Here is a 144,179-nt window from a genome sequence, read left to right as displayed (position 1 = left end):
TGTCAAATGGAACACAGCTGATGAAATGGTTTGAAAGTAGCGCACATCCAGAGGAAAGAAAGGGTTGCTTCTCCCAGGTTGTCCAATTGCATGGTTGTTTTCCTAGGAAAATGGATTTTTGTTGTTCAGTAAGTCACATCTGATTTTTCGCAACCCCATGGGGCATGCCAGGCTCCCCTGTCTTCCATTGTCTCCCAGAGTTTGCCCAAATTAATGTTCATTGTGTCAATGACACTATCTAACCATCTCATGCTCTTCCATCCCCCAGGAGAATGGATAGTGGTGATAATTCACCATATCATAGCCCAGGTGACCAATTCAATTCAAAACTTTATTGTCAGTGCACAACATATGTAGATTGGTTGAGCTCCCTCAGTGCACACACATCCCCAACACAATAAACCAGACCAGACCAGCATGTACCAGTTTACTGGAAACCACAGGAACTGCCCATGAAAACGGATTCCTACTTTTCACTTGAAGACACAAGCTTGCAATTTGCAATAGATGTCGATCGATCGTGACATGACACTGTGCAAGATTCAGCATGCCTTTTTGAAAATGCAAATCCAACCTTGCCTCAAGACATTAATGATAAACTGGAACCCTTCCCCCCCCCCACCACTCATGTTTAGAGATTTAGAGCAAGATCATCCACTGAGTTGAATGGATATTTATTTACCGTGTTTATAAGTTGCTCCAGTCAACCACAATTTGGGCAGTGAAAATACAACCCAGGTAAACCATATGCCAAAGTCCATACAAATGAAATATATACGAAGCATTAGGTTGGACACCTGCTGGAATAACGTGGATTTAATTTGCTTTCTAAATACAAGAGGAAAGGGCCATCTTCACATATGGGATAAGGCGTTGCAAAGAGTAGAGGTCTATTGCTGACGTCTGTCATGGGGAATCACCCAGCGCTGGCTGAAAGAGGAGCAGCTATATAAATGTTTCAGATAAAATAACAGGTATTCCTCGATTTGCAACTGCAATGGAGCCCAAAATTTATGTTGCTCGGTGAGGCATTTCTTAAGTGGGTTTTGCCCCATTTTACGACCTTTCTTGCCACAGTTGCTAAGTGAATCACTGCAGTTGTTAAGTTAGTGACCTGGTTGTTAAGTGAATCTGGCTTCTCCATTGACTTTGCTTGTCAGAAGGTCACAAAAGGGGATCACATGACCCCAGGACACTGCAACCGTCATAAATATGAGTCAATTGCCAAGCGTCTGAATTTTGATCATGTGGCCATGGAGATGCTGCAATGGTTGTTAAGTGTGAAAAATGCTCATAACTCACTTATTTCAGTGGCATTATAACTTTGGACTGTCATTAAATGAACTGTTGTAAGTTGAGGGCTACCTTTGAATAAATGTGGCCTGCACTTACAGACCTGAACCTCTAGTTGTTCAAACCATTCAGGCAGGCTCCATCTTGGATAGGTGTTGCCTGATATAATCCCACCACAGCTTCATGAAGTCTTTGAAACTGACGGCCAGTGAGGTGACTGGCCTGGTTCTCCCAAATCCTGGAATTTCTACATCACATCTGAACAATATTATGGGATCATATATGTACAAACACACATGGTGTACAGGCAATTGAGTATTCAGCCTAAAATGTTACTTTGTGCGAAAAATCAGATATTTTTTTTAAAAAAATACCTCATTATTAATTTGATGCATATTTTGGTAATCATGAGCATGCTTTAAACAAAAACAAAATTGTGTGTGGTAAACTTTACAAGATTAAACAAACCACATTGCACTTCTAATCCTCTTTTTGTCACTGTTATTTTGGAGAGTTTTGTAAAACGCTAAAATGATAAGACAACACTCAGAAGTAACCTATAACTGTCACTGCTAACATATAAAAACTCAAGCGTTAAACAGTGAAAAATAAGTGCTTTATTTAAGCAGACTTAAACAATCACTTTTGTTTTATTTCAGACTATTAAACATATGCCCAATCCCATATTCTCAAAGTATAAAGCCATTCTGTAAATTGACTTCCAAATGTTTAAGGACTGCCTAATTTTAAGAACTATGCTTGCTTCTTGCTTCTTTTCCCTCCATTTTTAATACCTGCATCTTGTTTTTTGGATTATTGACCAAAGAACAATAATTTGCTTCAGATTAGCGGACTGAAGCTAAAATTCAAATTTAATTGTAAATATTTTTTCTTATTTAAGGAATTATGGCTCTGCTAACATTGATTGTACAAGAGAATGACTATAATACTATCACTCCACCCCCATGTACACAGTTTTCCTGTTGCTTTCACAGTCCAGTACTGGGGATATCAGTTATTCTAAAATAGATGAATCAACTGATAAAGAGACTAATATTTTCTGGATTTTACTTGGGAGGCAGAAGATGGGACAGCCACATTTATTTTGTTCATTTGAATAAAAGGCTAATTTTTTCCTCAAAAGTTAAAATGGTAGTGGACAGTGGTGAAATCTCTGAGTTGCTGAAAATTAAGTCATGGAAGCAGACAAGTTCTGCCTAAACTGCTACTGTGTAGAAGGTTTTTTCTTGTTGGATAAATATGGTAGGCTATACTGTGCCATAATGCAAAAGTAGGCATAAACATAACAAATAAATTAACTGCTTTATTAATTGCTTGCACATTCTGTCTTGAGACTACTCCCACAGTGCTTCTAATAATTTGCTAGCTAAGCGCTTCTAAAAACATATTAGTAAATTTTTCGACAGCCGATTTCCATGTACAATCACAGGCTACAAAAAAAGGAAAGGATCTTGTAGATCTTACAGATTAAAAGACTAGCAGATTCATTGTAGCTTCACATATTGGTATTCTACAGTGATGGATCATTAGCTCATAACTATTTAGAGGCTCCTTACAAGATCTAAGGAAATGATGAAAGGAAGCAAAAAAACATCCTAAACAAAATAAGTAATTTTAGTTATTTTTTAGGAAGCAACTACTCTGTTGCTGCAACTGAAGAATTGAGCTTGGGGAATCGGAATGCCTTTTGCAATTCAGAATATTCTACTCAAATTACAAATCTACAAAATTCAGTGAACAGTACTTCATATGGAATGGGACACCTGTACTTTAGCAATGCTCACAGAGTTTCAGTAAGTGGGAGATAATCACAAGACTAAAGAATAATTATGTGGTATGCTTTGGATTCAATTATTTGTGTGGCTCTTGTCTAAAACACTGAAATAAGCAAGGTTTTTTTAAGAACAATAAACAGAGAATATAGAACAGGAAGCTTTTTTGAGATTGTGCCCCTTTTTATTTTAATGAAACCAGATTGCAACCAAAGTCCACAATCATGAAAGTTACTTTAGGAATGGCCAAAGATTTTCATATAGCTAACAAATATCTGCTTTCACCCCTATGGAGATCCTCCATATGATATTGAGAACAATTTTTGCTATGCAGCATAACAGTTGCTATTCAAGAAATACTGGTCTTAAAACCCTGCTGGGCAGAATGAACTAGTCAGTCTGTTCTTGGTTTGTGGCTGTGTTCTGTTTCTAGGAAATCAATATCTGAAGACAAAGATGAAAATGAAAGCTTTCAAAACAGAAGAATTTTTTTTTGCAACTAACAGAAATCAAAGCGCTTGATGCAAAGTTATTTAAGGTTTAAAAAATTATGAATTCAGAGTGTATTTTACATGCACAACACTGGATTTTTTTCAATTATCAGATTGAGCCTAAAATCCTACTTATTGGAGTTAGTTCCGTTGAACTGTATTTTGCTATCACAAAATCAACCCTGTACCTTCATTCTGATGTCTAGTAAGTTTCAATGAGACTTAATGAATGGCAATTACTTCTCAGAATCAAAGTCTAAGAGGAACAGCAACTGAACTGAATAAAAGTACTCCAGCTCAGATTCAAGAGAAAATATTTCATGGTACTTTGAAAGGGGACTAATTAGTCTAGAGAAATGTATTTTCTTGTTTTTTTGCAGCAACCTGCTCTCAGCCTACATTGATGAGTGGAGAAATCCTCAACATTTTTATATACTCTGTAGAAAATGTCACATCAATCAGCGAAAGAAGTATAAACTATCTTACCTAGTCCTATCCGAGATTCCTGGAAAAAAGGCTATGGAGGTTGCAGAGACTGATATTGGGAGGGTCCTTAAAACCGTAGTAGGTAAAAGCTGAACTCCATTCCTCCGTAAGGTCCTTACCTGTTGCTAATTAAAACATAGTCATATCAGGAAGAAATGTATTCAGAGGTGCTCCTAGTTCTTTTTTACAAGAAGGCTATTGGACTTAAAAAGAAGAGTTAAAAGATTTCTGTCCACCCTACTTGAGTTTGCAATTCTTTTTTCTTCCTTTAGTCCAGCATGATTCTTCAGAGACTGCCTGAACAAGTCCCTGCAGTTTTCTTGGCAAGGTTTTTGGAAGAAGTTTGCCACTGCCTCCTTTCTAGGTTTAAGAGACAGGGACTGGCCCCAGGTCACCCAACTGATTTTGCGCCCAAGGGACACTAGGATTCAGTCTCCCCGTTTCTATTCTGATGTTTTAACCACAATGTCAAACTTGCTCTCACGAGAAAAGTCTAGAAGTACTTATAAAACTTTTTTATCTAGGCCTCCAAGATACACATACACGTACAATGAATTGCAGGCTCTGTTAACATTTTACAAGTGACATAAATGCAATACGTAAACTACAGACAGCCAGGAATGTCCAGATTCCAGCGAAATCCTTCAAGCTATCATCAGGGGCACATTCTCAACTGCCTTCACCATAAGTTCACTAGCCTTCGTTCACACATACAATCTCCTCAATGCTAACTGCAGTAGAACTCATGAACCATTAGCAATAAAAGAATAATGGGAAAGGTAGCAGCAGTAGTACAGGTGTGTTAAGGCAACACTGAAAATCTGGAAAGAGCCAAAGGCTGAAGTTAATTGCTTTTGCTTTGTAGCTGCAATTAACACAATTTGCATCTGATTTAATACAGCAAACAGCAAATGCTAGGCTGGAAGACATGGATCATATTTGTGCTGCAACATCTTTGTGCCATAGTTTATCCTAAAGGGAAGGGCATTACTCCAGTTTTTCAGGACTTTTAATAAGCAAATTATGTGAACCCCTAGAAGCATAACATCTGTTCTTAAAAAGCTGAACAATTTGAGAATGAAGCAGAATGAATTTATTCAAATAAAATAACGGTGAGCCATAATCCGGTCCGGCATTCTACCTGCTTTCTGAAATTCCTACACTATGGACTTTTTTTAGTAAGCTGCACAGATGAAATGTATTCTCTCCATCAGGCACAATAGATAAATGACAGGTTAAAGGCACATTCATTATCTTGTGCACCACAAACTTATACCGCTTTCCAGTCTCAACCTGATTTGTAGTGACACTCAGATCCATAAACAAGTTAATAATTAGAGGAACAGAGCAGTTAAGAGTGGTTTTTGCTCCCATTCTTTTCTAACCATCTCATTTGATTTTTATTAAACACCCTCAAAACCAAAGGCTTGGGAAGAAATCTTTCTTTCTTTACACTGATGGGATGACTCCTACTTATATTACTGATTCCAGATTTCCCCCCTCCCAACTCCTGCAGAGGAAAAGCAGGTACAATATTAGGGATGTGTCAGCACCTTACAAATAACAAACTCGTTTTCCATCCTAGCAATAAAGTTTTATTAAAATTGTTCATTAATGCTTCATGTGTAGCAAGAATGCATAGATCCCAAAATATACATACTTTCTTTTTTCCTTATAGAAATAGATCATTCTTTATAATAAAAAAAAAACCCAGTAGGAACATCTTTAACAGATTACTCAATCCATGACTGACAGTTACATGAGGTTGCATCATGTATAAGCTGGTGTTCCCAGCCATGTTTAAAAGATTGCATCACTCTGAACTCTCTTCTCTCCTTTACGTTATATATATTTGTTTAATTTAAATAAGCACTCAAACTTCCCCCCAGCCCCCCCCCAAAAAAAAATCTTTGCAAAGAACAATCATATTGGCTATTAAATGGCTTATCTTGCGTTTGGTATCGGCTTTTTTTTTCTTAGAAAAAAATAATGAAGTTTTAAAAACTATGGATTCTTCCATGAAGTCCCGCAGAGATCAATAGAAACCGGCCAGAGAACTCCCTCCGCCAGCCGAAGGAGTCGTAACTGCAAGAAGCATAGGGCGGAAGGTTTCTCCCATCATCAAAGAGCGCGAATTAAAAGGCCAAAAATATAATTTATATTATATATAGATATATGTATTTATGCAAACCCCCCTCGGGACTTTCTCTTTCCACCCACCCACCCCGACCCGTGCTAGTCCAGAAAAGACGGGCAGATGCACCCCCAGATTCACCCCCCCCTTCACACAAACACACAACAACACGCACACCCCCGCTTCATTCCTTCCCGGAAGCCTCCCCCAACCCTCCGCCTTTCCCAAACCACAGCAGTTGTTTCCAGCGGCGTCCAGCTGTTCTGGGGTCAACGGGGAAGGGGGGGAAAGGCTAGCAATGTCCGGAGGAGGCCAAAAGCGGCTCCGGCAGCTGTTTGAACAAGTTCCTGAGGGTGCTGAGTTCCCGGGAAAGCTGCTCGACTTTCTTTTGGAGCCGCTCGTTCTCGGCCGTCAGTTCCAGCACTTTGTGCTGCGTCTCCAGGTTGCGCATCTTGGCTTTGTCGCGGCTCTTGCGCACGGCGATGTTGTTTCTCTCGCGGCGGATCTTGTACTCCTCGCTGTGTTTGTCCACTGACTTCTTGGACTTGTTCTTGCCGCTACCGCCGCCGCCGCCGCCGGGGCCTGCCGGGTAAACGCCGCCGCCGCCGCCACTTCCTCCTCCGACCGAGGCGGATTTCGAGGAATCGGACGGGTTCGGGGTGCCAGGAGGGCTGGAAGACGACGAGGTGGAGAGGTTTCCGCTGCTCCCGCTCGGCACGGACTGGTAGCCCAAATAGGAGCGGACGGTGCTGCCGTAAGGCGAGGACATTCCCCCCAGGCCGGGCCCTGCTCCTCCTCCGCCGCCGCCGCCGCCGCCGCCGCTTTCTTCCTTGCGGGCCCCTTTGCAAGAATCCAAGTGCTCGAAGACCGGCTCCACTTTGGTCTCCACCATCTGCGGCGGGAAACAACCCAGCAGCGGCCCGCCTTTATGGTTCTGTCCGACGCCCGGGTGGTGACTGTGTCTGCTTAGGTTGATGTAAGCGTAGTCGGGGTGTTTCTTCCCGCCGCCTTTATAGTCCTGCTCGGAGAAGAGATCGGAGAGGAAATCTTGGCCGCTGCTCCCGCCGCCGCCGCCGCCGCTGCTGCAAACCGGCTCAAAGTTGCCCCCTGCTGCCGTGGAAGAAGGCGGCGGCTGCTGTGGCGGCGGCTGCTGCGATGCTAAAGGGTCCAGGTAAGGGCTGAAGTCGATGGCTCTCTCGTGATCCCCCACGGTTAGCTCGGTCATGGAGCGGGCCCCCGCCGCCCGCGGGTGCAGCTTGTTCAGAGCAGCCAGACAGTCCGCCTCGTAATAGAAATTAGCCACTTCCATGGATTTAAAGGCCGCGGGCTGAAGGGGGTGGCATGCCTGATCCCAGGCTACCAGGCGTTGCATGAAAGCAAAAGGAGGGGAGCGGGGGGGGCGAAGGGGAACCTCGGCCACCGGAGACCCCCCTCCAATGCCTCCAGAGCGAGTGGGCGGCGACGTTTGCAAGCGCCGACCGAGGAGACCGCCGGCAATGCCTCTTGCCTGCTTTGCCTTGCCTTCCTTGCCGGCTCCTGAAACTCCCGTCCGAAATGAGGGTTGTCAAGCCCCTTCCTTCCCCCCCCAAAAAAATAAAAATTAATAAAAAATCACGAATGGTTGCTTAGACCCTGCCGGTCGAGCGCTCTTGTCGCGGCTGGTTCCTCCGGACCATTTGGCGGTAGGCGTCGAGTCTTCTCCTCCTTAAAGTCGCTTGACTTGGGAAAGTTGCGCTCAGTTATTTATAGGGGCGGAGCAGCGCAAGCAGAGAGAGAGAGAGAGAAAAGAAAGAAAGAGGTCATTCGCCGCCTGCCCGCTTGATTGCTTGCGCTGTGCGCTCCGGCGCTCGGAGAGGGCTTCGCTTGCTGCTCCAACCTCAAAGTAAGCGGAGCGTCTGTGCCTCCCGGAGCCTTGGCCATTCATAACAAGGCGACACCAGGGCGCGATTCGAGGAGGAGGAGGAGGAGGTGGGAGCAGGGCTGGTTGGCCCGAGCTCGCCGCGAGGGGAGGGGCGTCTTTGCAGCGGGGCAAAGTTGGGCGTGCGTGTGATCTTTCTCCTTAGCCCCAGCTGGGTTTTCCCAAACCCAGAATGGGCGATCCGGGCTCGGACGGAAGACTGTCTTGCATTCCACATTCCCGAGTTTCTTTGGCACCTCCGATTTGGGAAGAAAAGGATCTTTTTCTTTCCTTTTTTTTTTGTCCCCCAAGCCAAATGAATGGGCTTATTTGCGCTCCTGTGAAGAAGACGGCCGCATTTCGCGCCCCCGTTGTCCCAAGCGCATCTAACGAGGCTTGGATTAGGATCGCCCTGCTCTAAAATACCTTTACAGCGCAAGGGAGTCCCGTGGAGCGCAGGAAGCGCGCTCCGGTTCCGGTCACAAAAGTAGATCTCTCGGCGATCGTTTCTGGGTGGAGAGAAGTTTTCAATGAGAGTGAGTGTGCCAGGCTTAAAGAGGGTTTGACAGATACCCCACTCCAAGCAGCTGAAACCCAAGATCTCTGTTTGGGTGACATGGTTGTCCATGATTAACATCGTGCATGACATAACCCGATGTTCTTGACACCTTGAACCATAAATTATGTGGGCAGAGGTTTTGCACAACATCCTAAGCTAACATTTGGTTGGGTAGTTTTAGGATAAGGGGGGTTTGTGTGAATATTTAGCGTTTGGACTAATTACGGCTATGCCTCTGATAGCCAGCAGATTTCAAAACAAGCCAGCATAAGATTGTGCTGTTACTGATCGTTAGTGCAGAAATGAGGCAAAGAAATAAATTTTGTGTCAAACGTGGATGTAGCAAATGGGGAAGAGCCACTGCAAAAGAAAAAAGAAAAAGAAAAAAGGAATAGAGAGAGAGGAAGGAAGGGTTTTCTGGGGCTTCAGATCAACTAGTTTTGCACTCTATAACCCTGAATTAACATGCTCGCCACCCAATCACCCCCACTCCTGGGCACAGGGTTTTGCCTTCTGCTATGGAAAAGAGGCAGGATTGAGTAAAGACGCCTATAGATGTTTTAGAATTTATCAGTGTGTCACTCCTTCAGCAAAAGGCATCATGATGACTGGGACATCCATTTCTTCTTAGGACCCAGAGATCAGGAGATGACACGGAACCCAGAACTCTTTCAAAAGGAGGTTCTCCTTTGCTGATTGCAAGATATATATATATACACACATACATACATATATATTTCTGGCACTTTTCTGGCATGGAAAGCAGGACAGTATTTGATTCTCCTTCGAAGGATTTGTGTGATAGCCCCTTTCCAGGCTAGCAATTGTTATTAAAAAGCAGAAAGTTTCATGAACTACAGTTCGTTTCGGCAGATGCACAGCTGCGGTGTATAAAGTTCCCTGATGTGTGTGCCTTTTGCTAACGTTTCTTAGTTTGAAAAGAAACTTGGGTTACCCCAGCTTAGACTAACACAGCTCTCCTCCTGCAGTGATTCCCATAGGAAATCCAAAGTGCCCCACAGAGGTAAAGCAGACTGGAAGGTTTTCTTTCTTCCTCATGAGTGAGCATCGGGGAGCGCCTGGTCTTCTCTCCAAGATCACCCCATCCTTTCCCTACATGTATCCTTTGCAGCTGTGAGTGTCGTCATTTGGTCTGCGCTTTAAATGGCGTCCTTGGAGTGGCCCTGACATTCCTTGGCAAGTTTGAGCTCTCATTGTCTTCTGAAGGACCACAGCGTGCTTAGACGTCATGAGCTTTGAGACTCTGTTTAGATAAAAGATGCCCACCTTGGAAGCCAAATGCACGGTTCCCCTCACCGACTCCCCGTATTTACCTGCATACAGTCATGACTCATTCCCAGAATAAAGGACAAAAAAACGAAGCAATCGAAGCCAAACATATAATTAAAGAAAGCAGGAGTGGCTTTTGCCTTAGCAAGGACAATCCAGCACTGGGGAGCAAATGGTATTGCATCTCGGAATAATATGAAGCAATCCTGTGGTGTGAGAACACCAACGTTAAGCCAGAGGAACAGGTATTGCATTATGCGATTCAGCAGTCAACTCTTGATGAAGGCCCAAACCTCAGAGATTTTAAAAAAGAGGAAGGATTAAAAAAAATGGGGTATATAGCCATGCATTCCTTTTGCTCTCTTTTCAAATTGATCTTATTGGTTGGAATACTTTTTTTACAAAAGGAATTTAGGCTTTACTTATAGAACATGAAATGATCTTAAATTCATGGTTCTAGTTCTCCTTGTCATGGGTTAAAAACAAAATAAAAGCATTAGATATTGTATTTTTAAAAGATGAGGAATGGGTATATAGTGATCCAAATCAGGCTTAAATTTTAATACGTTTTGATCTTTGTAGAATGTAGTATTATTCATTCTCACTTCATAGCAACATTAATTCTATTGATGAGCAAAATTATATTATTTCTCCACAATAATGCAGAAAGAGCCAGTTAGGCCTAATAGTTAAGGCTAGAAAGCAGGAGACTGCGAGTTCAAGTCCTGCCTTAACCATGAAAGCCACTGGATGATCTCTGGTCGGTCACATTCTCTCATTCCAATCCACCTCCGCAGGGTTATTGTGTGGGGGAAAGTAGAAGGAGGAAGGTGTGTTGTATATAGACCTCAAGAGCAGCAGTTCTGGTGATGTGTGTGTGTTTGTGTGTGTAGCTACAGATATTTCTTTTACAGGGAATGAGTGAAATTGATGAGGCTTTTTCCAAATTTTTTAATGGAGAGCCATGCTGAAGTTGATGAGACTTTTTTCCAGCCTTCCAGTTTCACCAGAAAAAGGAAACTGAACAAAATTACCATTGGGCAGATGCTTGGTATGATGCAAAAAGCAGAGAAGCGGAGGGGGAAAAAGAAAACCACATTGCGTCTGTTATTCTAGTGGTTAATGCAGCCTTCCTTATCCAAGTGACCTCCAAATGTAAGACTACAACTCCCAACATTCCTAGATAATATGATCAATGACGCCATTGGCTAAGCATTCCAGGATTTGTTGCCCTTGCCCCCCCCCGCCATACCCAGCGCTTAAAGAAGGCTGGGATAAAAGATGAAATAAACTATTTCGAATAAATACGATCTAATCAAACAATTCAAGAGGAACGTATTTCTTCACAAAGGCCATTCAAATAGAGAACACTTGGAAAAAAATGTAGTGATTAGCTTTCCTTTTCTTTCTCTTATACACATATACAGTTGTAGGTTAAAAGTTGTTTTAAATCAGTGTTGCTCAATTTTAGCAACGTCCGCATGTGTGGACTTCAACTCCCAGAATTCCCCAGCCAGCTTAGTTGGCTGGTGAATTCTGGAAGCTGAAGTCTACATATCTTGAAACTGCCAAGATTGAGAAACAGTGTTCTAGATGGTAAATTGTGAAACTGTATTAAAGAGCAGGATTTCCATTATTCTTGCTACATACCTACTATCTCCCTTTATTTCCTGCCTAAAAGCTCCTCCTTCCATCATTAAACGACTGGAGTTTCAAGCAGGCAGATTTTATTCGATCCTCAGCTCTTTTGCTGGAGAAATCCAGGCTTAAATTCTTCTCCGAATTCAATGAAAACATCTGTTTCACACCTCAAGAGCTAGTGGCCCATGTTCCCCAGCAAACTCTCCAGGAGAACCAGACCAAAAGTTTTTCTGTAGATGCTGATGATTTTATCTTTGGGTTAAAAGGCCTTATTCCAGGAGTGAAATGTAAAATTTGTTACTACCGGTTCTGTGGGCTTAGCTTGGTGGGTAATGTGACTGGGTGGGCATGGCCAACATTTTTTTTTTACTTTTAAAAGCATTTTTTTACAACCTCTTCGGCTGAAAGAGGTTGTTAAAAAATGCTTTTAAAAGCCTCTGATGATCAGGCAACTCAGCTAGGATCACCAGAGGAGCCTTTTAAAAGCATTTTTTCTACAACCCTTCAGCCGAAGAGGTTGTAAAAAAATGTTTTTAAAGGGTTCTGACAATCCCAGCGTCAGAACAATTTAAAAGCATTTTTTCTGCAACTTCTTTTGGCTGAAGAGGTTGTAAAAAAATGCTTTTAAAGGGTTCTGATAATCCCAGCTGAGCCGCACAATCATCAGAGCCTTTTTTTTTTACTTTTAAAAGCATTTTTTCAGCCGAAGAAAAAATGCTTTTAAAAGTTAAAAAAAACAAAAAACCCTCTGATGATCGCGTGGCTCAGCTGGGCATGTGCGTGGGGGGCAGGGATTTTTGCTACCGGTTCTCCAAACCACCCGCCACCATTGCTACCGGATCGGGCAGCATTTCACCCCTTATTCCCGTGGTATTTCCTTTCTCACAAAGTACAGATGAGTAGAGTCACAGGAACTGGAGTCTCCCATTTAAATGGAAACCTGACTACCAATAAAATTCCCCTTGGAGTGAAATGTAGTTTTCTTACGTTATAATGACTCTTTATGACTGCATGCACTTCTTCCTTTTAGCTGGTGCAAAGAGCTGCCCTCCCAAATGTTGGCTTTGGAGATTGGGTAACGAGCAGACTTTTTCCGGTCCTCATGGAGTGCCAACTAATTTTCATCAGGGGCATCTAGTTTCAGACTTCCCCTTTCTTCCAGCTTCCCTAATCTTCTGCTTTGCCTGGCACCCTCTCTGCCTTCTTTCTTTCTCTGGATTATTTGTTAAGATCCCTGGAATTTATGGATAGCAACAGCAGGAAGTGTTGGCAGGGATAGCCATCAAAGTTTGAATCCCACTCGATCCAAACTTGGAAGGAGGGAGGTAATGATACCACCCAACAGTTACTTGCGATTCCAATCCTTTCCTGCCTCCTCTTGCAGTCCAGGCAACTCAAATACTTGGTTGAATTGACTTGAGTACTTGAACATCATCGACATTGACCAAATCACCCTCAGTCAATTGCAAAAGGCAGCTTTACCTGGAACTGCTTACATCCTGCTCCAATACCATCAAACAACATCTGCCAATCCTAGGTTCCTGGGGAAGGATTCAGTGGGTGGATAAAAAAGCCAAATTAGTCTAAACATTTGCTGACTGTGCATTGATCCTTAATAATTTATTACATTTATATGCTGTCCAACTCTTAGCTCCTATGACTCAGAAAGAATGGTCTTCTCTTTGTAGCATGTTGTGTAAATGAACCTCTACGAAGTAACTGAACTAGCATGGGGCTATTGTACCATATCTCTAAGAGGGCAGCACAGGGTTTTCCAAGAAATGGACGTCTTTTTTTTTTTTGTATCTCTTTGCTGCCATCTAGTGGTTGTGCGGATGTTCTTTTTGCCTATATAAAATTACATCGCAAAAGATGTTTTGAAATGTCATTAATCATTCATACAGCATGCCAAGCCATAGTTGTAACAATGATTTATTGAATCAGCTTAGTAGGTCACATAGTAGGCTAACTCATAAACCGTAGTTTGCAAATCAGAATTACTGTGTTGCCCAAGTGAGATGGAGCTTGCACTCACTGGCCTTGAACAAATCATTATCTTGTAGAGTTGCCCTGGAGGGAAAATTGGAGAAACAAATTTTATGAACCCTACTGCGAGGTCTAAGGAGCAAGAATAAATAGCTTCAAATCACATTATGGTTTACCATATAGTATGAATCCTGGATCTATCTGACAGTATAGTCCTATCTTTTAATGGGTCATTACATTTCTGAAGGCCAAAGATTTCTGCCAACATACCATATCCAGGGACTGGGAAGCATGCATTGGATGTATCCAGCAGTGGAAGGCTTCTCAAAGAAAGCCTGTTACATTAGCCCAGTGTTTCTCAACCTTGCCAACTTTAAGAAGTATGGACATGCTTGTGGTGACCAAGGCCCAAGTAGTGATTACTAAACACAATTCAGTCCTCAACAAACTTATTTTATTAAAACAGCTGAGAATTAATTCATTCTCAGCTTCGTCCAAAACAAAATTCTTTATAAATAGTCCCTCGGCCTTATCACCAACCTTTGATGTCTTTGGCAACCTGCCAAAGGCTTTTCTTTGGCAAAAACCCCACAAAGTTCAAGAGATGCTGACAAGAAGCACGGAAATCAATGTTGCTTTCTACAAAGAACCCAAAGGCTCGTTGCTGCTCTTTTAAGCCTTATGGGAGGGGCCAATCATCTTTTGGCCTTACTCCCGAGTTGTCCTTTTTGCTTCAGCTGCTCATAGGCCAAAAAAAGGATGGCAGGGGAGTGGGGAGATGACCAGATGCACACGGCAATATCATCAGACCGATGTTGTGACTTGTGTTCTTGTGTCAGATGTTGCACAAAAAAATTGTCAATAGCATTTGAATGATAATATCACCGTCGGCATTGTCATTGTGGTGTCCTTGTGGTTTGTGGTCCCCAAAATTCAAGGCACTACAACCTAGTTAACCCTCTTTTAGCCTAGTCTGGCTTGCTATGCAAACTAAGCAATTTAGTCTTTTGGTGTCAACAAATCTGTTTTCCACAGAGAGTCCTAGAATGACAACCATTAGTTTAGTAACTGGTTGAAGTTAAAACAGCACTGAAAAAATTGATTTATGACTGGTCTTCACACTTAGACCATCATAGCATCCCCATGGTCACATGATTAAAATTTAGGTGTATTCCTGATGGTTGCAGAGTCCTGGGATCATATGATCACCATTTGCAATCTTCCCAGCCAGCTTCCAACAAGCAAAGTCAATGTGGAATGCTGGATTCACTTAACAATGATGTGATTCATTTAACAACTGTAGTGTTTCAGTTAGCAACCATGGCAAAAAAGAGTTTTAAAATTGGGCACCACTGACTTAACATCTGTCTTGCTTAGCGATGGAAATTCTGGGTGCAATGGTGGTCATAAAAGTTGAGAATTACCTGTACCTCTGTTTGATCTAACTCAACAATTCTGCAGTTGTCCAAGCAGCTTTTTCATCCCTCTCTGGAATTTCCAGGATCTAAAGTCAAGATCTCTTCCACATAAAAAGGTTTAACCTTTGAAGATCCTTCCAGGTTAGAACCCTGGCATTGTCCCACAGTTCAGGAGTCTCTATGCTCTCTTGCTGGTATCTTCGTTGAGTAACTAAACCAATGTTTTATCCGTTTCTATTCCAAATTGACAGAATAACAGTTTGAATGGACCTAATCCGACTCCTTGCTTGGGCCACCAGTGATGGCTAACCTTTTCGGCACCAAGTGCCAAAAGCGCATGCACCATAATGCAATCCGTGTGTGAGTCCCCTTGTGCCACACCCCCTGTGCATATGCGTATGACCCCCATTTATGCCCCCCCCGCATGTGCAGCAGAGACCCGAAAACCAGCTGGCCAACAGGAGGCGCGCACACATGCGCAGCGGAGCTGAGCTGGGGTGATGGCTCGCATGCCCGCAGAGAGGGCTCTGCGTGCCACCTGTGGCATGCGTGCCATAGGTTCGCCATCACGACCCTACACCATTCCAAACAAGTGGCTGTCCGGTCTCTTCTTAAAAACCTCCAGTGTTGGAGCATCCACAACTTCGGGAGGTAAGTCGTTCCACCAGTTAATTGTTCTGTTTCTCCTTAGTTCTAGGTTGCTTCTCTCCTCGATTGCAGAATATCTGCGTTAGAATTTGAGTGCTTCACCTTGATGGTGCTCAGTGGAGGACAACTGTCGGCCTGCAAAGAGACACACTCCAGTTCCTTGGTTTGTCTCCTTCCCTACTGCAGCTAAGCAGCCAAAAGGGCCACAGGGCCTCGGTGCCCTCCCACTCCGCTTCAGGATATTTCAGCAAATGGTGGCTGTTCCTCATTTCCACCTTCCCAAACAGCGGTGGGGTGAGGGGAACTTCGTGCTGCAGGCAGCCTTTATTTGCACAATTGCATTGCTCGGAGGAGACAGCATTATGCAGTTTGGTTCGAGTGTCAGGAGAATTATTGCAGGCCCTTCAAGGCCGATTCCAAGGAAAAAGGAAGAATTTGGCAGTGGAGCAGTTAACAATGTGGAAATGGCCAAAACTACAGCCTGGTATGATCCTTATCCCTGAGATTTGCAGAAATAAGATGCCTTCCACTGGTCAGGTGGGGGAAGGTCCATCAAAGATGTTTGACACTCGCTGAAGGAATTATAAAAATTAGTCCCACAAAGTTCATCAGCAGGCAAAATTAATATAGCGGCCCAAATCTAGAAATGCAATGTCTATTTAGTGTTCCTGGGGTGTGGGTTAAATTATTATTTCAACAATGTATAAATAAATAAATAAGCAAGCAAGCAATGCAGCAATGTAATGGACGCCCGTGATAAACGTCCACTCATTGCAAATTCATGGAATGTTTGCTTTGCTCCCTAATGTTGTGCAACATTCCTTCTTTTTGCTTTAAATCAATAACAACAAGATCAGCATTAGGCCCATGTGAGTCATCATGACGCTTTCTGATCCCTGATTTGCAAATGATGGCCCTTTTATAAAATGCAGATACGTCCACTCATAAATTTGATTTACAAGTAGCCTCTTTTGGAATGAAGAAGAAGAATCCACTGCATACGGGAAAGCACAGCCCATAGTAACTGGAGAGTACCAGATGGGCCAAAAGAGATGCAATAGGGCCATTAAAAAGGAAAACCGTCTCTTAATTCGTTGCGCTCTGCCTAGAATCTACTTCAGGGCATCCTTTGAAACGGGTTCTAAATTGAGGAAAGTTTAGACCACAATTAAATCAGTTAGTCTTTAAGGAACCAGGAGATTCAACGCACACGTTTTTGTATTGTTCATTTTCACACGAAGGAAAAAGGTTTGAAATCTAAAACCTGCAACCATGGATGAAAGTTCCAAGGGAAAAAAGTACCATTCTGTTTGGTACTTTGCATCACTAAATCTGACCCTCTCCCTTTTGCAAATTGCTTCCAAGCTATTTATACGAGATGATGGTCCTACTGAGAACCAAGACATTTGGATTCAAATTGTTTGCTGTGGTTTGGGAGGGTGGGAGATGCTTGGGCCTCCCCTGACATGGTGGAAATCCAGCCCACGGAGTTCACAGTGTCGCATCCGACACATCTGAAGACTACCAAGATTGGGAGGTTGTGTTCTATGGCAACGGGCTTCGTGCTGAACTCTGAAGAGGAATGGACCAGGGCGTATGTGGCTTAGAAAAAGTAGACAGGCGTAGCCAGTGGTGAAATCCAAATTTTTTTACTACCGGTTCTGTGGGCGTGGCTTGGTGGGCGTGGTGTGGCTTGGTGGGTGTGGTAGGGGAAGGATACTGCAAAAACCTCATTCCCTCCCCACTCCTGGGGGAAGGATATTGCAAAATCTCCATTCCCACCCCACTCTGGGGCCAGCCAGAGGTGGTATTTGCCGATTCTCTGAACTGCTCAAAATTTCCGCTACCGGTTCTCCAGAACTTGTCAGAACCTCTGGATTTCACCCCTGGGCGTAGATTTTTGAAGAGGGGGGCCTATCCCTCACTTTTCCTGGCTCAAGGGATGCTGACTTGGGTGATGCGATGCTATTCTTTAAACTTATCCTCTTCGATGTTCACCTCTGACCAGACACTCCCAACCTTTGCAACACACACACGTGGGATTGCACAATTTCAACCTTATCTGGCCAACAGTGCTCTTTGCCCTGCAGAGCTCACCAAGAGACGTCACCTGGCAGGTGATAGGCTGCTCCTGTCTGTTGCCTCTGGGACAGAATGACCAGAATTCCTTCCTCAATTTGTTAAAAAAAAAAATTTCCAGGGCTGCAGGCGGGTCAAAGGAGCAGCTGAATGCAGAACTTTGGGGAGGAAATGATAGGAAGAAGCAGCTTGTACCACCACCCCTTTTCTGCGTAAGCAGGATGGAATTTTTGAACAGTTCTGGGACACGTTGCTTCGGTTTTGAGCATTGAATTCATGGTATGCATATTTATAAAACAATAAACATGTTATATACCTATGTCTTGGTATAATCTGTTTCATGCACACGCACTCCCTAAGGACTGATTCCCACAAATAACTTTAGTTACTGTGGCCTTATTTTATCGTTATAGGTAGTCCTCAACTTATGGCCATTTGCTTAATGAACTGTTCAAAGTTATAGCGCTGCGGAAAAAGTGATTTACGACCACCGGTCATCGGACTTATGATCCTTGCAGCATCCATGTGGTAGATAATTGAAATGTGGGCACTTGGCCACTGGCATGTATTTATGATGGTTGCAGTGTCCTGGGATTATGTGATCACTATTTCCAAATTTCCCAGGAACTTCCGACAAGCAAAGTCAATCAGGGAAGCCAGATTCACTTAAATGACCAAATGACTTGCTTAATGTTCATGTGACTGCTGAACGACCATGATGAAAAAAAAAGCTGCAGAATTGGACACAACTCACTTAAAAGCTGCATTGTTTACCATTGGAAGTTCCTATCCCAATTGTGATTGTAAATTGAGGACTACCTGTAATTATAGCTAGATCATGAGTGCATAGTTTTTGGGCCCTCTGAGTGGTCTGCTAAGGGTTTGATCCCAAAAGTGGTCAGGACCAGGACAAAAATGAAAGGTGAGTATGATTAAAAAGGTAAAGGTTCCCCTCGCACATACATGCTAGTCGTTGCCGACTCTAGGGGGTGGTGCTCATCTCCGTTACAAAGCCGAAGAGCCAGCGCTGTCTGAAGACGTCTCTGTGGTCATGTGGCCGGCATGACTCAACTTTAAAATTATTAAACAGTAATGAGTATGATTACTGTTTAATAATTTTCTCCTCCTCTCACATTAAGGATCACCAACTGATGTCTATCTCAAGGGTGCTTATTTATTTATGTATTTATTTATTTATTTATTTATTTATTGGAATTTGTCAAACAAAAACGAGAACAAGAATAAGAGAATAAAAATACAATGACAGGGATGATAGGCATGTTAGTGCACTTATGCACTCCCCCTCTACAGACCACTTAAGTACGAAGTAAGGTCCATGGAAGTCCATTTGTGACTGAAACTGTGAAAATTTGTAACTGAGACAACTGAATCAGGTAGGGTATTCCAGACTTCGACAACTCTATTACAGAAATCATATTTTTACAGTCAAGCTTAGAACAATTTACACTGAGTTTAAAGTGGTTGTTTGCATGCGTATTATTGCGATTAAAACAGAAAAAGTCATTTACGGGTAAAGTATTACTACGTATAATTTTGTATGCAATACCTAGGTCTGACCGCAAGCGATGCAGTTCTAAGTTATTCAAACTGAGAATTTTGAGCCTAGTAGCATAAAGAATTCTATTGTGTAAAGAAGAGTGCAAAACTTTTCTTATGATGTACTTTTGAACCCACTTGATTGTACTGATGTCAGATATATGGTGGGGACTCCAAAGAGTTGAACAATACTCTAAAATTGATCTAGCATAATTTTTATAAGCTCTAATTAGCAATATAATGTTTCGAGACAAAAAGCTTCACAAAATTAAGTTTACAACACTTAATGATTTTTTAGCAATGCTGTTACAGTGAGCTTTGGAGCATAAATTGTCAGAGATAAGTACACCTAGGTCTTTAACAAAGTGAGGGTCGTCTGTTAGATCAATGCCACCTAGCTTATACTTGACAGTCTGATTACTTTTACCAATATGTAAGACAGAGCATTTATTAATCGAAATTTGAAGTTGCCAAATAGATGACCATTCAGACACATGGTCGAGATCACTTTGCAAAACAACAGAATTATCTGTAGAATTGTATAATTTTACATAATCGGCAAAAAGAACGCAATTGCTTTTAAGTTGATCACATAAATTTGTTGATAGAGAGCAAAAAAATAATGTGGGACCTAAAACACTGCCTTGCGGAACACCACTGTTAACTGATGCAGGATTAGACAGAGAGTTCCCTATTTTGACTTTCTGCAGTCTATTAGACAGGAAAGCAGCAATCCACTTGTGCAAAGGTCCAGAAATGCCATAAGAGTTTAAATTCAACAGCAGTTTATCATGTACTACTGTATCAAAAGCCTTACAAAAATCTATGTAAATTGCATCAACAGCTTTACCTTGACCAAGACATGTAGTCCAGATATTTTTACAGTGCAAAAGTTGTAAATTACAGGACAAGTTTTTCCTAAAGCCAAACTGTCAGATAGCAAATTATTTGTCTCTAAGTGGTGAACGATGGATTGGTTTATAATTGATTCCATAACTTTGCATGTAACACAACACAAAGACATCAGTCTATTATTTTCGACTGAACTAGGGTCACCCGTTTTAAAAATTGGTATAACTATAGCTGATGACCATAGATCAGGCAGGGAACTAGTTCGAAACAATACTTGGAAAATTGTACACAAAGGTTCAGCTAGGGCGATAGCAAGCTTTTTCAGGAAAAAAAGCACATAACCCACCTGGTCCTGTGGATAGCAATGGCTTTAAATTACATAAGGCTAATTCAACATTATCTACTGTAAATATTCAGCAATTTGGTACTTCAGCTTCTCTGGCTTTTTGGATGAGAAACAAAACATCCTCAAAGAAAAACAAGAAAGTCCAATTGCCTTTTGAAAAAAGCACCTTTGGGACAATCATGACCTGGATGACTGAGAATCTCCATAGACAACGGAGGTCTACTTTACAGCATCTCTAAAAATCTTCTGGGAATGGTCAGATTAAGTTTCCCATTACATTCTGAGTTGGATTCACACAGCAAAGCTGGCTGAGGAATTCTGGGAGTTGAAGTCCACAAGTCTTAAAATTGCCAAGGTTGGACATGCTTATGACATGCTTAACCAGGCTAGTGAGGTATTAGAGGCTGCACGTACGTAACATATTAAGCTTTGGAGTTGTTTGCCAGGGGAGTGGGTTTTGACTTAGCTATATCTGTGAATCTAAGCCATCTGAAGGTTTATGTTTCAATATGTTGTGCCACCCCGGCAAATGGGTTAGATTAGGAATCAGGTTTAGCATGTTATGTGAGGACATTCATTGAAATCATAGTGATGCGTTAATGACTAATTAAACTACCACTGATTTCAGTCACTGTTCTTTAAAACCTAGACCCAACCCAAATGACTGGCTGGGCTGACAGATTAATCCTAAACCCAGATTAATTAAACATTATTGGCATGTGTACAGACAGCTGATCTCCAAACAAACCACATTATGGCCTAATGTGATGGCCTGGTTCACATGCTATGCAGCTAGAATCTCTCCTTCAGTGAACTGCACATGATCCCATTCCATTTCAATCTAGCCTAGCATAAAGTGCAAACTTTGTTACTGATGTTTACCCATGTTGGGTGCATTTTCATTTACTCTTTGGTGAATTGATTGGTTACACAAATATGAGCCCCATTAGGAATTCATTCCTGTCATCCACAGAAAATAGATACCGAATTGAAAGTGTTCCCATCTAAGGGGAACATTCATCTCTGTAGAATTGTCTTTATGGCCCATTATTGTCACTCTATAGTCAGCACTTCACTGGTTGGGAATTCTTGGAGCTGTAGTCCCAAGGTCTCCCAAAAGTGCCCGATGTCTACCACCCCCAATGGAGATTTGTTTGAAACAACTATGCACAATTTCACCATTGTTGATAAGGTAGGATATTGCATGAGACCCTTAGTAATCGGTCCATGTCCAAAAGCAACATTTCCCACCCATCCCCATTTCACTTTAACCCTCCCCCATTTCACTTTAACCCTCCCCCATTTAACAACTATAGTGCTGGTAGAGCAATTTCAGAACATGAGTTTTTTGCATTAATAGTTTACAGTATTGGTACACAAAGGCTGTCTGATTTTATTTGAGGTTCAGTTCTTTGGAAGAAGTCCAATTCACTCTCAGTGAGTCAGGATCTAATCTAGCTCAACACATTCCCCAGATGTGAAGCAAGATTCAGGGAATAAACAAAACAAAAACTTAACTCTGTTGGGTCCAGTTTGAGAAAAAGAGTGACATATATGGAACATCCTCCCACAGAGTGTAAGATTTCAGTAAGGAAGCTGTGGAAATAACAGAATAACAGAGTTGGAGGTTTTCTTGTCCAACCCGATGCTCAGGCAGGAGACCTATGCCATGTTTTAAATATTTAAAGATGAAGTTAACATATTCCAAACAAAAAGAAAATAATACTTGCTAATTAATCATGCCCCTACCAACAAGTGTTTTATTTTAATTTTAGCTTTCTGTTTATTTTGCATGCAGAAATACACGTCCTTCTATATTTTGTATATCAACAGCAAATAAAAATAAAATCTTTCAATATCCACTTAGGGAATAATTTCTATTTAATTCAGTAGCACTTAGTCTAGCAAACTGCATTGCAAACAAAGATTTTACAATACCTCCATTAAGTCTTAATTGGTTATTCTTTGAAAGTGAAGTAGCCCAAACTTCCAGGTTCAGAACAATTCAGAGACTAGTTCTGATGAAGATTTCCCAATTTACAGAAGCTATCAAAACTCTTCAAATTTCTCTACTCATTAAATATAAGAATGGGATTTCAGAGAGCAGCCGTGTATATCATCATAGAGATTGAAAATAATTTAAAATTCAATTTAACTAACGATAATGTTATAGAAATCACTGTGATTTTTGTTTCTAACATTGAAATCTGTTTATGACTATTTAAAAGTAAATATCATTGATGGGGTTTGTGTAATGCACTAAGCCACCGTTTCTTAGTTTCTGAAAGAAACTACAATTACCTGGGTTTTACATCATTCACACACCATTCTATCAATCACTTTCTTCTATCTTTGCATGTTGTGTAAAGTTACCCATTGAGTTCAGAGTGATTTTCCCCAGATTTACCGATGATGATGATTTCCTTGCATTTTCCTGGAAGGACGGGGTCATTTTTTTCATATCAACCAAGAATTGATTTATTGATTGCATCAAGAAATGACTGACCAGCTCATCGCCCAAATCTGATATCATGGGCTGAGAGAGAGCAACTAGCCCAAAGTCACTGAGCTTGTTTTCATGCCTAAGGCAGAATTAGAATTCACCAGTCTCCTGGTTTCTAGCCTGGGCCCTTAACTGCTAGACCAAACTAGCTCTCACTTACATGTGTAATATGTGTGAACAAAGGGTGTAATATGTGTGGACATGGGTTCAACTGATGTTTTTTACAACAAATGACTCCTTTCATGTACAAAAGAACTGCTTTGGAGACACTACTGAAAAATGGGGCATAAATCTGAATTCATTCCATTTAAATGCATCCCAAGAAAGAGATTGATTGAACAGAATCAGATAACACATTTTGATGTCTTCTAGAAAATCTGGATTACAACTTGTCATTGGTAATAATAATAATAATAATAATAATAATAATAATAATAATAATAATAATAATAATAATAATAATAATAATAATAATAATAATAATAATATTTTAATTTATATACCGGTGCACAGCCAAAATAAAAACAAAAACTAATATACAATAATAAAACAACCCATAAAAAACTTATTCAATTGGCCTTAAATAAAATATCTCCCTATAAAATTACAAAAATTAAAACCCATAAAATCAATTTAAAATATTAAAAATTAAACATTCAAGCCAGTCCAGCAAGACGAAATAAATAAGTTTTAAGTTCGCGGCGAAAGGTCCTGAGGTCAGGTAATTGTCGAAGTCCAGGGGGAAGTTCGTTCCACAGGGTAGGAGCTCCCACAGAGAAGGCCCTCCCCCTGGGGGCCGCCAGTCGACATTGCTTGGCTGACGGTACCCTAAGGAGTCCCTCTCTGTGAGAATGCACCGGTCGTTGGGAGATAGACGATGGCAGTAGGCGGTCCCGTAGATATGCTGGTTATGCTGCTAGAAGCTACATTTTGAAGTCCAAAATGTTTGGCAGATATCACTTGTAAAGTCACAACTCGATGCCATTGAGTTCCACATGTTGGGGCTTACATTTTGGCTATAGACACATTTGTTTTAACAATATGCCCAATGTACAAAAAGTCCTTATTATTTTATGTATGTATGTATGTACGTATGTATATTTGTTTTCATAGGTTTTCACGGGTATAGGTATGTAGGTCTTGGCATTTTCGGGTCTTTTCCCATGTAAGGTTGAGAGGATCTTGGTGACGTTTCGACGAGGTCTCACTCATCATCTTCAGGCCAGTGTCTTCGGCTTCATGCTTCTCGAAATTCTCAACCTTACATGGGAAAAGACCCGAAAATGCCAAGACCTACGTACACACACACACACACACACACACACACATATATATGTAGGTCTTTGGTTATTCGGGTTTTCTCCCGTGTAAAATTGGAAGTGTCTTAGCGATGTTTCAACGAAGTCTCATTCGTCATCTTCAGGCTTCAGCTTTGTGCTTCTGGGAGCAAGCAGCTTCTGGGAGCTTCAGCTTCGTGCTTCTGGGAGCAAGCACGAAGCTGAAGCCTGAAAATGACGAATGAGACTTTGTCAAAACGTCGCCAAGATACTTCCAATTTTACGCGGGAGAAAACCCGAATAACCAAAGACGTACATACAAACACCCGCGAAAACCTCAGAAAACAAATATATATACATAGATATATATATATATAAAAAGCTGAGCATTCCAAATATACATGCTTAAGAGAACACTGTATTATTTCGTTCCATTGTTTTAATTGGGATGTAATTATGACTGATTTTGTGGGCTTATCCCTTTAGTATAAATCAACCTTTTATATTCTGGCACATTCCGGTGGTTTGAACTTCAACTCCCATGGTCCCTAGCCAGCAGAGCTAGAGGACATCAAGAGAGGGAAAGCTAAGTAAATATTTACTGGAATATCAACATATGACCACAGAATAATTGACATAAACACCAAGTGAAAAGCAAGTCAGTATCCAGGCAAGGACTTCTCCCAGGAGGATGACACTAGAATAGTTGTAGGGCAGAAATGTCTGGAAGTCAGTTATCTTTAGCAGTTTTCTCAGTTCTCTAAGTAGTTTCAGCCAATTGTGACTGCACAATTGAACGGAAGAAAAAAAAAAACGGTGTCCATCCTCCTGCATCTGAAGACTTAACACTATTTGGGTGGTGGGTCATATTCCCCAAATGATCGCCTATCAAGAGTTATTTTGCGTTCTCCACATTGTAGCTAGGCGATTTAAGAACTTGATTTATCCTTGGAGAGGATTGTGAGCGTTTGCTGCCCTCTGGTGGAGAAATAAAGAATAGAAAATCTTATGGGTGGACATTATTTTTGTTTATGGCTCTTCTTAAATGGCAGCACTAAAAGGCTGTTATCTAGCAAGGAGCTGGCTTAAAGTATGCCGGCAATAAAAAATATTTACTACATTTCCAACCCTGGCAACAAAGCACAAGAAGCAGGAGGCAGTGGGGAAAAGCCACAGTTGATGTTGGTTCTTTTTTAAAAAAAATAATATTTATTAAATTTCCAAAAATTAAAATACACAGTACAAAAAAAAATCATAATACACAAAAGCAAAAAATATAAACAAAGGTTCTTCACGTAATGATTATTCTGGGGATCAAAGGACCAAAGCTGTTCTCCTCCTTCCTATGGTCAGTAATCCAAGCTGGATGCCCAGATTGCAATCATGTGACCAGGAAGGTGGAGGGACTGTGATGATTAGAACACCAATCCTGCGCAGACTGCACTGGCTACCTGTGGTCTTCCGGGTGCACTTCAAGGTGTTGGTTATCACCTTTAAAGCACTCCATGGCATAGGACCGGGATATCTTCGGGACCGCCTTCTGCTACCACATGCCTCCCACCGACCCATACGCTCCCATAGAGAGGGTCTCCTCAGGATGCCGTCAGCCAAACAGTGTCGGCTGGCGACCCCCAGGGGGAGACCCTTCTCTGTGGGGGCACCTACCCTCTGGAACGAGCTTCCCCCGGGACTTCGACAACTTCCTGACCTCCGGACTTTTCGCCGCAAGCTGAAAACATACCTATTCTTCCGAGCAGGACTGGCTTAATAGGGGTTTTTAATTCGTTTTAAATGGGGTTTATTTTTATATTATGTATTTTATTTTATATTTAAATTTAGGCCATATGGAATAAGTTTTTTAAATAGTTTTTATTGTAATATATTGTATTGTTTTACTTGGCTGTTCACCGCCCTGAGTCCTTCGGGAGAAGGGCGGTATAAAAATTAAAATATTATTATTATTATTATTGTTGTTGTTGTTGTTGTTGTTGTTGTTGTTGTTGTTATTATTATTATTATTATTATTATTATTATTATTATTATTATTATTATCATCAAGGCTGTAAGTACCACTCATTCAGCCTGGTTGTAAATTTGAATGATTGCTGAACAAGTGGTTGTTAACTAAAGATCAGCTGTAGTATTTACGTTCTACTGCCTCCTTGTGGTCAGTAGGTCATCAGTTGCTGTTGCAGAGTCAGTGCCACTAAATTTGGACCTCCAAAGAACAACCCCTAGCTTATAGCTAACTAAATATAAAGGCTTCCATGGTGGCCTTCGTGTGGCCATAGTGTGCCTAAGTATTAATAGTTTCGGTCAAACTCTCACATTTGCAAAAGTTTGGCAGGCTTCTGAGAACACAGTTTAACCCAGCATCACCCAACTATGGCTTCTATCAGGTATGAGCTACATTTTAGAACAGATTTCTCCAGAACTTCCATTGCATTGGTTTTTCATGTGGTACCAAGCCTCTTCCCAAGACTTGGATCTAGTAGGATGGTTCCATCAATATCAAGCTCCCCATAGTCTACTAAACAGATTTAGTAGGGGACAATGGTTCTGCTTGGCTCAGACTATCTCATCTCCATGTGGATTCCAACCATTACATATTGTCATAGTCAAGCTTTGAAGGTCAAAAAAGTCACCCCAGTTATATAGGCCAGGATTGCGGTAGTGTTATCCAACTTTTGTTGAAAAAATAAATATATTGCCAGATAAGCTCTGGAGAATGCAATAACCCTGTCTGCATTCACTGTAGAAAAGGTTACACAACATACTGAAGCAGCTACATATCCAGAATCTGCATCTACCTAATTTGAAAGCTTAGTTAGAGTATGATCTTGCCCATTGGATTACTTATGGTTCAGTACATCTTGCAAGACCAGAAAATGGTTTAATTCAATAGCCAGATGATACATATTGTATGAATATGACCTGAGTGAAGACAAGTTGACTACTCTGAAGAAACTAAGGGAAACTAATTTTGATAGGTTGATGGATGGATGGCTAGATGGATGGATGGATGGATAGGTAGGTGGGTGGACGGATGGATGGACAGACATTTGGCACAAATAAATACATTTTGCTGAACTTTATGCTCCCTTGTAATAACAAAATGTATGAAAGTGAGGATCTTGTTAGCAAATTCAAATAAAAATGAAAGGCTATCTCAAAATAGCTCTATTAGTCTTCCGTATGATTCAAGGGTGAAATTCTCTGAAGTCTGCTACCAGTTCTGTGCGTCTGCTACCAAGTGCGCACTGAGTGCGCATGCACGCTTGAGGCGCGCCCGCGCAGCACTAAAAAAGGAACATTTTGAAGTTTTCCGAGTCTGCAAAGGTAAGTAGAACAGCGAGGTGGGGAATCCGCTGTGCCACATGATTTAGATTAGCTAGAAAGCAGAAAATCCAACAATTCTAGCTAATATCATCACAGCTGATCGTGACTCAGCTAATCATCGGAAATACCAGTTCTCCTGAACCGGTAGCATTTTTTACTACCAGTTCACCTGAACCGGTCTGAACAGGTAGCATTTCACCGCTGGTATGATTCCACCCAAGATGAAGAATTCCATTTCATCAATTTGTTGGCCTTCATCAGATAATAATGAAGGTTCCTCCATGGATGTCCCCTTGTTCTGGAGGAGAAGTTTGTGATGCTCTAATGAGGTTGAGAGCTAAAGCTGGAGGTAGTATATTCTACCAGAAGGGTGACTCATGCCACACAGGTCTTAGCAGAAGAGCCAAGTTAAGTGTATCAACCCATTTAGTATACTTAGAAAACAAATATACTGGATCATTTGTCTCCTGGGTCAACAGGGACTGTGTCAGATATTAGAGCCATGGTGGCGCAGTGGTTAGAATGCAGTACTGCATTAGCAGTTTGGCAGATTGAATCTCACCAGGCTCAAGGTTGACTCAGCCTTCCATCCTTCCAACGTCGATAAAATGAGGACCCAGATTGTTGGAGGGCAATACGCTGAATCTGTTAACTACTTAGAGGGGGCTGTAAAGCACTATGAACCGATATATAAATCTACATGCTATTGTTATTGCTAGAGTCAGGGGTGAAATCCACTTACCTTTGCTACGGGTTCACAAAAGTGAGCGCACGCACCTCCTCCACACATGCGCACAGGGTCAAAAATGGGACGTGATGACATCTGGGTGGGTGGGTGGAGCCTCCCGCCTCCGGCACTACCAGTTCGCCTGAGCCGGATAGAACGGGCTGAATTTCACCGCTGGTTAGAGTTCCTGGACATCTGTTGACAACAGGATTCAGGAGCTAAGGTTAAGCAACCAGGTCTTAGCCCTGTAGGCTTCCTGGAAGGACAATAAGTACAGGAATGTTATATACTGTGTTTGAGTATTGCATCATTATGGACTCCTATTATAAATCAGGACCCACACCGTGGCGATACTTAAAATGAAAGCTTCAACTGTGGAAAATAATTTATCCAGATTCAAATATTATTCAACAACAGTTAGCAGATTAAAGTCCCAACAGTGCTTTTTTCAAGAGGCAACTGGAATTTCTGGTTTTTCTTTGAAGACGTTTCGCTTCTCATCCAAGAAGCTTCTTCGGCTCTTGAATGAGAAGCAAAACGCCTTCAAAGAAAAACCAGAAAGTCCAGCTGCCTCTTAAAAAAGCACCTTTAGGACAACTACGACCTGGATGGCTGAGAAGCTCCATAGACATTTAGCAGATCAAAGGAAATTCATTATCAGAAATAAAATATTCAGGGATGAAGAGTCGGAAGAGATTCAGAAGAATCTTGAAAATGGAAAACCCAAAAACAATCGTGGACATGATGGTTCCAGTGGTTATTTTTACACTGAGTGCCATAGCAAAAAATCTTGGTTAGTATTTACAAAATATGTTAATTCACTTTTTTTTTTGGTCAATTACAGAAATTGGAGACCACTTCAGTTCATCAGAGGCTGTTCCTAGAAGGAGATGGAGAGAAATGTATACTCATCAATTGCTGGTGCCATTTCCCATGCTTCTTTTTTTTTTTTTTAAAGAAATGTTTAATCTTACATACAGAGGAGGGAGATTAAAAACAGCCTAAATTTGTTTTTCCTAACCCCAGCTAACTCACCCACCTATCCTCCCTGCCTGGAGCTTTCCACTGACTGAGAGAATGATGCGCCTTCCCCAACCTGGTGCTGTCCAGGTGAATTAGGAGTACAGTACCCATTGCCCCGAATTTTAGGGGTTAATCCCAACATGTCTATACAGCACTAGGATGTAGCTGCCATATACCACCCCCTGCTATGACATAGTTTAGTCACTAGATGGCAGCCAACTGTTACACTGAGACTGAAACCTGCTGTTTTGTGTTGGTTAAAAAATACAATGGCAGAGAGGACACCAGCTAATTTGCTGTTTTGAGCTCCTTACCCTCTCACACCAGTGGTGAGTTTCAGATTATGTTACAACCGGTTCCCTGCGTGAATGCATGCTCGCTTCATGCACGTGCACACCCAGTTCACACGCGCGCCTGCCTTCCAACCATGCGCTTCGCTCGTGTGTGCGCCTTTCATGCATGTACCTGGCCTCAAAAATGTGCCTAAATAGGATGGCAAGAGCTGGGGTGGGCAAGGGGACAAGCCTACCCCTGATTTCCGCTACCGGTTTGGACGAACTGGTCTGAACCGGCTGAATCCCACCCCTTTCCAATTAATTCATTTCCCTTTTAGTCCTCACTTCCTGATATGCTTTCTTTCTTTCTTTCTTTCTTTCTTTCTTTCTTTCTTTCTTTCTTTCTTTCTTTATTTATTTATTTATTTTGAATGGATTAGATTTATAGGCCGCCTTCGCTGTGGAATTTTGCTTTCAGCAATGAAGTTGCTTGGATGAGCAACGAAAGAGAGTTTGGTCCAGTTGCCATGATTCAACCTTTAGTAAGGAGACCAACATTTTTTACAATGATAGGTAAAGGTTCCCCTCGCACATACGTGCTAGTCGTTGCCGACTCTAGGGGGCGGTGCTCATCTCCGTTTCAAAGCCGAAGAGCCAGCGCTGTCCGAAGATGTCTCCGTGGTCATGTGGCCGGCATGACTCAACGCTGTTACCTTCCCACCAAAGGTGATCCCTATTTTTTCTACTTGCATTTTTATGTGCTTTCGAAACTGCTAGGTTGGCAGAAGCTGGGACAAGTAACGGGAGCTCACCCTGTTACACGGCAGTGCTAGGGATTCGAACCGCCGATAAGGAGTATAAGGAGTACACAAATAAATTGAAGAAAACTTTTTTTGTAAATAAAAGAAACATGTTATTCATTGCAACAATAATACAGAATACACTATAATATGATAAATGCATAATAAAAAACATTTGTAACAATAACATTTTATATTGTAATTATGCTTGCATGCCTATTAATTATTATTTAAATGAGTACTTTTCCATTCAATGAATTTTTTTGTCAATGTATCATCTTCTAACAATATATTGGAAATATCTGAACAAAAAATATCCTTCATACTGAATTTTATGGCAAGTGCTGCAGCTAGAGTATCAACATTCAATCTCAATTTCTCACTTTTCCAAAAATCATCAGCAATTGAATAAATAAAATTAATTATTAAAACTGAAACAATAACATAAGCGAATAAACTTGTAAATAAAATTATACATATTTGGAAATTATTAGATAATGAATTAATAAAATGTGAATTATTGTGCTTACCTGTGTATGATTGAATATTCACTGAGAAAGAAGCGAGTCTAATGCATGCATGTGTGCCGTGTCGTGTTTTGGTAAGAAGTAAACAAAGCACTTGTGCATGGCACACTCTTGCATGTGGCGAACTCTCTCAAAACAATTTCCCTGTGTGGAGCGCATGCGTTTCATAATCGCGTCTTGCCACACTGTACTGAGCCTTGACGAATTGTCATGTCAAATACAAATATGCCATATCACATGCAACGAATCAGATCGGCATCGATCGAATACGGAGATTTACAGATTAGTCTTCAAATATCAAAAAGGAGGACATGTAGGAGGACACTTTTCAAGAGAGGACAGAACTTATGAAAGAAGGACAGTCCTCCCTAAAGGAGGACGATTGGTCACCTTACCTTCAGACACTCTGGAAGGGCAACAGAGCAAATTTGCAGTTGAAATCTTTGTTCTTCTCTCAACTCAGCAGGGGAGACCATCCTCACTTCATACTCATTGATTGCAACCTGGGGCAGATAACAGCACCATGGATGGTCAGCAGACAGATTGTGTCCCCAAGAGATTGGCATGTGGCAAAATTCCATCGGACTGTGAATTATGGGTACCATGGTACCAGTATACCTCAAGAGTAGGTGGGGAAGATTGGTCTATAGGCATTGATGGGATTCAGCCAGTTCGCACCACTTTGGGAGAACCGGTTGTTAACTTTCTGAGCAGTTTGGTGAACTGGTTGTTGGAAGAAATCATTAGGGCAGAGAACTGGTTGTTAAATTATTTGAATCCCACCCCTGTCTATAGGCCTTTGACAGGCCATCATTGGGCAGAGTTGGCACAAACTGGTCCTCCTTTGCTGACATTCTAGCCATTAGGAATAAACTTGGTTAGAGCTCATCAGAGAGGCACTCCCTGCTTAACAAATATTTATTTATAGGCACATGACTGTTTCTTGCCCACTTGCTTACTCTTACATACACACACACACACACACACTTTCAATATTAAAGCTGGCCATGCTTTTAAGTGGGCCAAAATATTCCTGGCTTTCTTTCTGAAGTTGTAAAATGTCATCCCCAAAGTATTTATAGATATAATTCCAGCTCCAAGGACTTGGAGAATTTTCAGCAACTGACGTAAGAAATGGTGTGGCTCATTGCAAACTGTTGCCTTTGTCAAATTGTATTGCTGTTTTTTAGTGATGTACTTATAGTATATAAACACTATTCTGTTCAACCCATCTTTTAAATTCATCCCTGCATTCCCTTAGTAATGTTGTTTTTATGTTAATGATAGAATGAATCTAGGATAGTAGTTAAGGCATCAGATGTCTGGAGACTGACTTCTACTCCTTCCTTGGAAGCCAACTGGGTGATCTTCGGCCAGTCACTTTGTCTTAGTCCTAGGAAGAAGGCAATTGCAAAACACTTCTGAAAAAAACTGCCAATTAAAACAAATACACCCCAACTTAATTTCCAAATACCATCTATAAAACATTTTATATAAAAAAAAAGAATTTAAATTATCCTTTCTTACTTTCAGTTTTTATCCAAAATAGATATATCCACCATATATAATAACAACATAAATATAATACACCCACAATTGACTTACAGACTCAAACAAATACACATTATCCTTTCTATTTCTTTTATATTCAGAAATTTTTACTTACAGTTTACCCTTTCCCATAAAAGGAAACACTTTTCATCTGACAATGTTGCTCCTTTACTCCTTGTTCTTTTTTAAAGATTACCATCCTTTGCTCCTCCCCTGCTATTTTCTGTATTTCTTCTCCCATAGTTACAGCTCCATTTTCAAATTGTGTTTGCTTTATTTCCTTCTCCCTTTTTTTGGCCATTTCCACTTCTCCTCCCACCTTAACTTCTAAATCTGGCAAACTTCCAGCCTTCAATACCTCAACATAAAAGTCTCTTGCTTTGGTAACTGCATTAAGGCAATACTTCCCTCCCATGTAATTTACTGTTAATCCGGCTGGCACATTCCATCTATACCATACCTGGCGGTTTCTAAGCTCCTTTACCAAAAAAGCATATTCTTTTCTGTCCCTCAATATTTTGGAAGGAATTTCTTTCAACACCAAAGCCTCTTGACCCAATATTTGAATTTTACTTTTATAGGAGACTTGCGAGATTTCACTCCTAATCTTCCTAGATATAAAATAAATCACTATATCCCTTGGCAGCTGTCTCTGCCTTGCCACCCATGAATTAACACGATAATTAGTAAAATGTGGGAGATATATTTTATTGATGTTATTTTATTAATGGTGGATTTAATTACTTTGGAAAAATTGATGTTGGGTTTAAAGTGTTGGGGGGGGAAATTAAAATAAAAATTAAAACAGAAAGGGAGTTGCTTAAGGTTAAAATGTTAAAATGGTTATAAAATATTTGGAATTTATTGTGATGATGTTAGTGTTATATTGGTGACCCTAGTCTGATTAAAACTGTCCATGTTTAAAACTGTGAAATTAAGGGGTTTCCGTTGTGTTTTCTGACTGCTAGTTGACGTTCATGGATATGATCTGCCAGCCTTCTGCCTCTCTGTCCTACATAGTGGCTCTTACGGTCCTTACACTATATGTTGTAGGTGACTCTTATTTTTTTTCTTGGGCTACTGGAACTTTTGATTTTCTTAAAGTGTTTTGGAGGACTTCCGTTGGTGTTCGTGCTACAGTGATATTGTGTGATTGCAATAGTTTGCTGGGTGTTTTTAAGATGTTTTTGATGTCTGACAGTGTCTACGGAGATTCTCAGCCATTCAGGTCAGGGTAGCCCCAAAGGTGTTTTTTTCCAAGAGGCAACTAGACTTTTTGGTTTTTCTTTGACAATGTTTTGCTTCTCATCCAAGAAGAGCTTGGATGAGAAGCGAAACATCTTTAAAGAAAAACCAGAATGTCCAGTTGCCTCTTGAAAAAAAAACACCTTTGGGATGTATGGCAGTGTTATCTTTTTCACATCTTGTGTTGGTTGTACTGCAGTGGGTTGAGTAGTCAGACATGTTCAGATAAGATTGTGTGGGTATCTATTTTGTTGAAAGATATTGCATTGGTGGCCTGTTTGCTTTTGCTGTGTTCTGGGTTTTTGCAACATGGTTTTGTGCCCATCTGTATACTGTTCTTACACAGGAGTAGAGGGTAGAATTACAATTAATGTACCCTTTAACAGCCAGAAGGTGGCAGTACTTGACTAGCCCTGCCTGTATTCTGAAGTTGAACAGGGTTGGGATTAGTTAATAATGGAATGGGGGTGTCAAGCTCTTTGAGGCAAGCAAACATACAAAAAATGAATCACTTGGATTTCTGAAAAAATCTTTATTACTCCTAGGTAAAATACAGAATCTTGAATGCCTGCTGAAGCAATCCTCTAGATCAGCTTACACCTATCATAATTAGAGCCATGGTGGTGCAGTGGTTAGAATGCAGCATTGCAGGCTAATTCTGCCGACTGTCAGCAGTTCAATTCTCACTGGCTAAAGGTTGACTCAGCCTTCCATCCTTCCAAGGTGGGTAAAATGAGGACCCAGATTGTTGAGGGTAATATGCTGACTCTGTAAACCGCTTAGAGAGGGCTGTAAAGCACTGTGAAGCAATATAAGGTAGGCCTCGACTTACAACAGTTTAGTTAGTGTCTGTTCAAAGTTACAACGGCATTGAAAAAAGTGATTGATTACCTTTTTTAGAGCTATGACCTTTGCAGCATCCCCATGATCATATAATCAAAAGTCAGATGCTTGGCAACTGGTTCGTATTGCTGACTATTGTAGTGACCCAGGGTCATGCGATCACTTTTTTGCGACCTTCTGACAAGCAAAGTCAATGGGGTAGCCAGGTTCACTTAACAACCACGTTAGCAACTTATCAATTGCAGTGAGTTACTTAACAATTGTGGCAAGAAAGGTCGTAAGATGGGGCAAAACTCACTTAACAAATGTCTCACTTAGCAACAGAAATTTTGGGCTCAACTGTGATCATACATTGAGGACTACCTGTATAAGTCTAACTGCTATTGCTATTGTTAAAGCAGGATTACTCTTAATCTGTACATGGGGAATGAATGCCCTTGAAGCCCTCCAACCCAGAGGCTGCAGCTGGTGGCTACATTGCATTGCATGGCTATGGCATTAAGACTTATATACCGCTCCATAGAGCTTTACACTATGCTCAGCATTCTCCGAGCTGTTTACAACATCTGCTTATTGCCCCCAATGATCTCGCTCCTCATTTTATGACCTTGGAAGGATGGAAAGAATGCAGTAATGGTGGTCTGAGAAACAGACTCACCAGTCAGAAGTTGGACAGAGTCATGAAGTGAAGCAGCGAACAGTTTATTTTGAAATAAGTTCTTTCAAGAGCAGGTGGACAGCTATGTGGGCACACCCAGGAATAGATTTCACCTACTTCTTAGTCTCTCAACCCGAAGCACAAATCCCTCCCCTGTAGCCCCCTTTGACAAAGACTACAGAGTCACAATCTTCTCGAAATGCCTCTTCCCCTCTTCATGAACTTCCCCGTGTTTTATCTGTCTCCTCACCTTTTGCCCAGTTCCCTTTCTTTCCCCTAGACCAGGGGTCTCCAACCTTGTCAACTTTAAAACTTGTGGACTTCAACTCCCAGAATCCTTCAGCCAGCTTTGCTGGCTGAAGGATTCTGGGATTTGAAGTACACAAGTCTTAAAGTTGACAAGGTTGGAGACCCCTGCCCTAGACTACTTTTTCCCATTTTAAAATCGATTTCTTAACCTATATTTCTTGTTTCCTTGCAATCCTTGCAGCATAAGCATAATAAATTGAGACAAGCAGTGAATTTCTCTACTATATTATTAGACTGTGTGGTTAACACTGTTAGCTAATCTGCCTACCCAAGCTGACTTGCTTATCGATGCAGCAGGAACCTGCAGAGGCTGAACTGGGAAGCCAGAATGAAAAATTCAAAACAATCACAATCCACTTCCATATTCTGGCCATGAGCCCATTCAGGATTAAGCTTGACTTGAAGGAGACTTATTGTTCAAGATGTCCTTGGGGCAACTGCATTTATCAATGTTTCCTTTTTGACTTGTGAGGTTTACCTTGAATTGAAATTAATTGACCCGTGTCAGCCTCTCCAGCAACACAAGAAGCTCTACTTGAATTAACCTCATTTCCTGAGGTTTTCTTCGCTGGGAAGATACAGACCTACACCTGGAATCTTTTCTATGCAGTGTCTGCTCTACCACTATGGCTCTTCTCAATTACATCCTAACCATTGTCTTGCTCCAAGGCAATGGTTGTGTGCACATTTATTTATTACCTTTCAATAGCTGCCCACCTCAACCAAATAACTCTGGGTGGCTTACGTTTCAAAAGCTATCAACCAGTTAAAACAAATAAAAATAATAAAAAACTTCAAAAAATTTAAAACATACAGCAGCCAAGATACTTAACCAACTAGGAGTAAAGCCAAGTAGAGCTTTTAACACATTCCAAGTCCAGACCTGCAAGCAAGCTTTTAAAGCAAGTTTTTAAAGGAAAAAGAAGGTCTTTTAGTTCTCACCAGTTGCTGATGGGTCTGCAACATGGCCAGTATCCTAGATCTCTAGAAAGAATACAGAGAAGAGCAACAATTAGCACAGGGGCCCCCCAAGGCTGTGTGCTCTCCCCACTTCTCTTCTCTCTGTATACCAATGACTGCATCTCCAATGATCCATTTGTTAAGCTACTGAAGTTCGCAGATGACACAACAGTGATTGGTCTCATTCGAGACAATGACGAATCCGCATATAGACGAGAGGTCGAACGACTAGCCTTGTGGTGCAACCAAAACAATCTGGAACTGAACACACTCAAAACCGTAGAAATGGTGGTAGACTTTAGGAAAAACCCTTCCATACTTCCACCTCTCACAATACTTGACAACACAGTATCAACAGTAGAAACCTTCAAATTTCTGGGTTCTATCATATCGCAAGATCTCAAATGGACAGCTAACATCAAAAACATCATTAAAAAAGGACAACAAAGAATGTTCTTTCTGCGCCAACTCAGTAAGCTCAAACTGCCCAAGGAGCTGCTGATCCAATTCTACAGAGGAATTATTGAGTCTGTCATTTGCACCTCTATAACTGTCTGGTTCGGTTCTGCAACCCAACAAGAAAAACACAGACTTCAGAGGATAATTAGAACTGCAGAAAAAATAATTGCTACCAACCTGCCTTCCATTGAGGACCTGTATACTGCACGAATCAAGAAGAGGGCCGTGAAAATATTTGCAGATCCCTCGCATCCTGGACATAAACTGTTTCAACTCCTACCCTCAAAACGACGCCATAGAGCACTGCACACCAGAACAACTAGGCACAAGAACAGTTTTTTCCCGAAGGCCATCACTCTGCTAAACAAATAATTCCCTCAACACTGTCAGACTATTTACTGAATCTGCACTACTATTAATCGTTTCATAGTTCCCATCACCAATCTCTTTCCACTTATGACTGTATGACTATAACTTGTTGCTGGCAATCCTTATGATTTATATTGATATATTGATCATCAATTGTGTTGTAAATGTTGTACCTTGATGAACGTATCTTTTCTTTTATGTACACTGAGAGCATATGCACCAAGACAAATTCCTTGTGTGTCCAATCACACTTGGCCAATAAAATTCTATTCTATTCTATTCAATGATGATTAGGGGACTGGAGGCTAAAACATATAAAGAATGCTTGCTGGAATTCGGTTATGTCTAGTTTAATGAAAAAAAGGACAGGGGTGACATGGATAGCAGTGTTCCAATATCTAAGTGATTGCCACAAAGAAGAGGGGGTCAACCTATTCGCCAAAGCACCTGAAAGCAGGATAAGAAGCAATGAATGGAAACTAATCAAGGAGTGAAGCTACCTAGAATTAAGGAGAAATTTCCTGACAGTTAGAACAATTAATCAGTGGAATGACTTGCCTTCAAAAGTTGTGGATGCTCCAACACTGGAAGTTTTTAAGAAGAGATTTGACAACCATTTGTCTGAAATGGCATAGAGCAGGAGGTTGGACTAGAACAGTGGTCACCAACTGGTGATCCGTGGACCACTGGTGGTCCACGAGAAAATTTTGGTGGTCTGCAGAAAAATTATTTGCATTTTTTATATTGCACTAAATCAGGGGTCCTCAAACTACAGCTGCTGGGATGGATACATGCAATGAATCTTTGTGTTGCTGCAGAGAGTCTCCCCCTTCAGGGTCTTTTTGTGTGGGTCGGAGGGGGGCAGAAATTCCAACTTGGGGTCTGCTTCGGCCTCCTGGTGCCAGGACTTTGGGTAAAGGCTGGAGGGAAGTGCCGCTGGTGGCGAAGAGCCAGAAAACCTTGTTCCAGTAGGACTGCATCATGGCCTGGAACTGGCTGACCATCTCAGCCCGTTGAGCGTCCAGGTGCCAGTACCTGGCATTGCACTCACGCAGGTCTTCCCTCTGCTTGGAAAGCCTATGCTCGTAGTCCTCAGTGAGATCCTTCTACTGAGTCTCCTTCTTGGTCAGATCCAATTTGAACTGAGCTGTTTTGCCAACTCTTTCTTGTGGTGGCTGCTTAGCTCCAACAACTGCTTCCTGTTGGGGCTCTAAGGAGCCTGGGCGGGGAGGCGAGGACTGGCTGGGAGGGGAGGGGCAAGTAGAGGCCAGCAGAGTGACATTGAGTTGGCCATGCCCACCCAGTCACATGGCCACCTAGCCACGCCCACCCAGCCAGTCATTAGGCAGATCGTATTAGTGGTCCGCAGGATTTAAAATTATGAATTTAGTGGTCCCTGAGATCCGAAAGGTTGGTGACTCCTGGACTAGAAGACCTCCAAGTCTGGTATTCTGTTATTCTGGATAGAATTGGATGAGTAGAGACTCTTGGAAAAAGACAGCTCCTCAGGTACACAAAAAGGGTCATAGAGGTTCGGGGGGGGGGAATGGAAAACTATCAAGGCAGCCATTTCTTTTAAGGATCTGAAGGCCGGAAAAGCTGTGGTGGAGGAGTTACTGCAAATGTGGAAATGAAGAGCCCCAAAGCCAGTGGTGGTATTTAGCCAGTACAGACTGGTTCGAGAAAACCGGTAGCAGAAATGGCGGGTCCCAACCACCCAGGCGCTATGCCGTCCTATTTAGCCACGTTTTCAAGGCCAGGCACATACGCAGAAGGCGCACACACAAAGCACCTGCGCGGAAAGGCGGGCGCTTGCACGGAAGGTCCACACGCGGCGAACCGGTGGTAAAAATATGTGAAACGGACCTCTGCCCAAAGCCCTATAGAACAACAGCACTTAAAAAAAGCCACCCAGACCAGGGGTCCCCAACCTTGGCAACTTTAAGCCTGGTGGACTTCAACTCCCAGAATTCCCCAGCCAGCTTTGAGCCTTTATTCATTTGAGCCATGATTTGATAAATTAATACAATTGTCTGAATCCGTACTGCATCATAGAGTAACCGCCTAGGCTTTGTACTATATAATTAGCCACAAATTGGTGAAATCCAATTTTTTTTACTACCGGTTCTGTGGGCATGGCTTGGCGGACATGGAGTGGTTTGGTGGGCGTGGCAGGGGAAGGATACTGCAAAATATCCATTCCCACCCCACTCCTGGGGGAAGGATACTGCAAAATCCCCATTCCCTCCCCACTCTGGCACCAGCCAGAGGTGGTATTTGCCAGTTCTCCGAACTACTCAAAATTTCTGCTACTGGTTCTCCAGAACCTGTCAGAACCTGCTGCATTTCAGCCCTGCCACAAAACAGCCAGGTGCATGATAGTTTGGCTCACTGAGTAAAAGCAACCTATTTCAAAATGTGTCCTGTTAGATTGCAGTTCAAAGTGATATTACCTCAGCTAATATGATTTTAAATAATAGTTATGGTTTTTTATTATGTACAAGTTGGTCACTATGGTATGTTTACTGATCCCTGGTTACAAGACTATGCCTTCACATATTAGATAAACATAATCCTCCACAAAGCAAGGCAGACAATGCCCCGGACTATAATTCATTTAGAAACCATCCTGAATTAGGTTGGGCTTACCCAACTGGGTGACTTTGGCTCAGTCACTGTCCCTCAGCCCAATTCACCTCACAAGTTTCTTGTTGTGGGGAAAATAGGAGGAAGAAAGAACATTAAGTACATTCACCATCTTATGTTATTTATAAAAAATAATAAGAGGTAGAATAAAAAAAGGTCTTTAAAAAAAATAATCTTACAGCTGCTTTGTCTGTCAAAAGATTTCTTTCGGCTCTCCATTCCATACAGCAGGGATCAGTCATACCAAAAACGGTGGCGTGATTTTGCAGGCCAAAATCTTCAAGTTCATGACCATGTGATTCTCTCCTTCTGAAAGAAAGCCCACAGTGATAAAAAAAATGTGTCTGAATGAGCCTTTTGTTGTGTCTGTTTGAGCTGCCTGCTTCACTGAATTCTACAGGGAAGGGACAGATTTTTCTCCCTGTAGTGCCTGTTGATTCTTTCATTAAGTCATCAGAATCACAACATTGTTTTAAATGATGCACCATCAAATCAGCTCTAGCAACCACATAGATAGGGGGGGTTTTTTCCATGAAGACTGGCAAGGCGATTTATTAAATATATGTATTTGGGAAAGTGCTGATATTTTTTAATTTCGTTCACCTGGAGAGCTAGCAAATGGGAATTTGCATTGTGCAGTTTACAGGCAGTGCTCAGCGTATCACCATTCATTTAATGATTGTTCAAAGTTACAATGGTGCTGAAAAAAGTTACTTTTGACCAGTCCTCACATTTATGACCATTGCAATGTCCCTGTGATCATAGGATAAAAATTAGGGTACTTAGCAACTGGCATGTATTTATGACAGTTGTAGGGTCTTGGGGGGGGCGGGTGTCACATAATCACTATTTCCAACCTTCCCAGAGACTTCCATCAAATAAGGTTAATGGGGGAAGCCAGATTCACTTAAGGACTGAATGATTTGCTTAAGGACTGTAGCAAAAAAAATTGTACAATCAGGCATGACTCATTTAATAACTGCATCGTTTAGTGATAGACACTCCAGTCCCAATGAGTCGTGGTGGTGCAGTGGGTAGAATTACAGGCTAATTCATTGCTCACTGCCAGCAGTCCGATTCTGACCGGTTCAAGGTTGACTCAACCTTCCATCCTTCCGATGTTGGTAAAATGAGGACTTCCATTATTGGGGGCAATATGCTGATTTTGTAAACCAGGGGTCTTCAACCTTGGCAACTCTAAGACTTGTGGACTTCAACTCCTAGAATTCCTCAGCCAGCTTTCCTGGCTGAGGGATTCTGGGAGTTGAAGTCCACAAGTCTTAAAGTTGCCAAGGTTGGAGACCCCTGCTGTAAACTGCTTAGAGAGGGCTATACACGATGAAGTAGTATATAAGTCTAAATGCTATTGCTATAATTCTAAGACTACTTGTATGGGCTACAGAAATAATTACTATGAGATACATGGAAGCTGCAAAGCCTGTCTCACCTGATTGGTCAGGGTACTAGGCAACTGCTCTCCGACATTTCCAAAATGAATGTCTACTTCTCTGTGGATAAAAGCACTTCTTGGTTATAGAATACATCAGTTTCATCCACAGGCATCTTAAGCAGAAGAGCTTTAATAGTCAAGGCTCCTTGTGGCTAGCAGAATGAGAAATTAATCATTTATAAAGTGTGTCAATGACTCCACAAGCATTAGGGCAAGGCAATAGAAGTAGGAGATGCTTAATATAATTCAAATGTTCTCCAGATATTCAAGTATTAGCAAGAGGTTTTCACTCTGCCTTTAGAGCTCAGTGAAATCTGATTCCAATGCTGGCATGCAACAGCATATTCTTGATAAAATTAAACATGACACCAATCATGAATGGGGAGCCATATGAATTAATTAAACAATCAATCAAACAAGTTGTTCTACATGGCCTTAGTTTCCATATTCTGTGTTTCCAAATATACTGAAAATAATTGTTATTCAATTTTTCTATTAAATTAAATTTATATTCCATTTTACCTGCAGAAGCTCAAGACAATATATGAAACAGGCCTCTCATTTTTTTTCTTTCTTTCACAATGAGACAGTTTGGATTGAGAACAATTGGCCTAAATTTGTGCAATTATTTTCTGTGGATTCAACCCTGGACTTCCTTAGTCATAGTTCCATTCATTAGATATGCATTAAGCACATGGGTTCCTCCAGTTTGTGGACGGAAGACTGCCATGTATGAAATATTTCAAGGGTGCCAGGCAAAATATTAGCATTAACTCTGTAGTTGTAGGCAATGTCCTTAGAAGTAAATTCACCTGATTTGTGAATAAAACCAAGTATTAGAGTATATGAGATAACATCAATTCTAACACTTTAGAGGTAAAGTGGGACACAAATATAATAGTTTATTTAAGCCTTGCCTACTAAAACAATAGCAAATTCAGTAGGATGGCTACCTACACAGGAAGTTCCCTGTTAATAGAGAACAACAATTTGCGTATCTGTTTCAACCACAGTGGATGTCAGAAGAGAAACGGAGCAACCAGGAGCACACAAAACTTCAATTGTAAGAAAAACCTCTTTATATGCTCAAGATATATGATTGAAAATATAGTCTCACCTTGACTTGAGAGGAGTTAAATCAAGATGCCCTCATTTAAACATGCAAGCAACAGAAACTCTAGATCAGGGTTGGGGAACGATCATGCCCCTTTATGACTTGTGGATTTCAACTCCCAGAATTCCTGAACCAGTATGGCTGGCTCAAAAATTCTGAGAGTTGAAGTTCACAAGTCATAAAAGGGGCCATCATTTCCCACCCCTGCTCTAGATAAATGCATTTATTCTATCTCCCAAACTACTGAGCTACCACTTTCCCCAAGCAATTGTCACAGAAACCTGCTGTTCTTAACTGTCCTCATCACTAGGTTGAAACATCACCTAAGTATATTTTCTGATTTTGTACTGCTAAAGTGAGTAGTTCAAACTAACGTTTGAACTTGAACGTTTTCTTTCTTCAAAAGAAAAGCAAGAAATCTATCTGTTCAAGCCTCAGGCCAAATTACTGAGAATGTTGTTTAAACCCACCCTGGGGAAACCAATATCACCACTTCCTTGATATTCTTCCATGACCTCTAGTGTTACTTGAGTCTACTAAGAAGTTGACTGCAGGATCTAATAAATTTCAGAGCGTCATTGTGCAAATTTGTAATTCTCAGAGTTCGCCTGGCAGTCTGCCTTTTCTTCATGATTTCCTTCTACACTTTCTGCAGCTGAATTCTTATTTCTAAAACTGACTTCCTTCTTTTAAAGCTGTGTGTGCACACATGTGCTTGGTCATGATTAGCCATGGTTTACTTAGCTCCACTTCCGGCTCCGTTCTCTTTCTCACTGCCCCATTGCATGGAAGGCAGTGGGAGGGAAATCACAGGTAGTTGTCAACCTGCAGCCATTTGTTTAGCAACCAGTTCAAGTTACAACACGGAAATATCTTACTTATGATCGGTCCTCCCACTTACAACCATTTACAGTATTCCAACAGTCACAAGATCAAAATTTAGGCACTTGTATTAACACTGGTTGCAGCATCCTAGGGTCATGTGATCACCATTTGCAGCTGGCTTCACTTAATGATCACATGAGACACCTAACAGCAATTCACTTAACAACCTTGGCAAAAAAGGTCATAAAAGCGTGACTCACTTAACAACTGCCTTGCTTAGTATCAGAAATGCGTGTCCCAACTGTGGTTTATTACCTGTAAAGCATAATGAACAGAATAGCTTGTTCATAATAATCCATTTTTCCTAAGAGTTAAATATCACTTCTGCTAACTTTTTCAGATCAGTTTTCATAATTCTCCCAAGTGCTCATTAAGCCAGTCATGTAAGAAGGAGAGAGGATGAGAGTGGGCGGTGTGCATAAGATTAAAGAGTGAGGAGGCTTGCTTTTATGCAATAGTGATAAAAAGAAGCAAACAAAGTATTGTTACAGCTCTCTGCGTGACACGTAGATCATTAAATAAAAGTCAGAAATTGTGTACGATCAGAAACCTTTTCTAACAAGCTTTATTAAAAGCCATATATCCTCCTATTTTTACCACCATAGACTAATAGAACTACGTCATTGTTTAATAATATGCAGCAACCCAATAACCCACACCTAAATTATATTAAACATGCCTTCAGGTACAGCTTAATTAGGGCTACTATATCTGGGCTGCAAAATTTACAACACTCAGAAGACCGTAAGGATATTGCCATGACTGAATGAGAAGATATTGGAAATGATAAATTTACTAGCAGTGGTAACTCAAATAGGCTTTTTCAGGGCACTGCCCTCCGATTGTGTTAGACTTCATTACCTCTTATGGGTAGTCCTCATCTAACAACCACTTCTTCACCAACTGTTCAAAGTTCTGACAGTGCAGGATGAAACTTACGATCCATCCTCATAGTTGTGACTGTCATAGCACCCCAGTCACATGATCACGATTCAAGAACTTGGCAACTTTCATGCAGTCACAACCAAGTGTCCCCCAGTCATTCGCAACCTTAGTTGCTACCTTTTGACAAGCCAAGTGAATGGGGAAGCAAGTAGGAAATTGAAAGAGATGATCATATGACACTATGCCTAACAGTGTGGGACTCATTTAACAACGGAAACTGGAACTGCCGCAAGTGATATTGTAAGTCAATGCAATCATGTGACATCGTGCTTTATGACAGTATTGCTTAGTGTTGGAGTTGCTGGTCTCAATTACTCTAGTTAAGCAAGAATTACCTGTATTTCCCAGCTGGGCATTAATGAAATAATGTGCCTCTTTAAAGCAATAGATAGAAAAGGCAGCACTATCCAGACTTACTAATAATATGGAAACATTGTGTTTTCGTGTTATTTGCCGCAATTGTTTGAGAATGAAGATTTAGTACTTCTTGTCAAAAATCTGGCTGCCGAATGAAGTGTTTGGCCAAAGAAAATATAGGCTATACTTATTTATGTATTAATGTGTTTAACACAATTTAGAAGCCACCTCACTCAGCACAACTTTTGGCAGCTTACATTTTAAAAGCAGGAACAATCTGAAAAATGAAAAGATCATCCTTGCAATTGTGGTCAGACTGGTTTTATGCTGTGCACATTTGGTTTTGGTTTAGTGTCTGAATTTGACCACTGGGACTTATAAATCATCGTTTATACAGGTAGTCCTCGACTTACAACAGTTCACTTAGTAACTGTTCGAAGTTACAATGGCACTGAAAAAAGTGACTTAGGATCATTTTCACACCACTGATGCAGCATCACCATCGTCATGTGGTCATGATTCAAATGCTTGGCAACTGACTTATATTTATGACCCAGTGCCTGGGTCACGTGATAACCTTTTGCAAACATCTGAGCCCAATTAAGCCCAAAATTTCTGTTACTAAGTGTGACATTTGTTCAGTGAGTTTTGGGCCATTTTATGACCTTTCTTGCTACAGTTGTTAAGTGAATCCCAGATGTTGTTAAGTTACACGGTTGTAAAGTGAATCTGGCTTCCCCATTGACTTTGCTAGTTGGAAGGTCACAAAAGGTGATCACATGGCCTCAGGACACTGCACCCGTCATAAACATAAGTCGGTTGCAAAGCATCCCAATGTTGATCATGTGACCATGGGGATGCTGCAAGAGTCGTAAGTGTGAAAAATGGTCATAAGCCCCTTTTTTCAGCATTGTAACTTCAGTCACTAAAAAATTGTTGTCTTGAGGACTACTTATAGTAGCCGCCCAGAGTCACTTGGTTGAGTTGGGTGGCTATAGAAATTGAATAAATAAAATCCAGAAATAATTACTGCTTTTTGCTTCCCAGTCTAATTTCAAAAGCACCTTTTGATCATGGCTGATTTCAGTTAACATTAGAACTGGACTGGAGGCCACCAGGAAATCCCAGGGCTGAGGAATTGAAAACACCAGCACTTCCTTACCGCTGTCAAAAAGACTGTCTGGATGTAATCCTGAGATCATCAGGTGCTGAACTCAGCTCAATGCAGGCTATTTTTAGCCATCTTCTCCAAAATCAAATGTGGCCCCTAATCTTCACAACAGTCCCCTCTGCCGTAGCTGATGAACCTTTTGTTTTCAGAATTCAAATCCCACCTAAATTGTAAAGGTCACTGGTTAAGTGTAGGCTCATTGCACCCTCAGGGTTATAAGGATGGAATTTGGGACAAATGACTGGAACAACCTCGACCTCAAAAAGGGAAAGGAGTAGAGTTCGAATAGAGCTTCCATTTTTATAGAAACCCACCGATGCATAATTATCGTATTCTACTAAACGCATTCGCACTCAATTTTATTGTTTTATTATTTTACAGTTACCATGCTGGATTTTACTGCCGTCGTGAGTTTGCGTTTTAAGATCGGCGGCCAAAGACATCTATTGAATAAAGAGGTAAAAATAAACTTCCTTTATCCCCAGGGAAGGCGCACACCCCAGAAGTAACGTTTGCAGGGTTGTTGTTTTTTTCCTACACCCCCGTGCAAAACGAAATGGAAGGCACGGCTATCCGGGCAACGCCTTCAGATTTTTCCATCCCGCCTTTGCCACGGCCTCGCCCTGAAGCCCGGCAGACGCCTAGGGTGTAACGGGCTCGCCGCCGAGCACGAACAGCCCACACGGAGCCCCACAGCCGAGCCCGGAGTCCTACGTGAGCCGCTCAGCGTCGCGGAAAAACGGAGCAGGCGCTCCCCCTCTTGTACCCGCGCCAGCCAAGTGGGCGGAGCCGATGGGCTACAGTTCGGGCGTTCGCCTCAGTAAGGCCGGGACGCTATTGGCTGAGGCGAGTGTGCGCGGATTGGCCGGCTCCTTGCCGAAGGGGCGTGACTCTTCCTGACGCCTCGTTCGCCCTGACGGAGGGGCGGCGAGGGGCGAGTGCCGGCTGGCTGGCCGCGGGGCGGGTTGCGTTGAGATGTTACTCTCGCCGCCGCCGCCGCCCTCGTCCCTGCCCTGCGGGCGGGCGGCAGGCGGCTCCCCTGGCCTTGGGGCGCGAGCGGCCGGGCCGGAGCTCCAGGGGGAGGCTGCTCCCCGAGAGCCGCCCGACGAAGAAGGGGAGCGAGGCCGCGCCGGAACTATGCCCGAGTGCGCCCCGCTCCGGACGGCTGGAGCCGGCTCCGAACCGGCCAGGGCGTCGTCCGAGGCGGAGGCCGCTGCGTCAACTGCCCAGGAAGAAGAAGAAACAGCAATAGCAGCCACCGCCGCCGAAGACTCCTGTCCCCGGTGGGGAGCCCAGCACGCTGGAGCCCGGGAGCTGGCTGAACTGTATTCCCCCGGTAAGGAGAGATGCGGGATTTCGGGGGAGACTTTAAAAGGGTCTCTTGCCCGTCCCGGCGGGCTCTGGATTATGATGCCGGATTGTAACGAAAAGGGGCCCGGTTCCTCCATCTCGCTCATCCTTTTCTGCCTCTCCCGGGATTATTGCGCACTTGAGCGGCTCCTTAAAGCACGTTGCCCGGGCAGATCGCCGGAATAAAAGCCTTCTAGGGTGGCCCGTCTGAACCTGCAAGTTGGGGTTAGGTTTTAAAGCGGTGCGACGGGCAGGTTGGCTTCTTCCCATGCTTTTTTTTTTTAAAGTGGCGCTTGAGTAGCTGATGACGGATATGTTAGGATCCCCTTCCACGTTTCCGGATCAGATTTAGTAAATCTGAAGTGTGGGATCTTTCTAATTCGGTTAAGGCTGCCTTTTAGCTGCAAGCTGTCTACCACCGTGGGCGAAGCACTGAATCCAGTCTCTAAAAGAGATGAGAGACGGTATGGGACATAAAATAAGGTCTGGGCCTCATCTACAGTTGGTGTCTTCTTGTTTTAACCCGTTCAGATATTTGGTTTAAGGATGTACAGATAGTAGTATTATTTTTTGTAATCAGTAACGGGTGTGCACCTAAGATTGTCCTTATAAAATCAGAAAATTCATGTTAAAATACATGGAGGAGCATGGTTGTCTTCAGCTTCCTATTTAGAGGTATGCTTAATGCACCCTGAGTTTCCCCGTTATGAATGTACTAAGTAGAACATTAAGTAGGGTTGGGCCCTGTTACTACCTGGAATGGAAATGGCGTGAAATTTCAAGAGAGTAGTCAAAAACCACAAGATTAAAGTGGAAGTCTGCCTTCATGCTTTTTTGAAGAAAACTTCATGATTTGACTAAGAGTCAAAAACTCTTTAAGGAAATTTTCACTCATTACAGACCTAAAGCAGTATAATCAGTAGTGTAGGTGCTCAAATTTGCAAAATGACTTTTCTAGCAAAATAGCCATGTCCTATAGATTCATCCACCTTGCTAATGGAAAAGCGAACACTACTTTATGATATCCTCTTATGATTGTCGTAGTTTGACATCAGTTGGGGTTTATTTGGAAATCATAGCCTAGTGTACATCAGGACATGCTATATGTTATGGGATGGTTGTCATGGAAGACACTCTGTTTTTGTTTGTAGATTCTTTGAAGGTTTGTCCAAAATCTAAGGCGTTATCATTTGTAGAGCAGGGTGTCAAAGTCACATCACATGTGACTTTGCCTCATCCCTAAACTAGGGGTGGGCATGGCCAGCGCATGACGCATCCAGTCCATGGGCCGCGAATTTGAAACCCCTGTTGTAGAGTATTGGCTTTATTTCAAACAGCTTTTGTTGGTTACAGAAAGCTACAAATTGTATTCAGACTTTATAACATTTATATTCAAATGATAAGTATTTATATTCAAATATAATGCAATTTTTATTCAACTCTAACCTTTGCATAGTAGATTATGGCTTTCAAGGTTAATTGAGTAACTCAATCTCTTTTGGTGAGCAGTTAAGGCATCAGGCTAGAAACCAGGAGATGGTGAGTTCTAGCTCCACCTTAGGCACAAAGCCAGCTGGGTGACCTTGGGTTAATCTTGTTCAAACCTAGAAAGGAAACAATGCCAAACCGCTTCCGAAAAACCTTGCCAAGCAAACTACAGGGATTTGTCTAGGCAGTCTCCAAGAAGCAGACGTGATGAGTAGAAAAGGGGAGGGGGAATCTCTTAAGTAAATAAAGTACATTTTTCTTCCTTCTCCTGTCCCAAAAAAATTTTCCTTAATGATTGTGGCAGAAATTGATACTATAATCTGTGCTGTATATACTGTGTGATGTTATTTATTACTATTTTGACTCCTGATGACTACCTGGACAGATAGAATTTTGAAAGTGATTTGCTGGTATCTTCTTTCTAAGGTTGAAAGAAAATAGCTCAAAATCATTGAACTATTTTTATGCTATTTTCTTGTTTTAAACCAGCATCTCTTAAAACATTCTTGTTTTAAACCACCACCATTAGGCCAACTGGCTCTTTTGTATAATTCTTCTGGGTTATATAAAATACATCATACATACTTGGTATCGGTTTAGCATGAGAAAAACAGGAGGACATGGGTAGTTTTTCTTCTGAAACATTACTGTTTTAAAATTCTGTCAGCACAACAATCTTAATCATTTCCTTGTTGAAACAAAAAGGCAATGGAAGTTCTGGTTGAGGGAATGAAATAAAAAATAGATTGGGGATGTGCTCAAACAGAGCTTAAAATTAAAGAAAGGCCTTTTGGCTGTATGTGTTTGGGATATATATTTAAGTGGAACTGCTCATCACTGGGTACAGACTAAAGTAGTATTTTTAGTTCGGCTTTCTTAGTCAGTTTGGCCTTCTCATCTTTTTAAATCCTTATGAATATAGCAACCGGGTTGCCTTTTTTAAAGACCACAAAGCAGTAGAATCTGAACATTTTTGCAAGTTCCTAAAGTGGTGTTTATAAAATTTCTGAATAAATGAATAAAATGTTTTATTTATCTGAACATTCATAACTCTACTGTCTTAAGGAAAGGTGGACTATATATGCAATTTGATAAATAATCTGACCATAATCATTGCACCTGACTGGATATTTTTTCTCATAAACCTGAGTGTTGATTCTGTTGGAAAATTCTTATCACTTTCAGATCCAGTTTAGTTAGCCAGTTTAATGTGCAATTAAACTAATGTGTAATTAGATTCTAGTGATGCTTCAGACATGAAAGCCAACTGGATGACTTTGTGGCAGTCAATTTTTCTCAGCCCAGCCACCTCACAGAGTTGATGTGAGGAAATTAGGAGGTAGTTGTATATACCAGTGGTGGGTTTCAAATTTTTTTACTACCTGTTCTGTGGACATGGCTTGGTGGGTGTAGCAGGGAAAGGATACTGTAAAATCTCCATTCCCACCCCGCTCCGGGGGAAGGTTACTGCAAAATCCCCATTTCCTCCCAATCAGCTGGGAATTGGGAGGCAGAGAATAGATGGGGGTGGGGCCAGTCAGAATTTTTACCACCGGTTCTCCGAACTACTCAAAATTTCCACTACCGGTTCTCCAGAACTGATCAGAACCTGCTGAAACCCACCTCTGGTATATATGTCACCTTGCGTTAACAAAAAAATGATAAAAATCTGACTTCCTGTGGCTCCGCTGGTTGTTGAGGACAGTCTTTTTAGACCGCCAGCCCTGGATCATATAAAGCCGCTAAGACAGCAAAAATCAGCTGTCTAGCGGCTTGGAAACCTTTCCCTCGGGTGAAGAGGGAAAGGTGAGCCATCGGGTGGAGGTAAAGCTCCCCCTAAAGCACTAGGAATGATCCTGGAGGCTTGAAGGGGAGAGCTCCCTTGGGAACCCGAAGAGCTCCAGATCTAGGACTCCTCTGTCTTTTTTGGCAGAGCAAAACGACCACATCTGTGATCAATATTGAGTTTAAATGGATTTTTGACTTAACCAGACAGAGCAATATCAGGAGGCAAGGCAAGGTAGATGTAAGTACCAGACCTCAACCCTGTGTGTGGATTCCGTTTGAGAAGAAAGGAAATGGCGTCTGAGTATAATGGGCGTGAAAGTGAAAGTCAAAGAGGTGTTTATTAACACCGTTACAGTTTATAACTTTGCTTAAACTTGCTGGATTTACGCTTATATGAAGAAAATATAAAGCGAAAGCTGGAAGGATTATACAACTGACCTAAATTATTTTAAATACTGTGTTTATGGAAAGACTTTGCCTTTTTTCAAATTATAAAATTAAAGTAAGCTGGCTTTTGTAAAAATACAGCCTGCTGTTTTCAAGGAAGTTGGAGCGCCGTTAGTTCAACTATATGAATTACAAGAGGAGCTGAAGGAATTTCTGAAAGCTCAAATCTCTGTTCGGGATAAAAAAATTAAGGAAATTGAGGAGAAAATATTGAAAATTAAAGACTTTGTTGCAGCTGAGGATGAAGAGATAAGAGAAGAAGTGCTGGCAGCATTTAAGACTCTGGTTGAATACACAAAACAATTGGGTGAAAAAGTAGAAGAGATGGATCAAGTTAATTCGAACTTAAAAAGCAAAATAGAGGTGTTTCAGACCAAGGCAGAGAATATAAAGCAGTTGGATGATAGAGTTGAAGAAATTAATCAACTTAATTTGGACTTAAAAAATAAAAGACGGAGAGAGCAGAAGAAGAGTGGGTTCTATTGCAATACAGAGTTATGGAATTTGCATTGAGAGTAAGAGGTTGAAAGAAAATAAACGAGAGGACTTAAAAAAGATCTTTGCAGATGCTTTTGCACAGCTGATTGGACAGAAACCAGTGGACTTTGAAATCCAAATTGAAAAAATTTACCGTGTTAATTCATGGGTTGCAAAGCAGAGACATTTATCAAGAGATGTAGTAATTTATTTTACATCCAGGAAGATTAGGAATGAAATTTCACAAGTTTCTTATAAAAATAAAATTCAAATATTGGGACAAGAGGTATTGGTATTGAAAGAAATTCCTCCTAAAAAGTTAAGAAATAGAAAAGAATATGCTTTTTTGGTTGATCAGCTTAGAAATCTTCAGATACAGTACAGATGGAATGTACCAGCTGGATTAACAGTAAACTATAAGGGAGGGAGATATTGTCTTAATACAGTTTTTAAAGCAAGAGATTTTTATATTAAAGTATTGAAGGTTGGAAGTTTGCCATTGTTAGAAGTTAAGATGAAAGGAGAGGTGGGAATGCTTAAAAAAGGGGAAAAGGAAGCAAAGCAAATACAACCTAAAATTGGGGCTGTAAATTTGGGAGAAGAAACACAGAAAGCCGTAGGGAAGGATCAAAGTATGATTGTAACTACTAAACGTAAACAGCAAGGAATAAAGAAGTAATATTTTCAAATGAAAAGACTTTCCTTTCATGGGATAGGATAAATTATAAGCGATATTTCTGAATATAAAAAGTAGAAAGAAGTTATGGATTGTATGATAAATGGGGTGTAAATTGTTTAGAAAGTTATGGTATAGGGAATATGGGGAAGAATATGAGGTAAATGTTAAATTTATATAAGGAAAGATGATGTTTATTATTATGTATGATGGATATATAAATACGATGGATTGTAAGGTATACTGAGGAATAATTTTTGATATTACAACATTGGAAGATGGGATATTGTTTATTACAGAAGATTGGACTTTAAATTTAATGGACTTAGATGAGAAGGTAGAATTATCACCATATTTGAAAGATTATTTTTGAAAGATATATATAATGGAGATTGGAATAACAAAATACTAAATAGCTTTTAAATGAATAGAAGGTAATTGTATTAGTATTAATATTTTTCTTTTTCTTCTTTTTTTATGAAAAAGGGGAGTTGAGGTTCAAGAAGAGGGATGGGAGTTTATGTTAATTAGCATATTTTATTTATTTATTTATTTATTCACATTTTTATACCGCCCTTCTCTGAAGACTCAGGGCAGTGTACAGCAAGTAAAACAACAATAATCCAAAAACCATTTAAAATACCATAACAAAATTAAAAATTAATTAAACTGCTGTATACTTAAAACTATTAGGTAAAAAATACAAAAGATAAAAACCCCTGTTAAGAAACCCGCTAAAATCCCCAAATATTAAAATCAATAAATCAATCAGGCCAGCCCCGCTTGGTGAAAAAAGAAAGTCTTGAGCTCGCGTTTAAAGGTCCTAAGATCAGGGAGAAGACGGAGTCCCACCGGCAACTCATTCCACAGACCCGGGCCCCCACAGAGAATGCTCTTCCCCTGGGAGTCGCCAGTCGACATTGGTTGGCTGACGGTACCCTAAGGAGGCCCTCCCTGTGAGAGTGCACTGGACGCACCGGACAATGGGAGGTAACTGGCGGCAGTTAGTTTATGATTGTTAGATACAATACCCTGTATTTGCTCTGGGAAGTCGGGGGGGGGGGGAAGGGATGGCGGGAGGAGAGAGGGGAAGGATTAGAGTTGGGGGGGATGTATGGGGGAAAAAATCTTGTAAAATTTTTTCAATAAAAAAAATGATAAAAATCTAATGAATGATCATTAATTGGTGTGAACATCCTCCAGATGTTTTGAATTACAGTCCTCAATAGGGCCAGTCTATATAAAGTAATAGTTGAAATTGAGATATGGAAAATCTAGGTCATCCAATTCCACAGCAACTCTAATTAAAACACAATATTAAAAACAAAGTAACAACAATAAAGGAAAAAAATAGTAAACACTCAAAAAGCATCAAACCAACGTCTCAATCATATATCATTCACACAAGGAGCCATCCATCCAATCTAACTCAGTGTCTGGGATAAGTGCCATGTTTTAAGTGCCACCTGTTTGAAGAAGGCTAAAGTAGAAGCAGGGTAAATCTCTGGGGTGACATTGTCCAGAGTTGTCCTTGATTCAGATTATATGACTGGATCAGAAAAATTAACCTTTTGAGGTGCTATCAATAAGTGGCATAATATATAGTGGACTAGTAGTAGCTAATAACAATAATAATAAACATGCATGCTCAAAATTCTGCTTACATCCATTCAAAGGTTGATCTCTTCCTTTTATCCTTTTCAAGGGCTTGAATAAACATTTTAAGATAATGAAGGTTTGGCAGGCATGTAATAGAGAAATCTGGAAAACTTAAGAAATAGCCTTTTCTGTTCTGTACAGAGTTTAAAAATAGAAAGCCAAAAACAAAGATCAGAATGGTGGCTTGGATTGAAATCAAGCAAGGATTATGAATCTTGTACTACAAATACTGTAACAATGGATTGTAAAATATAGCCCTTAGATCTTAAGTCTTTTCATTTGACGCTTGACCTGACACCTAATACTATAAAAATGTTGGCTGTCTCCTTCATTCAGGATATAGCATGTGTTTACTTTTGTGGCTACAGTTTCAATGTGTGCATGTGTGGTTTTTGAGTCACTTTTCTCTCTGCTTTGAAAGGTAACACCCCAGTCATCCTAGGTACCAATGAATGAGGCGTATACATGCAAAGTATCAGCTGAACTGCTTGATTTAATCTAGTTTATTGGTTGCTTATCTTAACTGGTAATTGTTCTGTGTCTAAGAAGCAATATTTCAATTTTGAACTTAATTCCAGTGTACCATATAAGATAACCTTATCTGTTTGCAGTTTATTCAGTTTGGAAACACCATGGAAGCTGTTTGATGTATTGGCCACATGGCTAGTCATAAAATATTGCAGAGCTGCCCAGTCACATACTTAACTCTTAACAAAGCCATTCATATCAATTTGGCATTAAAAAGTTTAAAATTCAATTCCATAATCCAGCATTGTCCCGGTAAGTTTAAGATTATAGGAGTGATAGTCTTAACAGATACAGAAAGTGCTAGGTTGAGAAGCTACAGTGGCATGTCTAGTGTTTTTGATTGCTCCACAAACAGCTCTGATTAAAAAGATAACACATTTTACAGTTATTTGAAGATTCACTAAACTGCTTTGTCAAAAATATCTACTGGAACATTTTTGTTTTTTATACAAAGAGTTTTTGTTCTCTTACTTAAGGCTTCACATAACAATGATCATGTGTCAAATCTCCTCTTATTGCTGCTTGGCCTCTTGCAAAGCCAAAGACAGATGTGTGAAGGAATCATTGGCAGTGGGACATTTTGGGAGGTTTGAAATATATTTCATTTTAACAGCTCTAAACTACCATTAGCTTCATTGGCAATTCTTCAGGTTCTAACATTACAGTGTGAAAGAGAAATACTGGTACTATCAGAATAAACTATTTGTAGTTCAGCGTTCTGCTGTGGAGTCTTTGGTACTCTCTGTCCTTGGTTGTTTTCTTGCAAACATTTCATTACACAACATCTTCAGTGCTAGAAGGGAGTTGGATTTGCTCTCTGTTTATATACAGTGGCTTGTCATATCAGAGTTGATGGGAGTATTGTTTTCTTCTTGGTAGTTCCTTGATTAAACTATTTACTGTTTGATTGTCTGAGGTGGTAGTTCCTTCACTGGGATATTGTTTACTGCTTGATTGTAGGTCTGGTGTTAGTAGTCCCTGTTTGGGTGTTGATTGCTAATGGGGAAGTATTCTGGTCCTTTTGGGTTTTTTTTAGCTTTTTGATTATCATAAAGAAAACAATACTCCCACCAATTAGGTAATGAAATGTCTGCAAGGAAACAACCAAACTCAGCACCAGGAATTCCAAGGAGGAAATATTGAGTTACTTTCCCCATACCATATATCATATGCGTTTGTCATGTCCTATTTTATTAGTATTTTTTAAAAATATCTGAATCCAAAATGTAATCTTTCCACATACAAAACTTAGTTCTAGATCATTCCTCTCCAGTTGGCTGGGGAATTCTGGAAATTGCAGACCTCTTATCTTAAAATTATTAAGATTGAGAAACAGTGTTTCTAGCAGCTTGGTCAATATAACTGCTGCCTTCTGTACTGTTTCGTATTCTTAACAGCATCCCTTTAGAAAATCCATACAACTCCCAAAGTATGATCTCATCATAAATAATGTAAACGCATTGTAATAGATTGGCAATTTCTAATTACCCCCAAATGCTATTTAATTTGTCATTTCTGCAGGAAGTGCCCACAAGGTCAGGCTTTTCTTTGGACTGTGTTGGGCCTAAAATTAGCATTTTATTAAGCATACAGTTATATTTAAAAGGGCTAGTTTGGTCCAGTGATTAAGGCACCAGGTTAGAAATCAGGAGGGCGTGAGTTGTAGTCCCACCTTAAGGCACTAAGTCAGCCAGGTGACCTTGGGCCAGTCACTATTTCTCAGCCCAGCCTACCTCACAGGGCTCTTGTTGTGGGGAAAATAGAAGGAAGTGTGGTGTATTAGATACATTGCTGCTTTGAGTTACTTACTGGTATATAAAAATAATAAAGCTAGGATATTAAATAAATAAATAGGTTTTCTAACTTCTCTTTATCCCGTATAGTACGTCTGCTATCAGAATTGTGTCAATTGTATCTGCTGTCCTTGCAACCTGTATAATCTTGTCTGATTTATGGATGAAAAAAATATTTGGTGCACTGACAGATATATCCCAAGTCAATTGACAGCAAACGTGCTGCTATATTTCTTTTTATGTAATGTGTTCTTCTCCTTAATGCTTTTAATTTTAAATAAAAACATAATACAAACTGAAATCCATCCAGTAAACACTCTGCTCCATTCAGACTGAATTAAAGGGTAAAAAGGAAAAAAAAATCAATTTTTTATTCCTTCCCTTTGCTTCTAACAATGGGTCCATTACACCAGGCTCATCAGTGGTCTGTTCTGGCTGCGGTGTCATCTCTGTCCTTCGGACATCTCTAATTTGCCATTTCTTACTCGGAATGCATTAATCTAATTGGGTTCAGTTGGCTCCATGTCACTCAAATTGATGAAAAGTGGTCTTGATTTTTAATTTGTCAGGATGAAAAGAAGTTTTAGGTACATGGTTCAAAAACATTTTTTGTGTAGGGACTTGGCGGTAATGCTATTGGAGTAGCAACTATAATCATTTTTTCGTATTGTATCAGTGGGGGAAAAAAGTCTGTCTTCCATCACAAAGTAATTGTGAATGTATTTGACATACTGCCAATGAGTTAAATCCTTCAAGGCAAGGGGATTGCAACTTTTTTAGCTACAAACTATTGTTGCTTCTTTCAGCAAAAATTCCTGGAGGTCATTAATTGTTGTAGTAACTTAGCTTACAAGTATTAATACCTTGTTTCCCCGAAAATAAGACATCCCCTGATAATAAGCCCAATCGGTCTTTTGGGTACATGCACTAAAATAAGCCCCCCCCAAAAAATAAACCCTCCCTGAAAATATTTAAATGCATGCGCAGCTGGTCCCCACCATTTCCTCTGGTTTCCTCCACGCATCCCAAAATAATAAGACCTCCCCGAAAATGAGGTCAAGTGCTTATATCAGGGTTCAAAAAATATAAGACAGGATCTTATTTTTGGGGAAACACGATATAAGTCAGAATGTTTTTTTATCTGTGGTTGGGACTTCTTTGGTCTGAAAGGCCAAAGCAATAAACAATTGATAACATATCATATCCAGCTACCCCAATAGCTGATGCTTAAATGTATCTATTTGAACAGTTTATATATGAATTAAGAGTTGGAGTTGTTTATGAGAAGAACTTAAATCCTTAAACTTGAAGTGTTAATACTTTGCCTTTCAGTTTTTATTTGCAAACGAGAACTCATACGAGCCTTCTTGCTTGATCTGGTATTTTTTCAGCTTTGGGATATCTAAGATGTACTTAATTGGCCCATGTGATATCTGAACCACTAAACAGAATATAATAATGTAATCCTGAGCTGTGTTTTTTTGAAAGATTGAAAAATCTCATCCATGGCAATTAGAAATAGGAAATTTATCACATTTCTGATAGTTTGGTAGATCAAAATATTATTTACAAACTTCTTTTTTAACAGGGGTTCTTTGAATGCTATAAGCACCCACTAACTAGATTCAGACAAAACAGCAAGCCACAGTTTGATTAGCTATATTCAAAACTACTGGTGTATAAAACTTGTGCTAAGTCATAATGGGTTGCGTACACCAGTGGCTACGTTTCCACAATTTGCTAACAAAAAAATCAAATCATGTTACTAGCTATGAAGTATGTTAATCTAGGCACTTTCCAGTTAACTTCATTCTTCCTTCATTCTTATATATAAACAATTCTGAAACTTTGGTTTCACATTAAGATGTAAATGATTTAATTGATTCTGGTTTAGGATGTTATATGACTGTGTTCATTGTGCATTTTAAATCATGATGTATGGCAGTGTTTTTATGGAAGCCCTGTTGATTTATTCAGTAAATTATAGCTTAATCAATGCTTGCTTAATATGTACCTAACTAGTTTTTGACTTGAAATGGCAGGGTTACTTTCACAAGGAGATTGAGCATAGTTTCCTTTGGGAGGTAAAATGTAAGTGCCCTGATGTTTTGAACATCTTAATTGTTCCTTGTGGACTTTAACATTTAAAGTCTTCTGTTTAGGATGTGATTGCTTCGCTGCAGAATGTTAACTTTGATGTCATGAATACTAAATTAGAATAATAATAATAATTTCACATATACTGTAAAAAACATATTGTCAAGCTAATAATCTATGCTTTGTCTTATATACGAGAGCTATGTGGGTTCCAAAACCTGCTTCTACAAAAACACTACTTTTGAATTTCCTTTTTCCATTTGAGACAACATAGTCAACATACTGCAGGATGTAGGCAGAAGAACTGTGTGTACCTGTCCCTGGGATAAGGTTAGCATTTATGCTTGCTGGAGTTGTTGTCTTTTTATAGTTTCCCTGCCACTATGCAAGGAAAATTCAGAATTACGGGAGTGCTCGATAAAATATTTTGATCACAGGGAAGCCAAATTGAATTTCTCCATTTCTTTAACCCAACTTTAAAAAATGGGTATTTTTCAACTATTCAAGTAAAACATAATGTGCCAAGTATAATATTTCAAATATGGATGCAATAAAATATTCATATACTGTGTTTTCCCGAAAATAAGATCCTGTCATATTTTTTTGAATCCCAAAATAAGCGCTTGGCCTTATTTTCAGAGAGGTCTTATTATTTTGGGGTACGTGGAGGAAACCAGAGGAAATGGCGGGGACTGGCTACACATGCGTTTAAATATTTTCGGGGAGGACTTATTTTCAGGGGGGCTTATTTTAGCGCATGCGCTCAAAAGCCCGATTGGGCTTATTATCAGGGGAGGTCTTATTTTCGGGGAAACAGGGTAAATCCAAAATGGGCTGTTTCAGAAATAAAATACTAAGAGGACAAATTTTATCTATCATCTACAACTCTTAATGGCAGATACCTTACTTGCAAAAGTGCCTGCCAGCTCCTTCTACCAGAAATTAGGGCGAAGTCTCGCTCATCTCTTCTTAAGCAGCCAGCGGGAAATGTTTTAGGCCAGCGAGAGAAGCGGTGTACAGTTAATCCTTGATGTACAATTGGTCATTTAGCAACCAAGAGACCCTATGACAGATTCCCCCCCAATGCTACATATCATTTAGTTTCAAAGTTGGCAGTCACTTTAGTACTCTATAGGATAGGTCCCCTGCTTATCCTATCTCCCCTACCTGCCCTCTTCACTGGCTCCCCACAGGCCTTGGACCTGCTCCCCACTGAACTGGGTCGCACACCCTCCCAGCCCCTCTCACCTATCACATACTTACCTTTGGAAGAACTCTGTAGCTCACAAGCAAGGAGGGCAGGCCTAAGCCATGTAGCCATCGAGGAGACAAAGGTGAATAAGCAAAGTGATTGTGGTCTTGCCTCCCTTAGCAATCCTCATGGCTTGTATTGAGGACTACCTGTTATCTATTCCTCCAAGACTTTCATATTAAGCATTGGTTAATGTGTTAATACGAGCAGAGCAAAAAGCACCATGCTTTAAATTATCTTTTTTTTTAAAAAACAGGGAAAAGGCTCCAGGAATGGATTAGTGTCATCTTATGTTTCTCCTTGATGTCTTTCAACTTCTACAGACTTCTCTTTTGCCTGAGACTGGAGCATGCCTTCTCAATTATTGTTGGTATATGTAAGTATGCATTAGTTTTTATGCAGGTTGGAGAGTAATTTATATGCTTTTATTTATGCTATTCTTTTATCAATTTATATTCTGAATTGTGCTTGTATTTATGCTGTTTCCTTTCTCTTGACATAAGCAGCAAGGTAAAAATGAATAAAAACTTAATCAAAAGTGCCCTAATTAGAAAAGGCACAATAGTTAAAAACATAAAGTAAAAGCAATATGATCCAGGACATTGGATTTTGCCCCCAGAGTATTTCTAAGAGAAATGACTCATTAAAGCTATGTGTGTTGTCCTACATATAGAAATAAAAAATGGAAGATGAAGATTTGCTCATCTAATATACAGTATTTATTCCATACCCTTCAATAATTTCTTCAGAGTAATTGTCGTGTCCCCCTCCCCCTCCGACAACCGGATCAAGGAAGTCCGTATCAAACGTGGCAACGAAGCCTGTGCAGCTTTGCCAAATTCCTTCGAGATTTCTCAGGGCAGGCAGGAGTCCAAGTTGTGACTTCAGCAAACTAGATGAGACTTTGCTTGACTCAAGGTTGGAATGCCAAAAGCAGGTCCTTTATATAAGCTGTGGGGTGTGGCTCCATGACTCAGTATTTATCCAGGCCTGCCCCACCCTTCCTTCTGCTGGCATCGCCTCTCAGATCTCCGGAAGCGAGGATCCTCCCACTCTGAATTGTTTTCAGCTCTCTCTACTATCGGCATCTGGGAAAGGGAGGGGTCAGAGGGAGCAGGTCCGGGTAATTGCACCACTTGGCTGACTTCCTGCTCTGACTGCTGCATCAAGGAACACACACTGTATGAGTGAGCTGTATTGGGTTTCTGTTTTCACTCCTTGACTCCTCTCTGGGCATGGGGCCAGGGCCGGGGGCTGGAGGCATGACAGGCCGTTCATCTTCATTATCAGACTTGGAGCCTGATAACAGGCCCGGGAGGGGCTGGCTGAGGAGGACCAGGCACAACAGTAATTTAATCTTTTTAAATATCTTACAATCACTGGCAACTGCTCATAAATGTTTGTATGTAAGTTGGGATCTCAAGTCTATTTGTTACTCAAAGTGGATTATTTTTTTCCTTTTGAATGGAATTCAAAGGGTGCCTCGGCCTTTCTCTTTAGCCTGAAACTAAGGTGAAGATAAATGGGTTGTTCCATTGACCTAGGCAAGGAGATCTAGATTTGCTCCAACTAAGAACTTTGTACTATAGAAGCAACACAACTCTTATCAAAAAACAAAAATAATGCAGTTTGCTTTAAAATTGACCAGAAGCTTCTTCCAAGTTATAATTTGCCAAAGCCAAGAGTAGCCTTGAGAAGGATATGCAAGTTTAAGAAAGTCTAGTCTTCTGTGATCTGATTTTTATTTAACTTTATTTTAACTATTTAACTATAACTATTTATATATCTTAAAGTTGAATAAGTTGAACAAGGAAATATGAAAAAAAAAACCTTGCTTTATATTAAAATATAAAACTTCTATATCTGAATGCTTTACAGACTTGGTTTATCATTACTTTATTTCTGTTCTATCTGACCAAACTATTGGTTATAATGTTGTCATCCAAGATGGAACTGTTATTTTCAGGGAAATGTCACACCAGCTCAAGGCTGTGGCAAATCATTTGCTTATATACATGCAGTCCATCTCAAATCAAGTCACCTAAGAGCAGCACTTGGTATCTGGTCTTGTCTGGCTTAAAGTGGTCCTTTAGATCATCCGATTCGCTGTCTAACTCAAACATAAACAATAAAAACAGTATTTTTGTTGAGATGAGTTTTGGAACTCACATCAAAGGTGGTATTCAGCAGGTTCTGACCAGTTCTGTAGAACCGGTAGCGGAAATTTTCAGTAGTTCGGAGAACTGGTAAATACCACCTCTGACTGCCCCGCCCCATCTATTCTGTCTCCCGAGTCCCAGTTGATTGGGAGGAAATGGGGCTTTTACAGTAGCCTTCCCCTGGATTGGGGAGGGAATGGAGATTTTCCAGTATCCTTCCCCTGCCATGCCCACCAATCCATACCACGCCCACCAAGCCACGCCCACAGAACTGGTAGTAAAACAATTTGAATCCCACCACTGACTCACATGTTAAAGGACTTATAAATTACTTAATTGCTCAGACGTGCAAATGATTGCTAAATTAAACATGCATAGTTTTAAAAATGTGAATACCTGCTAGTATAGTGTGGGAAGCAGGAAAGAGAAATTACCATTTTAAATATATACTGACATTTTTCTTATAGGAAAAAAAATTAGAAAAGGAAAAAGGAAAAGACCAAATTTAAGAAATGTACAGATTATATCTGAGCTTCTTTTCAACAGATAATGACATTCTTATTGTCCCTTTTCCTTTGTAGGTATTTTCCAACTCTTTTTGCCTCTTTACTTAGTGATTTTTTTCTTCTTTCAGCAAAAAGTCCTTATAACCTTTTGCCACTTTTTCAAAAAAAAAGTTTGTATTATTTTTTCTCTGAACAAACAGATCAGTTTTCCATTTTTGCAGATTCTAACATTTTCACAATTCATTCCTGTACCGTGGGAATTTTATTATTTTTTCATTGTTGTACATAAAAGAATCTTTGTGCAGATACCATATACGGTATTAATTTACCACAATTTATTTTCAAATTCATTATCCATAAGTCTCAGTAAGAAGAATTCTAATTTCAGAGCAATTTTAATCCTTAAAATCCTTTGTATCATTATGTGAATTTATACCCAGAATTTCTTAGCTTAATACTGTAAATATTTTCTTCCTAGTACAAGTATTAATAAATTGTAAATGCTTCAGAGGAACCATAGTTTAAGGAAGAGATCAATTGATATGTTTGCGTGTTCCAGTTCTTATAATAAAATGTTATATCTACATTTATTTTCAATACTTCATTGATTTTGAGAAAATATATAATTAAAGTCTTCATGCACTCAATTACAAAGTCTTCAACTCAAGCGGGGCATAAAGTTTAGCTATCATATTGAATCTGTGCCTAGTACAAGGAAGAGCCATGGAATCAATTTTTATAAATTGATAAATTGCCAGACAATTTTCTAGAAACACTTAAAGGCAATAGGATGAAACCTTTCATGCTTATCAAGTGTTACAAATTCCTGCTGTCACGGCTGGACTATTGATTTCTAATGTAAAGTATCCCACAGCACAATATCTGTTCAGGTTTTTTTTGTTCCAGTGCTATAGCTTGTCATAGCTTTGTTGCCTCTCTATAGCAGTTCTCCCCAACCTGGTCACTTCCAGAAGGTTGAGAAATCGTTCTCCATAATTCCCAAACAATACTGTGTTAAGCATAGTTTTTCCAGCTTTTCCAACAGATTTTAAGAATTCTTGTCCCAATATATTTGGAGCGCACCAGATTGGGAAAGTTTTGAATAAACTGTAACGAGGATAACATCAGCATGGGGAATAATATATGGGCCTCCGGATGGTGTTGATGACCTATAATGTTGGCTTATTACCTAGGGCTGAAATCCAAAATATCTTATGGGTCAAAGTCCTCCCCCTTTTGCTTATAATATTCCTCAAGGCTTCCTTTTCTGTTCTGCAGCTTAAATCAAGTTATCTTGGAACTGAATTTTGGACTCATGGTCTGTGAAAACTTTAAAAGTTTGAGAGTTTGTGTGAAGAGTGAAATGTTCCTTTGTGGAACTCATTCAGAGAGCTGAGCAAAGGTGAACATCTGCTTTGAATTGTACTTGTCTAATTCCGAGGCAGCATAGGTGAGTTTTGATCTTAGCACATCTGGAGGTGACCAGGTTGGGATACTAGCATGCAGTATATTAGTATTTTGATATGAATCCTGGAATGTTAATTCCAGGAGGCCCTAGAATTTTTATAGCATATTCTCATAATGCAACCCTGAGAAATTCAAGCAGTGTTTCCTTATTTGTACACAACAATAAATGTATTACTGTGGTCAGTGGCTATGTATGAATATTTTGACAAAAAAAGTTCCATCTTCTTAGAAAGTATATTGCATTACAGAAAAGGCAATGCGAATCCTGTGCTGATCTTCATGGGAATATTTGATTCTTTTTCTATATAATTTTTACTAGGAAAAAATCTAAACAAGAAAATAAAAACTAACATAAACTAAATACATAGTAAGGAAGAAGAAGAAAAATCAAAGAAATTTAAAAAAAGCAAAAAAGTGCAAGAAAATAAAAAATTGAAGAAAAATAGAAAAGAAAAAAAGATACAAAAGAAGTGGTTTCAAGTACAAATATATTTTCACCTCTTTCTAAAAGTTACATATCACTTTTCTTTCTATGATCTATCCTGTTCATCAAAACCTTAAAACACAAATTCATCATTAAGTACATAGTCGTATCTCAGATTCTTACTTATTTTGCCCCATACAGTAAACATTTGGGGAGTGTTTGGTTCCAAATAGGGCTTGTGACTCCCATTCAGGGCTTCCTATTCATCTTGGCATGTTTCTTGACCACGTCTCCGTTTCTTTTTGACTCATGCAAGAATAGTGGACCGCTAGGAAACACAAATCCTTGGAGAGGGAAAGCATCCGTGGGAGAAATTGCCTCCCATTCATATTCTTTTTCGAGCATAAATGGGAGTCTGTCAGGACTTTTGGTAGAGGACTTACGCAGCGGAAGAATGATGGAGGTAAGGATGAAAGCTGGTGATAACTGTTCTTCTAGAAATCTTGCTAGATTGAATTTTCCATTGTAAAAAGATATAGGGTTGATACAGGTAGTCCTTGACTTACAACAGTTTGTTTAGTGACCAAAGTTAAAACAGCACTGAAAAATGCGACTTAAGACCATTTTTCATAGTTACGACTTTTCTCCAGTATCCCCATGATCGTGTGATCAAAATTCAGATGCTTGGCAACTGGCTCATATTTATGCTGTGCCCCAAAATCTTCTGATCACCTTTTGCGACCTTCTGACAAGCAAAGTCAATGGGAAAGCCAGGTTCACTTAACAACCAGGTTACGTACTTATCAACTGCAGCGATTCACTTAACAACTGAGGCGAGAGAGGTCGTAAAATGGGGCAAAATTCCACTTAACAAATGTCTCCCTTAAAATAAATTTTGGGCTCAGTTGTGGTCATAAGTTGAGGACTTGGTCAAATTTCAAGCATTACCCTTTGAGAACAGTGCAGATCCTTTGGTACTCAGATGTTTTCTGATGTGCCATGCCAGATCAGCAATCAACACCATTTCTTTCTGTTCCTGCAAAGGTGAAGCATTTGTGACATCTTCAGAATTTAGCATGTGCTACTCTGTAGATAGCTTATCTAGAGACCCATGAAGTTGCAACATGTTTCAAGCAGGCGAGACTAAAGCAGAGGCTTAATCTGGAAGAGGATTTAGAAAGCAGGAGGTGCCTTGTTTAGAACAAGGTATGTTCCTGTAACTTTGTCCCCTGCTAAGCTTTTATGACTGTGGTGGCCTCATTCCTGACTTAGCTACTGCCTGATAACATAGCTGATACCATTTCCAGTTCTGTAAGTTAAACATGTCATCTGTCTCTTCCCAGTTTTGGGTGCAACCTTTCCCAGCCAAGTGCTGCCAAAATAAATTGGACTATAACTCCAGCGATCCCCAACTTTATTTTCCTATCTCCCTTCAAAGATTGATGGTAGCTTTGCAGTGGTGGGTTGCAACCGGTTTAACAACCGGTTCAGTGATTGCGTGCTGTGCGCGTGAGTGCCTAACGCACCTGCGCACAGAGTTCAAAATACAGCAATTTGAAGCTCAGCTGCTTACCTTCTAAGGCAGTCCCAGTAAGTAGAACAGCGGAGGCACAGAAATCAGCTGTGCCGTGCAAATCAGCTGAGCAAGAAAGGAATATAGGACAGGATAGGATAGGGGCTGATGGGCGGGGCCAGCTGATTGTCAGAACTACCAGTTCACCCGAACTGATCCGAACTGGCAGCAACCCACCACTGTAGCTTTGGCATACTTCTGGAATGTTTTCTAACTTAGCACTTAAACATTTCCACCAGCATTAGCAGGCAACCTGAACCAAGAGCCCTATACTTCAGGTGTGCTTCCCAGAACTAATTGGTGAAAATATGACTTTGATCTAACCAAATTGTGTCATAATTGCCTCCTGGAATCCTGGGTTCTGTTGATTCTTGTTTATGTTTGCTAACAACTGATTGCAGGATTTCATAGTTACCTGAACTGCTCTGCAGGAAGCTTATTAGAATGGATTCCGAGATTTTGTAATCTCTTTCCATTTCTACATCACCTAACTACATGTAAGGCATTGACAAATAGTGACACGTGAAACCATAAATCAAAACCTAAGAAAAGAAGCATTTGGCATTACAGTTGGGGAAAAAAATCTGCTCTGATAAAATCATATTTGCAGCCAATATCATATGTCTTCTTTTTCAGGCATATTTAATTCTTTCCCTTGAGCCCCAATCCTGGTTTTGGAGCCCATGTTTAAACTTCTTTTTTTTTTTACTTTTTTACTTTTACTCAATGCACTCAAAACAATTCTGTGCTTTGTCCTTCCGAATCATTTTAGATTGAGAAATATTGACTTTAAAAAGACCAGAACTATCGCCAAAACTGAACACTTTAACAACAGAATAATCAGAGAAGCCATCGAGATAGAAAAACGCCCACACAGCATGAACAAACGAGATGATACCTCCCGCCTACCAGCCATTTGGAAACCCGCCCTTATTGACAAACGAGTCCCTAACATGAGGAATGACACCAGACCCACACTCACGAGGTCCACACAGGATGTCACCACCACACATCCACCCAGAAAGCAGACCCAAACCCACACTGATCAGGAAGCACGACCAAGGACCAGAAGCCAGACCGCAGCTGCAACATTAGCCATTTCAAACCCCTCCAATCCATACATGCAGCAGACTGACACCCACTACGAAGATGTAGCACGACCACGAACACGAAGCCAAACAGCAGCAGTGCAGCTCACCAGCTCAAATCCCCCTGCAACTCAGACTAATCTGAGCACAACCAAGCCCCCACCCAAACAGGACACACCCCCAGCCAATCAGAGCACAAAAAAACCCCCATCCAATCAGAGCACAGCCAAGCTCCCACCCAATCAGTTCAAACCCCCACTAGCAGTTAAAAAGGAAGAAACAGCTGCAATCACACATTGCTCCCAGAAGCAGGAAGCTGAAGCCTGAAGATGACGAATGAGACTTCGTCGAAACGTCGCCAAGATACTTCCAATTTTACACGGGAGAAAACCCGAATAACCAAAGACCTACATACAAACATCCGCGAAAACCTCAGAAAACATATATATATATATATATTCTTCAAGATATGTTGTTTTATCTATGACAATTGTTTGTGTATACTGTTGTGACAAAAAGAAATAAAAAATAAAATAAAATAAATGCTGCGCATAGCTATAAGTAACCTCTTGTCTCCTTGCCTCTTTCCCTGATCTGAAGTTTTGCTAATAATCTTTTCTATGTCCCAGTTAAGTAGCCTAAATGGAAGAGAAATTTTTGTTCAAAAGCTATGTTTGGATTTTTTCATTTCTGAAAATGAAAAAAAAATCTACAGCCTTAATAACTGCTGTGTTAGGACCAAACTAAATGGATGATTAATTATGCGAAAGCAGGAAATTATATCTTCTCCGAGTAGTGAAATTTGAAAATCCACCCATTGCTATGGATCTGTTAGCCTACAAGGAACTTTCCAGTAACACCAGCTTCCTTCCTGGAATGAGTTGTGCTGTTAGGAAGAGTTAAGTTTCATAATGACTAGTCCAGCGGTGTCCAACCTTAGCGACTTTATGACTTGTGGACTTCAACTCCCAGAATTCCCAGCCCAGCATGGGCAGTTGAAGTCTGCATGTCTTAAAGTTCCCGAAGTTGGACACCCCTATTTATTTTATTTTAAAAGTAACGTGTTTGCTGACCAATCTCTGGTCCTATTTAGTTTTCCGATTTTTAATAACAAAATAATTCTACAATATGAAGATAGCTATTTATGGCTTTTGAAGCAAGCTTGTTATGGCTGCGTAATGATCACCTGTAATTTGGACCTCAAGAATTCACACACACCAACTCTCTCTCTCTCTCACACACACACACACAGAAATGATAAAGGGCACCCTGGTATCTTACAGAAGCTGAAACAATTCCTTTCCACATTGCTTTATTTTGTAACCTTCCCTTTTTTTTCCTGCTAGGGCTGTTTAATAAATCCTATTTTGAGTCAAGTGATCTGCTTAAACCTTTAGACTATTCTGGTTGCTATTCTCTGATCAAAATCTGACAAATTGTCTTTAAAAGCAAAGAGTTTCAGTACTATTATAGAGTACTTGGGCTAGATCACAGAGTAAATCAGCTGCTTGGGGAAATCACTTGAGTTCTAGCCCTCTGGTCATAGGGGACTGTATGGTCTCTGGGGAATTCTGGAAATTAAAGTCCACTCATCTTCAGATTGCCACGATGGTGAAACACTGCTGCATAGTTCAAAATGAACACAGTGCTCCTTTGTTCTTAAAGATGTTTGCAAGCTTTCATTGGGAAGAGGTTCTGTATAATCTATATATACACACTAAGGGCAGGATAAGTGCTTTTAAAAGTTTTTAAGATAAACCTCCTTGAAACAAACCTAGCAATTGTTAATCATCTTGTTTGATAATGGGTGGCCAGATTCAATTAAAATCACATTTAGATAGAAGATAGATAGAATTCTTTATTGGCCAAGTGTGATTGGACCCACAAAGAATTTGTCTTTGGTGCATAAGCTCTCAGTACCTCTCAATAGCTCAGTGATTTATTTCCTGCACAGTAAGCTTTCTCAACAAATCATGTGCTTTAGTCAGACCTAAATTTAGTCATTGATTTAATGAATCTTTTTTTTTAATTGTTGCATTGTTTGCGAGACATCTGTCACTCTTAGCAAGATCAAGCCAGTTATTTATCGTTGCCTGTGAAGAAAGTATGAACCAATTCAAAATACATCCTAGAACCTGAATAGGTAGAAGTAAAAAAAAAATCCTAGAAAAAGGCAATGGGATCCCACCTCAGAGGAAACTTTAATATATAATGTACTGTAAGGACTATGAAAAATAAGCATGTAAGCATGTTGCATTTTGGAAATGCTTATTTATACTTATGAGTGGTTATGAAGTTGGGTAACGATATCTTCCAAAAGCTTAGTTGTGTATTGTGCACAAAATAGGCTGCAGTATTTTAATTGACTACATTTGGACTTTGAAAAGCCACATGGTTTGTAGTGATCAAAATTAAGCTGTTCTTTGATTCTAGTTTGATTGTTGGTGATTTTCTTGACAATATAGAAGGGCCTTGGCATTGTCATCTTCTAGGACAGGGGTGTCAAACTCATGTCATTACATGACATCTCGTGACTTTTTCCCCCTTCGCTAAACCGGGCATGGGCGTGGCCTGCACGTGATGCATCTGGGCTGCGGGCCATGAGTTTGACACCCCTGGTTTAGAATATTGTTCTAGCTTTTCAGTCTAGCCCGTAATCCTTGGTAATCTCCCCTACAACTACTGATTAGACCCACCCTTGCTACGCTTCTAAGCCTATGTGGTTATCCAGGTGCTTCTAGCGGTTTGAATGGCTTATTGTGAAGCTATTTTGGAAAACCATCACCATTACTGGCTGCTACATATCTGTCAAAACTGTACCTCTCTTTTATTGATATTTTTTTTAAATCACCATCTTTGTATTGTTCCAAATGTCTAATAATTCACCTTTCTCTCTATCCCTCCCTCCCTTTGTCTCTTAAAGTTGCAGGAGTCATTACTGCTGACTTTGTATCCGGCTTAGTGCACTGGGGAGCAGATACTTGGGGATCGGTAGATCTGCCAATAGTTGGAAAGGTCTGACTTTTTTTTCCGTGTGTGTGTGTGTGTGTGTGTGTGTGTGTGTGTGTGTGTGTGTGTGTGTGTGTGTGTGTGTTGAACTTCCTAGTTGACCATATTAATTCAATATACTTAAGATAAATAATAGTTGATGAAAATTCTCTACTGGAGTTCACATACTGTGCTAAACCATAATGTGCCTTAGACTAGATAAATCATGCTAAATTATAATTGACATAAACTGCAGCTTGTGACATAGCATGTAGTGGTGAAACTAGATAATTGGATCTTATTGAATTAACCAAAGTTAAGCAAACTGTGGTCTTGGAGATTAATGATGATTTATAACTAATCTCTTATTCAAATGTCACAGCAAACCTGTAAGTCAGGGATGGAAATGTAAGCACAAAGAGAAGAAAAGAAAGTGTACATTCACTAACCCTTCATTAATGTTTCATTGTGATATGTGAACCAATCCATCATCAATTAAACAGGTTGCTTTTAGGTATTTTAAAGTAAAGTAAGATGAAATTTCAACCTGAAATTGTCACTTTTTGGCTGTTTTCACATAACATTCAGCCCTGGTTAGCATAGCTAGTTTAGTAAATAAGTAACAGTTGAATCAACATAACAAAACCACGTTGCTTGTCTTTGCATAACATGCTAAGTCACAAACTAACAAACCATATTTTGCCTCAATGAGTTTTGTGAACTTAAACTATACTAGTTTATATTGAAGCATCTTATTTAAGTGTTGTTTATTTAAGTGTTTAGCTTGTCCACAGTTTATGACTTCAGAATAATAGCAGATTACATTTTGGGTGTATTTCCCAGACTGCTGACTTGTTTATGATATTACATATTTTAATCTTAATTCTGACAAATGCCAGTGCCTTATTTTTCAGTTTATTTCCCCCACACACACCTCTTATTCCAATTTTAATAAACTTGATGCAATATATTAAAGCCCATATATATACAGTATTAAATTAAACATTCTAGATCAGGGGTGTCAAACTCAACACCCGGGGGCTGGATCTGGCCAGCAGGGTGCTTAGATCTGGCCTGCCAGGTTGCCCTGAAAACAGCTAAGGACCAGCCTGTGGTGCCTCTGCCAGCGAAAACGGAGTTCGGGAGGGGTGTGTATGACCCCCCCCCCAGCTCCATTTTCCCTGGCAGAGGGCTGCAGGAGGCCAGCCCAGCCGAAAATGGAGCTCTTAAGGGTCGCGCGCCCCCCCCCCCAGCTCCATTTTCGTTAGCAGAGGGTTTGCAATAAGCCAGCCCAGCCGCAAACGAGCTCCTGACCTCGGGAGCCCATTTTTGCTGGCAGAGCGCGCAGGCCGCCACAGATGCCCTCCCTGACACGAGTGATGTCAAGCTGACCATGCCCACTCTGGCCATACACACCCAGCCCATCCAAGGTCAAACACAACCCTGATGCGGCTCTCAATGAAATTGAGTTTGACACCCCTGTTCTAGATGAATAGATAACATATCTAGATAAATAAGAAAAATCAAAGAGCTGTCTATAGGATATGCTTTATGACTAGCTTTTAATATTCCATTTATTTGCTTGCATGGTATTCTCACTGAGGAGATAAAAAGGTTATAGACTTGGGCTAATAATGTAGTACTTGCAATAAAGTGATAGTTAATATATAATCATTTTACTCACTCCAGTGCTGCTTTTAATTTCCTATATTGCTTTAGATAACTTTTTAATATGCGCTGGCTTGCCTATGATCAAAATCCTGATAGGATGGGATGGTGGTTCTTTTCTAATCCACAAATCTAGCTGGGGTCAAGTTGGCAGTTCTGATGTCCCATTGGGGTCACATACAAAGAGTGAGGGCTTTACCTGTCCCTCTCATCTTAATTTTTTTTTTGGGACATTTTTTGGATATTCCCCTGCAAATACCAACCCAAATTATCTATCTAGGTATGTGCATGAGTAGATCAGTAAAATCTGTTGATGCTAAGACTTCATCTGAGCTAAAAGCTAAAGTTTCATCTTTCTGCTTTTTACTACTTTCAGGCATTTATTAGACCTTTCAGAGAACATCACATTGATCCAACAGCAATTACCAGGCATGACTTCATAGAAACCAATGGCGATAACTGCATGTTGACAGTAGTTCCACTGGCAAACATGGCCTATAAATTAGCTTCTTTATCACCAGGTAAGTGAGAGCCTGACAGATCCATGAGGAAACCAGACGTATCCTTCTAAAGAATAGTGAACAGGCCTTTGAAGACAATAGAGTAATTCTATGCACATTTCCAAAAAAAGGTTAATGAAGTTTTTCACCTTGTTTATGGAATAAAAGTGTAAGGGGAAACAACAAATAGAGTAGACAGTTCTATATGTCTGTCATACAAATTGGAATACAGTGTTACTTCTGATGCAAAAGTTCTTTATTAGCGTGAACTTATTAAATAGTTGTATTGTAACACACAGTTTAGCTGTTGTTCAGTAAGAGTACAATAAATTCTATATTCTCTTTATTTTTAGAAGTGTTACACCAAACATGTCCTTGGGAGTGCTACGTCTTTGCCCTGTCTGTATTTGCAACCTTGACCAACCAGATTCACAAGTGGTCTCATACCTACTTTGGTCTTCCTCGCTGGGTAATTTTTCTGCAGGACTGGCACATTATCCTGCCACGGAAACACCACCGGATCCACCATGTGTCTCCACATGAGACATATTTCTGTATTACTACAGGTAAAATGAAGTGAAACTCATTATGTGGCAGAAATAAAATTTCTGTCTAGCTAAACAGCCTTTTAAAGACACAAATGAACTGATGGATCTGTGTAAGGTTCTGAAAGAAAAAACATGTCAGCTCTGGAAGCCATATTAGGCCGGAAGCTTCCGTGCTGCCACTTTCTCATGTGTGGGAAAGTAAGGGGGGGTGGAATTAGTAGAGGGTTTGTCTTTAGACATAATAGGATTCTTCCTGTCAGTCAAAGTCAGGCTGATCCTACATCTGGAGAAGGAGTGATCGGAGTGCTTTCTTGAGATGGGACGGATGGTGATTGGAGCATGTGATCGACTGAGGAGTGAGGGGATGATTTTGATTTACTGATGGAAAGCCTGGACCTCTCAGATTCGGGTTTTCCCAGATGTGCCAGTTTACCTATTCTAGTAAATGGAACTTTGAAAAATGCTTGCTTCAGAGTTTGTACTTGGAGTTGAGTTTTTTTCTGGAACGCTGACAAAACAACAACAGCTGAGCATTTCTGTTGTTGCGTACTTCGTGTTTTCCTGTTCTGTTCCATGTCCTTCTCTGGCTACAAAGAGATGAAAGACAGGAGAAAATAAATAATGGAAAATATGATTTGACTAAAAAGAAGGCTGTACCTATTAAATTGAACTGCAGTTTTCAGATTGGTTCACATTCATTGTAAGTCATGGTTTATTAAATGTGTCAGTCTGGTATGCACAATCTGTTAAGCTATAAATCATAGCTTATGGATGGCTTTTCACATGTTAACCCAAAACAAAACTTAGGTGGCTTGATGTGTGACTGAACTCATTCAGAGTCTGAGTTTAACAGACCTTAGATAAACCAGGGGTTATTTTAATGTGTGAAGTTCGCCATTAAAAAACTGCCATTCTAAATGGCTTTGGAATACTCTTGGATTTCAGTAGTCAGAGGAATAAAATTGAAAATTGCATCTTTCTTCTGTTAAATTGACATCTTTATTTCTTACATTCATTTTATGCAATAGTATCGTAAAACAATTCAGTTACCAAAAATTGCTGCTTGCCAATTTACACTCACATGCTGCTCCTCTTCTATAATCTTTCTAGGCTGGCTAAACTACCCACTGGAAAAAATCAGATTTTGGAGATTCCTGGAGAATATCATTGAAGGACTAACAGGAGAAAAACCCAGAGCAGATGACATGAAATGGGCCCAGAAAATAAAATAACCCTTGCCAGGCTTCTGCTGTTGTGAAAACCTGTTGCCAATTTTTTTTAAAAGAAAAAAAAAGCCATCAGCCAAATTAAAAGACTTGCAGAAAGATAATGGACTAAGCACAAAGCTTTTTAAAAAGTGCTAACAGACTGTAGTTAAAAGACTCACTCCTCAAAACAATACTTGAAAATGCAAATGGATTATTCTCGTTTGTTACTGAGCACCTTCTGTTAGCCACATTTGCTGATAATTGAACATTGTCATCCTTGACACTCCAAAGCCATTAGTTGGAGAAGGCAGTGTACCCTCCTAGTAACATTTGTCATTGGCACGGTAATGTGTTGTATCAACATGAATTCCCACTCTGAAAATGATTTAAGGCCATATGGAATGGCAAAGAAAGCAAGCTAGCTCCCGGGTTTTTAAAGAACAAATTCAGAGTTGCTATATGAGAATCGGAGGGAAAGGTATTGTCATCACTTTAATGCACTTAGTGTTTGGTGCATCCTTCCAGTTGCTTCATCTTGCTATCATATCAAGACATTGTCCATGTGGCGTGCAACAGAATATTTGGGAGTCTCATCCTAGTTCATTAGGGTTACTTAAAGCTGACTGTCTCCTAAAATAAGTGTTCCAGTCCTTGATATTTGAGCAGGCCACTGCTGTATCAGCCTACAGCTAACTTGGTAGCAGTTTGGGATGGAAGTGAAGCGGGACAGAATTTGTGTTCTGCACAAATGTTAGACTTAAATTACTTCCATTGGATCATGTAGCGTTCAGTGATTGATTTTATTCAGTATGATTCCTCCTCCAAAATGTTTAAAATAGCTATAGAAAATTGGTTATTGTCAAATTTCAATGTTAGAAGGAATAAGTTAATGGTGTGTGTGATTAAGGTGCTTGCTCATTTCATGTAAATATCATAAAGCCTTAACTACTTCTTCGGTGTAACATGGAATAATAATTTTAATGTGGTCTGAATGTATATAATTTATAACAAAGCAGTTCAATTATACTAATTGCATTTGTTAAGTCTTGTGGCCATTTTTGAGGGGAAGGGTAAAACTGCATCTCCCGTGGGTTTTTTAAACAGCATATGAAAGCAAAATCAGTGGGTTTTTTGTTTTGTATACAAGAGTGTCCTACAAAAAACACTTTTTATTTTTGCGATAGACTTCTGTGCCTTTCTAGGGAGATTAGATGGCTAATCTATGTCCGAAATGCAACTTTCTGTATTTTTTTAATTTAAGAAAAAGCTTGCACATTCTCCCTCTTCCTTGTATGTTTGAGATTTTTCTATTTAAGAACAAATTCTTGACTCTGATATGTCTTATCTTTGTAGCATTTTGCCTTTGGCATTCTAAAGTCTCAACAAAGAACACTAATGTTAAAAAAATGGAAGCTAAGAGATATAATTAAAAAATAGATGAAGGCAAACAAAAGAAATACATATACCACTTGTAAAAAACAATCCATAGAAAAGGCAAGTATCACAGAGAGTATCTCAGCTTTTACTGTAATAGCAGGTTTCCATTTTTGTTTTGGGGGATATTTTTTCCTTCTAGTTAGCATTGATTCCTTTTGACTGCCTGGAGTAGTGCTTGCAGTTTTCTTGGGAAGGATTTTTGGAAGTGGTTTTCCCTTACCTCCTTCCTAGGGGTAAGAGAGAAAGTGACTGGCTTAAGGTCATCCAACTGGCTTTGTGTTTTAAGGTGAGACTAGAATTCAGTCTCCCAGTTTCTAGCCTGACGCTATAACAACAATAATCAATTAAGCATTTGAGTTTCTACTGTTCTGCTGAAACACAGCTTTTAAACTGGCTTTCAATTATCTCTTTCATACTGTGTGTGCCTGTGTCTTTTCTTTCTGCTTTCTCCTTTCCCACAACTGAGATGTCATTTTCTGTCTTATTAGCTAACAGCAATTCATGCTCGCAAACACTGGAACTTTGCCTCTTGCTACTTATTTTGTTCCGTGGCCCAGAAATTCAGAGCAGTATAAATGAATGTCCGATTACAGGGAAGAATAAAAAATTGGGTACATAGTAGACATTCTCTCTTTAGTTGGAAGGCAAATTCCTAGAAGCCTATCTGGATCAGGCCCAGTGAGATCCCAAGTTTTTCTACGCTGAGCCTTTTTTCCTCCAATGTTAGATGATGACTTCTCCAACCAGCATTTAAAAATATTTCAGGTTGTACTGAAATGTTTTATATTAGCTACCTGGCAACTGAGAGAAACCCTAAAGTCACCTCTTCTGTAGCAAAATTTTGCTTCACAACACAAGGAATACAACTATGGTGTGAGAAGATCCCCATGACTATCTGCAGCGCCAAGTTTGCTTACGTGGGAAAAGCACTGAATACTTTATTAAGTATCAGATTTTATTTTGGCGCATTACAGTAGGTAATAAAGTTTTGAACAATAGCTGACACAAAAAGCCACATTAGTTATTCTAGCCGATAAGCCACTTGGACCAAAGGCACCGAAGGCAGCCAATCAACTACGTTGCTCTGGAAGTGCTGACTATAGAAGGAAAGAAGCACTAAAGCCCAATGCCCTTCTTGTGACTCTTGCCACACTGTGATTTATATCAATGCTTGCACAAACCACTGACTTCACAGGGGGCCCATTTGAGTGCAAGATTAAGGAAAAGTCCACTCCTTGCTTGAACATACACTCCTCCACCCTGAAGGAAAGTCTCACCATTTATTTCCTCCCACCTTTTTTTTCCAAACCTTCACTTTCTTACGTTATACTGAGGGAAGCAAATAGTTCCCTTAATTACCAAATAAACTTCGTACTAGACAGGACTCTGAATTGGCATGTCTCCAGATCTAGGTGAACAAAAACCAATAAAACATTTCACACTTTTTAATTGATAATATTTTTTTTAATTTTTCTATTCTCTTTTAATTATGTTCCTAAGTTTTACCTGCCACAATAAATGTATTAAATGTTTGAAAGGACTGGTGGATGTTTTTTATGTTTCGTTTGTTTGTTTTAGAAATTATTACTTTGCTTAAATAATTTGTCGAACTAATTCTGCTGAAGATTATCTATGAAATCGTCCCAAAGCTGCTTTTCCAAAGGAAGTGGACTTTCTTGTTTTTTCCTTCCTTGAAAACATTTCACTTCTCATCAAAGAAGCTTCCTCAGGTCAGCTTTTAGGATGAGAAGTAAAGGTTTTCAAGGGGAAAAAAACAAGGAAGTCTAGTTGCCTCTTGAAAAAAAGCACCTTTGGGACAACTATGAGTTGAATGTCTTTGGAGATTCTCAGTCATCCAGGTCATGGTTGTCCCAAAGGTGCTTTTTTTCAAGAGGCAACTGGACTTTTATTGTTTTGGAAAGTGTTTCAAGAGGCAACTGGACTTTGTCTTTTGCCTTGGGAAAAAAGCACCTTTGGGACATGACTTGGATGATTGAAAATCCCCACAGATGTTTTTCTACAAAACTTAGATGTTTTCTGTTCATGCTTGGACATCAGCTTCAAGTTTATGGTGGTTGTTTTTTTTTAATGATGCTGCTTATATTCCAAAGATTTGGAATATTTCAAATTCAGAATCACTAGTATAACATTTTGCCAAAATATTGGGGAATGAGAGACCAAGAATTTAAGTCGGACTGTAATGAAATCCCTTTTCTAGCTTTTTCTAGCTTTTCTAGCTTTTTCTAGCTTTTCTAGCCAGGAATGAAAAACAAATCTTAAGAAATTCCATACTGGTGAATGAACAGACTTAATACAGTTCTCCCTATCTTCACTGAAAGTCTCCAATAGATTGTATTATGTATTATCGTGTTTCCCCAAAAATAAGACCCTGTCTTATCTTTTTTTTGAACCCCAAAATAAGCACTTGGCCTTATTTTTGGGAAGGTCTTTTTATTTTGGGGTGCGTGGAGCAAGATGGGGCTCCTCTTGCTGTCTTACCTGATTTCCAGCTCTGCATTTAAATATTTTCCGGGAGGCTTATTTTAGCGCATGCACTCAAAAGCTTGATTGGGCTTATTATCAGGGGATGTCTTATTTTCAGGGAAACAGGGTATTAAGGGTTGCCGCATAGTCAGTGAGATATTCAGGCTAGATTTGGCAGTTTTGTCCACCTATCAAGTCCTTCCCCAAGGACCTGGGATAGTTCAAATAGGCAGTTGCAGGATGTAAGCTGTTCTGAGCAAAGCTGCTTTTTCGTAATTGACGGATAGTAATTTTGTCAGTGTTGATGGTGTTTAAGTGGTGCTCCAGTTGTTCTGGGATTGCACCCAAGGTACCTATTACTTACTAACATTTGAGAGTTGGTGTGGAAAAAAAAATCTTCCTTTAAATTGTACTGCCTTTTGCATCAGGTTTTAAGATGGACATTATATGGCTCTGCAGCAGCATCCCCAGAACAATTTTAAAAATTGTGTGGTTGGTGACCACAACCACACGATTGAAATCCAACGCCTTTGTATGTGAGAGGCTGGAATGGCTTCGTATGTTGTGCTTAGCCATAATGCAATTTATATAATAGCAACAGCACTTAGACTTATATACTGTTCACAGTGCTTTCACAGCCCTCTCTAAGTGTTTACAGAGTCAGCATTTTGCCCCCAACAATCTGCTCCTCATTTTACCCACCTCGGAAGAAGGGAAGACTGAGACAACCTTGAGCCGGTCTAATGTTAGGGTGTTATGCAAATTAGCAAATTTGTCTATCATGGGTTATAGTTTTGCATGATGTATGAATTCTGCCATAAAGGCTCACTTAATTAAACATGGTTAAAATAATCCATTAATAATCCTTAATTTGAGGGGTAAATCTAGCAATAATTCTTCAGAGCCTATTTAGTCAACTGCTCCCAGTGCTTTGTTTTTTCCTACTAGCTACCTCATAATATGCAGAACTTACGTTCTTTTGTCTTGATATGGAAAAAGAATGCTGCAAAAGGCAGAATTTCAAACTAAGAGCTAATCAAATATAAAATTGCCTAGATAATTATGAAAATATGAAATCTGATAAACAGATAGGGATTGTATTTGCAAATTGTGGGTTATCCTGTCACATTTGCTCCATATTTGTTTTTACCTTCCAATTTCTAAAGGATCAGTGACTTTTCAGAAAGCATTATTTTCATATGTAATTGTCTTTGCTTTTATGATAAAAAACATTAAAAAGGAAATCCTGCACTTTTAAATTCACCTTTTCAGTTTCTCAACTTTCCCACAGCATCATTTTTAGGTAGTTGAAGACACCTGCTGGTCAAAGATAGATATTGCAACCATAAAAACATTAAAAAAAACATGGGAGTATAAAGAAATTCTTTTAAAGGGCTTGAATATGGGGCTATTTGCTATTTGTTCCTGATGATACTGCATAATAAGTAACTCTTAGAAAGATTCCTTAATTTTAAAAGAAGTTGTCCTATCAATCAGCTATTGAAAAAATACAGTCCCCACAGTAGTAACTCAAAAAAATAGAAATTAAATTCGTAACTATATAATTATGAATATCTGATTCTTTATAAATCAAACTGTAGGTGATCACAAGCTGAACCCAAGTCAGATCATGATGCAGCCAGGCAAAAAAGGCAAATGACACATCCAGGGGGAAGACAAAACAGTCAAGATGGCGACTGGGACCACATGATTGAAGCCCCATCACTTACATGTATTGATGTGCACTACATTTCATTACATGTTCAATCACACAGGTGTAGCTTACCGTTTTAACTTTTTTCATACTCATACACATATCCTTGAAGGCAAATGTAATTTTAGAGTGCACCCACAAGAGTAAACTTTACAAAGCACAGAAAGCAACGGTTCTTCTATACTTAGTATTGGTCACCTCGCTTTGAGTACTGTATGCATTCTGGGCACCTAACTCTTAAGAGCAGTTGAAGTAGTTTAAAAGAAGGACAAGAGAATGAAACTAAATCTAGTGAAGAAGCATTGAAGGAGCTGGACGTATTTTGTCTTGGAAAAAAATGGGAGTGGGAATCTGATAGTGTTCTTCAAATGTCTGAAATGAAGTCACACAGAAGAAGGGGAAGATCTATTTTCTATCATTCCTGAATTTATCTATTTACTAAAGAAATTTATATGCCTGCCCACTTCACACGCATTGACTCCGGGCAGCTTACAACGTTAAAAATCAACAGTATAAAACTCCTAATATCCTCAACCTCTCATTGCAGCCGCTTGATCAGTTCCATATAAATCTGGGATCCCCAGATCTGCAGACGTTTTCAGGGTCTTCTGGAAAAGTATCAAGGTGGGAGCCAATCTTATTTCTTCTAGATCTAGAAAGCAGTACAAAAGGGATTTAGATTTTGGTAAGGCAGATTCCAGCTAAATGTATGTTAAAAACTTCCTTAACAGGAAGAGCAGCTAGCAATGGAATCAATCATTTATAGAAATTGAATTGGTCTCTTCTCCATTGGATGTGGTGAAGCAGATGCTGATCTATAATCTGTCAGGGATATTTTAATTTGAATTCCTCAGGAAAACAGAAGGTCAAAATTCTAGCTCTCCCACTGAGGTTTTAACACAAAAAACTGTAACTATAGCACCTGAACTCTTTTAGTATGTATGGGTGGTTCCATGTCAGTAATTTTTTGACAACATTCAGAATTAATTCTCCCTAGAGGGTTTCAGTAAGGATGGTGGGCACATTCCTTTCCAGTGATATTACGGAAGAGCCAAATAGCCCAAAGATAGAAGTATGATCAGAAATGTTTCAACCTCCCAGTTTTACACTGAGACCATAGCACAGGGCTGTCAAACTTGCGGCCTGTGGGCCAGATGTGTAACACGCTGGCAACCTCCACACCCAGTTTAGCGAAGGAGGAAGAAGTCCCGATACGTCACATGATGCCACTGTGACAACACAAGTTCCTGCCACCCCTGCCATAGCAGGACTTCAACAAACTGGAGTTCCATTATTTCTGCTAGAATATACAAACCCCGGGCTAATTTTTTTTTTAATTTGAATTTATATCCAGCCCTTCTCCGAAGACTCAGGGCGGCTTACACTGTGTTAAGCAATAGTCTTCATCCTATTTGTATATTATATACAAAGTCAACTTTATTGCCCCCAACAATCTGCTCCTCATTTTACCCACCTCGGAAGAAGGGAAGATCTATTTTCTATCATTCCTGAATTTATCTATTTACTAAAGAAATTTATATGCCTGCCCACTTCACACGCATTGACTCCGGGCAGCTTACAACGTTAAAAATCAACAGTATAAAACTCCTAATATCCTCAACCTCTCATTGCAGCCGCTTGATCAGTTCCATATAAATCTGGGATCCCCAGATCTGCTGACGTTTTCAGGGTCTTCTGGAAAATTATCAAGGTGGGAGCCAATCTTATTTCTTCTAGATCTAGAAAGCAGTGCGAAAGGGATTTAGATTTTGGTAAGGCAGATTCCAGCTAAATGTATGTTAAAATCTTCCTTAACAGGAAGAGCAGCTAGCAATGGAATCAATCATTTATAGAAATTGAATTGGTCTCTTCTCCATTGGATGTGGTTAAGCAGATGCCGATCTATAATCTGTCAGGGATATTTTAATTTTAATTCCTCAGGAAAACATGAGGTCAAAATTCTAGCTCTCCCACTGAGGTTTTAACACAAGTGTAACTATAGCACCTGAACGCTTTTAGTATGTATGGGTGGTTCCATGTCAGTAATTTTTTTACAACATTCAGAATTAATTCTCCCTGGAGGGTTTCATTTAAGTCAATTCACCCATCATGGAAGTATGGAGAAACCTGAAATAACTTCTGAACTTCTGTTTTAATGGGTCAGTTTTACTGAATAAAGAAAACTATTAATTTTAATTCCTCAGGAAAACAGAAGGTCAAAATTCTAGCTCTCCCACTGAGGTTTTAACACAAGTGTAACTATAGCACCTGAACGCTTTTAGTATGTATGGGTGGTTCCATGTCAGTAATTTTTTTACAACATTCAGAATTAATTCTCCCTGGAGGGTTTCAGTAAGGATGGTGGGCACATTCCTTTCCAGTGATATTACGGAAGAGCCAAATAGCCCAAAGACAGAGAAGTATGATCAGAAATGTTTCAACCTCCCAGTTTTACACTGAGACCATAGCACAGGGCTGTCAAACTTGCGGCCTGTGGGCCAGATGCGTCACACGCTGGCAACCTCCACACCCAGTTTAGGGAAAGAGGAAGAAGTCCCGATACGTCACATGATGCCACTGTGACAACACAAGTTCCTGCCACCCCTGCCATAGCAAGACTTCAACAAACTGGAGTTCCATTATTTCTGCTAGAATATACAAACCCCGGGCTATTTTTTTTTAACTTGAATTGATATCCAGCCCTTCTCCGAAGACTCAGGGCGGCTTACACTGTGTTAAGCAATAGTCTTCATCCTATTTGTATATTATATACGAAGTCAACTTTTATTGCCCCCAACAATCTGGGTCCTCATTTTACCTACCTTATAAAGGATGGAAGGCTGAGTCAACCTTGGGCCTGGTGGGACTTGAACTTGGAGTAATTGCAAGCAGCTGTGTTAATAACAGACAGACTTAGTCTGCTGAGCCACCAGAGGCCCCTTGTATTTGTATTAATTTGTATTAATGGGTGGGAACTGCATTCACTGGGAAAGTGGCCAGTTTCCACAGGAATCTAGCAGCATCTTTTCTTTGTGTATATCATTTTTTCTCAACCATGGTATCTTGAAGATGTGTGGATTTCAACTGACGTCCACATATTTTCAAGCTGACAAGGCTGAGAAACACAGGTATATGCCATTAGCAGTTTTTATTGAGGTGGTCTTGGAGCTCTTTTCCCTTGGCTATTTTGGCCCAATGTTGTAAAATACATATTTCCAGAGCCTTTTAAGATTCTGAGTAGTGCTATGTTTATTTGAACTCCCCTGCTCCATTCTTCTGATCTAAAAAGACTCTTCAGGTGAGGTCAACTGGTAATAACATGGACACAGCCATGTAATTTTGGTAGCAACAGCGTGAAAGCGGTTTGCCTTCCTTCAGGATGTTTTTCTAATCTAGTCTAGGAAAACTTATCCATGTAGATTTTCTAGCTAACTAGTTTTCAAAAAGAGTTCTGATTTACTTAGGGTTCCCCCACCAACTTGGAGATTAGCCAAGATCAACTAGGCACAGCACCCCTCAGAGAACCTTCCCATCTACAACACAGCAATTTTGAGAAAGGGGAGGGCTTCATTTAAGTCAATTCACCCATCATGGAAGTATGCGGAGAAACCTGAAATAACTTCTGAACTTCTGTTTTAATGGGTCAGTTTTACTGAATAAAGAAAACTATTAATTTTAATCCAGGTGATTAGGTTTTGAATGGAGAGTTAGAACAGTGTTTAAAGACATCCAGCTAGAAACCCAGAGATGATGAATTTTAATCCTACCTTAGGCCCAAAGCCAGCTGAATGGCCTTGGGTCAGTCGCTCTACTCTCAGCTCTAGGAGGAAAAAGAAGGCAAAGGCAAACCACTTTAAAAACTTTGAAGAAAACTGAAGATTTGTCCATGTAGTCACCAGCAGTCAAGACTGACTCTAAGGCAGGGGTCTCCAACTTTGGCAACTTTTAAGACTTGTGGATTTCAACTCCCAGTATTCCTCAGCCAGCTTTGCTAAATGAGGAATTCTGAGAATTGAAGTCCACAAGTCTTAAAGTTGCCAAGATTGGAGATCCCTGCTCTAAGGCACAAAATTATTTCAAAGTAATGAGTCCCGCTGCCTTCTCTCTGCAATGCGACAAGTTATAGCCACCCAAGCCAAGTCCTCATGTTGTATAGATTTAGATTCAAAAGGTGTAAATCTGTATAAGTAGTCCTCAATTTACGACCACAATTGAACCCAAAATTTATGTTGCTAAGTGAGAAATTTGTTAAACAAGTTTTGCCCCATTTTACAACTTTTCTTGCCACAGTTGTTAAGTGGATCACTGCAGTTGTTAAATTAATAACACAGTTGTTGATAGAATCCGGTTTCTCCATTGACTTTGCTTGTCAAAAGGTTCCAAATGTGTTCACATGGCCCTGGGACCCTGAAACTGTCATAAATGAGTCAGTTGCCAAGCATCTGAATTTTGATTACGTGACCATGGGATGTTGCAATGGTCATAAGTGTGAAAAATTATCATAAATCACTTTTTTCAGTACCATTGTAACTTTAAATGGTCACTAAAACAAATTGTTGTAAATCAAGAACTATCTGTATTTCTAAATCTCAGAGCCTTTAAGATGTATAAACGTCAACTGCCAGAATACCTCAGGAGACATCCCTGACTGGAGAATTCTGAGAGTTGAAATACAACACCTTAAAAAGATTGGGGAACACTGATTTTTTGTAACATACAGGTAGTCCTCGACTTATGACCACAATGGAGCCCCACATTTTTGTAGTTGAGACTTTTTTTAAAATGCCCCATTTTGCGATCTTTCTTGCTTCAGTTAAGTGAATCACGACCACAATTGAACCCAAAATTTATGTTGCTAAGTGAGAAATTTGTTAAATGAGTTTTGCCCCATCTTACGACTTTTCTTGCCACATTTGTTAAGTGAATCACTGCAGTTGATAAGTTAGCAACCTGGTTGTTAAGTGAATCTGGCTTCCCCACTGAGTTTCCTTGTCAGAAGGTTGCAAAAGGTGATTACATGACCTTGGGACACAACGGTCATAAATATGAAGCAGTCGCCAAGCATCTGAATTTTGATCACATGATCATGGGGATGCTACAAAGGCTGTAACTGAAAAACAGTCATGCCCTTTTTCAGTGCCATTGTAATTTTGAACGGTCACTAAACAAACTGTTGTAAATCGAGGACTACCTATACATACTAGATTTCTTAAATCTGGGAAGATTGAAGCCATTGTTTCACTTGGGATCCAAACTTCATGTCCTTCAAATGCAATGGACCCCCTTCCTTATTATCCAGTCAAACTAAGACCACATTTATTTATTTTTATTTATTTTCATCAAGCATGTATTAGATAATAGATATAAATATAAATGTGATTATGAATACATGAAATTAATACGAATAAAAGGGAACATTAGGACAGGGATGATAGGCATGCTGGTGTGCTTATGTATATCCCTTATAGACCTCTTAGGAATGGGTGAGGTCTACAGTAGACAGTCTAAGAGTAAAGTTTTGGGGGTTTGGGAAAGAAACCACAGTCAGGTAGTGTATTCCAGGCACTGACCACTCTGTTGCTGAAGTTGTATCTTTTGCAATTAAGTTTGGAGCGGTTTACCTTAAATTTGTATCTATTGTGTGCTCGTGTATTGTTGCGGTTGAAGCTGAAGTAGTCATTGACAGGTAGGACATTGTAGCAGATCATTTTATGTACTACGCTTAGGTCTGACGGAAGGCGGCAAAGTTCTAAATTGTCTAAGGCCAAAATATCAAGCCTGGTAGCATAAGGTATTCTGTTGAGAGCAAAGGAGTGGAGGACTCTTCTGGTGAAATATCTCTGGACTCGCTCAATTATATTAATGTCTGTTATGCAGTGCAGGTTCCAGACAGATGAGCTGTATTCAAGAATTGGTCTAGCAAAGGTTTTGTATGCCCTAGTTTGCAGTGCAATGTTACCAGAGAAGAACCTACTCAAGATTAGGTTAAGAACTCTTAATGCCTTTTTGGCAATGCTGTTACAGTGCGCTCTGGCACTTAGTTCATTTGAGATGAATACTCCTAGGTCCTTGACATAGTGAGGATCGTCTACGAGGTCGTATCCGCCCAGCTTGTATTTTGTGTTTTGAATTTTGTGTTCTTGGGGGAAACTGCTGCATAAGGAAATACTACAAAAGGAAATACGTTTTCTTTGTGTATGTGTGTCCAGACAAATCCAGTGTAAAAGCAGCGCTGAGGAGAGGGGATAATTTCTGTGCAATAATAGGACAAGACAAGTCGCATGAAACCAGATATTATGCAAACCAATTGGAAATTAGGCTTTCAGGAAGGAAACTCTTAAATCGGCTATTAGGTCGCTTCCTGATTTATTCTGTCAGCGCGGGCTCTACATCTCCCTAATCTCCATTCAAGCTGCAGATTTACTCCGGCAGCAGTCTTTTCCACCAGCCCTTTTTATTTCCGAAACAGAAAACCCCCTCAAAAAGAAAAAAAAAGAATACCCTTCTACGGCTGCTCCCAAATTTTAACCCCCTTCCAACGGCTCATTAGAGATAAAAACTTGCCCTCCCGGATGTGCTTGTTTCCCCAAACAGTATATCTGCACCAGAAAAACAAACGCCGACCCTGAAGTTGGGGGGGGGGAAGAGAGAGAGAGAGAGAGAGAGAGAGTGTGTTTGGTCTGGGTGGCCTGCGGAGGTCGCCTTCCCCCACCCCCGCTCATTCTGTCTTGCGCCCGCCCGCTCTCCGGCTGCCGCAGCCACTTGCCTTAGCCGCAGCACCAATTCACTTCCCGCGTTGAAGTGACGTGGGCGGTGGGGAGGGCGGGCTTGGAGCGACAGCGGCGCAAGATGGCGGCCACCACGGGCTCGGGTGAGCGGGGACCGGTAGCCCAGGCCAGCTTGGGCCGTGAGAGGAAGGCGCTCCTCGGCTGGGAGGGAGGAAGCGGGTTGGCGATTCTGGCGGGGGCTAGCTTCTCCTGGGAGGGGGGCTCAGAAGGCGTCCCCGCGGGCTCCCAACCAGCCGGACTCGCCGGCTGGGTGTGTCTGGGGCCCGAGGGTCATGCTACCGTATATGGGCTGGAACCCATCTAGGCGACCGGTAGGGTGCTGGCAAGGAGAGGCGTGAAAGTCTTTGGTCTTTATCGCCATCTAGTGGCCAGCCGTGTTTTGACAGCCCAGGCGTGGGAGTCGGACCGAGGGGCGGTGCCCTGGGGAGTCGGTATCCCGCAAGAATAGGTGGCTTGATCGAGGCTGAGGCTGGGGGAGAGGGGAGTGGGCAGCCTGTTGGTGTGGCAGGGGACCCCATGCGGGGTGGGAGGAGAGGATGGAAGGGAAGAGGGTCTGGTGGTGGAGAGAGTCTTAAGGAAATCTTCTAGGACAGAGGTCTCCAACCTTGGCCACTTTAAGCCTGGTGGACTTCAAATCCCAGAATTCCACAGCCAGCTTTGCTGGCTGGGGGATTCTGGGAGTTGAAGTCCTCCAGGCTTAAAGTGGTCAAGGTTGGAGACTCCTTTCTAAGAGACTGGTAGCTTCCTTTAGTTGTAGAGCTGGTGGGTTTCAGCTCCCATCATCCCCTGTTGCACAGTTTGGATTTCACAAGAAATCAGGAAAAAAAAGCAGATGGTTGGGATGCAGGAGGAGATGTATGTAAACTCTGGCAGCTTTTTGGAACTTCCATGTTCAGAAGCAGTGAAGTCTTGAAGGGTGGATGATAAGGCCCAGGTAAGTGCCAGAGGGGCAGTTTGCCTTTTCTGTGCCTTTTGATCATTGACCTCTGAATTGTATATATTCTCCACTGCCAATATTTGAATGTTTTTTGGAGTTTCAAGTCCTAGTTGAATGTAAGAACCTCCGTTTAGGTAGATTTTTTAGTAAGCTCTTTGTAGGCTCCACTAGTAGGAAGTTACTTTTTATCTTGAGGCTAATACACTCTGTCGTTCCCAGCATTATACAGTCTCAGTTACCCTGAGAAAAGATGGGCAGTCAATAAATTTTATGAATAAATAAATCCTGAACTATGTCAAAGATGATAGTGGGGGGCTGAAGGTTAAAACATATGAAGAATGGTTGCAGGAATTGGGTGAAAAGTGAAAAGAACCAGGGGTGACATGATAGCAGTGATCCAGTATTTGTGGGGCTGCCAGAAAGAAGAGCGGGGTCAACCTATTTTCCAAAGCATCAGACGAACCAATGGATGAAAAGTGAAAAAAGGGAGAAGCAACCTAGAACTAAGGAGAAATTTCTTGACAGTAAGAACAATCAACTAGTGGAACAGCTTGCCTTCAGAATTTTTGAATGCTCCAACACTTTTATTTATTTATTATTTATTTATTTATTTATTTATTTATTTATTTTGTCACAACAATATATGTAACTATCATACAGAAAGGTTATATAGTATATAAAGGTATAAGCATATATATATATAGATATATATAGATATATATAGGAAGAAGAAAAGAAAAACAATAGGACAGGAACGGTAGGCACGTTTGTGCGCTTATGCACGCCCCTTATGGTCCTCTTAGGAATGGGGTGAGGTCAATAGTAGAAAGTTTTTGGTTAAAGCTTTTAGGATTATGAGAAGAGACCACAGAGTCAGGTAAAGTATTCCAAGCACTGATGATTCTGTTACAGAAGTCATATTTTCTGCAATCTAGATTAAAGCGGTTGACATTAAGTTTAAATCTATTGGTTGTATTTTAAGTGCTTTTAAGAAGGGACTGGACAATCATTTGTCTAAAATGGTATAGGGCCTCCTGCTTAAGCAGGGGATTGGATTAGAAGACCTCCAAGTCCCTTCCAACTCTCTTATTCTGTATTGTGCAGAGGTGATAATCCTAAAACAATTTTTTAGACATCGACTTTTAAATGTTTGTTATTTGTTCAATAGATCTATGGTATTTGAAGATACGTTTGCTGAGAGAACCTTGTAGCTGGATAGGATTTCATCCAGGGTGGATTTGATTTAAATCCAGTCGATTTAAATCACAATTTAAATCATGATTTAAATCACTTGTAAAAAGGTTTGATTTAGATCAACTTGATTTAAATCATATTTTTTAAAGAGCAACTGTCATCTCTGTGCTGCAGCGGCTCCTCCTCTGACCTGCTGTTGACTCACCGACAGTCCCATTCACTTTAATGGGATGGCTGGTAATGCGGCAGTGACACAACAAGGTGAGGGATAGGGCAGGCAGCAGGAGAGTGGATGCCTGCTAACAGGTGCTGCCATGATGGATCTGAAATGACAGGTGCCCTTTAATATTATATTTATAAGCTGCTTAGAAGGTTTCACTTTCATTTTTACTGCTTGCCCTTCCTCCTCACTCTTAGAGCCTAGTGGTACAGATGTATTTCTCTTCAAACAATCTTGTGATGTACATAGATTTGCAAAACAATGGGATAAAGGAATATTCCTGAACATTGTTTTATGATTTATCTCATGGTTACTGTGAAATTGTGCGAATGCATCAATGCAGTGCATGTTATCTGAGCTTGCAGACCTTGGATTCATTGAATGTGTTTATCAAAAATGTAAATATTGCAGATTATACAGCCTCCTGCTACATAACTAAGCTCCATTTCATGCTGAATAAATTAAATTATTAATATATCTTAAATAGAAAAGCATATTTAGATGATTTTTACTCCAAAAGCATTTTATTAAAATAAATTAGATAAAAAGTTTAAAAAATCTGATTGAAATATTTAAAAATCTGATTTTTTAAAAATTAAATCATTGATTTTTATCCACCCTGATTTCATCCTGTGTTTCATTCTGTTGTCTGTGTTCAAGTTTTTAAATACTTCTGGTGGTTTCAGTTGGTTTTAAGATGACATTACAGTCTTTGCTGGCTTGTAAACAACAGAGATTCTGCGGTCAAGCTGGAGGTGTTTCCATACAAGATTTCTATTCTACAACTGCTAATTACTATTCACTGAATTTGATGAGTCACTTAACCTTATATTCCAGTTATAATATAATATTCCAGTTATTTGATAATTTGATCACTTAACCTTATATTCCAGTTATAACTTGTGACTTCTGTCCCTGTTTATCATCAGAGAAAATGTAGAGAAAAAGAAGTAGCTACCTGATATTTTTTGCATATAACCACATAGTGGGGCGGTTCCTAGCTTAATTAAGAAAGGGTTGTCTCTGGGGAAAGTAATTGCTCAGGAGGGTAGATACTGCTGGTAACAAACTTGTGTTGAAAATTTTTCCAATTCAAAATTTTCCAGGAAACCTACATCTTTGTCTAAAGTACAAAGTTGTAAATGTTATTGCCAGAAGTTGTAGTGATGGCTTAAAAGAATATAGGACAAATAATTTGAGGAAATTGTCCAATATGTCTGGAGAATCAGATTTGGACAGCACTGATGTAGATCACATGATATTATAAATGAATAATTCTTGATAGGGTCTCAGTGAGTTAATAATGGGTTCAGAAAGGGCTGATGCCAAATAAAAATGTTGAAAAACTTGTTCTACATAATACTTCATAAGAGTGAGTAACAAAAATGTTTTTTGGCAAATTAAAAGCTTCCATCCCTAAAATGAAATTTCCTTGTGTTCCATTGATCAAAAAGGCTTGGGTGTTGAGATCTTTCTGTGGAGATGATTGTTTCAAATGAGAGAGTAAATGATAAATATATTTCTAAAGCAGACATTTTTCAGTAAAAAAGCATTCTGTGGCAACCCAGCATCTTTGTCCTGATGTCTATATAAGTGAAGTGATAAGAAGTGCTAATATATTAACTATGTAGTCCTATGAATGTTGGCTCATAAATCCTATTTATTGAGGATCATTTTTCTGAAAGTTCACAAGGACTCCATATTAATATAGATAACTGACTTTTATGAAATTAGACTACTGTACTTGTCCGTTTAGGTTAAAACTAGGAACTGTATTTAGTTGATTGTCCCTAGTATCTAAAGCATTTATTTACTTACTATCTCATCCAGCTGGAATCCTGTCTTGTACAAGAAATGTGGCAAATCACCAAGCTGTAGTTTATCCAGTAGCTTGCCCATGCTGGGGCAGAAGAGGAAGGAAGCATCTTTTAGGGTAGGAATCTGATGTACTGTATCTTTAGAGGAAGAAGCTATTTCGTGGTCCTTAGTTTGGAGGAAATGCTTGGTCATAGACTGGAACACATTACATAAATTGGAAGAGAAAGAATTTCTGTCTAGGTCACATTTGTTAATATGGTAATATCTGTGTACCTAGTAGAACAGATAACAAATCTTTCACTTGTGCTCATAGACGTTATTCTCTTTGTCACATTTTAGTTTCCAGTTTGAAATTTATATAGAAGAAATTAAGTGTAATTGGCATTTATTTTGGTTTATAAAACTCATCTTTATAGTCTATTAAGTGACGATTTTAAATAAAAATAAAAAGATAAGTATATTGCATTTAATGCTGATTTAACCACTTTGTTTTCAAAGCAATCTTCGGCTGCTTTAGAGTTTCTTTTCCACTTGACATCAAAAATTGTTGCATCCTGTATTTTGATAGTGACAATGGGGTGATGCCTGACATCTTTATTATTTGATTGTATTTATAGTGGACCTGTTCAGCAATACAGCAAAGGCCAATCTAGATATCAGTGAATATTCCTGTTTCCAACTATTGGCTTACCTTGTCCCCAACAACCCAGCCAGAAAATAGCTGTCCATGGTTTGGTTTAAATGTAATATGTCTGATGGAAGCTGACCTACTGATTTGATATAGCTGTCTTTGCATTGATCCTATCTGATAAACCATGCTTAGGGATGTATGTTATCCAAATGCATGAAGTTTTTAATTCATTTCAAAATCATTTTGTTATACTACTGAATGCAATGTATTCCTAAACACAACCAAAATTACTGTTCCTTGGTTTTTACAATAAAGTACTATTCTTCAGAGTTCACAAGAATAGCACGTTCAAATCCTTCTTTGACTTGTGCCCTGCTCTGAGGTTGTATTTGCACAGTGTTTTGATAGTCCAAAACCCCATTGACAAAGGAAGTAGCATACCATCCTAAACCTGTATGAGCTTGTCTGAATGCTAAGATTAGCTATGGAAGCCCTCTATCATGTGCCTCCCAATTAGATCTGTCAGATGAGTAGGGACAAAAGATAGGATCTGCCATCCCCTACTATTTCTTAATTGGGTTCTTAATCTTTGAAGGTTTTATTCCACTGTTTTCTCTGTTATATTTTAATGGACTTAGTTTTTATTTTTATTTGTATCACATTTTTAGTTTGTTGTATTCTATATTTTTATTTTGCAAACTGTTTTGAGAACATCTTTCAAAAAGGTTTAAAAATATTGTAATTATAATAAAGTTACATGATCAGATAGATATTTATTACATTTGCATTTTACTTCTTTTCATGGATAGGTCCTGCACTTCCTTTTCTGTGATCACTAGGGGTTGTGAACCCAATGAAATGGGGTCAGTTGTAGGAGGCTTGGCTGTTGTTGGTGTGTCTGAGATGGGGGTTGTGGAGATAGGTGGCTGTAGTTTCCTTTCAAACCTGCAGTAAAACTCATTCAGGTCATCTGCCAGTTGTTGATTACCTTCAGCCTGGGAAGGAGGTTTGCCATAGCCGGTGATATTTTTAAGAGTTTTCCACATGTTTGCTGGTTCATTTGCTGAAAATTGATTCTTTAGCTTTTCAGAGTAGCTTCTTTTTGCTGCTCTTATCTCCCTTGTTAGTGCATTTCTGGCCTGATTGTACAGCATTTTATCACCTTTTCTGTAGGCTTCCTCTTTGGAATGTCGTAGCTGCTTAAGTTTAGGTGTAAACCAAGGTTTGTTTTCCATTGAGGACCTGTATACTGCACGAATCAAGAAGAGGGCCGTGAAAATATTTGCAGATCCCTCGCATCCTGGACATAAACTGTTTCAACTCCTACCCTCAAAACGACGCTATAGAGCACTGCACACCAGAACAACTAGACACAAGAACAGTTTTTTCCCGAAGGCCATCACTCTGCTAAACAAATAATTCCCTCAACACTGTCAGACTATTTACTGAATCTGCAGTAATTAATTTAATTTAATTAATTTAATTAATCGTTTCATAGTTCCCATCACCAATCTCTTTCCACTTATGACTGTATGACTATAACTTGTTGCTGGCAATCCTTATGATTTATATTGATATATTATCATCAATTGTGTTGTAAATGTTGTACCTTGATGAACGTATCTTTTCTTTTATGTACACTGAGAGCATATGCACCAAGACAAATTCCTTGTGTGTCCAATCACACTTGGCCAATAAAATTCTATTCTATTCTATTCTATTCTATGGATTTAATTCCTTCTCTCCTTATAATTCTTGCAAGATAAGATGAGATACTGTTAATGGCCAAATATATGCTGTTTCTTTAGTTCAGATCCAGTATTTTAACCACTGTATCACACTGTTTCTTAGGTATCTTTGTCTGAGCAAATAATTCTGTTCAACAAAAATACATAGCAGCAACAGCAACCATTTTTGCATGAGGAAATGAAAACTCTTAAGTTAACTCATAATACTACAGTTGTGTCAGCATTCATTTTAGCAGTTTGCAAGTAGTTTCATTGTTCTGGTCAAATGTCCTGCTTGGAGGTTGTATTTTGGAAATGTCTTCTTACAGATCTACTGTTTCAGCAGCTACATTTGAATCACTGAGATCTTTATTTTCGAACTTTGTACCAGCATATTGGACTTTGTTCCTTATACAACAACTTTGCAGTACTGGCCTAAAACTATTAAGATGTGGCAGTGCACTATAGCAGTGGCTTATACACTAACTTTAATATTGATTTGTGGTGCAGAAAGAGCTAAGTTTGGCCTGTTTCATAAAATATTCTGACACGGGAATTCCAGCCCTTCCATCTTGTGAAGTGTTGATTGAGTAATTGATTATGTGCGATCAAGTGGGGATCAACTCTTAGGAACACATAGATAGATTTTCTCCATGACAATATCTCCCTGAGCTTTGCTGGCTGAGGAACTCTGGGAGTTGAAGTCCACAAGTCTTAAAAGTTGCCAACATTGGAGACGCCTGCTCTACTGCTTCCACCTGCTCATCCATTGCCAGTGTAACTCAGTCCACCTACCTTATTGCTGGTCTCTTCTTTCTTCTTTTTCATTCCACTTTTTCCAGCATTTGAGGCTTCTCTAGGGAGCTATGCCTTTGGATAATGGATCATTTTACCCTGGTCATTTGTGCCTTGAGTGGGAACTCTGGTTTCATTTGTTTGACAATTCATTGGGTTTTGTTTGTTTGTTTGTTTGTTTTTGTCCAGTCTTCTCAAGAATTTTCTTCAACACCAAAGCATCAAAATTCTTCATATCTTCTTCAAAGCTAACGTTCACTTCCACCAATTATCACAGGAAACACCATGGATTGCACAATTCTGATCTCTTTAGATATAGATATCATAGATTCTCCAGCATCGCTTCTCTAGGAAGTGCTAGCCTGCAATGTACTTCTTGACTGCTTGCTTCTTTACTGTTGATGGTTGATCATCAAAGGCAGAAAATATCCAGTGTTTCACATCTTCATTACCAATTCTAAGGCTGGTAGTTCTATCTGTTGTCATTACTTCAGTCTTCTTTATATTTAATATCTTAGTCACACTTATTCACTGTGGTCTTTGACTTTCATTAATAGAGCTTGCAGATCCTATGCATTTTCAGCTATCAGAGTAGTGCAGGTTATTGGTGTTTATTCCTTCAATTTAAAAACACTACAAGTAGTCCTAAAGTTACAGCCATTCATTTAGCGACTGTTTCGAAGTTCGAGTGGCATTGAAAAAAGTGACTTAAAACAGAACAGGGTTTCTCAACCTTAACAGTTTTCAGATGTGCGACTTCAGTTCCTAAAATTCCCCAGGCAGCATGGCTGGCTGGGGAATTCTGGGAGTTGAAGTCTGCACATCTGAAAGTTGCAAAGGTTGAGAAACATTGCAGTAGATCCTTATACTTAGGACTGTTGCAGCATTCCCAGGGTCATGTGATCTCCATTTGCCACCTTCCTAGCCTGCTTCGACAAACCAAGTCAATTGTCTAAGAAACACCCCCAACGAAATAAAGCTCTGAGGCTTGAGGTTCCTCAAGGTTCCAATTTATTAGAGATGTCATGTTGGCACAGCTGCAAAAACCTGAAACTGAAAGCTTCCAGGTTTTCCACACCAGTTGACAGGTCACAGGCCTGTCCCACACCCGCAAGTTTATCACATTGTCCAATCAACTCTTCACACTCAATTGGATACAATCTTCAGGCAGTCTCCATCAGAGGCAGGATGTCCTTGAATACGGAATGTTGTTATGACTAACTTTCTACCGCTCCAACAACAATCCCCTCCCAACTTCCCCAGCTAAGATATGTGGCAGTTAAGAAGCAAAAAAGAAAATTGCCTTCCAAAACTGACATCAATAGTGGAAGTTAGATTCACACAACAACTATGTTGATTTACTTAACTGCCATGATTCACTTAACAATCATGGCAAAAAGGTTGTAAAATCAGGCATGGTTAATTTAACAGCCTTGCTTAGCAACAGGAATTCTGGTCCTAATTGTAGTCATTAAGTCGAGGACTATATTTTTCCAATTCTACTTCCCTTAATACATATTCAGCGTATAGCTGGAATAAATAAGTGGAGAACACATGGCTTTGTCTCACTCTTGTGCCATCCCAGAGCTAATCTGTTTTGTCATGCTCCGTCTATACTATAGATTCCTGACCTGCATATAGGTTTTGCATGTGATTAGGGAAATATTCTGAATATCCAATTTTTCTAAAAGACATCCCACAGTTTGACATCATCAACACAATGCAAAGCCTTTCTATAATCAATGAATCATTGACTTATTTTTTGTATTCTTGGCTTGGTATATCAACAATAATGTCCCATGTTCCTTGGTCTTTTCTAAAATCAGATTAAATGCCTGGTTTCACTTTTTCCATATGGGGCTCTAATGTGTGTTGGATGATCCTAAGCATTATTTTGCCAGCATGTGAAATTAAGGATATTTTATGATGGTTTGCATATTCTATTAAAAGTCTCATTTTTTGTGGTACTTGAGTGTAACTTGACCTTTTCCAATTGGCTGGCCAATGCATTGTTCTACATTTTTGCTGGCATAACTTGGTTAGGATCTTTATTGACTCTTCTTCTATTGCTTGCTACATTTCTGTGGGTATTCCATCAGTTCCTGTAGCCTTCTAACGATAATAATCAGAGTGCTGATCTAATTTTCTCTTCTAGTATTAGAATTTCTTGTAAGTAGGGAATATCTTTTAAGGTATTTTGGATGTTGACATCTTTACAGTATTTCAGTACATTCTATCCATCTTTGATCTGTTTTGAGTTAGATACTCTGTTCATTGGTGTCCATACCAATTAAAAGATGGAATCTCCTTCTGAATTCAGAGCTATTTTGGAATATTTTCTTTGTTTTTCCATGTCTGTTTCCATTTTCTGTTCTTTGCAGTTTTTGTTGCAATAATGTACTTGAATCTTATATTTTATCACAGCTTTCTGAAACTTTGTTCAGTTCCTTTTTAAGATTTTTGTCTTTCTTGTCTTTTCTTCTCTTGGCAATTTCCATCATTTACTCTGATACCCAGTTTGTTTTTTTCCTGCTTCTGGGTTTTGGACACTTTTATTTCCATATTAATCTTTAACAACTTCTTTAAGTTCATTCCACTGTTTCTGTGATTCTCTGCTAATGACATTCAAGACTTTAAAGTGCTTCCTGGTGTTCTTTTTGAAAATGGTAAGTATATGCTCAAGATCACATTGTGGAAACTGGTTGGCTTTCTTCTTTAACTTAACTGGAACTACCACATGACAAGGTAAATGATCTGTTCCACAGTCAGCACCTGACTAATGTCTTTGATGCTATAAATGAGCTCCTTTAGTAATAATAGTTTTTAAGAAGAGACTGGCCAACCTGTTGTCTGAAATGGTTTCCTGCCTGAGCAGGGGGTTGGACTAGAAGACCTCCAAGGTCCCTTCCAACTGTTACTCTGTTCTGTTCTGTTCTGTTCTATTTTATTTTATTTTATTTTAATTTAATTTTATTCTACTCTACTCTACTCTACTCTACTCTACTCTACTCTACTCTACTCTACTCTACTCTACTCTACTCTACTCTACTCTGCTCTGTTTGATTTCTGTATACTCCATCTGGTGATGTCCATGCATAGATACATCATTTTGATTGTTGACGATCATGTTAGCTATGAGAAAAATAACTGGAGTTATGAAATTGAGAAGTCATTCTGCTTCATTTCAGGTTGCTAAGCCAATTCAATGCATCTATAATTATTTCAGCTGCTGATTTTCAGTTTCAAGTTGACTGGAACAATAAGGCAAATTATTAATAGGCGTGGCCCTTGTTTAGTCACAACTGGGACCAGCAGTGTGATTGTAAAGGGACAGAGCAGTCACTAGGTGAAACTTCAGCTTCCCTTTACTAATTTGTGAAGGTCGTGAATACCAGGCTTGGTCACAAGGTTACTTTTTCATTCCCATTGTAACCGCAGTCACTATCCAAAGTAGTTGCTAAACAAGGATTATCTCCTGTTCCATTAAAGAATTGCTTTAAGAGTCTGTGTCGAGAAGAGCTATAGACACCATTACCAACATTTTTCAAAGAAACATCTATCTTGCCATGTCATTCACTGTACATTATAATGGCAGGGATAGAGAGTTGTAGAGCACATCTGCCTACTAGTTTCTCTGGTTATATTAGAAACATAGAAAACTGATTGCAGGGAAAAAAATACCTAATGGTCCATCAAGCCTTTTAAAATTTCTTTTTAATTTATTACTTTCATATTTTATTTCATTTTTTTTAAAAAAAATTGTTGGATAATATTGTTTGCCCACATTTTTTTTTCTTACAATGTTTTTGTGATGGTAAAAATCCATTCTCTTCAGGGCTTCCCCCCCCCATAAATGAATAATTTCTACAATGATGTGGATATTTATTCTGCTCTGTTAGAAAATAAATAATAAGGAGCAGGCTTACAGATTTAAAGTTAATTGCCACAAGTTAATTGTGGGTTTCTGACAATCACTCAGATTAAGATGCGGGTGATCTATTATCCATTGTCATAATTTCATTTTTTACTTTTGTTTTACTTTCCCTCCTCTCTGGGTTATACAAAGATCAGGACAGGTGTAATGTAAATTCCCCTTTTGTTTCTTGTGCTGTCTCTGTTGGAACAGCAAATGTCGATCATTGTAGCAGCAATAAATCTATGGTCAAATCACTGACATTTTTCAGCTGGTTTGTTTACTCTGCTTGAAACCACATAGTAAAGTATTGCTGATGCAGGGTTAGTAAAGAACAGAATTTAGAATCACTTCATACAGTGGGCTGGAGAACTCTGCTAGAGTGCTGCTTTTTTTTGCAGATAATGGTGGATTTTGGCTCTGTGGCTCAGACTGCTAATGCAGTCTGTTATTAACAACAGCTGCTTGCAATTACTGTAGGTTCTAATCCCACCAGGCCCAAGGTTGACTCAGCCTTCCATCCTTTATAAGGTAGGTAAAATGAGGACCCAGATTGTTGGGGGCAATAAGTTGACTTTGTATATAAATATACAAATAGGATGAAGACTATTGCTAACATAGTGTAAGCCGCCCTGAGTCTTCGGAGAAGGGCGAAATATAAATGCAAATTAAAAAAAAATTATGCTAATTTTAGATGAAACATGCACTAAGATCAAACCATTTCATAATAGTGAGAAAACAACTATGCATATCTATTTGGAAATAAATACATTAAGATCAAAAAGAGTTTGCAAAGCAGGGGTGAAATCCAGCAGGTTCTGGAGAACTGGTAGCGGAAATTTTGAGTAGTTCGGAGAACCGGCAAATACCACCTCTGGCTGGTCCCAGAGTGGGGTGGGAATGGAGATTTTGCAATATCCTTCCCCCAGGAAGGGGGAGGGAATGGTGATTTTGCAGTAACCTTCCCCTGCCACACCCACCAAGCCATGCCCACCAAGCCACGCCCACAGAACCGGTAGTAAAAAAAAATGAATTTTACCACTGTTGCAAAAGTATCCAAAGTAATGGACTCCTCTGTTTATTGGATGAGTCAACCCAACAGAACTGAGAGGCAATTACTTCTGAGTTGAATTTAAAAAAAAATTCTTACTTTAATGGAAGTGCTTCTAATTTTATTTATTTTTGGAAGAAATTAGTGCAGAAATGCATTTCTGCCTTCAAAGGCCACTGAATTTTCACTAGAGAAAAATTTTCCTGGTATGTTTTGATATAGGACAGGATTTATCTGAGAATTCTGGAGCCTAAAATAGTGGTTCAGAACTGAAGGCCATATCCTAAACAGTAGTTCTCAACCTGTGGTCCATGGACCTCTGAGGAACCGTAATGTCGTCACAGGGCGTCCATGAAGACTTGAAGAAATGTTATGGTTTAAATCTTGAGTTAAGTCTTGGGGGTCTGTGGCCACAAAAGGTATTTAAAGTGAGTCTGTGATGAAGGTTGCAAACCACTATCCTAGAATATTTCAAGAGGAACACAGATGAAAAATGTGTAACCTGGCAGGCTGGATTTGATTTAAATCAAGTCAGTTTAAATCACGGTTTAAATCATGGTTTAAATCACTAGTGAAAAGGCTTGATTTAAATCAACTTGATTTAAATCATAATTTTTAAAGAGCAACTGTCATCTCTGTCCCACAGCAGCTCCTCCTCTGACCTGCTGTTGATTTACTGATAGTCCCAATATTGCAGAATATAAAGCCTCTTGCTACATAACTAAGCTCATGCTGAATAAATTATTAATATATCTTAAATAGAAAACTATATTTAGATAGATTTTTTACTCTAAAAGCATTTTATTAAAATAAATTTGATAAAAAAATCCAATTTAAATAAAATAAATCCGATTTTTTTTAAAAAAAATCATCAATTTCTATTCACCCTGACTCTTGGGCAACAGACCTGGATGGGGGGCACAGGACAGAAACAAGATCAGAAGGGAGCCATGGGTGAAAAAATATTGAGAAACATTGGCTTAATTGTGGGCCTTGTCCTGTTCAGGAAATGAACGCCTTATACACAGATAATAGGTGAAGAACTACTATAAAACTGAAAATGTTTTATTTAGATCAGCAAGCCTTGGCAAAGAAATACCCAAAGGATCAAACAGTTTGAATTTTATTGCCAACTTAACATTTATATTGGTTAGTAGAGCAGAATAATGTTTTAGTCCAACTTTGGACCGTGAGCAATTAAATATTAAATGCTTAACTGCTTTGTAGGCTTTTAATGTTGTAGCTAGGCCTATAACTCAAACAGCCATGACACGACCAAAATGTAAATTTTCACCTTTTTGTTGAAACAACAATCTTGCCAAGTTATAGTCTGTTCCTATTAAACTGTTCCAGTAAAGCCTTAATATACACATACATCTTCTGCAAGTCGACTTCAAGATCCGTTCAGCCCTTTGGCAGTATAATAGCTCTTTTTAATGTTGAGGCAGGCCATTTTCTCTAGTTATTTTCAAGGATGTTTTTTTCTGACTTAATTTGGGGTTTGTCACTTTTCATGTGTAGCCATGTTCTTAGCAGACATGACTTTTTGTTGCTTTTTTTTAATTTGCATTTATATCCCTCCCTTCTCCAAAGACTCAGGGCGGCTTACACTATGTTAGCAATAGTCTTCATCCTATTTGTATATTTATATACAAAGTCAACTTATTGCCCCCAACAATCTGGGTCCTCATTTTACCTACCTTATAAAGGATGGAAGGCTGAGTCAACCTTGGGCCTGGTGGGACTAGAACCTGCAGTAATTGCAGGCAGCTGTGTTAATAACAGACTGTCTTACCAGTCTGAGCCACAGAGGCCCTTTTAAAGGATAAGAGGTGGCTTTTGTTCCAGGTCCGACAAGGAAAAGATCTCCCAAATTTTGTATTAAGCCTTCCTAGAACTTATCCCTAATATTCATATTACTATGAAGTTGGGAAAAGAATAAAGACATGCAAAAATACTTGGTTTTGAACCATTTTAAATCTAAAATTTTGTAGAACCCGTTTCAAGTTTAAAACTACCATTTTTTGTGTATCAACAAAAATCAACAGTTTCAAGCATTTGAAAGTGATCCACATTCAAGACAGCAGTTTTGCACTCAAAATCTAGTGTTTTCTGACATTTTGTGCCACAAACCCTTCAAAATGAGATTTTTTGCTCCTACCTAGAAGCAAGACCTTACCTCTATAATTAGGATAGGATCAGTGCTGGGCTGCTGCCCGTTCGGGCAAACAGTAGTTCCAACCAGGGCTGGCCCCGCCCTGACGCTATCACGTCCTATATAATCGCCGCGTGCACATGTTCACATTTTCAGTTCCTGGAGAACCCACTGTTACAGGGTTTGCAGCAGCCCAACTCTGGATAGGACTTTAAGGTACTTGAGAAACAATTTATCATTACATTGTGTGAAAGGTTCCTCTCCCCCTTTCCCCCCACTCTGCACTCTTCTGGGGCCAGACCTATTAGCAGTAAGGACATAAAAAGAGCATTGCTGGATGAGATTACTAATCTATCTAATCCTGATCTATGTTTTTATAGTGGCGAATCAAGTGCACAAGGAAGCTTTCTGGTGTCCCTGCAGATGTCCTTCAAGGCATCACATTTATTGTCAAGGCTACATGTGATCTTTATCACTTTTAGAAATGACTCTTAACTAGCTGTATCTATGAATTCAGTCATTAGATAAGATGTAGGAAACGTTTCTGTCAAGAACTGTCATTCAAATGTACTTAATTACAGTCAGTGAAATACAAGTTTAAAAAATATATAAAAGCAATGACCAGTAGTCCTCGACTTACAACAGTTTGTTTAGTGACCATTCAAAGTTACAATGGCACTGAAAAAAAGGACTTATGACCATTTTTCACACTTATGACCATTGTAGCATCCCTAGGGTCATATGATTTATATTTGTATGCTGACAACTGGTTCATATTTATGACAGTTGCAGGGTCCCAGGGTCATGTTGCTACCTTCTGATGAGCAAAGCCAATGGGCAACCCAGACTCACTTAACAACCATGTTACTTATTTAACAACTGCAGTAATTCACTTAACAAATGTGGCAATAAGTTGTAAAATGGGACAAAACTCACTTAACAAATTTCTCACTTAGCAACATCAATTCTGGACTCAGTTGTGGTTGTAAGTGGAGGACCAGCTATACCAGAAAGCAGTGTGTAACACTAATATAAAATATAATATACTAATATAATATCTAAAAAATTACAAGAAAGGGAAAAAAATTAAACAAGTTACAATAAAACATTCATATTATAATACATATTTAATAGCAATAACACCTAAAAGAGGCAGTTTGGTATGCTGGTTAAGGTGCTGGCCTAGAAACCAGGTGACTGTGAGTTCTAGTCCTGCCTTAGGCATAAAAGTTGGCTGGGTTACTTTGGGGCAGTCATTCACTCTCAGGCCATGACATCAGGCTTGGGCTACAAGCCACTCGATCAATTCCTGTCACAACCAATGGATCAGTACTGGGTTAATCTGAAAAAAAGTACAGCCTGCACTTACGGGAAAAGGTTAGGAAGAAAAAAAAATACTATTAACATAAATAGAAATAAAAAAGAATAAAATGAAAGCAAAAAGAAAGTTCATAATGTCATCACTCCCAAGATTAGGACATTTTCGGCTTTATGGGCATCACTGCAAATAGATATTTAGCATACTACTTAAATTATAGGCTTCTGATCTGCTTTCCCACAGACCTGTCCTCTCCCTCAAACAGATTCAGCTTTTGTTAGCAGGAGATAAAAATATGCCTGCATGTAAATTAACCTGATAAAATCTCAGGTTCATTCAGACCACAAGGAGACCATCTCTCAGTAGACTGAGTTCTACTACTTCCCATCTAGTTCTGCTGAAGGAAAGGCATTGAAGTGTGCTGAACAAACAAGGTTGCATTTGTAGTTTGTGAGTGTAGAAGGTTTCCAGATTGGAATCCACTTGTGAAAGTTGGCTATTTATTAGATTTTTAAACTGCCTTTATTACTTTATGAGTAACTTAAAGCAGTGAACATACTTAATACTCCTTCACCTCCTATTTTCCCCACACCAACAATCTTATATAGTAGATGAGGCTAAGAGTTTTGGAAGGCAATTTTCTTTTTTGCTTCTTAACTGCCACATATTTTAGCTGGGGAAGTTGGGAGGGGGTTGTTGTTGGAGCAGTAGAAAGTTAGTCATAACAACATTCCGTATTCAAGGACATCCTGCGTCTGATGGAGACTGCCTGAAGATTGTATCCAATTGAGTGTGAAGAGTTGATTAGATAACGTGATGAACTTGTGGGTGTTGGGCAGGGCTGTGAACTACACCAAACAGATTGTGGCTTTAGAATTGTCTAAACCTAGGGGCAGGAGACAGGTCAATTTGACACAGCTGAGATTTTTCTTCTCTGCTTTGATGAGAGACCATCAAGGAGAGTTAACAGAACCAGTGAGCCACTGGAAAACAGGAGTAAATTAGCCTGGCTGACAAATGTGTTGCGTCCGTTGGAATCCTGTCACTTTCCATGCTGCGTAAAGCATTTGAACATAGCTCGGGATGGAGAAGAGCACTTGCCAAAAAATTAATCGATGAGTGTCTAAGGCAGGGGTGTCAAACTCAATTTCATTGAAGGCTGCATCAGGGCTGTGGTTGATTTCAAGGGGCCAGGCGGGCGTTGGCCAACATGGTGGGTGTGATCAACTGGGTGGGCATGGCTTGACACTACTTACTGGGCATGGCTGACTGGGTGGGTGTGGCCAACTTGACTCCACTCCCCAAACTGCTGGCATGTTTCCTCTTCGCATTGGGTAGATAAGCTGAAGCAATGTGGGCTGGCCCCTTACATTTTCCAGACGGCCCCGCAGGCCGGATCTGACCACATTGCGGGCCGACTGCGGCCTGCTGGCCTTGTGTTTGACACCCTTGGTCTAAGGGTTTCAGATTATCATAGGTGCATACTGTGTGTCATACAGCATTTGGAATACAGTTTTAGCTTTAAACAGTTTGATGGCAGCAAATACACATCTGCCGTCTTTGGAATGAAAAAAGAATGGCCTTGGCAATGTTGTTAGCTACGGAGGATGCTTGCACTGTTGTTAACTCTGGCTGGCAGAAATGGTTCTAATTTGTTTTCCCCAAGCTCCAGAGCTTGAAAAATTATGCCAAGCTATTTAAAAGCTGCAAATTATTCAAGAGAAAGTATTCCTGGGGATACGTTATGGAGATACAATTTAGCAAGTAAGTTTTCTCACTCACTATGTTATCCCTCCATTACTCTTTTTCATCTTTCTCTCTGTCAAGTGAACTATTTAAGTGAATTCAAGTAAATTCTGAAGTAGTCACTTGTAGACGGATTCTGAAAGGGCTGCTTGTATCTACATTAAGGATCATAAATTCATACCAGATAAACTAGAATAAAATTAGAAGGACTATACAGCTCAGTAGTACAGCACTTGTTTTGCATGCAAAACGCTGGTCTTCCTATGGCAATTCAGATAGGCAAAGAGTAGAATCTCCATTGAGAGGGATTTCCACCCAGATGAAACAATAGTATAAAATACTTTCCTCTTGCTAAATCAATGTCAGTTTAATATATTTAGGCCTCCTGGATATCTTTATTTTGAGGATCTTGAGTTCTGGGTAATAATAAACCATCCAGATGTTGTTAGCAGAGAAACCAGTAAGTGTACACTTGGCAGTCTTCAAGAATATATTGTAGCAATTTGTGTTGCTTATGAAACCTTTAAGTTCCAATTTGATGAACTGGCATTTAGTCATGTGTATTTCCCCCTCCCCATATTAATATAATTCACAGTGTTGTGGTGGTGGAGAAAATAAGAGGAAGGTGTGTTGGATATGCTTGCCACCTTGAGTTATTTCAATAGCAGTGTATCCAAGTATCTTCTGAAAATATTCAGAAGACACAAAAAAGACCCTCAAAATAGCTGTGACAAGGCTCTGAAAAGTCATGGCGCCTCAATAGTTTTTTCATTCCATAAATACCCCCACTCCCCAATGTTTCACTTTGCACCAGTAGTTTGCCACATCTGGACGGCCATAAGTTCTACATCCTCACTTTAGGCATTACTGAGCTCCTATTTTTTTATGCTTGCGTATCATTCAGGAACCATTCATTAATGAGTAATGCTCATTCAGGGATGGCTTAAAGTCAATACAATCATAAAATTATATCCTTTTTTAAAAGCAGTAAAATTTAATGCTGTGTGCATTAAAATAGCAAATAGAAGTTACCAGAAGAAGCCACTTAACTGAGGACAAGAATGACATTTAAATAAAATCTGAGGCCTGCATAGAAGAGCCTAAATTTTAGCCCAAAATAAGATCTCAGCATCTTTGAGAGATATTAGGACAGCTCAAAATTATTTCGGGTGTGTGTGTGTTAATTAAAATATATTTTGAAAGATGACTTCAAGTTAAATATCTATTTTAGTCAATTCCAATATCAAGCTTTAATTGTCAGTTTTAATGCAAGATTTTACTTTAAAGTGTAATTTCTTCTGGATTTAAGTGCAGAGAAATGAAATCTGCTGGAGTGGAAGGTGGAAGAGTTAGAAAGCATGGTAATTGGTGGGAGAGAAGCTTTATAAATAAGGAAAATGTGAAATTAGAGAGGTGGTTGGTTGTGTGAAATTTTCCACAGATGCTGCTGATATTGGCTTTGACTGACCTGCCAGAAAATTACTGCAAAAGAACGATACCCTTTGACAGCAATATGTGCACTGGTGGAGGGTGAGCTAAGTGAATGGGGTCAACATCATGGATAGTCACTAGAGGAAAAAAAGAAGCATCTTAGCCACTACTGATAGCATTTTGCAATATGGAAAGCAGCAGCTGAGCCAGAATTCTGGATTATAGGAGTTTTGTTTCTGGCCCTTTGGCAACTGCCACGGTAAGTGAGAAAAACAACAGCAGAGTCAGAATTAAAAGCTATGTGAATAGCTACCAAGCAACTATTGCTAAGGCTTTCTAGTCAAATTCAAATTGCTAGTCATTACCTTTAAAGTCCTAAACCACACAGCATTGGAATATGTCAAGCTGTGCCTTGCCAGGATTGAACCTGCACTTTCGTCTTCAAAAGCGGTCGTGTGGAAAGTCCCTGTCCCACCCTTCATGAGATTCATGGATTTGAGCTACCCAACAGAACTTCTTTCAGACAACTTTGGCTTCTTGCAACTTCCTGCTCCTGGAGATATGTACAGACTCTGCCTTGCTAATTATTCCATCAGTAGTCCCAAAGGTGCTTTTACAAGAGGCAACTGGACTTTCTGGTTTTTCTTTGAAGACCTTTTGCTTCTCATCCAAGAAGCTTCTTCAGCTCTATTCAATCAGTACATCAAGTGTGCATTGTTTCAGCAAACCCTTGGTCCCTAATGGTCCTAACTGCAGGTATTTCTGTATATAAAATGAATGGGATGAAGCATTGCATTTAAATAGATAGAGACTTCTCAGTATAGTAGATGTGAAATATTAGCTGCAGTTCCCAAAGACTCGCTCCAGTTTAAACTCATTGATCTTAGGTTACAGTTGTTGATGCTGGTGTTACCAAGGAACAAAATAATGTTTATTAAGTTCTTGTTTTTCTAGAAAGGGGAGCAGATGGTACTTCAGGTGTAATTGGAAACAAACTATGTTTAGCAATAGTATATTGACTTTACGGTTGACAAATGCTTAATTTTGTTTATGCCTGTGAATAAACGCTTTAGAGGAAAAATAGTCAAATACAGTTAAAGCTCCCAACCTATCTAAATAATTTTTTCCCCTGCAGCCAAGATCAACTCCTGGGGATTCTATGGCCATATTCATGTACTTTTCTTAGCAATAATATAGAATGGTTATTACTTGTTCTGTTTTAACTGAAGGAGGAATCCAGCAGGCTTATGGGGGGGGAGAGGATTCTCTCTGTTGGGATTTTTCCCCCCTGTTCCATTAGACTTATGAAATAAGCAGCTTAAATGCTTATTAGATATGCATTCCAACATAATGTTGGTGTTAACTTTTAAGGATCATTCATATCCAATATGTCATATCCATAACAGCATTTCCCATTTGGTGCTTTTAAAATATCTTGCCACATTTTCCCAATTCTAGCCAGTGCAGCCCTTGTTATGCCACACATCTGGTAAACACATTGTGGAAGTTGGTGAAGTGTTGTTCCATTCTGTGCAGCAATGAAGAGTAATGAGCAAAACAGCAGAGTAATCTATTGAAAGAAGCTGGCGTGTTGTTTTTTGTCATTTGCCCGATAGATAGATAGATAGATAGATAGATAGATAGATAGATAGATAGATAGATAGATAGATAGATAGATAGGAAGAAAGGAAGAAAGACAAAAGGCAAGAAGTTGGGTTTTGTATATCTATATATGGAATGAATTCTATGGAATGAGCTGCCGGTGGGACTCTGTCTCCTCCCTGATCTCCAGACCTTTAAACGCGAGCTCAAGACTTTCTTTTTTCACCAAGCGGGGCTGGCCTGATTGATTTTAATATGGGGGGTTTTAGCGGGTTTTTTAACAGGGTTTTAGCTTTTGAAAAATTTTAGTTAATATTTTAAGTATACAGCGGTTGAATTAGATTTTTAAACTTGTTATAGTATTTTAATTTGTTTTGGATTTTTGTTGTTTTATTTGCTGTACACCGCCCTGAGTCTTCGGAGAAGGGCGGTATAAAAATATGAATGAATAAATAAATAAATAAATAAATAAATAAATAAATATCTGTCTGTGTCCATAAGTGTGGATAGTGTGGATCCATAAGTGTGGATAGATAGATAGATAGATAGATAGATAGATAGATAGATAGATAGATAGGTAGGTAGGTAGGTAGGTAGGTAGGTAGGTAGGTAGGTAGGTAGGTAGACAGACAGACAGACAGACAGACAGACAGACAGACATATACATATACATATACATATACATATACATATACATATACATATACATATACATATACATATACATATATAGGGTACCTAGTTTGGGTAATGAAAGGTGTGCAAGAAAACAACCGAATTCAAGAGAGTACCAAGGACCCCTCAGGTTTTTTGTTTTCTTTTTCCCAATCTTGGTTAAAAGGTAAAGGTAAAGGTTCCCGTCGCACATATGTGTTAGTCGTTCCCGACTCTAGGGGGTGGTGCTCATCTCCGTTTCAAAGCCGAAGAGCCAGCGCTGTCGGAAGACGTCTCCGTGGTCATGTGGCCGGCATGACTCAACGCCAAAGGCGCACGGAACGCTGTTACCTTCCCACCAAAGGTGGTCCCTATTTTTCTACTTGCATTTTTACATGCTTTCGAACTGCTAGGTTGGCAGAAGCTGGGATAAGTAATGGGAGCTCACTCCGTTATGCAGCACAAGGGATTCGAACCGCTGAACTCCCAACCTTTCGATCGACAAGCTCAGCGTCTTACCCACTAAGCCACAGGTTACCACAGGTCTAATTTTTGAATGGATAGCATCCTCTATTTGATTCTCTTATCTCCTCACTGCAAATGGCTTCTTAACTTTTTATTATAATAAGGACATGCTCATACTATATATTTATTTTTCTGTGTTTATTTACAGCTTTAACACAAGAGATACTCATTCTGTTTTATAACATCTTGCAATGACATAATAGTTTCTCCGCTGCATGGCAAGGTTAATTTGCCACGTAAAATAAGTTGTAGATTAAATCACTGTTTCAGTTGTTCTTTGATTCTTTTCTAAGGTCTTTTGACTTCTCTGTAAAATCAAATAGGTATTTTCCATAGAGAATAATCTTGGATGCAGATTGTTATCAGACTAATTATAAACATAATTCTTGCTATTTATTAATATGTGCTTTGGTGCTTAAACTAATAGCTTCTTTTAGCTGCAGCCCTATTTTCTAACTACTTATATACACAGAAGCAAGTCCTTTAGATTTAGTGGGATTTGATTTGCATCCAGAGTTTTATTGTTAATTATTAACTAGGAATGACATGGACTAGCAGTGTTCCAATTCTAAGAGGCTGCCACAAAGAAGAGGGAGTCAACCTATTCTCCAAAGCACCTGAATGTAGGACAAGAAGCAATGGATAGAAATTGATTAAGGAGAGAAACAACCTAGAACTAAGGAGAAATTTCCTGACCGTTAGAGCAATTAATCAATAGAATAATTTCCCTCCAGAAGTTGTGAATATTCCAACATTGGAAGTTTTTCAGATATTGGACAACCATTTGTCTGAAATGTATAGGGTTTCCTCTTTGAGCATAGGATTGGGCCAGAAGACCTTCAAGTTCCCTTCCAACCCTGTTATTCTGTTTAAATGTTTAGCATACTAATAAAACACCTCAGTCCATACTCAATATTATTTTGCCAACAACCATTTTAATCTCAAAAGTCCAATCTGATTTATTTCCAGGAGTAAAAGTTCCTCGTAATTTTCGGCTGCTGGAAGAGCTAGAAGAAGGCCAGAAAGGAGTAGGAGATGGAACAGTTAGCTGGGGTCTTGAAGATGATGAAGATATGACACTTACAAGATGGACAGGCATGATTATTGGGCCCCCAAGGGTAAGCATCAGTTCAAAGATATAAAACTATTGCTTTGTTTTAAAAAATCTGATTTCTAGTATTATAATAGGATACATTATTTTTTGTGATTGATTTTGTAATATACAGTAGTAGTTCATAGTATGAGAGGGTTATATAATGGTAAATCCCATGCTTAACTTCTTTTCTTTGCCTTTTTAAATGATATGGAGATTCCATTTCAGTTTTTGTGTTTTTAAAGTATAGCATTAAATTGATTGTTGTTCAACTGATTATTTGACTTACAGGGTAATTTAATCACAATTTCTTTTTAACACATAATAATGAATCAAAAAATAAATAATGAATACTAATGAATCAGTGGGTAAAAGTTCAGCTTTACAATAATGGATGAGAGAATAGGATACGAACATGCTTTTGAATGCCATATGCTGTGCATAAATTGTGGATGTCTTTCATAAATGGAACTTTGAAGCAAATTTACTTTAAATGGATCTATTCATTTTATTTTGAGGAACCAACTCTGAACAAAACTGCTTTAAAGAATTCATGTAGGATTTCTCAGTCTCTTCAGATGAAAGATGAAAAGCTGCAAAAATAAAAGTTATGAACAGGCCTGAAAGAAAGTTAGACAGTAAATCATATGCCATGTTACTTTGAAATCCGAAGGAGTAAAGATAGTACACTTACCAATTCCTCATAATTAAAATTGACAACTTAAAACTGTGAGTTTTTATATTTGCTTATAGCACCCCCATCTGACCACAAAGGAATATAGTAGAGCATGTTACCTAACAGATATAAATAATGTCAGGAATAATTTTCACTGATGTTGCTTAAATATGCTTACTTATAAAAGCATATGCTACATTATAACAAAGCATTATGCCAGGGGTCTCCAATCTTGGCAACTTTAAGCCTGGAGGACTTCAACTCCCAGAATTCCCCAGCCAGCAGATTCTGGGAGTTGAAGTCCTCCAGGCTTAAAGTTGCCAAGGTTGGAGATCCCTACATTATGCTGTATAGAAGCAAGTTTTGTGATGAACAGAACAACTATTCAGTTTAGCTTCAGTTTCTTAAGGTGATTTTTATGTCGAAAACATAGTTGTGAGGAAATCTAACTGGTGGCCACCCCATTGATCACCAGATTTGATCTGGCTCACTAAGGGTGTGTCGTCTTCCTCTCTCAATGCTCCACATGTCTCTCTCCCAAAACTGTTTCTCCATGAAAGAGAATGACTATCCCAGATAAAACTGTACTATGCCTAAATCAGGGCATACCACATACAATGTGCTACACTGCTTGAACTTCCAAACAAGTTCAAGGGCCATTTGTAGAATGTCAAGAGCAGGACATTTGGATGGACAGATTTATGTCTTGATTTATTGTTTGGAGGATCAGGATCTCAGAAATTTAATTAGGAAGCCTAGATGGCAAGACATACAGTTTTTGAACTAATAACCATTAAAATAACATTAGTTTGAATTGGGAAGCCCCAGGATGTAAAACCAGCCAATGAACATCCAAGGAAGTAGCAACCAAATGAAATTCTAGGATAACATCACAAATAGAGCACCCAATCAGAAAATGACAATATGTCATATTCATGGTACTAAGAGTTACTGATGCTTTTATTTATTTATTTATTTATTAATTCATTCATATTTTTATACCGCCATTCTCCGAAGACTCAGGGCGGTATACAGCCAATAAAACGACAAGAATCCTAACAAATTAAAATAAAATATCAAGTTTAAAAAACTGATTCAATCGCTGTATACTTAAATTATTAGCTAAAATTTATCAAAACTAAAACCTTAGTAAAATCCTATAAAACCCACTAAAACCCCCCATACTAAAATCAATCAGGCCAGCCCCGCTTGGTGAAAAAAGAAAGTCTTGAGCTCGCGTTTAAAGGTCCGGAGATCAGGGAGGAGACGGAGTCCCACCGGCAACTCATTCCATAGAGCCGGGGCCCCCACAGAGAACGTCCTTCCCCTGGGGGCCGCCAGCCGACATTGACTAGCCGACGGCACCCTAAGAAGACCCTCCCTGTGGGCGCGCACTGGACGTACCGGACAATGGGAGGTAACTGTCGGCAGCAGGCGGTCCCGTAAATATCCCGGTCCAATGCCATGGAGCGCTTTAAAGGTGATAACCAACACCTTGAAGCGCACCCGGAAGACCACTGGCAACCAATGCAGCCTGCGCAGGAGAGGTGTTACATGGGAGCTACGAGGAGCTCCCTCAATCCCCCGCGCAGCCGCATTCTGCACCAGTTGGAGCCTCCGGGTGCTCCTCAAGGGGAGCCCCATGTAGAGAGCATTGCATTAAAAATATTGATATAATCAAAGGGGGAACTTTTTCCTGAATGCTAGACTACGCTGTCAAATTCCTTCTAATGCTAGATCTTCGGTAAGTCTTTCAAGATGGAAAGACAGGGCATTTTTATTTTGGAACTTTCCTAGTTGAAGCAAAAAAAAAAGTTCTCTTCAGAAGTTTACTTTTCTAATTTTTCTCTAAAGCTGAAAACCATGCTAAGTATTTTAAATTTTCCTCAGGAATGCATGGACATCTCATAAAAACACTATGAGTTGAATTCATCTTGAAACAAAGTTTATAATACGAAATGATAGATATAAGTATTTCTCTATAAATTGAATTATTTATTTAGATGCTTAAGTATGCTTATCCTAAGACATTTTGAAAGTTAACATATTTCCATCTGATCTATATTAATATGCTTTTTTGCTGCTGATTATGACTTACGGTAATTTATTTATAATTGTGTAGACAATTATATTGATTTTTATTAATTATTTCATGAACTTGATTCTTACATTATAAAATATATGAATCATTTGACTTTTCCAATAAATGTTAAATGGAGCTTCTTTTGTGGTGCAGTCTTAATTTATTAGTCACCATCAGGTCCCAGTTCAACATGGCATAAAGAGGACAAAGGAATCCAGCTGTCAATCACAACCAATTGATTTAAATGAGTTTAGTCTGGAAACAATGCCACATTTTGAAAATATCATCATGTATATCTATTGAGTGTACTTCATTTTTTCTCTGTTTGGAACTAGTGTTCATTTTTATGTGGTTACTACTTTTGAGAAAGCTAGTATGCATTATTTTTTATCAAAATAAATTAGCAATCCAAATTGTATCCTAATTACTGTCATTCTGCACTTGTAATTATCCATTTATAGGCCAGAATGTTCTTTATAACAAATGGAATTTGCAAGTCAGTAATTTATACTGATAATCTTAGAATGCATCTGATGGAAGATACTTTATACATATTATGCCTTTTGTAATTCTTGGAGAAGCCTAGTATAAACATGGTTATTTAATTGGAATATGGCCTCAATACCCCAAGGTAAGCAGAAAGCTTATGCATCATACAATTTCCCATCAGTTCTCCATATCTTCCAAAATCAGATATTGAATAATGGAAAGAACTTCTAAGGAAGTGGTTTTTAATTCAGAGGAAAAGACTACAGGCCATGCAAGTAACTAAGGATGAATACAAATGAAATTCCTTCTGCTTGCAAAGTAGAATATTTATATCCAAGCAGTGATTTAGTAGAGTGCCAAATTGTAGGTTCTCTCCCTCCAATAGCAGGTACATCCTGTTAATTTAAAAAGACAACCACTTGTTGGGAAACATACAGAGTGCATATGTCAGGTAAATAATTAATAAAAAAAGAAAAAAGAATTAGGCAATACATCTTTGTATTTTTTAGATGTACTTGTCCATCTGTCGTTATCATTTTTTTTACTGTATTATGAAATGTGCATGCAAATCATGTTCATTTGGAGGATGGGGGGAAGGATGTATGCGATGGTCCTTCAGTTATGGATTACTTGACAGAAATATTTCTTTTTTCTTCCACAGACTATTTATGAAAACAGAATATATAGCCTTAAAATAGAATGTGGCCCTAAATATCCCGAAGCACCTCCATTTGTAAGATTTGTAACGAAAATTAATATGAATGGAGTAAATAGTTCTAATGGAGTGGTAAGTTTTTCACTGTTTCTATCCTAACAGTAATATTCTGTCAAGTTTTTCAAGCAGAATAGGAAAGAAGCATATTTCTGTAAGCATGAAGCTAGTTATTTATTATTCTCTTTTGCCATTTTTCTGTCATAAACATTTGAGAAACTACATATTTTACAAATTTATTGATGAAGGCATTATAGTTTTTTAATTGATCCAATATTTTAAGTCTTGAGATCAGTTTTTAAAAACATAACAATACAACAGTATATCAAATATAAAACAATAAAAGAACTTGTATAGGAAAGCCTGAGATAATTAATAGTGAATGAGAGCCGGTTAATTTCTATGAGCCAAGCTGGTGTTAGAAATTTGGCAACCTAAAAATTGGTGTTGTAAGATTGTCCTTCATTAAGTTAGTATCAGCATTCTTAACATTACATGAACTATAGGCTTGTATTACTGCATTATAGGATACAAAAATGGTTTTCATAGAAAATGCTGGTGAATCTGCCCATTATCTGAGAATAGACCAAAATGGTATGATTGTTGAGCTATAAGGCAAATAGGAAATGCTAGTTCTAGGTCCCAAATCCTCCACTTGAGATTAGCTATGGCTTTGTCAAGTCTGAGCCAGAAAGGAAAAACCAGGGTATGCCAAAACAAGTTTAACTACTTTTATATAGTAAGTCACTTTCAATATGTATGCCTCTTGGGGTACTGAAAGGAGTGAGTATCTTTAAGCTACTGAGAAAAAGGAAATTTTAGCACTTTTTCTCACTTCCTTCTGACAGTAAATTGCAGTATAAAATGGTCATTTAAAAATATTTATTTATAAAGATGTTTGTTTATTCATAGTTATTACATGCATAACCAGTGCTGCCCACAGATTCTTGGTGGTAAATAATGGCCATTTGGCATGGCAAGCAGTAATATAAAAATACAATGAAGCATCTACATATGCATTTTAAAACTGTAAACTAAAATCACAGTAACAACAGCAATAATAAACCAAGGGATGTTTTATTCTCTATAGACTCCCGAAAACCATTCAGTGTTTAAAAGTTTACAGAGAGCCAATAATATGGTAGGGACTCAATCAGGTACTTAAGAGGGCAGTGGCTGATCAACATTGTGTATTCTAGAGCAGAGGTGTCAAAATGGATGTTTACCCCATTTTTATGACCTTTCTTGCCACAGTTGTTAAGTGAATCACTGAAGTTACTAGCATGGGTGTAAAGTGCATTTGGCTTCCCCCATTGATTTTGCTCATCAGAAAGTCACAAAAGGTAAATCACATGACCCCAGGATCCTGCAACCATCATAAATATGAGTCAGTTGACAAATGTGTGACTTTCGATCATGTAACCCAGGCCTGTTAAACTGGCCAGATACAGCCTGCGCAGGCCACGCCCACCCCGGCTCCACAAAGGCAGGAAACATTGTGATACGATACAGCCTGTGATGCGAGCGGGTTTGACATCCTTGATAGGGATGCTGCAACAGCCATAAAGTGTAAAAAACGGTCATAAGTCACTTTTTTCAGTGCCATTGTAACTTCAAATGGTCACTAAATGAACAGTTTTAAGGCAAGGGCTACCTGTATTTAAGAACTGTCTCATTTTTACAGTGTGACACATCAACTGGATTGGGGGTATCTAGTTGTATTCAAGTAATGTAAGTCAGGAGCCTTTTGCGTTTGTGAAATTTTTGTAGTTCTTTAATCCTAGGCCTGACTGTTTTAGTTGTTGAAATAAGGGACATGATGCTGTTTGAGACCTAAGTTTGTTCATTGTTTTCCGCCAGGTTGATCCAAGAGCCATATCAGTCCTAGCAAAATGGCAGAATTCTTATAGTATCAAAGTTGTTCTGCAAGAGCTCCGGCGTCTAATGATGTCTAAAGAAAATATGAAACTCCCTCAACCACCTGAAGGACAATGTTACAGTAATTAATGAAAAACAAAAAGAAAAATCATGCCCCATCATTCAATTTAAGCTCTCTTCATTTTCCACAGTAGTAAATTTTCTAGATGCATCTTGTAGATCTCCAAGTACTGGAAAGGAAGTTCCCATTGCAAAGGAAAGTTTATCTTGAGATACTGTAAATGATACTAATTTTTTTTTCCATTTGAAAATAAGTTGTGCTATAACAAATAATGCTGTCCTGTGTAACCACTGTCCACATAGTTGAACTTCTGGTATCAAGAAAAGTCTATTTAAATTTATTACTGTCAAAAGACCAGTGTGTCACATTGAACTCGACTGTGAAAAAGCATAAAAAGCATACATCACACAATCACATTGCTGTGTGTTTGGCCTGGGTTTATATCTTTTCTCCCGTCTCTCTCTCTCTCTCACACACACACACACACAAACAAACACACACACTCTCTCTCTCCTTTTCTCCCTCTCCCACTCCCTCTCTCTCTCCCTTTCTTTTTGTGTGTTTGCAATAGAGTTGATGCTCAGGGCTATTTATTAGAGTAGACTTGGAAAGCACAATCCGTAGATCGTGATCTTGCCCAAGCCCTTTTGAAAAGAGCAGAATCTGAGCCAGAATAGCCTTGATTCTTGCGCAGTTCTCTTTTGATCCAACGGGGCTTGCCCAAGACAATATTCCCAAAAGATTGTGCCATAAGGTTTCAATTACCAGCTGCGTCTGGGTTGTATGGACTACTAATGGGATGTTTTTGGTATCTTCGGTCATCCCTCCCTTTGTGCAAACTCTAGTAAAATGCTGAATGTCTCTAGGGTTGGTTTTTATTTTTCTGCTTTTAATGAATGCTTACACAGCCATTTGGGGCAGGTTCTTCTTTCTCCCAAAACCTTTGCTAAGGCATAGATTGTATATCTGTCTCACCCTTTCCCCCCCCACCCCCGGAATGAGGGCCTTGGGATGACAGATCTGGGGGATCTTTTCAGACTTTCCTCTCTGTCTGTCTTGTCATGGTTGGGGTGCTGCTTTCTTTTTGCCCCTTCCATGATGCTTTACATTTGGCCAAAAGAGGTAAGTGGCTGGCAAACTGCCTGATTTTATTGTTATTATTGTTGTTATTATTATTATTGTTATTATTATTATTGCTTCATGCTTGTCAATTTGGGGGGGGGGCATGGGTAGGGTCTATAAATTAATCTTCACCAGCTGAGAAAACAAGAATGTCTGGTTTTGCTCACAAACAGCCTTCCCTTCCTTATCCCGTGGCAGCTTCCATACCAGAAAGCTAGCCATGGCTGACATATTAGACAGGGTTTTGATACAGTGAAAGAGCAGTAATTTACCAGGAGCGTCTTAAGTCTGTTAAGAATGGCTAAATATTACGGAAAGATCTCTACACGGATGTTTGAAACAAACACTCCAGCTTTCTGAGCTGAAGGTCACTACCTCTGCTTGAATGCCATGTTAACTGCTCATCGGCATGCGTAACTTTGAGGCTCCGTAGTAGCCTGCTGGCATAAAGACAAATCCACTTTGTGAAGAGGAGATTGTGTCCTGCAGAGAGGGAGATGATTTTCTTTCCTAAAGAATCAGATGGCGCTGCCATGCATGGCGGGTGAGGCTTCTTGGCAAATCACTTCTTTTTCAGACTCCTTGTTTTGGACCACTGACTGCTGAAACGTGGATGCAAAGCTTAAATGCAAACAATCCAATGTATCCTCTTAACGAAACTTTAAAAACGCAGTGTTCATGTAAAACAAAAAGCAAAAGTCAACGTTTAAAAGCAGAAGTATCAAGTCAATGAATAATTGATGTTTCCATTAACTCTTTTAAGGAGCATATTAGTTGTAAGGATTTAACATCCTCTGTAATTAAAAAAAAACAATTAACAGTATTCCATAAGCAGCCTTTTTATTGTATCAGACCATTGCCTGATTTTAATATAATAAAAAGTGTGCATTAATATTACTGTGCTGTAATTGTATTTATGTTTAGAGTGGAGATCTCCTTGGAGTGGGGGCAGAGAGGAAGACACACAGTGTGACTGTCTCATTGAAATGTTTACCCTGATCTTTAGAGGACACCAGCAATGCTTAGGCAACTATCATGGATGTTACTGGAACTCACCCAATTCATTTTGATTTATTGTTCCTGCTATTAAATGTAATATTGCTGTAGCGTTCAGAAAATATTTCAATATTGTGATCTGTTATTTAGGTATAATTTGGGATTGTTCTGTAAAATTGTTGGAACTAGAACTATCGTAGACCTATATGAAGTGGCTGCAATTTGATTTGACAAGGGGCTTTTATAACTACAAATGTAAAGTTATCTCAGGACACTTTATAATAGGGGTCCCCAACTCCTGGGCTGCAGACCACTAGCGGGCCTTGAGCTGTTCAGAACCAGGCCATAGCCGTGATGGACACTTGGATGCATCCCCACCTGCGCAAGCAGCAAGCAAGCATGTACGTGTGAACAGCAGATGTGTGAGCCTGCTGCTTGCGCACAATTATCCTCTCCCCATCCCCGCAAAAGCCAGAAAGATTGGGGAAGTTTACTTTACAACACTCATTTTGGCACAACACATTCAATAATTGGAAGAGGCTTCTGTATAAAACATCTCAGAATCCTCTCTTTGCTGCTGGTTCCGTGACAATAGATTCCGAAATGATGTCTAGCATTTTAGAGAAGAGATGGGCAAAGGGGGTCCTTCACCTGAAACATTGAAGCGAAGCAGCTCTAACACGATTCATTTTTCAACTTATCACAAGTGTGATAAAAAAATGTTCCCCAAAAAGTTGTAATCACATGGATGAATTGAATCAAAACAACCTCAGTATAGGTAGTCCTCGACTTACAACAGTTCATTTAGTGACTGTTCAAAGTTATGACACTGAAAAAAGTGACTTACAACCATTTTTCACACTTATAACTTTTGCAGCATCCCCACGGTCACGTGATTTACATTTGGGTGCTTGACAACTGGTTCATATTTACGACGGTTGCAGTGTCCCGGGGTCCTGTCATCATCTTTTGCGACCTTCTGACAACATCAATGGGGAAGCCAGATTCACTTAACAACCATGTTACTAATTTAATAACTGCAATGATTCACTTCACAAATGTGGCAACAAAAGATGTAAAATGGGGCAAAACTTCATTTATCACTTAGCAACATAAATTCTGGGCTCAGTTGTGGTCATAAATCGAGGATTACCTGAAATTAAATATGCCAGTGATTAATGTCACATATACCTTCTTATAGGTATTTTATTCCAAATATGAAGTCTTGGGATAGGCCTCTGCCAATAAATTCATGTAGGGATTTATTTAGTTGTCATGCACAACATTTAATTAGTTTTCAGTTTTAACACATTAAACAATAGAAGTTGTAAATGTCCTAGATATCTTACAAGCAGTGGTGGGATTCAGCCAATTCGCACCACTTCGGGAGAACCGGTTGTTAAACTTTCTGAGCAGTTTGGTGAACTGGTTGTTGGAAGAAATCATTAGGGCAGAGAACCGGTTGTTAAATTAGTTGAATCCCACCACTGTCTACAAGTATATACACACACATGTATACCAGTGTCCTAAATAATGGAGAGCAATTGGCAGGAATGTTTTAAAATATAATTTTGTTTTGAGATTACCGTTGTTTTAACCTAGTCCACGTGAACTAGGTGGTGGTGGTGGTGGTGGTTGTTATTGTTGTTGTTATTATTATTATTATTATTATTATTATTATTATTATTATTATTATTATTATTATTATTATTATTATTATTATTATTATAGGTTGCACATGATATTGCAATTTGTATTGTATGATGTTCAGAAGGAGCCGTGGGCAGCTCTGTGAAGACCTGGAAAACCTATTTCAGGAGTTGGGGCCATCTGCAGTGTAAGGTGTATGTGCATCAAAAAAAGTCAAGGGAACAATTACAATTGAAATTCTGACTCTACAGGTAGTTCTCACGGTAATTGGGACTAGCAACTCTGTTGCTAAGTAAAGTCATAAAGTACAATGTGACATCACACTGGCTTAGGACAACCGTTTCAGTAGTCCTAGCTGTTGTTGGGCAAATCCCACACAATGGTAGTATCCTGTGGTCATATGATCATTTATGACCTGCCTTCCTCCTCATTGGCTTTGCTGGTTGAAAACCAGCAGTGAAGATTGCAAATGGCAACCGCATAACACAACACTGCAGAACACTGTTTGCAGAATATTATTATCATAATTGCAAGCTGTTGTAAAGCATCCAAATTTTGACCATGGGGATACTACAATAGCTGGAATTACAAGGAATGGTAAGCCCTCTTGTTCAGCACTGTCATAATCTCAGACAGTTGCTGAACAAATGGTCACTGAGTGAAGACTGCCTGTATCAGTTGTGCTGCTATCTTGACTTCCCCTCTTGGAAGTCTTGGCAAGAGCCCTCCTTGGATACAAGAGATGAATAAAAATGTGTTCTGTGTGTTTTCAAACATCACAGGACACTTTTTTTTTAAATGTACAGTGTAAGTAACCCATAACCCAACTAACATAAACTAACATATGTAGCCTCTTCCCAAACAGAGATTATGCAAATTCCTTTGATAATGCCTACCAACCCAACCTAACCCAAATATGTCACTGTATTGGCAGCTTTATAATAGCCTTAATAATGTACTGGATGAGCTTAAATGGACTCCAGAGGACAGTAGAGGACAGGAAGGCCTGGAGGAACGTCCATGGGGTCGCGATGACATGACTTCTCAACTAACAACAACAATGTACTGGAATATGCCAAAAATATTTTTATCATTGGCATGCAACAAGAAATTTGATTGCAGTTATTTCCCATTTATTATAGCAGTTACAACTAGGAAATACATTGACAAAGGTTTCTCATCTTGGTTTCAACTACAGTGGTAGCATTTCATAGTGTAAATACTGTACAGGCACTGGATGTCTATGGAGATTATTTATTTATTTATTTTTATTTATTTATTTTATCACACAGTATATATAAGCCTAAGCATGAAATAACTACAATATATAAGCATATATATAAGTATGAGTAGGTAATAACTATATTAATTGGATATAACAAAAGGAAACAATAGGACAGGAATGGTAGGTAGGCACGCTGGTGCTCTTATGCACGCCCCTTACAGACCTCTTAGGAATGGGGTGAGGTCAATAGTAAACAGTTTTTGGTTAAAGCTTTAGGGATTTTGGGAAGAGACCACAGAGTCAGGTTGTGTATTCCAAGCATTAACAACTCTGTTACTGAAGTCATATTTTCTGCAATCAAGATTGGAGCGGTTAACATTAAGCTTAAATCTATTGTGTGCTCGTGTATTGTTGCAATTGAAGCTGAAGTAGTCTTTGACAGGAAGGACATTGTAATAGATGATTCTATGAGTTAAACTCAGGTCATGTCGAAGGCGGCGTAGTTCTAAATTTTCTACACCCAGGATTTCACGTCTGGTGGCATAAGGTATCACTGTTGTCCCAAAAGTGATTTTTTTTTCCAAAAGACAACGAGTTTGGTGGTTGTTTTTTCTTTGAAAACATTTGCTTCTATCCAAAAAACTCCTTCAATTCTACGAATTTGTGGGAAACGGACTGAAGAAACCTGCAATTTCTGTAACATACCAGTAGGGGGTGCTAGCAAACTTTCCAGCAAAAAGACACCAGCTGTTGCTGTACATTGTCATTTTTCTCTGTGGCAATAAGCAATTTAGCAAATTCAATGGGACTTTTAAGCAGAAGGATTTGAATCCCCACCCAACAATTTTCTTTCAACTTCTGGTATTGTTTTCCCCACTCCTTCCAGATGACCTGCAAGGCCTTTATCTCATGCAAAGAATTGCTGCTTTGGCCAATGCTAATCAAAAAAGCCAGAGTTGCGCTTACTAGGCCTGTACAAAAAGCACTTTGGACTCACCTTGACAAAAAGCTTTGCACCACAATTGTCTTTTTTAAGCACTGCAATTTGCCTCAAAGCACTTTATGTTGCTTTGCTTGGCTCCATCAGTGTTTGCAAAGTTGGTAGGGCAGTAAAGATTTTTCTGACTCCCTGACTTGAAATCCTCTCTCAGCTCTTGCAAGTGCTGGTCAAGGCAGATGAAATGAAGCAACAAAGCAACACTGGTTGCCTTTTACAAGTAAGAGAGTTGTGTTGTTGTGCTTTGGGACCATGGTTGACTCTAGTTTTCACTTAGCTGTACAACCTTCTTGTCCCATCACTGCCTAGTCATGGTTAGTTTTTGCCTGAAATGATTCATCTGGGGTTTGGATATCTTTTTTATCCACCTTCTTTTTTTTTCTTTTTTTTTACATTTATACCCCGCCCTTCTCCGAAGACTCAGGGCGGCTTACAGTGTATAAGGCAATAGTCTCATTCTATTTGTATATTTTTTACAAAGTCAACTTATTGCCCCCCCAACAATCTGGGTCCTCATTTTACCTACCTTATAAAGGATGGAAGGCTGAGTCAACCTTGGGCCGGGCTTGAACCTGCAGTAATTGCAGGCTTTGTGTTCTTAATAACAGGCTTTACCAGCCTGAGCTATTTCTTGAAATGGAAAACCTCTAGAAATGTTGGAGTGTAACTCTTGTTGTCTCCAGCTAATATTTTTTGACTTCAAAATGTTTGAAAATTAAAATTCAGAACTAAAAATCAAGGACAAGATGTTTTTGGAGATCACCTGTTTTCAAATTGCTGATCTATATAAAGTCTGATCATCTTGCAGAGCAGCCCTTTCCCAGCAATGCCCATTCATACATTCCTGATCCAAAGAAGGAATTGAATCTCGATAGCAGTTGTGGTGCTTTTTCATAACAACATTGCTTTGGTATTCATGGTTACCATGATGATTACTTTGGGATTTTCTGAATACTACTGACAATTTCTTTATTCTAGTGGATGCACTAATGCAGGGGTCCCCAGCCCCCTATCCGTGGACTGGCACCGGGCCATGGCATGCCAGAAACGGGGCCGTGCAACAAACGAAGCCCCATCGACAGGATGCAGGCAGCACATGAAACCATGCCCCCTCCGGTCCATGGAAAAACCTTTCTCTACAGAACCGGTCCCTGGTGCCGTAAAGGTTGGGGGGCCGTTGCACTAATGTACAAATACAAGAAATATCACAACAAAGTTGGCCACGCACAGCATTGGGTCCAATTGAAGGCCTATGATAAACGGTGAAAAGAACATATTCCTGCCACTAGTCAGTCAGCAAAGAACTTGGTCAAGTCACAAGAACACTTTTATAAACCAGTCGTAAGCTGAAGGAGCAAAAAGTTGCTGACATGTTTATAAAATGAAATTGCAGTTATCTACTTGAGATCTCTGGGCCTAGAATTTCCTCTGGAAATACTAAAGTAGATACGTCTGTCTCTGGAAGCCACACCTGACACTGAATAATGTGCCATGGTGTCTGCACTGAATTCTCAAGAGAGATCCAGGTGTTGGCACATCTCCGGCAGTGAATGTCTCACCTTCCTAAAGACTTATCTCTGGAAAAGCAAGCTCCTAAACCCATCAACAGTTCTGAGCAGGAGGCATTTACCCCTGTGAAGAAGAAAAAGCAGATCTTCTCCGGCTCCTTTGAAAATTTGTGAATTCAGCAGTCTTGGTCAACGATGCTGCCCTAAGTAATGCATCTGAATGCTGTACATTACATCATTGCTTTTATTTCTTATTTTTCTTTAATCTACATAATCTCTGAATTGGAAGTTTGGCACAGTTATGCCATTCATTCATGCCAAGACGTGAAACTATGGGTGGTGAGGGTACTGATGAGGTTGGAGATTTTACACTTGAATCTAACTCAACAGATTTCTACGTGTGTATGCAATTCTTTTCCCTCCCTGAGCTTACATGTTTTGTTCTTTAAAATATAGACACAACATGCCCCCCCAAAAAAGTCCTTGTACACTGCTTTTTCCAACAAAGCACAAAGCCTTCCTTTGGCTATGAAATTTGAATCTGAGTTTCAAACCAGCAATATCCAGTGAATGGATTTCAGTGGTTACGATAAAAATAGAGAAGGTGAACACCATTCGCCATCGAGTCACACTTAGAACTCTTAACAGAAATGCAGGAATTGTAATTCATTTATAAACTATACCACGCTACAAATCTTTAAGATTTCATCTTTTGGTTGAACTGTCACAGAAACATGATCTGTAAAGTACACGTGATTTTGAATAGTACACATCATTTCATTCAAGTCAATAAGAAAAAGACCAATTGGTCTTATGTATTAAAACGGTTTACAACAATAATTGTAATCTACTTGTAATGGTTGTGAGACAATAATGTATTATTAAAGATACTGGTCATAAGACAACTAGTATTACTGAACTTGGGACTGGGAGAGGGAATGTTTTCCAGTAAATGCTACATTCCCAATTTTGTGTCTTGATTATATCAATTTAAGAAGAAAAATATCTGCTTCCGGGGACAAAACTAACATGATACGTGCAGTATGAACTGGATCCCCAGTTTTGGCCATCTATTATTTTATGGTGAGTTGTAGTCCATGTCAGAGGTGGGTTTCAGCAGGTTCTGACCAGTTCTGGAGACCCGGTAGCGGAAATTTTGAGTAGTTTGGAGAACCGGTAGTAAAAATTCTGACTGGCCCCACCCCATCTATTCTCCGCCTCCGGAGTCCCAGCTGATGAGGAGGAAATGGGGATTTTGCAGTAACCTTCCCCTGGAGTGGGGTGGGAATGGAGATTTTGCAGCAACCTTCCCCTGCCACGCCCATCAAGCCACACCCACAGAAATGGTAGTAAAAAAATTTGAAACCCACCACTGGTCCATGTAGATGCCATATTGCTAACTCCTAAAGTAGGTAGAGAATGGAGAGATTCAGAACATGTTGTAGGATGTGGTAACATCAGTAAGCTGAGCAATAAACTAATCACAAGACTGGGTTCACATTAACATGCTAGGCTATAACATGGTGAACTAATTTGTGGTGCAGTGTGTTTACTTACCTTGTGGTGCAGGTAGCCACTTACCTGCCAACTGGCAGCAAGACGGGTGGTATATAAATTTAATAATAAATAAAATAGTGGCTTACTTGCCACCTGAGAATTGCTTAACAACTTAGGATCCACACTTAACAACAGCAACGGGGAGTGCTGGGTTTGCCTTCACCAAGCAATGTATTCATGTGGAATTGTGCCTTACAATTGCATTACTTAATGAAGGAAATTCTGGTCCCAATTGCTGTCATTAACCCCAGACTCTCTGTAGATAGTTTCCTCAGAATTCTATACATCAGGGGTGGCCAATCTTGGATACTTTAAGATTTGTGGACTTCAGCTCCCAGAATTAAATGGGAGAATTCAATGCTGGCTGGGGGATTCTGGGAGTTGAAATCCACCAGCCTTAAAATTGCCAAGGTTGGATACCCTTGATATATATGATTCTTCCTCCTATCCTTTATAGCTTCACCACAATCCTGTGATGTAGATAAGATTGAAAGATGGTAATTAAAGCACGGTAATCTTTGAAATCCAATGGATTTCAAAGCTGAGTGGAAACTGCTGACTCCTGATCCTTTATTCTTTCTACATTATGTGTACTTCTGCGTTTGTGTGTGTGTGTATGGGTGTGTATGCGCGCGTATGTGTTCCACTCCCTACGCCAAAGCAGCAAACGAACACTAACAACTGCAATTGGTGTTTTCTAATCCATGATGGGACACGGTGGCTCAGTGGCTAAGATGCTGAGTTTGTCAAACAAAAGGGTGGCAGTTCAGTGGTTCGAATCCCTAGTGCCACGTAATGGGGTGAGCTCCTGCTACTTGTCCCAGCTTCTGCCAACCTAGCAGTTCGAAAGCACGTAAAAAATGCAAATAGAAAAATAGGGACCATCTTTGGTAGGAAGGTAACAGCATTCCGTGCGCCTTTGGCATTTAGTCATGCCGGCCACCTGACTAAGGAGACGTCTTCGGACAGGGCTGGCTCTTCGGCTTTGAAACAGAGATGAGCACCACCCCTTAGAGTGGGGAATGACTCTAGCACATATGTGCAAGGGAAACCTTTATCTTTACGTTTAATACATTGTGTTAGAACATAGATCTCTTTCCTTATTTCCCTCAAATTAAAAAAATAATCCCCTCACTATATTTTCACTCCCTCTGCAGAAATCTCCAGGCCTGGGCTACCAGATTAGATGTTGTCTAGGGTTAATGACCAGATGTTTTTCAGCTGCTGGATAGATTTCCAGCTGAGACCGAAATGAGTGGCTATCCAGTGAGCAAGTATTAATATAAACATTGTAGAGGCCTAGCCTTAAGCGAGCCATTAAAAACTTCCCACGATACTGTGAGGGATGGCGGCTCCCTGAGAGACCCATCCAGAATTCTACTGCCCCAGAATATCTTGTGTGGTTCAAGCTGGAGCTGCCACCTGCTAATGTAATGCTGGGGCCAAGCCTCCCCCTTGGTTTAGTGGCGCCAGAGCCGTGTGGTCGCTGGAATTTGATTATTTGTGTTAGCAGATAATTCAGGCCAGAAGGCTTAGAGCACTCTCCTTGTTCACTGGATGCCATCAGGCTTCCCAGCAAAGCAGTCACAGAATTGTCGTCTCCTTCCCTACAACCCAGCATGAGAAATACCACAAAATGCACTTTTAGGAGGAAGACAGAAAGAAAGTCCTCATGTATGTGCCAAAGCTAATTTCATGTACGTTCAAATTGTGATACAGTTGTAGTCCTTAACTTACAAGAGTTCATTTAGTGACTATTTGAAGTCACAAAATCCCTGGAAAATGTTTTTCACACTTACAACCAGTGGTGGGATTCAGCCAGTTCTCACCACTTCGGGAGAACCGGTTGTTAACTTTCTGAGCAGTTTGGTGAACTGGTTGTTGGAAGAAATCATTAGGGCAGAGAACCGGTTGTTAAATTATTTGAATCCCACCACTGTTTATGACCAGGGGTGAAATTTACTTACCTTTGCAACTGGTTCGCAAATGTGAGTGCACGCGCCACCTCTGTGCATCCCAGAGGGTCAAAAACAGGACGTTATGACATCCGGGTGGGTGGGCGGAGCTTCCCACCATCGGCGCTAACGGTTTGCTTGAGCCGAATAGAACCGGCTGAATTTCACCACGGCTTATGACCCTTGCAGTATCCCCATGGTCACATGACCAACATTCAGATGTTTGCCAACTGATTCATATTTATGATGGTTGCAGTGTCCCAGGGTCACGGGATCACCTTTGGTGACCTTCTGACAAGCAAAGTCAAAGGGGAAGTCAGATTTGTTTAATAACCGTGTTACTATCTTTAACAACCACAGTGTTTCACTTAACAACCAAAGCAAGAAAGATCGTAAAATCAGGCAACAACAACAACCGTCTCACAGAAATGTTGGGTTCAATTCTGGTCGTAAGTCGAGGACCACCTGTATACAATGAGGCTTCTCTGGGGCTCCCCAACTTTTCTTTGTCCCTAAATATGGACTTCCACAAAAGAGATTCTCTTCTGAGGTGAAAATCAAGGAGACCTGACAGATGCTGTATGTGAAAATGTAGTAGACAAGTAGTCCTTGGCTTACAACCATTTGTTTAGTAGCCATTCAAAGTTACAAAGGCACTGAAAAAAAGTGGCTTATGACCATTTTTCACATATACGACTGTTGCAGCATCCCCATGGTCACATGTTGAAAATTCGAACGCTTGACAACTGGCATGTATTTATGACGGTTGCTGTGTCCCAAGATCAGGACTTTTTGCGACCTTCTGACAAGTAAAGTCAATGGGGAAGGCAGATTCACTGAACAACTGTGTTGCTAACTTAAGCACTGCAGTGATTCACTGATCAACTGCATCAAGAAAGTTTGTAAAATGGGGCAAAATTCACTTAACAACTAACTTGCTTAGCCATGGAAATTTTGGGCTCCATTGTAGTTGTAAGACAAGGACTACCTTAATTTTTCACTTACAATAAAGTGACCAATAAGGAAATAGGGAGTTGTACTAACTCCTCTGAAAAAGAACAGGAAAAGGGGGGCAGGGTGCCATGTTAACGCCGTGTTCTTCAGTGTAAAGTTTTATCGGGGTGGGGTAGGCAACTACATGCATGCACTTCAGTGGTGGTTTGCCCCCGGTTCAGACTGGTTCGTAAGAACCGGTAGTAAAACCGTCGGGAGGCTCCGCCCACTGACCCGGACGTCGTCAGGAAGCTTCTGCGCATGCGCGCACACGGCCCCATTGTGAACCAGTAGGAAAGGTAAGTAGAACCCACCCCTGATGCATTTGGGTTATTCTGGCTGGGGAATTTTGGGAGTTGAAGTCCACACATTGTAAACTCGCTGAGTTTGAGAAACACTACTATATTTATTGCTAAATCTGCTATTTTTAGACTTTGGTGCTAGCTTCATTTTTTGCCAGGTGGATTGCAAGGAGCAATCAAAGCCATGTGCCACAAACAGAACAGTAGCAAGATGCCACATGATGTATATGAGTGTGCCTTTTGCTTCTTTTAAACCAGTGTTTTTTCAAACTTAACAACTTTTTAAGATGTATGGACTTCAGTTCCCAAAATTCCTCTGCCAGGGGAGTTAAAGTCCACACATTTTTAAAGTTGTCAAGTTTGCAAAATACTGATTTAAACGTTTTGATGCAAGTTAATGTTGATTAATGAAATCGGCCTTTTTCAGATAGCTCTTCAGTTTGCTATTAAGTGGTCTCCATTTTTATTATACCTGTTTCAGGCCTAAATTAGTGTGTTACATGTTGCTCTGGGATTTTTGAAACGCTTGTTTACAAAGTCTGTGCTTGATCTACAGATTGAATCCATCAGCTTGATAGCCTTGTGACATTTTTACACGGGTGAACATTTCCTGTTAAAATGTAAATACTGGTGGGGTGGACAAGGAGCGTTAAGAAAAAATAATTCTTCGGGTCCATTTTCAACAGCTCACTCTGATAATTTAAAAAACTGCATTGGAACAAATGCCCTCTGTTTATATGCTGACAACAGGGGTGAGGTGGGGAAGGAAGCCCCATGATTTGAAGAAGAAGAAAAAACACCCATGTGCTTTAGTGATATTTCTGAAATGAAGTAAATAATATAGAATTCCTTCCTGTCTGTTGTGGGATTATGAAATGGAGCCATACTTTATGAATTGGAAGGCTAGCAAATGAAGGCTTTACTTAAATCTTTGTATACAGAACATTTGCACACTAAGCTTTCATTAACTCATTTTGCTTTCTGCGTGTTCCTTATTTGCCCTTACAAATATTTTCTTTCTCTCTCTCTCTCTCTCTCTTTTTTTTTAAGAAAAAGGCCCAGGTTGTCATTCTGTTCAGAAGTCTGCGGGGGTCAAAAACCGATATCTCTTGTGAACAAACTTCTTCCAGGAGGCCAAGGGGAAAAATTAATAATCAAATTGTTATTGTACAGGACTTGTGATCTCATGACCTCTTTTTTCGCTGATAGGGTTTATCTATGTTGGAAGAAATATCCATCTGGGTTCAGTTCCAAGTGGGGACAAAGACACTGGAAACATGGAGGCTGCTTGGAAAGATGGTTTAATGGTGGTCAGGATCACATGGCTTGAGTTCCTGAACAGAAAAGGGCTGAGATCCTGTGTGCTCCCTGGCTTTATGCTTTTTCTGAGCTTTGAACTTTCTGGGGCACAGGAAGAGTATCCTGATTGGTTGTCAAACTCCCAGGTGGTCTAGGGGTCTTAGTTAACATTGTAGGTTGTCCCTCAAGCTTGCCTGAGCCTTGCCATGTGGTGAGTTTCTGTTGCTAGATGGGTTCTATTATGATGCAGATGATGGCCCATTGACAAAGGTGGGGAGAATGAGTTTCTGCCTCTGACCCATTGACAAAGGTGGGGGGAAATGAGTGAGCTTGGTTGAGGCTTTAATGGCCCATTGACAAAGGTGGGGGGTGGCAGGAAGTTGCAGGGAGCTGCTTTGTCTTTAAAACATGTTTCTCCATTTCTCATCCAGGGAAATATATTCTGTCTTTTTAAATATTTTCTAAAATATTTCATTCTTCTAGGAGGGGGGTGGGTGCTAAATTCCTACATCTGTATAGGGAATGATGCCATAGAGGAAAAGCAGCAAATGCACTTCTAGGCTGCATGAACAGAAATACAGTGTAAAGTTAACCTTGCACGGATCAAACTGGATTTAGACTAGTGTCCTTAATGCTGGGCACCTCATTTTAAGAAAGCCACTGACAAACGAGCATATCAAGAGGAGAGAAACCTAGATTTATTTATTTATTTTATTTATTTTATTTGATTTTTATACCGCCCTTCTCCCGAACGACTCAGGGTGGTTTACAGCCAACATAAAACAATTTTATAAATAGAATTAAAAAACATTTTAAAAAACTTATTCAAATTGGCTAACCCCATTTAAAAACTATAATTGAAAGATAATAAAAACCCCAATTAAAAACCGTAGTGTATTAGGCCAGCCCTGCGCGGTGAAACAAAAAGGTCTTGAGTTCACGGTGGAAGGTCCGGAGGTCGGGAAGTAATCGTAACCCCAGAGGAAGCTCATTCCAGAGGGTAGGTGCTCCCACAGAGAAGGCTCTCCCCCTGGGGGTTGCCAGCCGACATTGTTTGGCTGACGGCACCCTGAGGAGACCCTCCCTGTGTGAGCGCACAGGTCGGTGGGAGGCTATCAATGGCAGCAGGCGGTCCTGTAGATATCCCGGTCCTGTGCCATGGAGCGCTTTAAAGGTGGTAACCAGCACCTTGAATTGCACCCGGAAGACCACCGGCGACCAGTGCAGCTTGCGCAGGATAGGTGTTATATGAGAGCCACGAGCAGCTCCCTCTATTACCCGCGCAGCTGCATTCTGGACTAGTTGGAGATTAGATGAAAGAAGGTCTGAAGAATGATTGGATGATTGCAGCAATTGAGTGGGTTTGGCCTGGGAAAAGAAGACTGCAGAGAGGATAACAGAGTTGGAAGGGACCTTGGAGGTCTTCTAGTCCAACCCGCTGCTCAAGCAGGAGACCCTATACCATTTCAGACAAATGGGCGGTCCAGTCTTTTCTTAAAAGCCTCCATACAAAAAGCTGCCACACACTACTGGCTCACATTTAAATGATTGTCCGCTAGGACTCCAAGATCCCTCTCACAGTTACCGCTATTGAGCCAGGTTTCACCTAATGTGTATCCGTATATTTGATTTTTCTTGCCTAAGTGTAGGACTTTACTTTTCTCTACATTGAATTTCATTTTGTTAGATAGGGACTAACGTTCAAGTCTGTCGAGATCCATCTGGATCTTGAGCAGGAATGGGACAAATTTCCACACTCAACTCGCTGTGGACAACTTGCCACATCCAACTCACCACGGCCAACTCGCCGTGGGACAACTCACCATGGGACAATTTAACAATTCTCTTTAATTATTTAAAATAAATAAAAAGTTATTTTAATTTTTGCCATTCACATTTCATTCTGTCCCTCCTTTTGTATCATTTTCTTAATGATTCTATTCCACTATTTCTTTGATATTAATATAACTCCTGTCCCATATTGAATTGGCCGTGGTGAGTTGGCTGTGGCGGATTGGCCGTGGTGAATTATCATGGATCCATCTTAAACCTATCTTCTAAAGTGTTCTGGGAAAAGAAGACTGCAGAGGGACTTGATAGCTGTCTTCAACTTTCTGAAAATGGGGTAATATTGTTCAGAAGACAAAAGAAGCAACCATATTTTTACATTTTAAATAGAGTTTTTTTGGACATCAAAAATCTTCTAACCATAACAATGGAACAGACTGCCTTAGAAAATGTGGACTCAACATTGTTTACAGAAAGACTGAATTACCACTTTCTGGGATGCTTCACTAGTGGATTTCTGCAGTTGGCAAAGAGGATGGACTACAGCTGATGGTTTCTAAGATGTGTACAATATAAAATATTCTCAGATAATCATCCCTAGCTTGATGACTTCCAATTATGTTGTACTATGTCTCCCATCCCACTAACCTGATTGTTCCAAAGCTACATGATAAAGACTCCTTTGAATGAATGAATGAATGAATGGTTAAATGCTCTCACTGTATTCAGAATGCCACTTTAGAGAAAACATGGAGCTCAGATTCTTGCCACCATAGCTTAAGTCTCTTTGGAGAGGAAGAATACATTGGTGGCACAAGGGAGAAAAGAAGATGAATAGAATTAATTAAGAATTATCGTGATAATATTGGATCATTTAACTATAGGCCTGAAATTGATCTGAGTTGGTTGTTCCGCTCTAGAGCAGGGGTCTCCAACCTTGGCAACTTTAAGACTTGTGGACTTCAACTCCCAGAATTCCTCAGCCAGCTTTGTGGACTTCAACTCCCAGAACCCCCAGAATTCCAGCAAAGCTGGCTGAGGAATTCTGGGAGTTGAAGTCCACAAGTCTTAAAGTTGCCAAGGTTGGAGACCCCTGCTCTAGAGTAACTTATTTCAAGATCTGGTGGTGAAAAAGAAGAAGGAAAAGATGTCTTGTCTTTTTTTTCAGAGAAAACCCTTTTTTCCATACAGAAAAGACTTCCAGCCATTTCATACCAGGACCAGCACGTATCTAGATTCAGTTCCTGTAGTTCCTAGGGTTAATAAATGCACTAATTGATGGCAGTTATACAAAGGAATGTTTAAGCTTCATTCTTTTATATTACCCCGCAAGCGGTTCTGTATGATTTCACATTTCCCTTATGTTGATTAAACCGCCCTGCACATCATGAAATTGCTCTCCTGCAAAGATGGGAAAACAAACAAACATGAAAGCTGACTTGGAAAGTTATTCTTGATGTGTTGCTTGAAATTCCACTGAACCTTCATAACATAGAAAACTGGCTGTATCTGCTGTTCCATTCGGAAAAGCTTTAGGGCATATTTTGTGAGCAGAATATTTTAGTAACAGGGTGCTATAATGGTTCAGGTGTTGTAGTCCTCGACTTACAACAGTTCGTTCAGTGACAGTTCGACATTACAACGGCGCTTTAAAAAACGACTCATGACCCTTTTTCATACTTGTGACCATCGCAACATCCCCATGGTCATGTGATTTATATTCAGATGCTCGACAACTAAAATAGAATAACAGAGTTGGAAGGGACCTTGGAGGTCTTCTAGTCCAACCCCCTGCATAGGCAGGAAACTGACTCACCTTTATGACGGGTGCAGTGTTGTGGGGTCTCATGATTCCTTTTGCAACCTTCTGACAAGCAAAGTCAAGGGGAAACCAGATCCACTTAACAACCAAGTTACTAATTTAAGAACTGCAATGATTCACTTAATGTCTGTGATGAGAAAAGTCGTAAAATGGGGCAAAACTCAATTAACACATTTCTTACTTAGCAATATAAATGTTGGCCTCAATTGTCATCGTAAGTCGAGAACTTCCTGTACTACAAGCCAGGAAATGAAGATTCAAGACTACTCCCAATTATGAAAAGTCACCGAGTTTGGATCATTCACTCTCTCGTACCCCATCCTTTCATGTGGGATGAAATGAAGAAAAATCTCTGTATAAGCCACCTTGACATTGATGGAATGGTGGGGTAGCAATCTAATTAATAAAATAAACACTTGGTTCATTAGCACTAAAAACATATTCTCTAGATGCCCTAATACAGCAGTTCTCAACCTGTGGGTTGGGACCCCATTGGGGGTCGAATGACGATTTGCCAGGGGTCGCCTAAGACCATCGGAAATATGGGAAGTATAATTGCAAGTCGAAGAATCGCGCTCCAATGGTTGACTCCACAAGCCAGCTGCAGGCTCTTTAAATAGCTAGCCGAATTCGGCTTCAGGCGCGATGAATTAAAAAAGAGAGAAATCTTTGCTCTGATGTCTCCCTCTCAAACCAGCTGCAATCACTCCCAATCGCTAGCCTAATCTGGCTTCAGGCGCGATAAACTTAATAGGGGAGGAGTCTCCGCTTTAATGCCTCTGTCCTCAAGGCAATCACAAGCAGTTCAGATCGCTAGCCAATACGGCTTCAGGCGCGATAAATTCAAAATGAAAATAATTTTATGGCTGGGGTTGCCACATCGTGGGGAATTGTATTAAAGGGGACGCAGCACTATAAAGGTTGAGAATCACTGCCCTAATACAATCATAGAAACATCTCATTAATTCCATTAAGAGGTTGAAACATCAGAAGTTGAAATTTAAACTCTTGAAAAACTGAACTTTAAATTGTTCCATCAGCTTCTTCTTCATCCTGGTGCTCTCTATACATGTTGGATTTCAACATCCATAACGGTCATTGATCATGGAGGCTAGGAATGAGGAAACTGAAAGCCATCTGGAGGCCATCAGGTTAAGGAAATCTGGTTTTTATTTTCTGAATGTATTGGGACAATTGTAGAGAATTATGACATTAACACAGACTTAATCCTGGCAATTGTTGCTAGTTTTTTGCAGACCAGACTTATTCAGAATGTAGAAATCCTGCTGAACTATTACTATTACCAATAGAATAGAATAGAATAGAATAGAATAGAATAGAATAGAATAGAATAGAATAGAATAGAATAGAATAGAATTTTTTATTGGCCAAGTGCGATTGGACACACAAAGGCTTAGCCCATCAAATCTGGAGGGTTAATTGGTGAATTTTTAATTTTAGAAGCAAGCTGCCTGTGTATTCTTGCAAATGGCTGCTATGAACATTGCACAAATGTCACAAAATAGCTGCCACAGATTATCAAGGAAAGGAACACAAAAGGCCAGATGGTGGCTGAAACTATATAGTTGAAGGTAGACATCAAATAAAACACAGACTTACAGACATTCCTTTCTGATAAGTCCATTCTGAAATCAGTGCAGGTAATCCTCGACTTGCAACCCATTCATTTAGTGACAGTTTGAATTGACAATGACACTGAGAAAAGTGACTTATGACAATCCTCACACTTACGACTGTCACAGTATTCCCATGGTTGCGTGATTAGCAATGGAAATTCTGGTCCCAATTGTGGTTAAGTCAAGGACTACCTTTATACCCTTCCTATTCATTTCCTCATGCAGTCACTTTTAAGTGTTCCACTTAGTCAAGCCAATAATATTCTGCTCTCAATCTACCAACCTGCTGCTTATTTAGACTTCCCTCTGATCCAGGGCTGGAAAACAAAAACGTTGATTGCACACAAAGGGGATTTTTGTCTTGAGAAGTTGGCAGTAAGTCAAATCTATGAACTGCTGTTTATCTTGCATGTTTTCACAGTGATAATACCCAAATCATATTTGTTTCTGGAGCAAGAGCTAGTCCTTCATCAGGTTTCCCTGGCATTAGAAGGATTTGCTGTTTTATTATTAAAAAGGGGGAGGGGAACTGAAATTGTTTCATTGCATCTCGGGTTGTGCCAAAGGTGCTTTTTTCAGGAGGCAACTGGACATTTCTTGGGTTTTTTTTCTTTTGAAGACATTTCGCTTCTCATCCAAGAAGCTTCTTCAGCTCTGACAGGATAGTGGGGAATGGAAGCATCTCAGGGTTTCCTATGAATGGTTATAGATCAGGGAGCAGGACAATCACAGCAAAAGAGGAGCATCTGTGGAGGCGTAAGAGGAGCTCTCTGAGCCCCAGGCGAACCTCTGAAATGGGCTTTTTCACGGGTGACACAACTCACACCTAGATATCGCCCCCCCCCCCCACACACACACATTGAAATGCAGGCTGGGGAATTCTGGGAGTTGAAGTCCATACATCATAAAGTTGCCAAGGTTGAGAAATGTGGGCCTATTTGATCTTCGACCGTTTTCTCAAGCCAGGATGGGAGAAAAGAAGAACAGAGCAGCTGGTAGAGATTGCCTGAAAAGCCGGCAGTATCTCCCTCACTGCCCACTGCTGGCGGAGGCCGCACCTGACTCAGATTCACCCTCTTTCCGGCCTTCCACGACTCCTGCGGCGCTCCGCCTCTGCACTTGATCTTCACAGCCCGCGGAGAAAAAGTTCACCCGAGCGGTAGATAAAGGGTGCTGTCCCAGCAGCAGCTGGAAGCGTTTGTTTGTTCTAAGACACCCCGCAACCAACTGGAGCTGAATGTTAGGAAAAGATCCTTTTGGACAGAAGTTTCTTCTGCAATTCCTTCCCACTTTCCTTGCTGCCTCTTTAGACTCTTCCTTTGAGGATAAGTAGCAAAAAAATAAATAAATCTGCACTCGCCCCAGACTGTCTGAATATGCATTAGTTGGAGAGGACTACAGGTAGTGACTTACGACCATTTTTCACACTTACGACCGTTGCAACATCCCTGTGGTCAAATCATTTACATTTGGATGCTTGACAACTGATTCATACTTTATGACGGTTGCAGTGTCCCGGGGTCATGTGATCCCCTTTTGCGGCCTTCTGACAAGCAAAGTCAATGGGGAAGCTTGCTCACTTAACATCCGTGTTATTAATTTAGCAACTGCAATGATTCACTTGAGAAACGTGGTAAGAAAAGTTGTAAACGGGGCAAGACTCATTTAGCAAGTTATTCACTTAACAACATACATGTTGGGCTCGATTATGGTCGTACATTGGAGTAAAATCCCCAACTGTCTTTGGACAAAACACCAGGACTTTATTTAGCTAATCCAGAACCTATGTTTTACCCTGTTCCTGGGAACTGCATGTGAGTGGACGTTCTTCTATCAAGATGGTCATGATCCAAAAATGAAGTCCTTCACACACAGTGCATGGCTTTGTTTCCGGAATTAGTTTTGATCATAACAGTTCCCCCCACTAATTCTCCGTTGGGTGCTTCAGCAACCAATTTCAGCAGAAATTCTGGATGCTTAGATTAGTTCATTTTTCCTCAGAAATCCACCTGAAAGCAAAAATGTTTCCAAATAACAAAGAGGAGCTTTCCCTTACCTGTCTTCTTCCCAGAGGTTTCATACTGCAATTCCCATTGCAGTGAGGTTAAAAAACAGGCTGGTTGGGCATAATGGGAGAAGCAGTCCAAAACAAGAGGACACCAGGACAAAGAGGATGTTAGAGGAAGATCAGCCCAGGTTAATTCCAGAATCTGAATACTATTCATAATATAACATTGGATAATATACTTCCGATTGCTCGGTGTAAGTTGTACAAAATGCCAGGCCTGGAAGCCATTTTTTTCATTGGATTTTCAGGCTTGCCACATTTACTACTGTGGGAAATTGGGAGTGGGGATTGTATGGAACACGGGTGATATATCTAGTCATAATAACCTTCCTTTCTCAGGGAGTCAAGGACATCTTGCCCTGCACCTGGAAGGCAGGAACTGGGAGGCATCTCCAGTTGGGACCGTGCTTTGATTGGACCATGTGATGAACATGTGGGTACTGGGCAGGGACTTGGACATTCCTTTGGATGGGGAAAACCTGGCAACTTTCAGATTCGGGTTTTCCCAAATGTGCCAACATGACATCTCTAATAAAATGGAACTTTGAGGAACTTCAAGCCTCGGAGTATTATTTCGTTGGGAGTGTTACTTGGAACCCTGACACAAAAAGTGTTATAAGAATATTTCTTTACTGTTACAAGTCATTTCCAGCATAGTGCTGGGGGACAATTTAGTTGAGATATATAGGAAATATCTTTCTTACATTGACTTTTGCAGTATGCCTTCTAGAGAAGCTGGCATTTAGACATTACCTTTAAGTCTAGTTTGAGGGATATGGCATGGGGTGGAAGGAGGAGATGCCATGAGTATGGAAGGTAATGCATCTTCAGCCAAATTGATCTCTGGTCCTCCGAATCCACCAGCATGAACGGATTGCTTCCATGCTGTGAGACGACTTTTATTTTTGGCAAACTAGTTTTAAACAATGCGATAAGTCTGGTCAGCAGGAGCCAAGCTCTGGACTGCCTACTGTGCCAGCATAAGGGTCACAGACCTTCCAGGAAATTAAAGGACAACATGCCTTTTATTCAGATCCCACGATTAGCTGTAGTTCTTTTGAAAAAGAGGAGGTGGTTGGTGAAAATAATGTTCAGTTCCTTTGTGAGGGCCGTTCAGATATCAAAGGAAATGCTCAGTTCGATCTTGTGAATGTCATGCAGCTTGTGGGCCTCTTTAAAAGGATCATTGTCCCCATTTAGCAGCTCCATAGATATCCCCAAGCCACAATGGCTTCCCACAAGTTCTCCGATGCAGCATAAACCATCAATTGTGCACTTTTCATGAGTTGGAGTCCTCTCCTGCAGCAGCAGAGCCAACAAAGAGCTCATTTTCCCCCTTTTCCTTTTTGGCACCTTTGAATCCTAGCAATGTATTGTGGCCTGAGAACTCTCATTAATTGTCTCTATTAATTGCACAGGTGGTGTAGTTTTGCAAAGCCAGAATCATACTTTTCCCTTGAAGCATAAGGGTTTGTTATCCTCAGTGTTTGTGGATTTTTTTAATGACAAAAGCAAAACGAAAACATAGCTCTGAGTTTCTGCCCCAAGAGGTTTAAAATTAGAGCAACCGGAGGTGAGATAAAAAGAGAGTTAAAAAAATAAAGAGAGATGGATTACACAAGATGAATATGTGCAAACAGAAAAGCAAGGCTAAGGGACAGTCATCAGGACCTTGACGCTGTCAATCAAATGATTTCTTCGAGTTGCCAATTGAGGTCACTGTCTTTCCTCCTGTGGCAAACTTAATTGCATTCTGTTTAAATTATAGCAATGCCTTCTCAATGTCCTTCTGGCGCATGGACATTTTGTGCAAGTTACCATTCTTTTAATTAGTGACACATTTCCTTAGTCAGAGGCCGTTTTAAGGCTTTGTCCTGCAGTCACCTTTTTTCCTCCAAACATGCGGAGTAGAACAAGAAACAATGGTTGGAAACTAATCAAAGAGAGAAGCAACCTGGAATTAAGGAGCTTTGCCTTCAGAAGTTGCGGGTGCTTCATCACTGGAGGTTTTTAAGAAGACACTGGGCAGTCATTTGTCTGAAATGGTATCGCATCTCCTGCTTGAGCAGAGGGCTGGACTAGAAGACCTCCAAGATCCTTTCTAGCTCTATTCTGATTGATTGATTGAACGTAAACAATGGTATGAGAGGCTCTCAGAATGAATATTGGCTGCTTTGTCTTGGGCAGCCTGTTTTTCTTTTCATTGATTAAGGCTGCTCAAGCCAAAACCCACCGTGCGGAATGCAGAAAACTGACTAAGTAGACACCACTCTTCAAACCGTTTGAAATGTAGACACTCTCAAGTGAGCTTTTGCAGCAAGCACTTAATCGCTGTCTTGTTTGTCAGCAGAGCCAGAGAGTTAACTGAGAGTTAACAGGATAATGTGGGGAATGAGAGATGGGGGGGGCGGCGGCCCTGAGATGGAATGACAGTCTGAGGTCATTGTGCCAGCAACCAAGTCCCTGTGTGACCCTCGGGGAGATAAGTGTGTTTGGTGAGGGTGCATCACTGCATCCTTCTAGTGATTACGTTCCTGTTGCACAAGCACACACACCACACACACCCCTCCTTCCTGCCTGTCCAGGTTTCAACTCTGCCTAGAAAAAAACCCAAAACCTTTTTGTCACTTATCTGCTGAAAAAAATGGGGGAAAGCTTTAAGTCAAACTATCCGAAAGAATCACCATCAACCCTTTTGTTGCCCAGAGTTAGAGGAGCTACTGGTGTGGTCATATGCAACACAGCTTAGTCAAGGCACAGCACAACTAAGATATCTGGATGTTTTGCACAATTCTGTAACGCATCCATACCTATAGATAGACAATCCTTGAGGATGCCTTACAAGTTTATCCTTAGGGAGCATCACAGGTAGTCCTCGACTTACAACACTTCATTTAGTGACCGTTTGAAGTTACAATGGCATTGAAAAACTAACTTATGGCTGTTTTCCTCACTTACAACCGTTGCAGCGTCCCTATGGTCACATGATCAAAACTCAGGCGCTTGGCAACTGACTCATATTTATGATGGTCCTGGGGTCCTGTGATCCCCTTTTGTGACCTTCTGACAAGCAAACTCAACAAGGAAGCCAAATTCACCTAACAACCATGTTACTAATGTAACAACTGCAGTGTGTTCTGACCTAGGCTTCCTGAGACAGTAAAAAGCACACGATTAGTCCCAGAAACCCTCTTTTTATTTCAACAGCACTGAATTCTCTTCATGCACCACCCATAATGAGTCACAAATAGTTTGTAAAAAGTCCAACAGAAGTCTGCCATAGTCCTTCGGGATAAGGCTGATAAGCACCCACCTTTATCTCCCTTGACACGCTGCCAAAGACCTAATTGGCAATTAGCTTTGCAAGGCCACACGGAGCACAGAGTCAAAACGGAGCTTCAGAATTTAAACCGACCAGCATGAAAAAAGTTGCTTCCTGCAAAGGCTCACGTGCCTTTGCTCCTCCTTTATGTCTTATGGGAGGGGACAATCATCTCCAAGCCCTACTCCTGAGTTGTCCCTTTTGTCTTAACTGTTCTTGCCTTCCGGCAGCTCTATGCATGCATGCACTGGGAACCAGCTCCCCCTGTTCCTTTGCCTCACTGATGTCTGACTCTTGAGGCTCTGGAGGCAGCACATCTCCCAGACAGCCCTGCCCCCCTCTCTGCCTCCGATGCAGAGCCCTCGTCCAAGCCTTCCCCAGACTCCAGGACTGGCCCATGTTCCTCCCCAACCTCCTCACTGTCCGACTTTCCTGCCAGCTCCACAGGCCGCCGGCGGACCACAACACCGTGATTCACTCAACAAGTGTGGCAGGAAAGATTGTAAAATGGGGCAAAATTCATTTAAAAACTGTCTTGCTTAGGAACAGGAATGTTGGACTCAATTGTGGTCGTAAGTCAAAGACTACCTGTATTAGAGCCCTAAGAAAGGATAAAGTTTTCCACTGACATGGTACATGCAAGTACCCAACTGTTGTATTTGCCCAGCCTTCATATCAAGTAACTGAAATCAGGTTACATTCTACAAACAGCTGACGCGAGGCCCAGGAGCTGGTTGGTACCAAATGAAGGAAGCTGCTCTATGTTTATTAACACCAGGGGAAGAGTGCACACATCAGCATGTTAGTCAGCAGAACTCAGATTGAATGGAATGTACATATTGCAAATAGAAAAAGATTTTTTTGGTTACCGCATTGACCAATGTCTGGGCCTGTCTGAAGGTTCAACAGTTCAATCATATTCTGGGGGAATTCCAGACTCGGTAAAAAAGGAGTCATGTCTTTTTTTTTTTAGGGATTGCATTGTGATCCCAGACCTGGAAAACCGCCACTGAATTATTGAGCTGAATTTATGCTCTGCAAGGATGACATTTCAGTCATGATTTCATTGGAAAGAAATTCTCCCAAAGAAGCAGTAGGTTGCAGGAAATATAAACATATCCATGTTCTTCACCAAAGGTTTCGAATATGGTATCCTTCCAGTTCCCACAGCTTCATGATGCTACTCAACTTACAGATTTGATGATGAATCAACTCAAAAGCCTTGTCACTTTCCCACCTCCAAACTCACTTACACCGGATTCTCACAGAGCAGTGAGCTAATGCGGTTTGGCTGTGTTTTCGAAAATAGTGTAAATAAAACCATTATGGATTGTAAACTGTTTTTCTGCAGGTTTGAAAGGAAACTACAGCCACCTATCTCCACTATCCTCATCTCAGACACACCAACAACAGCCAAGCCTCCTACAACTGACCCCATCCCATTGGGCTCACAACCCCTAGTGATCACAGAAAAGGAAGTGCAAGACCTATTTCACAGACAAAAGCCAGGAAAAGTTCCAGGCCCAGACAATAACTCCTTCTTGCTTAAAAGTCTGTGTTGACCAATTGGCCCCCATCTTCACCCAAATCTTCAATAAATCACTAGAGATGTGCTATGTTCCTTCTTGCTTCAAATGCTCTACTATCATCCCAGTGCCGAAGAAACCCTCCATCAAGGAACTGAATGACTACAGGTCAGTTGCTCTAACATTTGTAGTCATGAAAATCTTTGAAAGGCTAGTGCTGTCCCATTTGAAAACCTCATGGATCCACTGATAGACCCCTTGCAGTTTGCATACTGAGCAAATAGATCAACAGATGATGCTGTTAATATGGCTCTACACTACATCTTACAACATCTTGAATCTCCAAAGACCTATGCAAGGGTCCTCTTTGTAAACTTTAGTTCAGCATTCAATACCATCATTCCAGACATTCTTCTAAGTAAGCTAAACCAGCTACAGGTACCTGAGCACACTTGTAAGTGGATCATAAGCTTCTTAACAAGCAGGTGAAGCTAAGCAGAATCACATCAGATACCTGTACAATTAGCACAGGGCCCCCCCAAGGCTGTGTGCTCTCCCCACTTCTCTCTGTATACCAATAACTGCATCTCTAATGATCCATCTGTTAAACTACTGAAGTTCGCAGATGACACAACAGATATCGGTCTCATTCAAGACAATGATGAATCTGCATACAGATGAGAGGTTGAACAACTAGCCTTGTGGTGCGACCGGAACAATCTGGAACTGAACACACTCAAAACCGTAGAAATGGTGATAGACTTTAGGAGAAACCCTTTCATACTTACAATACTAGACAACACAGTATCAGCAGTAGAGATCTTCAAATTTCTAGGTTCTACCATATTGCAAGATCTAAAATGGACAGCTAACATCAAAACGTCATCAAAAAAGCACAACAAAGAATGTTCTTTCTGCGCCAACTCAGAAAGCTCAGACAGTTCTACAGAGGAATTATTGAGTCTGTCATCTGCATCTCTATAACTGTCTCGTTTGGTTCTGCAACCCAACAAGACAGACACAGACTTCAGAGGATCATGAGAACTGCAGAAAAAATAATTGTTTCCAACCTGCCTTCCATTGAGGACCTTTATACTGCACAAGTCAAAAAGAGGGCTGTGAAAATATTTACAGACCCCTTGCATCCTGGACATAAACTGTTTCAACTCCTACTCTCAAAATGACGCTATAGAGCACTGCACACCAGAACAACTAGACACAAGAACAGTTTTTTCCCAAACACCATCACTCTGCTAAGCAATTCCCTCAACACTATCAAACTATTTACTAAATCTGCACTACTATTAATCTTCTCATCGTTCCCATCACCCATCTTCTTCCACTTATGACTGTATGACGGTAATTTTGTTGCTTGTATCCTTATGATTTATTGATTGTTTCCTGGTGGCTTATTTTACCCTATGACTATCATTAAGTGTTGTACCTTAGAATTCTTCATGAATATATATTTTCTTTTATGTACACTTAGTTTAGCTTAGTTTAGTTTAGTTTAGTTTAGTTTAGTTTAGTTTAGTTTAGTTTAGTTTAGTTTAGTTTAGTTTAGTTTAGTTTAGTTTAGTGAGATATAAGAGCATATGCACCAAGACAAATTCCTTTTGTGTCCAATCATACTTGGCCAATAAAAAATTCTATTCTATTCTATTCTAAATCATAATTTAATGTCCTACACAATATGTGAATCTATCATCTCTTGACCACATTCTTGACTGATTTTAAAAAAAACCCTACCCGACTGCAAGAAACCTACTCACAAAGTCATAAAGATATGGTAAGCATATTGTTTTGCATAACACCATCCAGTGTGTATTTGGAAGTAAATACAATGATAGATACATACTCTCGTAAGAAAAACCCTTGTGGATTTGACTAGCAACTCTTTCATTCAAACGCCCTTTTTCTATGGTGGCCAAGCTCATGCACTTGTAAAGTGTGCCCAAAGGACAAGCCAGCATTATTCTTTCCTGCAAGCACACCCAAACTCAGAACTGTGTAAATAGTGGACACAAAAATTAGTACAGGTAGTCCTCGACTTACAACCCCAATTGAGTCAACATTTTTGTTGTTAAGTGAGACAGTTGTTAAGTGAATTTTTTCCTGACCTTTCTTGCCAGAGTTGTTTAATGAATCACTGCAATTGTTAAGTTAGTACCACTATTGTTAAGTGAATCTTGCTTCCCCATTGACTTTGCTTGTCAGAAGGTCGCAAAAGATGATCACATGACCCTGGAACACTGAAACTGTCATAACTATGAGCCAAGCATCTGAATTTCAATCATGTGACCATGAGGATGCTGCAATAGTTGTAAGTGTGAAAAATGGTTATAAGTTACTGTATTTTTCGGAGTATAAGACACACCTTTTTACCCCCACAAAGAGGGTGAAAATCTGGGTACGTCTTCTGGTCCGAATGTAGCCTGAAACAGAGGTTTCAGAGGCTGGAATAAGCCTCTGAAATCGTTTGAGAGGCTGAAAAAAAAGCCTCTGAAACCTCTGTTTCAGAGGCTGAGAAAAAAGCAAGGCACAGAGCTCACAACCAACAGACCTGTTGCTAAAGTTCACCTCTGAGAACAGCTGATTGGGGGGTATTCTGGGAGGCCGATCCACCCCTGATCAGCATTTTTCTTATTTTCCTCCCCAAACTTTCTTATTTTCCTCCCCAAAAACTAAGGTGCGTTTTATAGTCTGAAAAATACAGTATTTATTTCAGTGTCGTTGAAACTTCAAATGGTCACTGAATGAACTGTCGTCAAGGACTACCTGTACTGGATTTGAATGAACATGTTTTTTTTAAAAAAATGGGTCAGTGTTGTGTGCAGGTATTTGTCTCCTCAGGCACCTTCCTCCTGTTTTAGACAGAACAGGCCTCTATGTGGGCCTCAGTTTTGCCCTTGGCTTTTTAGTAATACCTTGAAACAAGATTTGTCCCCAGAGAGACAGGCCAGAATAGACCATAATCTTAACATTGATTTAATTTAAATTCAATTTTATTAAATAGAGTTAATAAATTACCTACAGGTTTTTTTCTTGGTCTTGTTAAAAATATGATTTGATAGCAAAGTTGGAATAATCTTTGAAGATCACATCAAGGGTTTCAGAAATCACACGTGGTCCTGGAGTGGTAGTGTGTAAGGAGAACTGTCAAAATGGTGGTAGTGACTACTTAAGTCAAAAAACCCTGTGACTTTTTAAAGGTAGACAAATGAGATTGAAGTAAAAAAAAAAGTGGGGGGGGGGGGACAGGCTTTCACTATTTGGTTGTGGCTACATTTGCCCATGAGCTGATGTTCCTGTTGTGAGATCTCAACATTAAAAACTCTGGTTCGAGGGCTCTGCAGTTAAAACCCTACCCAATCAAAATATCCCATAAGGGAGATTGGCCATCAACAGCCTGATTAAAAACTAAAAGCTACACATAACGAGGTCATAGCTAGCTTTTTAGGTTGCCTGTGTGTTAGGTTTGGTTGAATCTTGCTGGGTGATGATGTAATGAAAGGGCTTTGAGTAATTCCTACTATGGCTCTGCCTGTAGGAGGTAGATCTTTGTTATGTTGAATAGACTGGCCCAGACCTTAATGGCTCATTGACAAAAGTGGTCGGGGGGGGGGGGGCTGAGTTTCTGCCTCCCTTTTAGGGGAAATATTCTGCCCTTTTAATATTTCCTAAAATATCTCA

At 39.9% G+C, this 144,179-nt stretch overlaps 2 protein-coding genes across 8 annotated transcripts; one reads left to right on the top strand and one right to left on the bottom strand.

Moving 5' to 3' along the window:
* Positions 1–5,635: 5,635 nt before the first annotated feature.
* On the bottom strand, positions 5,636–8,139 carry CEBPB (CCAAT enhancer binding protein beta). The gene has a single exon (XM_058175823.1). The coding sequence runs from the start codon at positions 7,567–7,569 to the stop codon at positions 6,490–6,492; it is 1,080 nt and encodes a 359-aa protein (XP_058031806.1). The 5' UTR covers positions 7,570–8,139; the 3' UTR covers positions 5,636–6,489.
* A 38,649-nt stretch (positions 8,140–46,788) lies between these two features.
* Positions 46,789–116,738, top strand: LOC131194218 (ubiquitin-conjugating enzyme E2 variant 1). 7 transcript variants are annotated; one of them, XM_058174962.1, is made up of 8 exons: positions 46,791–47,239; positions 59,715–59,834; positions 69,599–69,690; positions 71,708–71,852; positions 72,185–72,397; positions 108,697–108,845; positions 112,730–112,855; positions 114,641–116,738. In XM_058174962.1, the coding sequence occupies exons 1-8, from the start codon at positions 46,879–46,881 to the stop codon at positions 114,785–114,787; spliced, it is 1,353 nt and encodes a 450-aa protein (XP_058030945.1). In that variant the 5' UTR covers positions 46,791–46,878; the 3' UTR covers positions 114,788–116,738. The 7 variants fall into 7 exon arrangements, with proteins under 7 accessions (XP_058030938.1, XP_058030945.1, XP_058030942.1 ...); XM_058174955.1 differs by lacking the exons at positions 108,697–108,845; positions 112,730–112,855; positions 114,641–116,738 and adding an exon at positions 73,490–74,085 and having other exon boundaries at positions 46,789–47,239; XM_058174959.1 differs by lacking the exons at positions 46,791–47,239; positions 59,715–59,834; positions 69,599–69,690; positions 71,708–71,852; positions 72,185–72,397 and adding an exon at positions 86,007–86,093.
* Positions 116,739–144,179: the final 27,441 nt, after the last annotated feature.

Source organism: Ahaetulla prasina, chromosome 3 (genome assembly GCF_028640845.1).
Source record: "Ahaetulla prasina isolate Xishuangbanna chromosome 3, ASM2864084v1, whole genome shotgun sequence".
Classification (NCBI taxonomy): domain Eukaryota; kingdom Metazoa; phylum Chordata; class Lepidosauria; order Squamata; family Colubridae; genus Ahaetulla; species Ahaetulla prasina.
The sequence above is the reverse complement of the archived record's forward strand: the minus strand, read 5'-3'. Positions and strand labels throughout refer to the sequence as shown.

Coding starts and splice junctions, on each gene's coding strand:
- CEBPB (XM_058175823.1), bottom strand. CDS start 7,569: ATGCAACGCCTGGTAGCCTGGGATCAGGCATGCCACCCCCTTCAGCCC.
- LOC131194218 (XM_058174962.1), top strand. CDS start 46,879: ATGTTACTCTCGCCGCCGCCGCCGCCCTCGTCCCTGCCCTGCGGGCGG. Junction 71,853..72,184: donor ATTAGCTTCTTTATCACCAG/GTAAGTGAGAGC, acceptor CTTTATTTTTAG/AAGTGTTACACCAAACATGT. Junction 72,398..108,696: donor ATATTTCTGTATTACTACAG/GTAAAATGAAGT, acceptor ATTTATTTCCAG/GAGTAAAAGTTCCTCGTAAT.